At 37.3% G+C, this 143,869-nt stretch overlaps 10 protein-coding genes across 18 annotated transcripts in view; 6 read left to right on the forward strand and 4 right to left on the reverse strand.

The window, feature by feature from the left end:
• Positions 1-2,164: 2,164 nt before the first annotated feature.
• gtpbp3 (GTP binding protein 3, mitochondrial) lies at positions 2,165-26,561 on the forward strand. 2 transcript variants are annotated; one of them, XM_055183364.2, is made up of 9 exons: positions 2,182-2,427; positions 2,503-2,741; positions 2,814-2,900; positions 3,160-3,362; positions 9,626-9,698; positions 13,059-13,202; positions 22,174-22,339; positions 23,568-23,867; positions 26,259-26,561. In XM_055183364.2, the coding sequence occupies exons 1-9, from the start codon at positions 2,375-2,377 to the stop codon at positions 26,488-26,490; spliced, it is 1,497 nt and encodes a 498-aa protein (XP_055039339.2). In that variant the 5' UTR covers positions 2,182-2,374; the 3' UTR covers positions 26,491-26,561. The 2 variants fall into 2 exon arrangements, with proteins under 2 accessions (XP_073731959.1, XP_055039339.2); XM_073875858.1 differs by lacking the exon at positions 23,568-23,867 and having other exon boundaries at positions 2,165-2,427.
• Positions 26,562-27,931: 1,370 nt separating this feature from the next.
• On the reverse strand, positions 27,932-34,361 carry plvapb (plasmalemma vesicle associated protein b). The gene is made up of 5 exons (XM_055183383.2): positions 33,576-34,361; positions 31,532-31,613; positions 30,499-31,187; positions 30,328-30,400; positions 27,932-28,319 (listed from the first exon to the last, which is right to left on the reverse strand). The coding sequence occupies exons 1-4, from the start codon at positions 33,957-33,959 to the stop codon at positions 30,356-30,358; spliced, it is 1,200 nt and encodes a 399-aa protein (XP_055039358.1). The 5' UTR covers positions 33,960-34,361; the 3' UTR covers positions 27,932-28,319; positions 30,328-30,355.
• Positions 31,122-62,180, forward strand: ushbp1 (Usher syndrome 1C binding protein 1). Of its 4 annotated transcripts, none has more exons than XM_073875856.1 (15): positions 31,122-31,257; positions 48,815-48,959; positions 49,641-49,759; positions 49,835-49,983; positions 53,033-53,196; positions 53,272-53,481; positions 53,647-53,867; positions 53,982-54,121; positions 54,318-54,386; positions 54,466-54,577; positions 55,139-55,367; positions 56,599-56,757; positions 59,089-59,186; positions 59,282-59,404; positions 60,778-62,173. In XM_073875856.1, the coding sequence occupies exons 2-15, from the start codon at positions 48,951-48,953 to the stop codon at positions 60,941-60,943; spliced, it is 1,968 nt and encodes a 655-aa protein (XP_073731957.1). In that variant the 5' UTR covers positions 31,122-31,257; positions 48,815-48,950; the 3' UTR covers positions 60,944-62,173. The 4 variants fall into 4 exon arrangements, with proteins under 4 accessions (XP_073731957.1, XP_073731958.1, XP_073731955.1 ...); XM_073875857.1 differs by having other exon boundaries at positions 49,630-49,759; positions 60,778-62,172; XM_073875854.1 differs by lacking the exon at positions 31,122-31,257 and having other exon boundaries at positions 48,396-48,959; positions 60,778-62,180.
• On the reverse strand, positions 41,952-46,683 carry babam1 (BRISC and BRCA1 A complex member 1). The gene is made up of 9 exons (XM_055183384.2): positions 46,532-46,683; positions 45,510-45,917; positions 45,370-45,428; positions 45,173-45,293; positions 45,008-45,086; positions 44,892-44,916; positions 44,672-44,801; positions 42,591-42,677; positions 41,952-42,504 (listed from the first exon to the last, which is right to left on the reverse strand). Exons 2-9 carry the CDS (start codon positions 45,909-45,911, stop codon positions 42,304-42,306), a joined length of 1,104 nt encoding a protein of 367 aa, XP_055039359.2. The 5' UTR covers positions 45,912-45,917; positions 46,532-46,683; the 3' UTR covers positions 41,952-42,303.
• An 11,431-nt stretch (positions 62,181-73,611) lies between the features above and the next one.
• Positions 73,612-82,142, forward strand: nr2f6b (nuclear receptor subfamily 2, group F, member 6b). Its single transcript, XM_073875859.1, is given in 5 exon segments — positions 73,612-73,845; positions 75,103-75,429; positions 77,848-77,942; positions 79,904-80,488; positions 80,765-82,142. Coding segments are annotated over 4 exon segments (1,224 nt in total). The 5' UTR covers positions 73,612-73,845; positions 75,103-75,160; the 3' UTR covers positions 81,040-82,142.
• A 1,127-nt stretch (positions 82,143-83,269) lies between these two features.
• On the forward strand, positions 83,270-86,837 carry tax1bp3 (Tax1 (human T-cell leukemia virus type I) binding protein 3). The gene is made up of 4 exons (XM_055184151.2): positions 83,270-83,439; positions 84,159-84,278; positions 84,416-84,493; positions 85,975-86,837. The coding sequence occupies exons 1-4, from the start codon at positions 83,401-83,403 to the stop codon at positions 86,113-86,115; spliced, it is 378 nt and encodes a 125-aa protein (XP_055040126.1). The 5' UTR covers positions 83,270-83,400; the 3' UTR covers positions 86,116-86,837.
• A 2,927-nt stretch (positions 86,838-89,764) lies between these two features.
• On the forward strand, positions 89,765-103,203 carry slc1a6 (solute carrier family 1 member 6). Of its 2 annotated transcripts, none has more exons than XM_055184227.2 (10): positions 89,765-89,991; positions 93,140-93,397; positions 93,540-93,677; positions 95,488-95,695; positions 95,777-95,819; positions 95,894-96,204; positions 97,555-97,788; positions 98,332-98,526; positions 100,393-100,527; positions 101,365-103,203. In XM_055184227.2, the coding sequence occupies exons 2-10, from the start codon at positions 93,181-93,183 to the stop codon at positions 101,561-101,563; spliced, it is 1,680 nt and encodes a 559-aa protein (XP_055040202.2). In that variant the 5' UTR covers positions 89,765-89,991; positions 93,140-93,180; the 3' UTR covers positions 101,564-103,203. The 2 variants fall into 2 exon arrangements, with proteins under 2 accessions (XP_055040202.2, XP_055040201.2); XM_055184226.2 differs by lacking the exon at positions 89,765-89,991 and adding an exon at positions 90,467-90,619.
• A 1,773-nt stretch (positions 103,204-104,976) lies between these two features.
• On the reverse strand, positions 104,977-108,333 carry ccl44 (chemokine (C-C motif) ligand 44). Of its 2 annotated transcripts, none has more exons than XM_055184229.2 (5): positions 107,930-108,068; positions 107,678-107,807; positions 107,254-107,401; positions 106,978-107,010; positions 104,977-105,456 (listed from the first exon to the last, which is right to left on the reverse strand). In XM_055184229.2, the coding sequence occupies exons 2-5, from the start codon at positions 107,791-107,793 to the stop codon at positions 105,448-105,450; spliced, it is 306 nt and encodes a 101-aa protein (XP_055040204.2). In that variant the 5' UTR covers positions 107,794-107,807; positions 107,930-108,068; the 3' UTR covers positions 104,977-105,447. The 2 variants fall into 2 exon arrangements, with proteins under 2 accessions (XP_055040204.2, XP_055040203.2); XM_055184228.2 differs by having other exon boundaries at positions 104,986-105,456; positions 108,062-108,333.
• A 6,166-nt stretch (positions 108,334-114,499) lies between these two features.
• pole4 (polymerase (DNA-directed), epsilon 4, accessory subunit) lies at positions 114,500-120,066 on the reverse strand. 2 transcript variants are annotated; one of them, XM_055184225.2, is made up of 4 exons: positions 119,724-120,066; positions 119,137-119,221; positions 118,996-119,037; positions 114,500-114,735 (listed from the first exon to the last, which is right to left on the reverse strand). In XM_055184225.2, exons 1-4 carry the CDS (start codon positions 119,904-119,906, stop codon positions 114,722-114,724), a joined length of 324 nt encoding a protein of 107 aa, XP_055040200.1. In that variant the 5' UTR covers positions 119,907-120,066; the 3' UTR covers positions 114,500-114,721. The 2 variants fall into 2 exon arrangements, with proteins under 2 accessions (XP_055040200.1, XP_055040198.1); XM_055184223.2 differs by having other exon boundaries at positions 119,676-120,062.
• Positions 120,067-126,762: 6,696 nt separating this feature from the next.
• Positions 126,763-143,869, forward strand: part of LOC129427790 (uncharacterized) — a 58,811-nt gene continuing 41,704 nt past the window's right edge. The window contains exons 1-3 of one of the 2 annotated variants that reach the window (XM_073875853.1): positions 126,763-126,949; positions 127,030-127,088; positions 127,318-127,435. In XM_073875853.1, the coding sequence (XP_073731954.1) occupies positions 126,856-126,949; positions 127,030-127,088; positions 127,318-127,435 (271 nt within the window). In that variant the 5' untranslated portion in view covers positions 126,763-126,855. The remainder of the gene's footprint in view (positions 126,950-127,029; positions 127,089-127,317; positions 127,436-143,869) is intronic. The other variant, XM_073875852.1, reaches the window with a different exon arrangement.

Here is a 143,869-nt window from a genome sequence, read left to right on the forward strand (position 1 = left end):
GTCTAACAAAATGTTACATATTCCAAACTACGCAATATTTTATGACTTTATTGTGCATGTGCTTTATTTACGTATTTATTCTGGCAAATGATTCACGATCCTGTTGTAAATAAATGGGTTTTTCAAGCAGCTATATTTAAAAGCATAATATCCTCCTACCTTTAAAATAGCTTCAGATAGTAACACATCATATCGCAACATTTCACATATTTTATGTCTTAATTCAGTCCTCATTAAATAGTCTTAATACTAAGGCTGAATGAAATTGAGTTGTCTGATACAATAAAATACATTTATTTTCATATTAGGGAGAATATTTGCACATATATTATTCCCTTTCTAATTCTGTGGGAGTAAAATGAAACACAGTCTGTCCAGATGGATGAAGCAGGGAATTATTTATTAATTAGGGCCTAATAATATCTGCCCAGATGAATATTTTAGCATTGTTTAACTGGATAAAGGTGATCTATTTTACCTCTCTCTGCAAATAAAAAAGAAGCAGCACAGCAGCAGTCTGATCACTAAGTGTGCAGCAATAGGAGGCACAACAATGCACTTTAGTTGTAGTGATTTACTTTTTATTGAAAGCTATGGAAAGAAAGCGAAAAATGTCCCTTAACACCCACAGTAGCTTGAACTGATTATAAATATTGCTATATGTCAACACTTTATTATACCCAAAACAATATCCTACTCTTCAAAAAAATAAAGGTGCTTGAAGGGTTCTTCGCAGTAATGCCATCGAAGAAAATGTTGGTTTCTCCATATAGTCAAAAATTCTTTAAAGAACAATTTTCTTATAATCTAAAGGACCTTATAACCTTAAATAACCTTTAGTGAAAGAGAAAAGTTCTTAGGTGCTTTAAAGAACCATTAAGACAGAAAAGTGGACACAAAGAAGAGATAATAAATAAAATAAATAATAAATTAAATAAAATAAATAATAAATTAAAGTGGTGGGTTACAGTGTTCTGACCCGTATTTATGTTTTTTATGTTTATATTATATATTGTATATTGGTTTATATATTGTATATAATAATATAATATATTGTATATATTGTTCATATTTATATAAACTGTAAAAAGTAAAAGTTGGATCATCTTAAATTAAAGTTGAAAATCTTTAAATATTTTAGGTGTTACCAATTGAAGTAATAAAAAATGTCACCTTAATTGTATTAAATATAACAACTTTCACTTTTTACAATGTAGTATATTGTTTAAATTGTTTATTTTGCATTATTGTTTTATGTCTGCTGTTATTCTGAAGAGCTGATAAACAGTATTTCATTGTTTTCGAAACAATAAATTAAAGGTCTATTCTATTCTAGTTTATGTCTATTCTAGTTTATGTCTATTCTTTATGTCTATTCTATTCTATTCTATTCTATTCTATTCTATTCTATTCTATTCTATTCTATTCTATTCCAGACTTAAACATCTTTAAGAAACATGGAAACCATGAGATTTCTAGACATTAATCTGGCTATTGCTTTTGCAGGGAAACACCCCACCTTACTGTAAACTAAGCAATAACCAATGATGTTATAAAAACCAAGCATGATAACATATGTTTTGCTTCATTATTAACACCATTCAACAAAGAGACTCAATAAAGCAACACCAACCCTAAAAGCAGCCAGACAGCACACACTGTTTGGGTTAAGATATAATTGAATCCTATGTCATAAATTGTCTTGTGTGCTATGCCATATATTATTCATATATATTTTGCTTTTACCTTTATTTTTATTAAAAGAACCACATAGTATGAGGCAGTCCCTCTAAAAAATGGTGTTAGCACTAAAAGTTGTTCACTGGGTCTTAATCATCTAGCAATGTTATGTGAGCTAAGTTATGATTGAGTCTTCTTTGAATTTCACTATTGAAATCATTGTAAACTAGAATAGCTAAATCTCTAACGAGTTTAACTGAGCAGTGCGAAAATCACATTACATTTATGTGTATTAACCTGCCTGGTTAAACTTGCCTGAAGAATCACGTCATTTCAGTCGTGTGGAACAAATAACCACCGCTTTAAGTTCCTTCTGTGTCTGGTATCCGCACGGAGGGATTTTTAGGGTGCACAGAAGGAGGGACATCTAGATAAGTGACACCTGAGCCTGGCGAATAGCAATGCCTCTTTGCTCGAACGTATGTGGACGCGGACCAATTAAATTTAATAACAAACCAACTGGAAAATGACATCCAGAGTTCACGTGGAAACGCGTGTGGATGCGGTATGGAAGAATGTCAAAACTTCATAGATCCCCTTCAGCTAAAATAAAGGATAAATCTTAAAAATGCTAAAATAAAAATCAAGTGCATTCAGTAAGAAAACATTTTATCAACTGACATAGTTGATAAAAATGTACTTTATTAGATGTTGGAGGAGAAGCACCGCTGTCGTAACGTCGATAAGGTAACTGTAATGTAAAATCCTCGTGTGAGTTACACTCTTAAATGTAAAAATAATTTCAACGTGTTTGATTGACAGGTCAATTCCAGCGAAAAGGCTCTTATGTTCTGGGTCAGAGGATGACACTGTTTTCGCCCTGTCGTCGGGTCAGGGCAGGTGCGGGGTGGCTGTAGTTCGGGTCAGTGGTCCGTCATCAGCACTCGCTGTCCGCAGTCTGACCCGCGTGCTTCCCGCCGCTCGCATCGCCAGTCTCCGCAGCATCATACATCCACAGACTCAAGAGCTGCTGGACCGTGGCCTTGTCCTCTGGTTTCCAGGTAAGACGTAAAGTTTTAAATAGTTAATGTCATATTTTACCACAAAACTGACTGGATGTTTTGTCTTGTAAGGTCCTCGCAGTTTTACAGGAGAGGACTGCGCAGAGTTTCACATTCACGGAGGTCCTGCTGTTATAAATGGAGTGTTACAAGCGCTTGGTAAGTTAGATATTACTGTTTATTAATATGACTATTGGTAATCATTCGTTTTAACGTGTATAAAGATAACGGCTAATTGGTATTTCCACCTTTGGCCACTAGATGGCAGCATTTGCCTTGTGCGTAGTAATATCTTGCTTTAAATTTTATCATGGTGTTTAGCAATTATAAATGTTGTTGATCGAATAAATGTGCTGTTGAGTTATGATTTAGCAAATCAAACTGAGACTTTACACCTTTTTTAATCCTTGTGTTTCAGGGAGTTTGCCAGGGCTGCGACCTGCAGAGGCAGGTGAGTTTACCCGACGGGCGTTCAGTGCTGGAAAACTGGACCTTACCGAAGTGGAGGGTCTGGGTGACCTGATCCACGCAGAGACTGAGGCACAAAGGCGGCAGGCCCTCCGACAGATGGCAGGAGACCTGGGCCGCATCTATCAAGACTGGAGTGATCGTCTAAAGCGAGTAAGCAATGCATTAAAGGGTTAGTTCACACCAAAACTACAATTTCAGCATGAATCACTTACCCATGCATCTTTCTAAACCACCAAGTCCTAGATTTTCGTCAGAACACATTTTTAGATGGTTTTGATGAAAACCAGGAGGCTTCTGTCTGTCACATAGACTGAAGTGACCAGATTTTTTAAATGAAAACCGGGGACATTTCCTAGTTCAATGGTCAAATTATAATTAATATCACATTTGTTGTTATCTATAAATTAAAAAATGTATTGTTGTGGGTTCACTGCAAAAAATACTTTATTACTAAGTATTTTTTCTTGATCTCAGTACAAATATTTAAAAATTCTTGAATCAAGATGCATTTTCTTGATGAGCAAAATCACTTAAAATAAATCTATACACTGAAAAAAAATGATTTTCAAGAAAAAAACCCAAAAATGTCAAATTTAAGTGATTTTGTGCATAAAGCAAGCAAAAAAATCTGCCAATGGGGTTAGCAAAAAAATCTTGAACATTTCTTGAAAAATTCAAGAAAAAATTTCTTATCCCACTGGCAGATTTTTTTGCTTGTTTTATGCACAAAATCACTTAAATTTGACATTTTTGGTCTCAAAACTAGACTTATTTTCTTGGGTCGTTTTGCTCATCAAGAAAATACATCTTAATTTTAAAAATTTTAGATATTTTTTTCTGAAAACAAGACAAAAATACTAAGTAAAAATTTTCTTGAAAATATTTTTTGAGTGTAGCTTTAAAACAAAGTGAATTTGTGTTTAAAACAAGCAATGGGTTAAGATTTTTTTTCTTGAATTTGAGCTTGTTTAAAGCACAAATGTACTTTAAAAATTTTATATTTTTTGTCTTGTTTTCTTAGGTCATTTTGCTCATTAAGAAAATGCATTTTGATTTAAGATTTTTAGATATTTGTACTAAAAAACAAGACAAAAATACTTAGTAAGACAGTCATTTTTTGCAGTGTTTCTATTTCAATTAATTGAACAATTTCTGTAAATCGATTTTTTTCTTTTATACAATGCACCATTTTATGGAGGACCACAAGAGTCATGCAAAATGTAATAAAGAACTTCAATATTTAATAACTACCCGGACAATAAAAATAGCAATTAATACATTTGTTTAAAAATACATTAATTAATCTATAAATAAATTACAAAGTTACAAAAAAATCATTATGTAACATTTTATTAGGCAATAAAAAGTGAGATTATAAAAATAACGTAGAAATGAAATATTAATCCATTAATAAATAGTTCAAATGGATTAATATTTAATTTCTACGTTATTTTGATAATCTCACTTTTTATTGACTAATAAAATGTTACATAATGATTTTTTTGTAACTTTGTAATTTATTTATAGATTAATTAATACATTTTTAAACAAATCTATTAATTGCTATTTTTATTATCCAGGTAGTTATTAAATATTAAAGTTCTTTATTACATTTTGCATGACTCTTGTGGTCCTTCATAAGATATGACATACCTCTTCAAAGTTACTTCTAAGGTACTACTTCAGCTGATTTCATAACATTGTAAAAATAAAGAACAGAAGGAGTAATGCGAAATGTAAACACATTTACAGAAAACAAAATGCTCAGTATCGTGCTGTGATCAGTACACTTCATTGGTTGATTACTTTAATTTAACATAACATAACATACATAGTACCTTAAAACTCTGATAACTTTGACTGTTTTCATATCTTATGATAACTTGATTGATGATTACTTGATGACACTTTCTCATGTGTCTCAAAGTAAATTCTTCATCACTAAAGCAGTGGCGCCCAAACAAGTGTAGCTCACGGCTCCCTCTGCTGGTGAAAAATCATTACATGATTAATCTGGTCTGGTACTCCAAAGGCTAAATGTTGATCAGCCCTTTTAAGTGTATTTGCTGGTTGTTTTGAACTTGCTGTAAAACGGGTACATTTCCGGGGACAGAATACCAAAAAACTGGACTGTCCGCGGAAAACGGGGACGTCTGGTCACCTTAGGTTGCAGTTTGATTTTCACATTCAAGCCCAGAAAAGAATGAAAAGACATTGCAAAAAAGGTCCATTTGCCATCAATAGTTTAATAATAATATTATGAAGTGACAAGAACACACTTGTGTGCAAAGTAAATAAAACAAATGTCGTAGGTGCCAACGTTTTTGTGTTTTCCTTTTTTTATTTAAGCCATTATGCAAACATAGTAAACAATACTTAAACAGCCTGTATAAATTCATAAAATTACATCAGCAGGTGACGTCAGAGGCATGCACAAAAGGGTTCCTGTCGCTTCATAATATTATTATTGAACTATTGAAGGCATATGGACCTTTTTTGGTGATGTCTTATATTCTTTTCTGGGCTTGATTGTGAAAATAAAACTGCAGTCTATCTATGGGACAGACACAAGCCTCCTGGCTTTCATCAAAACTATCTAAAAATGTGTTCTGAAGACAATCGAAGGACTTGGTGGTTTAGAAAGACACACGGGTAAGTGATTTATGTTAAAATTGTAGTTTTGGGGTGAACGAAGCCTTTAATCAGGACTCGATATAACCGATCAGATGTTTTTTGGTCTCCGATCAAGACCAATATTAAAGAGAGTAAACAATATTTGTTTAAGAGAGAACTCAAACCCTCTTTCACAGCACAATGTATTGTGCTGCACACACACAGAGAGTTGCAAAAATTGTATAATGGCAGCTAAATTACATTAACAGGCCGTAAAAGACATTGTTTGTTTTAAGTGAACAGGAAATTCCAGGAAGTTGTTGACACTGCAGCAAATAAGTGCACATTGTTTAGAGGTTTGTATGCTTGATGTTTTTTTAATTGCTGGGAGGTTAAAGTGATGCAAGAATTCAAGTGTTATTGAGATTACGATCCTGGGTCACCATTGTGCCCAGATACAAAATTTTGATTTGAGAAATGAAAAAAAAAATTCAGGTTGTGTCATCAGTGATAAAAATGTCTCTTTTTCACCAGATTTAAATGACCTGAGTTATAGGGGTAATTGCTTTAACAGATACGTATCACTTTGGTAATAGGAAGAGTCTCTTTTCTTTTTGGCGTTAGGTGAATCGGCTCTCTTGACTTAACCGGTAGAGGAACACTTGTGCTAACGAGAAAGGTTATTCTTTTTATTAGAGGTCTTTTATATAAATCCAGAAATTACAGCTGGATTGGCCATCTGATCCAGCTTGTGAGGCATCGATTGTTTGTGTGTGAAGAGCAGAGAGCAGGAGACAGGAAATCCTGAACCGGGTGTGTGCCAAAGCTGATGTTGACTGATGCTTTGCATTAAGGATCATTTGCTTGAGAAAAGGAGCAAAGATGCTTATTTGGGTCTGTCGGGGAAAGGTGCATATGTTATTTTTGATTACGAATGCCATTATTTACTGTATTTAAACCAAAAAGTGAAAAAAAAGGAACTTTATTCTGTTGTGGCTTTTGAAACGGTTTTAACAAAGTAATTTCCAATTTTAGTCTTAAGGTTTAAAAAAAATCTTATTTAGTTATAACAAAACCTGGATCTCACCATGAGCACAGCCACATAGACTGATATGGCGTTAAAAAGGAAAGAATAATAAAAAGGAGAGTTATGATAAAGTAAGATGTCTTATCGTTTCTAAGTCACCAATCAGATGTAAGCAAAATTGAAACTTACAATTTAACATTGAATATTTAGAATATGCTCGAAGTTGACCTAGAATTGAGAAACATCACAAGCAATATCAGAACCAACAATAGGCTACCTATATTTACTACTATAATGCAGGAGTAAAGCAGCATATGAGTAAACAAAGAAGAGATCATCCCGCAAAACGGAAAAGTTAATCCTGCGTTCATTACTACATTACAGTTATTCGTGTAATATAAAGTAAAATTACAGTTTTTCCTCAGTCGCTTTGGAGCATTATTCAGATCAAAAATTATTTTTCAATTTTTCAAACTTTTTTCAACCTCCACATAAAGAAGTCAGTTGTGCACAACAAAAAAGCAAATTCTCATTGTTTTGCAATGAGAAAAAATTGCAAATGCGTGCTACAATCATGCAGATGATTATGTAAAATTTTCTGCTGATTTTCATCAAATACATTCAACTGCACTGCAAAAAAACGACTCTTACTTAGTATTTTTGTCTTGTTTTCAGTAGAAATATCAAAAAATTCTTAAACAAGACGCATTTTCTTGATCATCGAAATGACCTAAGAAAATAAGTCTAGTTTTTAGATAAAAAAAAATTACATTTAAGTACATTTGTGCTTGAAATAAGCAAAAATATCTGCCAATGGGGTGAGAAATTTTTTCTTTTAAGGCTTTTAAGAAAAAACTAAACTTATTTCAAGATTTTTTTCTTACCCCATTGGCAGATTTTTTTGCTTGTTTTAGCACAAATTCACTTAAATGTTATATTTTTGGTCTAAAAACTAGGTCATTTTTCTATTTTCTTTATATTTGTACAGAAAACAAGCAGGGCTCAACACAATTTTTCACTTGCCCTGCCAAAATTTTCACTGGCCCCAATAAATAAATGTCAGTGTTACATATTCAAAAATAATAATTCAAAAGGCAAATATAATTGTATACATGTACAATGACACAGACATGTTCCAACGAAAAAAGGCTCCCAACCTTTCTGCTTTACCTGTAAACTGACAGCAAATTGTACAAAATATTGCATCTTTCTTTCGTCGTGTTTTACCCAAGTAAATGTCTGCTTCCAAGATCTGAAATAATATACATTGATGAAAATATAATTTAGTGACTGAGAGTGAAGCACTGACCCAATCGGGCAAGTGCCAAAACTTTTTACTGGCCCGAACGTCTCTCACGCTTGCCCCGGGCCACCGGGCACTCCTTTATGTTGAGCCCTGACAAGACAACAATTCTAGGTAAGAAAGTCATATTTTGCAGTGTGGTTCTTGTTGAATAGTCTTACACTTCAAAACATTTAGGAATTAGTTCATTATAGGCATGTCATGCAAAATGGTTGACCTTCACTGTAAAAAAATTCAGTAGAAATTACAGTGTTATAGCAGCTGGGTTGCCGGTAACTTACAGTAGATTTAAATTTATGTTATTTACTGGCAACATTTTGTTGAAAGTTAAATGAACATTAAACATTTACAAGTCTTTGTCTTTACAGAGTAAAACTAAAAAAAACTGCATCAAGCAAAACATTCTGGGAGTTTTAGTCTGTAAAGATAAAGACTTGTTAATATTTAAAATGTATTTAACTTTGAACAAACTCTTGCCAGTAAATAACATAAATTTAAATCTACGGTAAGTTACCGGCAACCCAGCTGCAATAACACTGTAATTTCTATGGAATTTTTTTACAGTGTTTGTATCATAATCTGTAACAGTAAGCATATTTTCCATATGTTTTTTTAGTCTTTTGTAAATGTGAACTGATTTGATAAATTGCTATCAAGTGAATCTTTTTTTTGTTCTGTATAATATGATTTTCATAATGTGTGTAATTTGTTTAAAGAACAAAAGGTGAAAATGTGAATTTGTCCAAAATTTACATCAGAAAATACTGAGACATAAATTTGGTCCGGTACACACATGCATATTAATTTGGTTGTCAGTTCACCTTTTAATGCTTAATCCTGTTCTGTACACACACAGTTCAGTAATTTACGGGACTCACAACCGCATTTACAGAAACTCTGCATAATGTGTACATAACCGAACTGAACAACTAGTAGTTAATAAAGTGTTAAAACAAGCATCATGGACATGACTTGAAGGGGAAAAGTGCAGAAAATGACAGAGGCACAAGCGTTTCCTGACTAGTGTTGCCAGATCTTGCATGAAAAAAACGGTGAACAAGAAAAATCCAATAGTTAACGGAAATAAGTCCAAATGCCTTACCTTAAAGATCAAAATATCTTTAAAAGTACCTTCATACTTTAATAACAGCAAAATCTTGATCGCTTCATCAGCCAAAAGCCATAAACGGTTAAGTGCCAAAATGCAAGTACAAAAAAGACGAGGACCTGGCAACACCGCAAGACAGCGCGCTGTGGAGCATCCTCAAAAATGCGTACAATGCACAACGCCAAGATGGAGGTTTATTGCAAAACATAACGCTGTTAAATTATTTTGGTCAAATTTTTGTAAGAATTGATCCAAGAAACGCAGGCAAATTTTTGCTAATTTAATTCGAGAAATGATCCAAAGAAACTGAGAAAAACAGTAAAACCAATATAGTTTGATTATGTTGTGTCTTTGTCATACAGTGCTTGGCACATGTTGAAGCATTCATCGACTTCAGTGAGGATGAACTCGTAGAGGATGGAATCTTAAATGACGGTATGTCAATCACAGCACTGATTCATTCCCAGAATGCCTTGAGACTTTCCTGTTAACGATAACCTCAGGGCAAATTCCAATTGGACATGAACTTTCCTATACCCTACTCAACCTATATGGTAGAGACCTTTAAGTGTGAACTTTATCTCTAATTGTGCCTCAAAATGTGTCTGTTTGAAAGAAACTTTCTGTAAAGACCCATTTTTTTAATCAATCTGTACCACTCCCAATAAAGCACTGAGAATAAAATCCACTAAAATGAACTCTGCAGACATGAACCTTATTTAATTTTTAAAAGTTTGGTTTAAGATATTCTGTGTCATCAGTGCCGGGTTCCCACGGGTCCTTGAAATCCTTAAAAGTTTGTGAATCTGGGGGAAAAAAGTTTAAGGCCCTCGGAAGTGTGTGAAAATATACATAGATACAGGTCATTGAAAGTGCTTGAATCTATTTTATGCAAGACGTTTGTTTCCGGTGTAGTGTAGGATAATATCATAAAAATGTTAGACTTTTTAAGCACACGTGCTAAACTGTTCACTTTAAATGCTTATATCTTCTGTATGTGAATGTTGATTCATACCAAAATGCTTTTTTGCGTGTTTGACAAATGAAAACGTCTCGGGTTACGTATGTAACTGTTGTTTCCTGAGAAGGGAACGAGACGCTGCGTCTCCCTTGCCATACTTCCTGCGTCCTTGTAACGCCGTCTTTGGCAATATTTCAGATATCGATATACTTCCTGGCTCCCGCGTCACCATGTCTTTGTCGTTAAGCCTCACCATTGGTGGAATTTGATATACACATTCAGATGCACTTACCCCTGGAGGTGTCCCCAAAGTGTAACCCCATTGACGCAGCGCGAGTTCCCTCGAAAGGAAACTGTGACAATGTATTTTAACCTGATGTAACCTTGCTCTCACTTGAAATGTGTCCCCCACATTTAGTCCTTGAATTTGAGGATATTGGACCTGGAAAGTCCTTGAAAGGTCCTTTATGTTGAAGTTTACTAAGTTGTGGGAACCCTGTCAGTGCTATCTGAAGAGCCCTGGCTGTCTTTTTAATACCTCTGCAATTATGTGACCTATTTTGGCCAGATGTTTGGGTGTTGTATTAAATTCAAGTCTGTTGCTTCTGAGAATAAGGGATTTTATTGTGCGTCAAGAACATGTTTGTCACAGACATCCACTTCCTCTGAGAGTTGCAGTTGTAAAGGCACTAATAGACGGCATGCAAAATAATGCTTCCCGTAGGCAAAGTGCTTAGGCTTTAAGATAAATCTGTACATATACATAATAGGTCTTACCCTTTAAAGGTCATGCATCTCTGTTAAAGCCACAATATATAAGAGTTTTGTAATAAGATATCAACAAACCAATTGCACAGTGTCATGTTTTTCATGCAGATGTGTACTTGCATTAAGGGTGTCGCGCTTTCGATTTTAAATCGAAATCGATCGAAATGAAGTCACAACCTCGAACTTCGAATTAAAAAATGGGATCGTCGATGCTGCCACGCCCCATCTCACGTCCGGTCGGCTTGCCAAGCGGGGGAAAATAAACTCTCAGAAGTGCCTTTAAAAACATCCATCCAGCGGAACGCGATTTATATTTTAAACATGAGCGATGTATTGCTACAACTCCTTGAATGCATATCATAAACAGGATTACTACCTAGTGATCTGCCTTCGGACAGAGCGCAGCTCTCTGCAGGTGCACGAGAGAGCCGCCAAGATGCAGCGTGTTATATTTTAAACAAAAGGTATAGTTTGCCTCAGCTCGCATGAAACGCATAAAACTGAACAAATACGTAAGGATTATTACTTTCGTTTATGTTTAGACTTTGGACAGATGCGAGAGCGCGTGCATGTGAGACAGAAGCGCAGCTGCTTATGACGCACCGGTTTTATTTCAGATAATAGGAGTCAAGACGCGCGCATTAAGTCTATCTGCGTGCAAGAAGGAATTCTCTCTCTACAAGCTCTCCGTGTAAAGTAAAGCCCACAAACCCCCATACGAGGAAAAGCACGCAATGTGCATGTTAATGTGAAACTATAATAATTATAATAATAAAGGCATATAATTTTTTGTCTTAAAAAATTCATTTAAAAATCGAGAATCGAATTGAATCGTGACATCAGAATCGAAAATGTAATCAAATCGAGGATTTGGAGAATCGTGACACCCCTAACTTGCATTATCCCAAAAGTTCTCAAGGATTTGTAAATCCTATTTTAAATAATGGCGCATCCCTTGTCTCCCTTGTAATTGTCCCTTTTAGTGACTTAATATCAGTTTCCGGTTGTAGAAACTGTAGGCAACACGGGCGGCCAAATGTGGAAGTGGTTGTTATACAGCATTTATTACACGGCTCTCTGGAATACTTGATTCTGATTGCTCAGTTGAGACATTTGCAGGTTCGTTCTTTTCAAATAATAACCGCTCCAAAGTAATAACGCATAGTGGGTACTACTTTTACGAGTAAAATCGCTCCGCGCCAATAAAGATTACTGTTTGGCGCCATCTTGTGACAAACACTGGACAACCACAATTAAGAATGGAAAATTTTGACATTAATTTTAACATGTACGGAAAAAACTAAACATTTAAACAGTGGATAGAAGAACGAACAATGACAAGACACAGAGAGCTTACTGAGACTGAACTTGACAAAATAGAGCATGACAGCTACGAAGCCAACACACAAAAAAATACAGAATGGGCATTAAAACTTCTCAAAGACTGGCTAAAACAGAAAAAAATGGAGACAGACAAGTATGAAGCAGAGCATCTTAATAAGGTATTACGATCATTTTATGCATCTGTGCAAAGTTTCGCGGAAGGATAAAAATGTTAATTTAAAACAAATATGCCAATAAAATGTTTCAAATTCATATTCATGTCCAGTTTATTTCTTATGTGGCAAGTAGCCGTGTAATAAACGGGATGGTGTGGAGGCAGCCGGTGGTTGTCGGGTAAATGAGCCCCTTCAGTGTGATACAAGACCCTCCCCTTCGCGTCGGGTCCTGATCACACTGTCGGGGCTTTTTTCCCGATAACTACCGGCTGCCTCTACATTATCCCTTACCTAACATGCAGCTGTTTTGCCTTGCAGCACATTTATTATGATGGCATAAAATAATATGATCACACATACAGGTAAAAACATTAATTTATTACCTCATCCATGAACATGATTAGCGAAATCCATAACATTAACATTAAGCTTTCACTTTTTGTTATTGTGTAATAGCGGCCTCTAGTGATGAACATCTACATATTGTGGCTTTAACGTAAACATTGTGTTTTAGTAAAGTCATGCTCATAAATGATTTATAAATGTTTTTGTATTTGTCTGCTGTAGTGGATGTAGCTGTTCGACAGCTGCAGACACAGATTGGAGATCACCTGTCGGATCAGCGCAGAGGAGAGCGCCTGCGCACCGGCGTTCAGGTGGTCATTGCTGGAAGCACCAATGCGGGCAAGAGTAGCCTGCTCAACATGCTGAGTAAGATCAGATTTACACTTACTGAACATTAGATTTGGTCAAAGTAAGATTAGTTAAAGGGATAGTTCACCCTAAAATGTAAATTCTGTCTTCATTTACTTATTCTGAAGTTGTTACAAACCTGTATTCATTTCTTTGTTCTGCTGAACAAAAAGGACAATATTTAGTGTGATGTTTGTATCCAAACCGTTTTTGAGCACCATTGGCTTCCATAGTATTTTTCTTTCCTACCATTGAAGTCAGTGGTGCTCCTGTTTCTTATTACAAATACCTTCCTTTGTATTTAGCAAAACAAAGAAATCTATTGTCGCTGTACAATGAAAACCACGTATGTCCATTTAGCCGATTTTTAGATTTTTCGACGGATTGAATGTCCAGGTTCATTTCCATATACAGTATGCTTCACATACCTAAATGGCCAATGAAAAGTTGTGAAATCATGTCATCTGATTTTTTACGGATATCCATTTGGTGTCAAAGCTGTCAATCACGCCGCGAATCTCCCGCCCTGTGGAAGCATCTCGCCAGTCTCGTGAAGTTTCATTGAAGCTCAGCACTGGATAGATGAATAAACATAGCCTGGTGAGACAATGACTTTTCCTTCATCGCGGTAAACGTTTCCCCCCTGACGCCAGACGTAGTTACAGTAGGACTGTGCAAACAAAGTATCTGTCTAGCATTACTATGCCAGTGTATTGATTCATTGTCCCTTCATAGTTTGGAAGAGACATTTAATACATTTATAATTAATATTAAATAAACTAAGCGTATTTAATAAACTGAGCGTATCTGTCAATATGAAACGCGACTTAGCCATTCTAATTAATGTTTGGAAGAACGCGTATCGACCACCGTTACTGTAAAATATGCACGTATGTCCATTTAAACTAAATTTTGGTCAAATGTGAAATATATCATTACACTGGCAAGAATATGGTTACATGTAAAGATGCCGTACCAAGTGTGACAACGCTACATTCAACTGCTTTTGAAATACAGTGTTTTTTTCACTTACTGAAAAGTAACCGTTTTGGACATACGTGAGTTTCATCGGGCAGCGACGATATACATGTTTGTAACAACTTGAGGATGAGTAAATGATGAGAGATTTTCATTTTTGGGTGAATTATCTCTTTAAGCATTTTTTTCACGGTTCCCTGAAATACTGGATTGTGATTGGTCAGTCATGATGTTTTGCACTTTGATATTTGTGTATGATAAGCATATCCCAATGTATCCCAGTTTATTAGTTTCCAAAATACTGTTGTTGCTACTTTCACGTTTGTCATATTTTTCAACAGTCTTTCAAAAACAGTTAATTACAGATTATAGTAAAATGTCCTTAAAGGTACTATTATTTTTACTACAGTATATATGGTAAGCGTAAAACAAATATGAATAAGTCATAAGGGTTTGAAACAACATGACAGATGAGTAATATGATTACAGAATTTTTAGTTTGGGTGAACTCCCCCTTTAAGATAATCTACAAGTAAATAATTTTACACTCAAATATAATTTTTATCTATTTACTTTTTGATTTAGGTAGACAATTTACAAGCAGTATAGTGTAACGTACGTATAACGTACAGTCATGACTGTTGTGGAAATACTGTATTTTGACCTTAACATAAAGTTGATTAACAGATTTAGGATGTTGGGATGTATAAAATAGGATGTTGTCCCATGACAGGAGGTTAGCGTGTGTGGTAAATGACTCTATTAACACACAAACACACATGAACTGAGATAACAAGACCTTTAATGACGTTTACCTCTAACATTTGACCTCTCCAGTAGCTGAGGGGGATGTGTGGATATTGTCGAACTTCCTGCCCTGAATTACCCCACATTCATCAGGTCTGTTATTGTTTGTGATCTGGCTTGCACTGGTGTGAGCTCCGCTGGGATGCCTAAACTTCTCTTGTCCTACTTCCTACACTGTACAATTCATTTCAATTTTCTTGACTAGGAGTTCAAGAAAGTTGAAATAAATTGCTAATTCAAGTTGATTAAACTAAAAAACTCGAGTGCAACAAGGATTTTCTTGCAGTGTAGATTCAGGTACAAATGGAGATCAATTGAAAAAGTAGTTCACCCAAATGGAAAATTAAATAATCAAAATAATCAAATTGCTGTTGGGTCAACTTCTTTTATGGGACTTATCATGGTGAAACTCCATAAAGCAATCACATTTATCATTAATGTAATCCAAATAACTCCATTGGGTCTTCTGAATTGAACTGATACGTTTGTAAGCGAAAACTTAATATTTTTAGCTTATTTAGGGACCAATATGTCATGATTCACGTAGTAAATTCAAATAGCAGCATGTTAAAAACTCGAATTTGATCTGTGTGTTTAAACTAATGCACAATGTATCAATCACTAAATAAGCGCAAACTAGTAATAATGGGCCCTATTCTAACGATCTAAGCGCATTGTCTAAAGCGCACAGCGCAACGTCTAAATGGGCGTGTCCGAATCCACTTTTGCTAATTTAACGACGGAAAAAATGGTTTGTGTGCCGACAGTTGGTCGAAAAGGCTTGGTCCTATTGTAATGGGAGTATTTTGACCATACCGTGCAATAAACCAATGAGAGTCTCAGCTCTCATCCCCTTTTTTGCGCTGGCGCTATGTCTAATCCCTATTTAGATGATGGACTTTGTAAACTGAAAAACTAAGCGGAGGAAGAAGATCCCCAGTTTAAGAATAATGTTAAATAATTGTGTTTTTTTCACTTGTATTGAAATTGTTATTTTTTTATTAAAACCTTTAAAACCCGTTTTCTTTTAGTCATGGAAGTAAAAAAGCAGGCTTTTAATTGCTTTAAATGTATGGCTATCCAATATCATCAAAAAAGAATTTACAAGTATGTAAGAAAAGGTTTGTACTCTAAAAATATTTTATTTGTAACAAACAGGAGATAAAGAATTTACAAACGGCTCTCCGCACGTTTCAGCACTTGGACAGCGTCATGAGTTTGTTTTAAGCATTACTTAAAAATGTTTGTCATCTCACCATATCCACAGGTACAGAGTCATCATATACAGTGGGGCAAAAAAGTATTTAGTCAGCCACCAATTGTGCAAGTTCTCCCACTTAAAAAGATGAGAGAGTCCTGTAATTTTTATCAAAGATACACGTCAACTATGAGAGACAAAATTAGGAAAAAAATCCAGAAAATCACATTGTCTGATTTTTTAAGAACTTATTTGTAAATGATGGTGAAAAATAAGTATTTATTACGAGGTTTTTGTTGGTCAATGGCGTAGTCTATTTAGTTGCCTCAAAATAGCAACGCGCCAACAATGCACCTGAACACACCTCATTTTCAGACCAGAATGCCCATGGGCGCAAAAGGAGGCGCAAAGCATTTGCTATTTAAACAACGTGGTGCTAAACGTGAAAATTATAGTTGCGCAGGGTGGAAACTAGCAAAGGACACTTGCGTCGCGGATTGCGCCTGGTGTAAGATAGAGTCCAATGAATTAATAGTTAAGTAATCTAAGTGAAATAAACTACTATTATTCTAAATGTTAACATTGGAATTTAACTACACTCATAATGGGTAAATATTGGACAGAACACATGCTCGGTTACACCCAATAAATCTTTTCACAGCGCACGTTGATCAAATAGCCTGCGTGCGCATTTTGGCAACAGAAGTGGTGTTATTCCCCAGTGGTTGTAACGTGTTAGCAAAGTTTATTAAAACAGTTTCCCAACATCAAAATGTCTGGTTGTTGCGTTTGGTTGCACTAATATAATATACTACTAATATTCGTATATATGTATCTGGACACTTTATATTTGGTCATCTGCTAACAACTTCTATCCACTCCACTATAGTACATGGATCCTGTAGCTGTGTTGAAAAAGTTGATAGTCAACTTTTTAAAATAACTTTCTTTGTTTGTGTTGCTTCACTGCAGATAGTGTTTTCATTTCATTATCATTGTAACCCCGCTGTGTAAAAATGTTTTCAATCCCAGTTGTCCCAGAATCCACACATATCTGTGTTATTATTGAAACAACACATTTTGCGTTACTTTTAACACAACTTGTGTTTTATTTTAACACAATGTTTTTTGTCTAATTCCTGCATGTTTTTAAACCGAAAACAAAATGTCAGCACTTTTGTGGATGCATGCATCTTTGTATAGGTTTTTAGGACAGTCGCCTTTTAGAAAACATACAAATAAAGATAATTTTAGACGTTTAATGACTATTTAGAGCATTGGGGTCGCTAGATGAGGGCTTAATATACTTACGTTTATGAAAAACGAAATTTTGACCAAAATCGATATTTATATTTTTGCCTCTAGCTCAAATTAGACAGTGCACATTAAGACTCATTTTGCAAGCATGGGTCACATATATCAAAATCGAAAAAAATATATATGTAAAGGCTTCTTAAATGCATACATGCATGCGTGTGTATTTATGTATGCACTCTTAGAAAGGATTGTTGATGTATTTTTTGTGTTAAAATAAAACACAACTTGTGTTAAAAGTAACACACAATGTGTTGTTTCAATAATAATACAGAGATGGGTGGATTCTGGGACAGCGCATTTAGTGTGTTGTCCCAGAATCAACACTAATGTTCTAAGAGTGTACATAATGATTACACACACGTATTATGCAAAAACAAACTTTTATTTTGTATGCGATTAATCGCGATTAATCTTTTGACAGCCCTAAATGTATCATATTATTCTCTTGAGGATTGAACGTAACGACAAACAAACAACCTAAATCATTTAAAAATGTCAGTTTTATAAACTATTACAGGAAGTTGACACAAAGAGCACTTAAATGAAACTGGCCTCTTCCTTCCAATGCACATATGGAAACATAGTTTAATACCAATACATACAAGTGCAGCAAAAAATAGAAAGCGTGCACGGTAAAACAATTTGTCAAACTTTCATTTGTTCAACAAAACATGGAGCAGCGGTGTATTGGGCTGATATATGCACGACTATTTTAGTACAGCGCTTGGCAGCATTTCAAAAGAGTAAGACCAAAGTTACTCAAAGAATTTGGTTATATATCATAGCTCATATTCATGCATATCTTCAAATTCCTGCTTGTTACAAATTAGGTTAGATTTTTCTCGAGGTTGAACCATTTCAGATCCACACTGTTCCTGAAAAATGTTGGCAATAGGAGTAAAACAAATTTTACATTTTACAAAATCTTTTAACTGTTTCAAAATAAGTTACACACATCATATTTCTTATGAAAACTGTACCGGTATTCAGTTCCTAAGCAAAATATTTAATGACACAGTCAAAACGCTTCATACATTTTAACTTATAGTTAAAGTCTATTCAGAATCTTAAGGTGGGTTGCACCAACAAGGATTAAATTAAGCAGAGTTTAGAGCTAATCTAAGGTTTGTTGATCTCAGTTTAATTTTAATTCAAGTTGTGTTGCAAACTTAAATTTAAACACAGATTAACAAATCTTAGATTAAAACTTTAAACTGTATTAAACCCTTCATCTGCGATTTTATTTTGTCCGCAATGTTGAATTTTCTGGTGATATTAAACATCAACAATGGTTACGTCAAAGTGCAGGAAATTACAAATGTGGCAACTGCAATCATTGTGATAATATGTATATGGGTGATTCTCACGAAAACTTGGTTTTAAAAATGTCAAGCATGAAAATGTAAAAATTGCTTAAATTTACTTTTTTCCCACCAGACATTGAAAAACAAAGTCTGGAGTAAATGGGAACATTAATTTAAAAACTTTTACTCATCATTTAACACTTTTTGTATGTAACATAATTTAAAAAATTAGTCCTAAAAAATCTCATTACCGCAACAGTCAGAAAACATCAACACTGACATATTTTCAAAATGACATGACAAACCTGAAAGAACATAATTTGGAGATTCTGCACATGCATTTAAAATCAAAGTATTATGCTTCTATTAATTAAATTAACATTTAATAAGCATCTGTTGCGGTAATGATAATCAAAATGTCGTGTAAGCATTCTGACAAGACAATATTTCAAATTAACTGTAAAAAAATGATCTTACCTGGTAGCCATCTTGAAGTAACTGGTCCATGTGCTTGGTCACTCAAAATCAAACTTTATTAAAATTCTGTATGTGTGCTTAAACTGTTCTCAAAAAGTGTTGCGGAGGATGAGAACATCAGGCATGGACACATAATTTTCCTAATTTTTTTCATTATTATTATACATGAATATTCAGTAAATATTTTTTCTGTCATCTAAAGTAGTCTAGCAAAACATCCATTTATTTTTTTTCTTAATATTTTTGTGTTAATTTGATTAAATTACAACATAACGCATGTTCAAACACAGTCGGACACATTGCGGTAATGAGAATTTCAGCAGAAAATGAGATAAAATTTACAATTATAAATTCTTATGTTGAAATCACACATTGTGCAAGGTAGAACACAGTATTGTGTTAATTCTTAATGTTACTATATTACACATTTTAAAGCTACAATCATTAGTGCCGTGGTGTTTCAATGGTTTCGTGAGAATCACCCACATAATATGTTGAAGACGAATATGTTTAAAGATGTAACCTTAGGAGTTGAATTTAAAATAAGATCATTTATTAATTGCAATACTTCGTTTGTGGTGTATAGGTTGGAATGCATGTGTGGTTGCTTCTACGTAGGGATGACTACGAGGAAATTAAGGATCAGATTATCAGAACATAAAAATGCAATTTTTGTTTGTAATCCGCTTTACCCAATGGCTCAACATTATAAAAATGCAAATCATGGTAGTCCGAGTACATTAAAGATTATCGGCATAGAACATGTTTCTAGAATGACAAGAGGAGGAGATAGGGTTAAAAGGCTTTTACAAAGAGAGTCCTTTTGGATATATACATTGAAACCAACAACATTTCCAGGTTTAAATGGAGAATTGGACTTTGTACCTTTTTTGTGACATGTGTGGAATAATAATACTTTGTATTTTGAGTTGGACATTATTGAACTGTGGATTTTATATAATTTTGATTTTTTTTTCTCTGGATGGTGTTTTGATGAGTATTGTATTGTATTGAACAGTTTGTAATCGAGATAGTGAAGATTGCGGAAGACAACAATAAAGAGAGTTGCAATAGTCTAATCTTGATGTCACAAATGCATGAATTGCAACTTCTAAATCTTTTCTTGAGAGAAGATTCTTCAGCTTTGCAATAGATCTTAAATGGAAAAGGCTTCCTTGAATAACTGCACTAATTTGTCTGTCAAAGAATAATGAAGAGTCAAAAATTACTCCAAGGTTTTTGACTTGGGTGCATACATTTGTTGAGAGAGGACCTAACTGGGCTTTCAGAGCAGGAACAGAATCTGCCGGACAACCAAGAATTAAAACATCTGTTTTTTCCTCATTTAGCTGCAGAAATAATTTGTCATCCACCTTTTAATATCATCTACACATTCCAATAACACATCAAATGACGCAGTGGTGGCAAGTCTTACTGGAAGGTAAAGCTGAGAATCATCTGCATAACAGTGATATGAAATGTTGTACTTCTGGAAAATGTGGGCCAAAGGCAGCATATAAATGGAAAACAATAATGGTCCCAAAATAGATCCCTGGGGCACACCAAACAAAACAGGTGCAGATATTGTGATATAATGAACAAGATGTGTCGACGCATTTGTCATGAAGCCCCACCGTGTGTCCGTTCATTCACTGTCATTCGTCTGACTGGAGCACGCGTGACAGAGGAGAAGCACATACGAGCATCGGTAGCTGTCACCGGTGCTGTTAATAATCTTTTTGAGCCGCCAAACACAGTTTGTTGAGACGTTATAATAAACGCATCTTTGAATAGCGCCCCCACGCTCGCGGTATGTGTTTCTAATCATTTAGCCAGATATTTAATTGTAAAAAACATATTTTAACCTCCTCATATGCAAGTTTAAAGTGAATCCCTCACTGAGATTTAAAACAGAGTTTAAAGTAATGGAGCAACAGGATTAAAGATAATCTAGGTTTACTGTAAAACTTGGATCAAAATGACAGTTTAAACGAAAACCTGATTATTTTTAAACAGGTTTAAAGTTTGGTGCAACAGAACTATTAAATAAGCTTTGATTTAAACCAGATTTAGGCCTAATCCTTGTTGGTGCAACCCACCCTTAAGCTTCTGAGCCCAGCGCCAATCCCTGGTTTCACGTTTATCTATGTTTGTGCATTTGGAAAACCCTTTTATTTTACACTTTCATCAATTCAGGCTTTACATTTTATCAATATGTGCATTCCCTCAAACCTACCCTGATGTCTCTAGCGCCATGCTGCTTTAGAAAGATGCTTATCATCTGCACACACAAAAAACAGTGTGCATACAGTACGTGCCTGCCCTCGTATGCATTTAATTACTGTAACGATTTGTCTTATGCCACAGATTTGACAGGATGTGAACTTTGTGTTGTTTTTGTGTTCTTGCAATAACAACACCTTAAATATAGTAAAGGATGAACGTAGGGCCCTATAGAGAAAGACCTGGCAGTGACGGTCATTATATACCGGACACGTTCCAGTGTTAGACATACAAAGCCTTTAAGCTGATGTTTCCTTAAAACTGTCACGTTTTGATTTTGGTAATTCTCTGTGCCCTTCGTTCTGAAAACGAAAATACAAGAACAAAATGTCTCATGGGCCCTCAATATCTCGACTCTTAATGGGGATAAAATGAAGTAAAGGGCCGGAATAGTTATTTATATAGCCTTGTCTTTTAAATACAGACTTAAGTGGATAGTTTCATTTTCTCGTCCTCATGTTGTTCTAAACCTGTATGAATTTCTTTTTTCTGATGAACACAAAAGAAGATATTTTGATAAATGGTTAGCTAATTATAATCTAATCGTGATCAAAAGTGTGATTTTAATCTTTGACATGATTACGTGTTTAGTGTTTTAATCAAAGTATCTTCTTTCACGCTTTAGCTCAGCGTCCTGCTGCCATCGTGTCTCCCACAGCGGGAACCACCAGAGATGTGGTGGAGGTCCCTTTAGACATGGGCGGCTATCCTGTACTGCTGAGTGACACCGCAGGTCTGCGAGACACCACAGACAGCGTGGAGCAGGAGGGCGTCCGGCGCGCCAGGCAGAGGTGGGTATTTACGGAGATGTGTGGGAAAACCGAGGCAAAATAAACACTGAAGCATTTTTTGTGAACATTCCGACGTTGCCATCCTAAAAATGACCTGTGGAGGGGAAATATCTCTCTAGACTTTGCCGTATAGGGGAAACGTTTTGTTTACTCAGAGATTTAGATCTAGGTATGTGTCAGGTTTTTCGAGAATGAAAAATGAACAACGGTTATACATTACGCACGTGTTTTGTTATGTTATCTTTGCCGAGTATAAAAGTCACATATACATGTTATTGTTTTATCCACAGTGACTTACAATTGAAGACGCTTTCAATGCAGCATTTTGCCAAACGACTGGCGTACCCAAAACTAGTAGGACTGTATGGATACTGTATACAGTAAAATGTACCGTAAAGGTGCCGTAGAATGTAAAGCTGTATTTACCTAGGCATAGATGAAAAATAGGAGTTGGTGACACTTTATTTGATGAGGTGTTCATAAGACTGACATGACATCTTTATAATCACGACAGGACACGTGTCATGAACATAAAGGAGATTTTATGCACGTTTATGACAATTAAGTGTCATTTGCTCAATTATGTCATTTTTAATGCAAAGGTGACATTATTTGAGATGTCTTGTTATGACTACTTGATATAAACCACTACATCATAACTTGTCATGACAACTTGACATTACCAAGACAACATAACTTGTCATAAATCTATCAGGTTAATTATAAAACTTGAGAAACTACCTAGCTTTGTGGGTTAACATTACATTAAACTGTCATGTGGTTGGTTTTGACATTGGGTGTCATGAGGCCATTATAATTCTAACTACTTTTTGCCAGTGATACAAATTGAATTTGTCATTACTCTGTCAAATAGTTTCTGTCATTTGCACACACGTAAAAAAACAAACTATACTCCAGCTTTAACTTAAACAAAATTTAGACATCCACTAAAATCACATTGTGACCGAAATGGGAGAGAAAAGTAAAGCGAGAGAAAACTCTGCCATCATTTGTTTGTTGGTGGTGCCACTTTGATTTATTTTATTAATCAATAAATATCTTGTGCAATAAAATTTGTGTGACTCAAGCGTTTAAAGAGACATGGTTTATGTTCAGGACGCGTCCACTTTTCTTTTGTTAGGGTTGTTTCTGTGAGGTCGGAGGTTATAAGATGTTGATCGGGTTCAGGAAACAGGTTTAAGAAGTGATCATCCGCTGTCGTCCTCAGGGTGGAGCAGGCAGATGTTACTCTAGCGGTTGTCGACTTGACGCAGCTTCCTTCTGAGCCTCGATTGATGCCCGCCTTCCTTAGTGGACACTTGAGGAGCATCCTGGAGCAAACATCTGACAGGCGACAGTGTATCCTGATCCTTAACAAAAGTGACCTCATCTCCACCGAGCAAAAGCGCAGCGTCCGAGCTTCGCTCATGCAGGCTGGAAATGTTCCCCATTTCTGTTTTTTGTCATGCCACACTAGAGATGGTCTGCAGGATCTCATGACCGTATTACAGGAACGATTGAAGACATTGTAAGTGTTACTGATCAATCAAAACATTTATTTTACGCACATGCATTACATCTACACATTTTGCATGGTCACGTTTAGCTTGAGGAATCCAACTCTTAGGGCACACTTACGCTATCCAAACCACACCCGGTTTGGTTTATCGCGCCCTGGCCGGCTTGTAGAGGTGGGCTGGAGCATGGTTCACTTGGGTTCAGGCGCAGAACGTGCAATGTGATTGCAAATCGTGCCAGAGAGCGATCCAAAAGGAGAGACATCTATTGCGCGACCACCCATCTTCATCTGCGCCCTTAAACAGCTTTAGACCCCCCCTTTAAAGGTACAGTTAAAAAAAATTAACGGGTAAAAAATGAATCATTAGGGTATAATATTGTAACTCAAAAGGTACAACGTTTCAATGTGTTGTATAGCCATAAAAGCACAAAAATTTACCTTTGATGGTACCACCCCAGTGACAGAAAAGGTACAATTTTCTTTTTTCTGAAAGTGTGTTAGTGCCACTCTGCAAATTTTGGGTGAATGGAGTTAATTGGATTATATAGATCATAGTGTGTGATGTGTCTAGACTCATTGGGCCCTATTTTAATGATCTAAGAGCATGATCTAAAGCGCACGCGCGTAATGGGCGTGTCTGATTCCACTTTTGCTTATTTAATGACGGGAAAAATGGTTTGTGTGCCATTACCCATTTGTTTCCTAATGAGTAATGGGTGTGTTTTGGGCGTAACGGCAATAAACCAATAAGACTATCAGCTCTCATCCGCTTTAAAAGCCTGTTGCGCTGGCGCTATGTCTAATCCCTATTTAGATGATGGACTTTGTAAACTGAAAAACTAAGCGGAGGAAGAAGACCACCAGTTTAAGATTAATGTTAAAAAATATATTTTTTAAAATTTTTATTAAAACCTTTAAAAGCCATTTTCTTTTAGTCATAGAAGTAAAAATAGCAGGCTTTTAATTGCTGTAAATGTATAGACGGTTTCATCGGACGCACGTGATACACCTCTGGATTCGAACTTTACTTCCGGTTTCGTTTTTTCAATGGTCTGACTAGCTGCTAAACTGATCTCTTGAACAAATGCCTCGTCGAAAATAACAAATTTTTTGGTTTCCTAGGTAATCTATGTGTTGTTTTTTTGCTTGTTATATAAATAAACTACGTTTAAAGTACTTTGTGGTTATTTATTATTAGCGGAGTTTGCCGGAAGTTACGTGCGGAACGCGACAGCCGCTTGTTTATGTTGTTACTGCTGAAACCGTCTATTGATATCCTACATAATCATTGTAATCTCATAAAATAATTTGCAAATATACAAGAAAAGGTTTGTACTCTAAAAATACTTTATTTGTAACAAACAGGAGATAAAGAATTTACAAACGTGCGGAGACGCTTCAGCACTCGGACAGCGCCATGTGTTTTTTTTAAAAGCATTACTTAAAAATGTTTCTCATCTCACCATATCCACATATCCATAAATCCGTAGGGTAGCATTTACATTTTTTTTTTTTTAAACAGATGCATTCGTTTAAACCAGGCTACAGGTGAAGCAGCTCTTTGCGCCTTCTAACGTCTCATAATCAGTCCTCATTTATGTCCAAGAGACTCAATAATAATCTTTTAAATTTTAATACTTTGATTTTTCATATTTTAAAACTTTTATGAGCTGCTGCGCATCCATGTGTTAAGCAAATTAACCCGCGTTGGCGTCCTGTTTATAGGTGCATATTAATAACGCGCTCATTAAATAACAAAAACAATATTGCGTCATTGACTTTAGACTTAAACCAGGTTTTTGTTGGTGAATGGCGTAGTCTATTTTAGTTGCCTCAAAATAGCACCGCGCCAAACTAGTGCGCCAGCACACACCTCGTTTTTTTAGACCAGAACGCCCATGGGCGCAAAATTGGGTGCAAATGCATTTGCTATTTAAATAACATGGCGCTAAACCTAAAAATGATAATTGCGCCGGGTTGAAACTAGCAAAAGACACTTGCGTTGCGCATTGCGCTGCATTGTGCCGGGTGTATGGTAGAGCCCAAAATGTTCTTAGACTATAATTCTGTCTAAATTGAAGATATGAAACATGTTTAATATTTTGAGCCCCCTTTAAAGGAAGTCTTGAAATGTTTGATACCCTACAACTTAAATCATACACTGACCAGCCAGTAAAAACCAAACACATTGGGCATCGTTCATAAAGTTGGTAAGTGTATAAAGGTATTCGATTTTCAAAGTTGTGTAGTATAATCCAAAACATTTTTATTAGCTAAAATGTTTCCTCAAAGCGGTGAACAGGAACTGTGTTTGCAAAACTTCTTTTAAGACATTATACAATGTTAAGAGTTGGATTAGATCATTCTTAACATAAGTCTCATGTCTTTGTCTGTCAAAAGGTGTGGTGATCCACTGTTAGGCAACCCAAGTTTGACTCAGACCCGTCATAGGACTCACCTGCAGAAGAGCACAGAGGCTTTACATCAGTATCATCACTACAGAGATGTGGATCTGGTGCTGGCGGCAGAGGGGCTTCGTCTGGCTCTCTCCAGTCTGGGAAGGATCACCGGTAAAGTTGGTGCTGAGGAAATACTGGATGTGATTTTTAAAGACTTTTGCATTGGGAAATAGACTCGTACTGTGTCCCATCTGAACAGCTCTTTGTGAGGAGTAAATGTCTTTACTTAAAATACATGACACAAGTTGAGTTATTCAATGGATGCTTTTGAAGGGTTTACTAGGGGAGTGGATGCTCACATAGAAAAGACAAAACCAATACTGCGTTTGGGTTCTGAAAAAAAATTAAGGGTTCGAACAACATGAGGGGAGGTAAATGATGACAAACTTTTGATTTTTGGGTGAACTATCGCTTTATGTCCATTTATCATCAACTTTAAAAACTTGACCAATCCAAACAGTTAAAACAAGAGATCAGGAAAAGCATTATTTTTATTGCATATGGGAGGCAAAGTTTCAAATCTCAGCTTTTCTCTAAAAACAATCAAATTTCCTCCCAAATGTCCCTATTGAAGGGAATGACTTCACACCAACCTTGGCAGGAGGAGACCTTATTTGTTCCTCGTGCGTTCTCATCTAACAGCGTTCTCCCCTGCTGTAGGAAGGAGATGTTCAGAAATGCTCCCAAATGCCCTTTGTTCTGCTGTCAATCCCACATTCATTTAAATATTTATGCGAGTTCACTGAACTCTTTACCCGTTTGACGACACCGGGTGTTGAGGTGCTGCGTGCGGGGTGTTTTCCTCTTATTCATGATGCTGTTGTTTTTGGTGATAGTAAGGTTAAAGGCGTTTCATAAATCTTTATGGTCTTTGCTGTACTGTAGGGGTTGGCGATGAGGCCAGCGGTAATGGAAAACTAGCCTGGATCATACAAAATCCATTAGAATATGAATATATGTGACCCTGAACCACATAAGGGTAAATTGTTTGAAATTGAGATTTATACATCATCTGAAAGTTGAATAAACAAGATTTTTGTTGATGAATATGACAATTTTTGGATACCACTATATGAAAATCGTTGTCCAAATAAAGTCCTTAGCAAAACATATTACTAATGATAAATACATTTTTGATATATAATTACGGTAGGATATTTACAAAATATCTGAATGGAGCATGATGTTATCCTAATGATTTCCTAAACGATAATTTTGACCCATGCAATGTATTTTTTTTTTCTATTGCTACACCTATACCTGTGCTACTGGTTTTAGTCCAGGGTCACATAGTTAATATTTGATGTGTTAAGATGTTTAAAGATGTCCAGCAAAATTTATTTGCTACCTTAATGTTGAACTGCCTTTAGTGCATACTAAGTGTATCTTACTTCATATATTGTACTATATAGTAAAACAAAAATTACTATAAATATTTTTTTTATTTGTTTATTTATTTATTTAAAGACTCAGGTCAACATTTTAATGCATAAACAGATTTAGGAATGTCATAAAAACTTACAAATGGTTTAAAAAATAAAAATAATCACTGAAACACAAATTTAAAGTGAAAAATTGTAAGGATATTGTATACAAAGAATTGTGCTTTGTCGCACAAACATACCGTACAAAAAACAATAATGATGTCCGTATTGAGACAAAACAATGGGAACAATGGGAAACCGCCCCTTAATGTTCAACATTAACTAATACTGTACAAAATACTGATTTTATCTCATGCTTTATACCATCTTATTATAAAGCTCACATTTTTAGCTCTGCACCAGTCAAACAGCTTACTATAAAGTACTTCACGGCTCATAACACTTAAATATAACTATACAAAACATTTCAGTACATAAACATTTACAGTCATCCACAGCGACAACATTATTTACAGTAGAAATCACAAACAGTCTCAAAAAACAGGAAAGTCCCACGCACGAGACTCAAAGACGTTCTGAACACAGAGTTTCGGATCATTCGCTTCTCCACACCCAACCTGTGGAAGAGAAAAGGCACGCACACATATAACTATTTTAGATGTGTCATCTAACAAGCTTGTTTTTTCTGTAGTATAATATTTGATATCAGTATGTTATATTCAGTCTTGCAGATGCATGAACTGGATAATTTCCAAATGACATGTTTGCCTCTTTAAAGGGCAGCTCTGCCTTTGTTACTTATATAGAGTCGTACAAAATCCCTTTACGACAGGCCTTTCCATAAATCTGCTTCCGGAGTGTTTACAATATCTGCTATAAGGAAGTCATTGTTATTTATGATGTCATCATGCTGGACCTTCTAAAAATATATATTCTTTTATTAAGATGCTGCCGATCAACCAGGAGCTACATTGATAACATATTTACATAAGTTTTGATTTGTTTGATTTTAATAAAGATCATGTGGACAGATGATACCGAAGTTTTAAAATGAATAAAAACACTTCTAAAAATAAATGTGCTACAAAAAGTTCTTCATTGCAATGCTGGTTCCCCTCATTCTATAGTCTAAAGAACCTTCAAGGTTCTTTAGTTACATTTTAATTTGATAATTCACTTTAGACAGTCTACTAACTTTATAAGTAACTCTGCAACTACTTCCCATCTAACATTTATTAGTGGACAGTGGCAGCTGGTGACTGCTCTTCCGAGGGGTACAAAGTCAAAATAAGTGTTCGGAGTGTCATGTGTGTCGCTCGTGATTCAAAATATGTGTTTGTTGCGTCATGTGAACCATGTGCATCACGCGTTTTGTCAAAATAATTGCCTGCTGCACACGCGTCAAAACCGTTTAACCCTGATTATGCATGAGATTATGCGAGTATCAGGCAAACGCGAGCGTCTCTTTTATCATAAACCCTTTAGACGTGTTGTTAGTAGATTGTAAGTAAACAATCTATGTTGCACTTAAAATTGTAAGTTTAATCAACTTGAATTAAAATTCATTACAACTTTTTAGACTACTAAGGAGTTGTTATAAATGATAAAAACTTTAAAATTTAAGTGCAACAAGAGGGGTTAGGGTTAGTAGAATAAGCCAACATATGTTGCAAAGATAAGTATCAGCCTGATGTCACAGGAATTCATATGTAATTTACGAGTTGTAAGTTGTAAGAATTTGTACAAAGTAAATCGTACAAAAGCGAACGATTATCTGTAAAAACAATAATGAATCCCCTAATCTTGCTCCTAACCCCAATGACACATGGGGCAAAAGCATCTTTGTACAATAACATACGAACGTGGTCGTGTGAATTAATACGAATTAGCCACCTCATAAAACTGTTTCCTAACCAGGGGGGGTGTTAAGTTGACTTAAAATTATTAAATATTTGGACAAAAGAAGCATTAAAATAAACAAAATCGAGCTGGTTTTTTTTGTTTTGGCCATTTTAGTAGCGCATATCTGTTTAGTCATTCCAAGCTCTAGTTAATTTTATTTGGAAAAAATTTTGTGAGTGGGGGTCTTCAAATATTGTTGTGGGCAACTAGGGGGCCTTGACGTGATAAAGGTTGGGAGACATAAAATATCTACGAATTGCCGTGAGATAGTGTTGTACTTATAATCAATTGAATGTCTCTGATCATCACAATAAAACCTTCGCAAATATTAAGCAGACAAAAACTATGACTGGTAGTGGACAGGAAGTTGCAAAGTTACTTAGAGTTAGTAAAATCTCTAAAGTGGACTATTAAAATAAAGTGTTACCAATTTTTTCTGAAACCATACAGCCAAAAATGGTTCCTCTGTGGCATCATTTAGCACCTTTATTTATAATGCCCTGCACCCTTTAGAGTGCACACTTTAAGCATTACACTTTTAAAAATGAACCTGTGGCATCTGTTGCAGGTTGTGCTTTTGTTGCACATAATGTTATCTGTTGTGGATAAAGGTCCTACAGGCTAGTAGAAAGTAAGAAGGAAATGTTTTTTTTAAGAACCTTCGACTAAACGGTATCAAAAATGATTATTTCTATTTTCTGTCATACAATGCCGTTCCCTTACCTTTAACATTTAGTGTCCTCTAGAAGATTCAGTGGGTTTGCTGTCCTGATGCCTGAAGGCCACCAGGTCTGGACTGCATGAGCAAAGAACAAAGTTTGCATCAGAGATTGCATACAGCACGACCTACAACATTGAAACAATTCTAAGTATAAGTGCCTAAAATCCTTTTACCGATTGCACGCAGCTTTTTTGCATAGTTATAATAGTGGCGTCTTTCACAGTCACTTGGGCGTCTAGTAAATCTTTGGCTTCCCTCAATCTAGTTTGTTCTCTGAGCAGCTGCTCCAGCTGTCTATCATACGTCTGCTGGGCGTCTTGTAAACGTTTGCTACTCGCCTCCGAATCTTCCTTCCTACCCGCCGTGCACGTGCTCAGTTCGGCAGTCAGACGCTTGTTCTGTACCTCCAGCCGACTGCTTTGGCCCTGAATGGCCGATATCTGTTGACCCACCCTTTCGAGGTAACTCTGAAACTTGTCCTCTACCTGACGGGACAGGTTGGTGCAGTTGGATCGAATCTTCTCTAATTGTTCGTGCTGTTTCTGGCAGGTGAGGTGAAACGTGAGTGAATGCGGGAAGAAGTTGTCGATCTTGGTGAGGAAGGAGCTCGTGACCGTCTGGATGCCTTGTAGGGATTCGGCGAAGTCCTCTTTGCATTTCTTGGTGAAAATGTCGTACTGGGATTTTAAATCGATGTTTTCCTGTCTGAGCTGTATGGTGGTGCTGTGGTATTCGTTTTTATCCTTCACAGTGTTGTCCAGTTCTGCTTTTAGGTACTGAACCGTTTGGCTGAAGTTGCTCTGAAGGATTACATAAAGAGCTTTCTGCTGATCCAGAAGATTCTGCATGTTCCTCAAATCACCTGAGAAGATCAAACTACAGGTCACTTGCAGAAAGATTACCAGTTGTTCATTAAAAACAGCTTAAACCAGGTAAGCATGATGGTGAATCAGCATTATCAGAGTACACTGGGTTATTTTCAAACCAGCGTTGGGTCAAAATGGGACAGATGCTGGCTTGTTTCAACCCATTGTTGGGTCAAATATAAACATTATCTGGGATAAATAAACTAAACGTCTGGGCTTGTCTCTTTTTGACACAAGGCTGAGTTAAAAATAACCCAGAATTTTTACTAAACCAGCAAAGCACCTTGTGCTGTTTTAAGATGGTTTATGCTGTTTTATTTTAAGTATGAAGTGCACTCACCACTTTGAGGGTTGCTCGGTGGACACGGGGCTGGATTAATTCGAGTGGTCGCCTGTTTCAGTTTATTCATCTCACATTGACTCTGTAAAACGTCCAGTCAAATATACTTTAAATCACTTCAGTCACTAAGGATTGATTTACAACAGAATGAAACAATTCTTATCCAGATAAAAATGAATAATTCAATGTTAGTATTATTAATAGTGCACATGAATAAAGTATGCTACACTGGTCAACATTTGAAGTGGATCAAAACCTTTCATAAAAGTTGTCTTAAAACCAATACCCGTTCTTGTCTTGGGACAACTTTGATGAACTTTTGATCCACTTCAAATGTTGACTAGTATAAATAACCTTGAACTGATTATTGGTGTATTGAAATATACTATATGGTGTCTCAAAATAGCATGTTTGAGTACACTTAGATGTTTTTAAAGTACTAAAGACTAGTTTTGAGTACAAAATAAGTGCATGAACATTAGTGCATGTACTTAAAGTGTATTTTAGTGCACTTTTTTCACCTGGGTTTCATCTTTTTACGCTCTTAAAAAAAGTCCCACAGGTATATTTGTAGCAAAACCAACAATACAGTACAGGTCAAAAGTTGGGGTCAAAATTATCAATTTTTCTTTTATGGCAAAAATCATTAGGATTTTATGTAAAATCATGCTCCACACTGCAAAAAATTATTTTCAAGAAAAAAAATCTATTTTTGTCTTGTTTTCAGTAAAAATATCTAAAAATTCTTTAAGATGTCTTTTCTTGATGAGCAAAATGACCCAAGAAAATAAGTCTAGTTTTTAGACCAAAAATATCAAATTTAAGTGATTTTGTGCATAAAAGCAAAAAAATCTGCCAGTGGGGAAAGCAATTTTTTTCTTAAACACTAAATTCAAGAAAAATTTTGCTTACCCCATTGGCAGAATTTTTTGCTTGTTTTATGGACAAAAATCACTTAAATATGATATTTTTGGTCTAACAACTAGACTTATTTTCTTGGGTCACTTTGCTCATCAAGAAAAGGCATCTTAATTTAAGAATGTTTAGACATTTTAACTGAAAACAAGACAAAAATACTGAGAATTGTTTTCTGGAAAATCATTTTTGCAGTGCAAGATGATATTTTGTACATTTCCTTCCTTAAATATATAAAACATGTATGTATCATTAGTAATATGTGTGGACTTTATTTGGACAACTTTAAAGGCGATTTTCTCAATATTAGATTTTTTTCGCACCCATAGATTCAAGATTTTCAAATAGTTGTATCTTGACCAGATATTGTCATATCCTAACAAATCATACATCAATATAAAGCTCAACTTTTCAGTGATATATAAATCTAAATTTTTGTAACTGGTCCAGCTTCACATGTAATACTATTATATGGGTCACATCTGATGAAGTTTTCCTGTTTAATACAATAACTGATCAAAAATCGAAATGACTAACAATATTTAACCCTTTAACTGGCGCAGCCCTTTTTGAGTGGGGGGTTGGTGAAAAGGTGATATACACCTTTAAATTAATATAACTCTGGCATTTTTTTTTTTTTTTGGTCTAGAAGCCTAATTTTGGTTTTAATTTTGGTAATTTTTGGTTTTAAAGAAGACACTTCAACGGTTTTTAGGGAAGTGTCTAGAGGTGAAAATATTATTTTTTTTTAAAGCAGTTTACATGTATTTGTAATAAATAAAAATGCAATATAGTATAATTTTTAATACATACAATTGTCAAAAAACAAGGTTTGCTGCATACTTGTGTCACAAATGAATAAATTACAGTTACTGCATTATTTTTACTGCTAAAAGGTTTTGAAATATGAAAACTACATTCTTAGACCTTTCCAACAATATATAGTTTGTCGTGATAGATTAACATTTACATAGAAAATATTGAAATAAACCTAGGTGTCCCGCTCACGGGACAGCGCCAATTAACGGGTTAAAAAGTAATGGACACAATGAAGTATTTCTCTTTTGATTGTGGGGTGAAATATGACCCAGACATGTTGAGATTCATCCACAAGGAACTAAAGACTTACAAGGCTCTGCTGCCAGGTTTTTCCCCTGGAGATCGACACGTTCAAGTCGTTTTTGAGTTTTGCTATTTCTTTATCCGCCGCGTCCTTCTCTCCTGTCTTGGTTTTGAGGGCGCCGGTGAGGTCAGCTTTCTCTTTTCTGAGTTTGGTGTTGTCTGTGAAGAGTTTGTTGAAGCCAGTTTCCAGCTCTTCTACTCTCTTCTCTTCTGCCGTCTTCTCCGGCTGACCGTAAACCAAGAAGAGCACCAGACTGACGATGATGAGAGACTGGATCAGAGATGAGAAGAAAAACACAATCCTCATGTAGTAGCCACAACTCTTTCCTTTCGCCCTCTGAATCCGTTTGGCCTCCAGACCAAGCGTAGCTCTGGAGTAGTTGCTATACATTTCTGCAGTTCAGTGGTCAATGTTTATTTGTGAAAAAGTGACCTCAAGAACCACCGTCTGGAGACTCTTGATGGTTTTCTTTATGCAAAGAAACCAAGCTTTTGAAAATATTCAGTGGTGGGTGGCTGTCACACTTGTGTGGCTGATGTCATGTCAACAATAGCAGAACGTGGGGCGGTAGCTGTATTTATAAATGTAAAGCAGCTTGGCTCTTTCCGGGTCCTCCCCAGGAAATCTCAAGAGGTTACACTTCATTCTGGAAGCATTGTGGGGAACTCAGATGAGAGCTCCTCCTTTGATTGCCCTCTTAAGTCACATAAGGGATACAAACATCATCAACACATCTTCTTGCTATCTAGCTATTGAGATTTAATTCAACAAACATCATGAAGATTATGAACGATCTCCAGAAGGTTCAGATGTCCTCATCTTTCAATGCAGTTGAACTTTGTGTCTGGCATCATTTGGAAATCGTTTAATTCATAAAGCACCGAAGCCAAAATAAACAATGTTCCTGCAAGCTGCAACTCCAGCAGAAGCTTCCTGGATCGCATCAGATTCATAAACACACATGATGAAAACAACCTATCTGACATTGTTTCCTGCAGAGCCGCAGAGACTATCGCTAAAATCGGAGAAACAACAATGGTGACCCGTCACCCTCCTCGCAGGAATGAAATAACAAACACTCCCAGAAGTCCACGGGACGGCAGCACGTTTGATCCCGGGCTGGCGATGACGCTCGCGGCTGACAGCCGTGTCTGAGAGAGTGTGAAGAGAGACCATAAAGAAAGTCAAGGGTTTTCCTGCAGGCATTGTCTCCTTGCCAAGCCGCCCTCAGCGGAAAGTTAAATTTATGGGGGGTATTCGAGAATGACTAAATGTTCTCACAAAATCCGCTTACAGATTGCAGATGAGTTTTAAGACAAAAACAGGAAGCTGAATTCGCAAAAGACGGACAAGCATTGAAGAGCCATGAAATTTCAAATGCATGACACATTTTTGTATGATACACAATATATAAGTATAGTTCACCCAAAAATGAAAATTTGCTATTATAAAGAGACGGTTTATTGACTACTGTAGTTTGATGGTCATTCAGGGAGTTAGACAGCCCCAGTCCCTGTTCATTTTTATTGCATTGAAAAACGCCCAAAACATTTTGAGTTCAAGTTCAGTTTATTTATAGAGGACATTTAAAATGCAGCCAAAAGCCATCAAAAACCCATACGGCAAATAATTTTTTAAATATAATTTTAAATCTATTTAAAATGGCCAAAAAATTTGCAAAATTTTTCACCAGTATATTTTTTGGCAATTTTTTTGTATATATTAATTTTTGTATATATATATTTTGTATATATTATATTTTAAGTATGTTTATTCATGTCGCATTGAAATTTCTAAGAAAAACTTTGGATATTTCAAACCTGTAAACATAACTGGTTTGAAAAGGTTAAAATATAAGTATATTTTCAACTGCAAAAATGTACTTTATAAAATGCTAGATTTCATACATACTTAACTAACATTTATATTTTGGCCATGAAAAATATATTTTTTACCGTGTGTGTTGCAAAATTAGGAATAGTTGTTGCCCTGAAATACATTTGAAATATTACTTAAAGGTACAATTTGTAAGATATTTGCAGTAAAATATCCAAAAACCACTAGTCCGGTATTATATATTTTGTCTAGCTTATTACTAACAATATCTCTAATGTTTTTAACTACTTGTAAATCATGAGAAAATCATTTTCATTTCAAATCCTTATATCACTGACAACAGTGGTCTGGCCAGGATATTGTCATTTAAAAAGGGTTGCAGCCCTCAAAGGATGTTTATGTTGTCATTTTGTGTATTGGCCACCAGTTGTGTGATTGCAGTACCAGTTTTAGCGTCAAGTTTTGTGATTGCAATACCAGTTTTGGCCACAATCCTACATACTGTTCCTTTAATTCTGTGCTGTGTTAAAGCTGCCGTCGGCAACTCTGGAGTATTGAGCAGTTTCCAAATGTTTACAATTTCATGTCCCTCCCCCATTACCTCCGAGCAACCTCCCTCAGAGCACGTTCTCGTCAGCGCGTGTGCAAAAGTATTATTGTGAACGCATACTTAGCAAGAATACTTAGATTACTAACATAACACTCCGAAATACAATCAATGGTTGATAAAGCACAATTACCTGTTGAGAAGAAATGTGGCAAGCTCTGCATCCAGCTTGAAATCTCGTAGATTCCTTTCAAATGCCGGTCCGATATTGATCCTAGTTTTAATACGGTCACAGTCGCTTTCTCTCTAGTTGTTAACCGAGAAATCGGAAGTTTGTTACTGAAAGTTCTCTCCGCCATCACGCTGTTCAGACCAAAACAACTATGAATTCAGGCGGATGCACGTGATATTGTAACGCGCGCGAGGGGGATGGGGATCTGTGGCGCGTGCAGGTACTGTGATTGACAGGCAGATTTTACACAGCCCTGCGCTGATTGGACCAAATGAACCAGCCTGTGCTGATTGGACCAAATGAACCGGGAGCGGTGGATTTTTGCAAAACAAATAACAGGCTCCAGGTGGAGCTAGAAGCGCGGGGTTTTTTCTTAAACAGTCTAATTGATGTTGTTTTATCGGAGCATAGTGTTGGTTTCAGTGAATATGATCAAAAAATATGATAAAATAAGTTGCCGACCGCAGCTTTAACACACCATCGTATTGGACTAATACTGTAAAATACAACATTTACAAAACTTGATTACTTCATCTCATCCGGTAACATGATTTCTCATTCCCGTCTGATTGATGGCCATCAGCGGCTGAGTAAAAGACAACAACTCCCAGAATTCCACGCTGCTTCAGAGCATCATTAATCTACGTCATTGTTATTGTTTTGAACTGGCGCCCTCTAGTGGTGCGGATTATACAAATTGCATCTTTAATATATGAAGGTTAAAACTAAATATATTTTTAAATAAAAATATATTTAAATAAGCTTTATTTTCTACAAAATGTATTTAGCATATAGACCCTTTTACAGCTCACGTGATCAAATAGCATGCACACGCATTTAGGCAAAATAAGTGGTGTTATTCCCCAGTGGTTAACGTGTTAGCAACTGAGAAAGTTTATTAAAATGGTTTCCCAGCATCAAAATGTCTGGTTGTTGTGTTTGGTTGCACTAATATAATATACTAATATACATATATGCATCTGGCAACTTTATATTTGGCCATCTGCTAACATCTTCTATCCACTGCACTATAGACCATTTCAAAAGATGTAAACAACACTGGTCCAGAAGCACTTCCTGTTTCAGTTTTTTAACACTAGATAAACGTTGGGATAAAATAAACCAATAAAACATATAGAACTGAATTAACTGAAGTTAAACAACATTAAAGATAATGATATATGTGAAATAATAAAAAAACAGTCACAAACTGAAACAGGAAGTGTTTCTGGACCAGTGTTGTTTACATCATTTGAAATGGTCTATAGTGCACGGATCTGGTAGCTGTGTTGAAAAAGTTGATAAATTCAACTTTTTAATATAACTTTCTCTGTGTTGCTTCACTGTTGATTCTTTCGATACTTCCGTTGCCAAAATGCGCGCACATACACTGCCATGTCATCATTGTATACAAACAGTAAAAGTTTTATATTTAAAACAATATTTGTGCCCAGAGAAGTGTATATTTTTGCCATATGGTAAGTGCTGTCCAAGTGCTGGTAAAAGCTCAAATAAAAAACAACAACAAATAAGACATAAAATGAAACAGACAAAACCAAAATCCAAAATAAAGAATAAAATTCAAAGCAGACATATAAACTAAAAGCAATAGAGAACAGATGAGTACTTGAACTCGGACAGAGAAGAGGCCGATCTAATGCGGGTCCAGCTACTTCAAAAGCGCGGTTTTGCAAGTTCTGTGTATGGAGAGGAGGAGCTTGGATTTAGATCTAAGACTTCTAGCGGGAGAATATAAATGTAAGAGATTGGACAGATAAGCAAGAGCTCGGCCATTGAGTGATTTATAAACTCATAGTAGAATTATATTAAGTTCTAAAACATATTGAAAGCCAGTGAAGAGATGTTAGTATGGGGGTGCCGTGATGAATGTTTTTTCATTGTCGTCAGGAATCTTGCTGTTGCGTTTAGTACGGCCTTTAACCGTGTAATTTTGTTTTTTGATACATCACAATAAGGGGAATTACAATAATCCAAGTGATAGTGAATCTTTGACATGACTTTACTCAATATTAAAGATATCAAGGTTATTTTTTCACAGAATCTTTTTTATATAATGTAGGATGAGTTTATATAGAAAACAGTAAATCATGACATGAGGCCAGAAATATTTAGGTGAACTATGACCTTAAAGTAATTAAGAAATTCAGTTTGATCATAGTGTTGTATTGTTGTTTACATTTTTGGGTTGGGTTTTCTTGCCTTATTAAGCATCCGTTCTGAGAATTTGTAAATGGTTTTGATAGCTTTTCTCCAACTTTGTTCTCAGTCTGGAACAAAATACTTCCCAGAATTAAGGAGGTCGCAGGCACGTTAATGATCATTAACACAATAAAGGAGGACTAAAAGCACAACAAACGTGACCTGCGTGTACTCTTCCGACTATTATCTGTGAACTTTGGTGCTGCTAAACAGCAGGATACAGTATCACAGGTTATAAGAGTTGAAACAAGAATTAAAACAAAGAGAACTATGACGAAATTACAAAGAGTTCCAGTTAATAATCCCAAAGGCACATTCATCAAAGTAATTGAGAACAGTCATGACTATTTTCTTTAACTGTCCTCTTATGACCTCTTGTGGATGTCGCTGACACTTCAGCACCTGTAATGTTTATACACTCTTAAAAATAATGGTGCTTCATGATGCCATTTTTGGCTAAATTAGTTTCACAAAGGGTTCTCTGTAGTGAAAAAGGTGCTTTAGATAATTTTTTGTATGCATGTTTTGGCCCTGTGTGAATCTATCAGTCTTTCTTTATCTGAAAATGAGAGGCCTACCATGCTAATAAAAGCTGCTATGCAGGTATCTATAATTTAAAAACTTGGTTGTCGATTCCTAACGTTATTATGTCTATACACTCACCTAAAGGAGTATTAGGAACACCTGTTCAATTTCTCTTTAATGCAATTATCTAATCAATCAATCAATCACATGGCAGTTGCTTCAATGCATTTAGGGGTGTGGTCCTGGTCAAGACAATCTCCTAAACTCCAAACTGGGAATGGGAAAGAAAGGCAATTTAAGCAATTTTGAGCGTGGTATGGTTGTTGGTGCCAGACGGGCCAGTCTGAGTATTTCACAATCTGCTCAGTTACTGGGACTTTCACGCACAAATATTTCTAGGGTTTACAAAGAATGGTGTGAAAAAGGAAAAACATCCAGTATGTGGCAGTCCTGTGGGCGAAAATGCCTTGTTGATGCTAGTGGTCAGAGGAGAATGGGCCGCACGCTAGAGCTTGCTCATTGCCTGCCACGCCAGAGCCTGCCAAGCAAGAGCCAGAGCCCGCTCATTGCATGCCAAGCCAGAGCCTTGTCAGTGCCTGCCAAGCCAGAGCCCCCTCAGTGCTTGCCAAGCCATAGGCAGAGCCCACTTAGTGCTTGCCAGAGCCAGAGCCCGCTCAGTGCCTGCCAAGCCAGAGCCCGTTCTTTGCATGCCAAGCCAGAGGTTGCTCAGTTCCAGCCAAGCCATAGCCTGCTCAGTGCCTGCCATGCCAGAGCCTGCTCGGTGCCTGCCATACCAGAGCCAGTGCTTGTTCATTACATCCCACGCCAGAGCCTGCTCAGTGCATGCCGAGCCAGAGCCTGTTCATTCGATGCCAAGCCAGAGCCTGCTCAGTGCCTGCCATGCTAGAGCCTGCTCAGTGCCTGCCAAGTCAGAGCCAGAGCCCGCTCATTGCATGCCAAGTCAGAGCTTCCTCAGTGCCTGCCAAGCAAGAACTTGTCAGTGCCTGCCATGCCAGAGCCTGCTCAGTGCATGCCAAGCCAGAGCCTGCTCAGTGCCTGCCATGCCAGAGCTTGCTCAGTGCCTGCCAAGCAAGAGCCAGAGCCCGCTCATTGCCTGCCACGCCAGAGCCCGCTCATTGCCTGCCACGCCAGAGCCCGCTCAGTGCCTGCCACGCCAGAGCCCGCTCAGTGCCTGCCAAGCAAGAGCCAGAGCCCGCTCAGTGCCTGCCAAGCAAGAGCCAGAGCCCGCTCATTGCCTGCCACGCCAGAGCCCGCTCAGTGCCTGCCACGCCAGAGCCCGCTCAGTGCCTGCCAAGCAAGAGCCAGAGCCCGCTCATTGCATGGCAAGCCAGAGCCCGCTCATTGCATGGCAAGCCAGAGCCCGCTCAGTGCCTGCCGACCAAGAGCCCGCTCAGTGCCTGCCGACCATTAGCCCGCTTAGAATATGATTTATGTATTTTCTGCAACCTCTGAGTGGTGTCTTTGTAGCCTGTCATGTTTCTACCTGTATTTCATGGCGAGTGAAAAATATAATGCGTGTTACTGATCAAACCAAACCATTAATCACTGGTGTGAAGCCCAAAGTCTCAAAAGTCAACTTGACAACAAACTTGTGCAGTTGTGAGAGCATATAGAGAGAGTCGAGCCAGCGCCAGCACTTCCGTATAAAGTTTGACATGTTGCCATGGGAACAGTGTTCGAGATATCAAAAATCCCTTATCATTTTGGCATCTCTTTTGGTACCAATTGCATGAATCCCCTAGGAGGAGGATTTAAAAGTTCACTGCATGCAACTGTCAAAAAATCCACCTTTGTCACTGACACTTCACTGGCACATCGATGCGATTGGAATCCTTGGCCAAACATATACCCCGCGTGTCATCACAATAAGAAATTTTTCCCTTATATATAAGACACTTCCTGTTTCTCTGATTTCACCATAAATTTGTCTCTGCCGTGGCAGAGAAGAACCATTTTTAGTTCCATATAGCACCGGTGAAGCACCTGTATAGAACCATATAGTGATATGTAGAACCATATGTGGTGCTATATGGCCCCTATATGAGGGTGATATACAGGTGCTTCACCGGTGCTATATGGCACTAAAAATGGTTCTTCTATGATTACGAGCAAAGAACCACTTTTGGTGCTATATAGCACCGTTTGTTTTTAGAGTGTGATTACACATGAGATTGAGCATCTAACGTAATTATAAACTTTTGCGAGGCGTATGTAGCAGGCACGTATTTTGACCTGATAATCCACACACATCACGATGTCTTGAAGAGTTTTGCACTCGTGCCTCTTCGGAAAAGAAGTTGTGAGCCGACACTTGCACCTATTATGCAAAATCCACTTTTACAAGGTGTTTGGACATAAATGTGTGTTGGCACACAAATGTGTGTAAACACAACAACCCTCCAAAAAAAACGAATTTCTTTTTATCGCCTTTAAACCCAGAGTCCTTTAGAAAGAGAGTTACGACAACAAAAGTCCAAAAAGCTCAGTCATCAGTCATCACTGAGGAAGCTCATAGTGAGCCATTGAAATACATTGAGTTAAGGCAAAAAGCTGTGATTTTTCTTAATTGTCAATAAATGCATTGATTTACAATATTTATATATAACATCAATATGTGTAGGTAGTATTATTATGTCGTTCTATAAACAATGTTTTTTTTTACAAATAAAATCCACTAATATGAGTAGATTAGTATGGTCAGCTGTTGTGCCTTTTTAACATGTTTAACACTGCCTCAAACAACTTTAAAGGAGCAGTGTGTAAATTTTAGTGGCATCTAGTGGTGAGGTTGCGAACTGAAACCAACGGCTAAGTCTACTGCTCACCTATCGCTTTTAAAACAGATAGAAAAGCTACGGTAGCCGCCACCAGACAAACATGTCATCGTTGAAGACAACTTAGTAAAAAAAGTTTGTCCATTAAGGGCACGCCTTTATTCCTATTCATGGTTGTTAGATTGCAACCATCAAAACTGAAAATGATTTGCTTAGCACAAAATGAGTCCTACAGTATTTACATCAAATTTATTAAACATAACACAAGCAGTATTTACGACATGCTGTAAACCTTCAGCGTAAGCACATCTGGGTCAAAATCCAGTCAATAGATCACAACTAACACCAGCTCGTATGTAAACTGCAACAGACACGAGTATGTGAGAGTTGCAGAAAGAATAAAGTCGACATCGGCTGGTGCTAAGAGTTTTGCTTTACTAAAACAATTAAGATTTCAAAAGCAATAACAGTGCCAGTACAGAAATAGTGCACATATATGCAGTTGTTCGCCCCTTCATAGTCTCTGGTGGTCATTACTCCAGAAATTCGAGTAATATCCGAGCAATAAGCTATGTTAAATCACACTGTGGCCTCCGTCTCCTGCGTGTCATCGTCCTCCAGTAGGCTGTAGGAGGCGTGGCTCTGGAAAGGTCTCTGCAGCGGATGGCACAGAAGTTTTGCCATGCAGTTGTGCAGTTCGATGGCAGGACCACACAGTGACACCTCAAACCGATAACACACCCCCTTAGTGTCCAGCTCGCTGAAGGACGCATACACATCCTGAAAATACAGCCATGGGTCTTTATTACCCCACATAAAAACTAAAATGCCTTCATGACTTTTCCAGTTTATGGGAAATGTATTACCTTCCAGCTTGCGTCCTCCGTCTGCTCTTCAGTCCCGTTATGAAGATAAACAACATCGAAGAAAAAATAGGGAGACTGGAGCATTTTCTACAAAGAAAAAGGCAACAGAAAGGACATAACGTTGAACTATTTATCTGTTTGTCCATCCATAAAAGCAGATGCAATTAAATAAGGCTTGATATTATTAAGTTTAGTCAGTAAACTTATTTAATCATCTTTAAAAGCAGTGTTATGCTGCGTTTACACTAGGGATGTCAAAATATGCAATTTACCATATTCGATGATCATTTAAATTAACGATCAATCAATCGAATAATCGTTAACAGTAATAGTGCAATAAGCCTTTACAGCAGTGACATATAGCCAATGACATAAAAGTGTGCGTAAAAATGCCAGCTTCCTCACGCAAATTAAACGTTTTTATTTTGTCTAAATAACATGCTAGTGGGATTGTAAAATGAGTCCATGTAGTTGGTGTTTTGATAAAAATCATCAATTGAATCTCGTAATGAAATATAATGACTAATAGACACAGTAAACTCCACCTCATAACGGGCACTCCGCACAGTCGGATGAAAGTCCGTGCGTCCATGACAAAATAAGTTTTCATTATCATCAAGTGTTATTTTTCTAGTTGTTCACCTTGCTTTCTGAGTCGTTGATACATGTAATTATATCCAAGAAGCACACAAAGGGCACTTTTCCCGTCGTCACCTCAGCTTTAGACCTGCGGCGTACTTTCAGCAAAGATGCTTATTATGAAGACTTCAACCTTCCATTCGAAAATCCGTTTAGCGTGTAGCGCCTCAGCCAGTAATGATGATGATCAATGATATATGTTGTGGGCGTTCAGAGTGTAACGACAGTCAGTTACAGTTTACATTTAACAGTTTCTTGCCAGAATGTAAGTTTTACATTTTAATCTGTTTATTAAAAACGGCTTCTGGTCTCCTTCCCTGTGTAAAGCAGCGTTAGCAGCGCTGCTATGCTAATCTTGCAGGCTTCCCTGAAGAGGGTCTTTGCTTTCAGTATCCTAACTGTGTTTAGATTTTCGGCATCGGAACGTCTCAGATCCACTGCGGATGCCATTTCGTTGCGTTAGCAGCCAGCCTCGTCTCGAATGAGGTTATAAAGCCCAAGTTAGCGTTTGGCATCAAGCATCGTTGTGATCATGGCTAGTTTAACTTCTTCGCGCTTGTTTAATTTGTTCACCAGCTGTGTATGTGCTTTGCGCAGGCGCCGGACACAGGTGCTTGCTTTGTCGACAATCGTTAATTTTTATCGATTTAATTCTTAACGACAATTAATCGAAGATCGATTAATTGTTAACATCCCTAGTTTACACCAGCCGCGGTAGAGGCGTGAAGCACGAGTGATTTCAATGTTAAGTCAATGTGAAGACTCGTTGACGTGAGTCTGGGGGTCTCACAGCGCGAATGAGGCGTTTAGCGCGGAAGACGCGATTCCGCCTCATTCGCACGTCTAATTCGCGCCTGCCGCGGTACGCGCAAATGGTGCTTTTTGTGCATTTTGCGTGTGACGCGAATTTGCGGTTGACGCCCGAGTTGAAAAATTTGAACTTTAGCGGAATTTCACGCCGCGTTAAACAATCAGGAGCCTGCTTGCTGCTGTGGCGGCAGCCCCGTCCGGAGTGACTCATTCAACCTGAAGCAGTCACCCGGAGCTATACGACAAAAGTTCTTATTTCTATAAAGACAGGAATTAAAAGGACCTTGCTTGGAAGAGTGTCAGTGAGGACATTGGGCAACCTGGTAAGTTGTAAATACAAATCTCACTATTGAGTCACGTGACGTTTAACGATGTGCGCCATTTATTTTCCCCCTATAGTAAGGTGACCAAATACAAACTTGTAACTCTCTCGATAAATGCACAATCAACATCAGTCATCTTGCAAATAGACAACCGCATAGCACTTGCCCCTCCCACAAGAAGCGGATTTTGTCTCTGTCGCACGTCAAATGCTTGATTTTGACGCCTGGAATGCGGTTGGTGTAAACGCAGCATTAAACTTTTGCATTTGCTTAAAGCTGCATACATGTACTGTAAACTAACATACTTACTTTAATGGCATCAGAGGGGTTAAACTGAAGCATTCCCGCATGCCTGCTAAAGATGAGGAGCGTTCGGACTACAAAGGGAGGTGGAATGGTCTGAACGTTCTCCGTCTGAGGAAGTTCAATTTTTTGCAGTCTACAGGCGGAAAATGACATTGATGATCAGAGGACCATAATGTAGCCTTGAATTATACACAGTACATATGCAAATGAAGTTGTTACTCACATTACACTGAGGAAATCTTCCAGATCTACAGAAAAACCGTTAAGAAAGTGAACAGGCACTTGGCATGGACCAGCTGGTTTGGGTAAAGTCTACAATGTCATTAATAATAAGGATACTGAAGGACTCGCAGACGTTGGTTTCCAGATCATACAGACAGCTACACAGCTCCCGTGGGTCAGAGGTGAATCCTGATAACTGTGCGAGATTTAAAGGAAATAATGATCAACTAAAGCACAAAACTGTGACCTCAAATAACCACAGCTTGCTGTTTGACTACTCACCCACATGGCATCATCGTTCACCACCACCAGTGCAAATTCGTGCCTTTTGTCTATCTTGTGCTTGGTTCTCACAAACATCTCAATCATTTTCTGGGAAATATTTAAGGCGTTCGTCTTTGATCTGGAAATGCAAATATTGATGTATTAAGAAAATATTTGTCTACCAGAACCTGGCGAGATCAAAACGTGAACATTACCCATTAAAAGACTCCAAATTTTGTAGAGACATCTCCTCTGAAAGGTCCAAGCATATGATCTGTTTAAGAGACATTGCAAGACTTGAATGGCTTCAATCAACCAAAATTATATGTGTGTGTGTGTTTATTGATACACATACCACTTTCTCTGGGCAGTTGACCCGTGGAGCACGAAGGTGTAACTCTGCAGATGGAGGAATCTGGGTCGGCAGGGAGGACTGTGGGGGTTTAGGTCTTTCTTTGGACGCAGATGCCATCACAGGTATGCTGGTGGCGTTGCCTGTTGCAGCAGCGGCAGGAGTAGCAGGTGCAGCTGCTGTGATGGCTGTGGCAGAAGTGGGTGGGCTATCCGAGCTCGCTGCTTCCCCTTCTCCCTCCACACGACTGCCTACCGCCGGCTGCGGAGGGGACGGCAGGCTGTTATTCAGGCTGCCGTTACTGCTGCGTCGGTCCTCCGCACCCTCAGGATTGGACCGCGTCCTGGGTCTCAAATCCATCATCCGCTCCTCACCATCAGCCTGACCGGGCTCAGGGGTCTCCATGACAACCTGACAACATCACACATCAGACTCATTAGAGAATCAGACTATTATAGCTATTTTATATATATAATAGCTTGTAATAAAACAGTAGCTCATATATAGATATAAGTGTTTTAACATACATTGTTATAGATGTATATGGGTTAAATACAAAACTGGTGGTCCAAAATCATGTGATATATATATTCAAATTTACACCACGGGTCTGTTGAATGCTGCATTCTGATTGGCTGAGAAATGTTCTATGGGTGTTGATTATTTTTCTGTAAACCGCACACCTAACTTGTCAAATGTCTTAAAAATAGGCACCAGAGCAATGTTTGTGGTAACCGTGATATAAGCGGAATAATTGACTCCGGTCCCTCCAGTACAGTTATTTATGTTAGTTCATGTTGCATTAACTAATGTTAAACGTTTGATTTTAATAATATAATGTAATATTAGTAAATGCTGTAGAAGTGTTGTTCATTGATAGCTGATGCATTAAATGATAACAAGTACAACCTTATTGTACAGTGTTACCAAAACATTCAACAATCGTGATTTCTCGGGACTAAGTGCGTTAATAAATATTAGACTTATACAGACAGTACATGCAACATAGAAAAATAATAACTTACCAAACATTAAACAAAAAATATATATATTCCAAAAATTTTGGATTTACTGATCCAACAATCCTCTCCAGTACTTCCTGATTCTCTTGTTTCACTGACAGTCGAAGGTGAGTGTTGAGATCTGCGCTGTGTGTGATCACTCGCGCCTCTAGTGGACTGGAGTGTAAATGCGCTCCATTACTCATACTACTAGCAAACCTATGGATATTTTAAGTCTAACTTATCACTAAAAAAAATCATCTTTGAGCATCATAATTGCATATGTAAAAGTTTTCTTTGAATGTAATTTCCTCATTCGCAAATCTATGAAAAGGTATGAATATATAATAATGAATAAAGATACAATTAATTTTGTCATATAGAATAAAAATTTGCTAAAGATTTGTTGGTGGAAAAATGTATATGGACATACCATCCAAAATCATACATCACCTACAAGTGAAAATTTACCCAGTTTTTTTTACATGAATTAGACTTTAATTTGTAGATATCTTTATTTTTGTTATTTTATTTTTGATTCAACAATACAGCCAAAGTATTTAAGCTTTAACAACTTTCCATTTATAGCAAATTCCAATGATTTTTGACACACAAAATTTTGCTTTGTGTGTTTTATGTATTTTTATATGGAAACATTCAAATGTTAAATCTGATAAAACTTAATGTGACTTTCTATCTCTCTCTCATCTCTATCTCTTCCTCTCTCTGTCATCTACCCTTACGAAAATTACTATCAACAAAACTATGGTTTTACTACGCTAATCGTGGTTGAACTATGGTTTCTGTAAACCATGGTTGTCAAAACCATGGTTATTTTGTGGTTACTATGGTTTTACTACAGTAACCATGTTTTTTTGGTTTTAACTGTAGTAAACCCATGGTTAATTTTCGGCAAACCTGTGACTGGATACACAAATATTCAATATGAGTATGAATGTACAACCCCACATTAAAAATAGTGTAGTATACTTTAGTATTTACTATTGTAAACTATATACCATAGAGTATTATAGTAATTGCTAGACTTTGTTAACGTATACAGTATAGTATTGTGTATTATTAACTATAGTGAATTAATAAAATGTAGTATACTGTACTGTGGTTCAAAACTACTTAAAAATGCAGCATAAAGGTAGTTATGCAAGTCAATTCAACCTACTATTTTAATATATATATATATATATGTATGTATATATATATATATATATATATATATATATATATATATATATATATATATATATATTGTTACTTTTACTTTATTTTTATATGGAAACATTCAAATATATATATATATATTGTTACTTTAACTTGACAAATTTACAAGTTTACTATAGTAAATACTAGTGTTGTAGTCAAGGCCACCTAAACCGAGACCAAGTCATGACCAAGACCAAGACAGTCCGAGACCGAGGAAAGACTTTAAAGGGTCGAGACCAAGTCAAGACCAAGACTAGTGCAAGTCACTGCATTAAAACACTTATGATAAAATGTGGAATATGCATATGATTAGACACTTCTTGTCTCTGTGTGTGTGTGCGCGTGCGTGCGTGTGTGTGTAATCTGTGTATGCCATCAGAAAAGTTGATAAAATAATCAAAGGCATTGCAGATATGTGGGAATTTATCTTTGTCTATAAGCAAATAAAAGTGAACACTAAAGAGCTGAAATCAACTTAACCATTTAATCTGAACTGTCTTTTCGTGGCTTGCCATCCACTTAACACAATGCAGCTGTTTTTAGTAATAAAAATTAGAAAAATTGTCATTGTGAGAAACTTAAACAATGCTTAAACAATGCCAACATCATATGCCAAACCTGAATAAACTGCATAAAATTTATGATAAAAAATGAATTTTTGATCTGCCATCAGTTGTGGGCTTGACCGGTCTTGAAATAAAATTCCGAGTCATCTTTGTCTGAGACCGAGATGAGACCGAGTAAAAATGCGGTCGATTCCAAGACAAGACCAAGACCTTTAAAAAGTGGTCTTGAGACCGGTCTCGAGAACTACAACACTAGTAAATACTAAAGTATACAGGACTTTTAATGTAAGATCAGTTTAATGTTTTTTTGTTCCTATTTATAAAGAGGATTTGGCTATCTATACATATGCACATTTGTGGTTAATATTAATATCCTAAAAAAAACCACATAAGCATAAACAAAGGGAATGGGCGTGTATGACAATCAAGGTAGTAATTTATTAGAAAGCAGGTTTGCCACAATAGCAGCTGTGTGTTTCATCTGTCTGTGCTGTGCTTTATCTCACATGCTTACTGAGAGGTGGGACCAGAGAAACGCTCAGATCCAACATACAGTTGAACAGCTAACAGTCTTCAAAAAACCTGGAGCTTTCCTTCATCCTCAGCCTCATCTTTCAGAGAGGAAACTTTACAGGACCCTCATCAATATAAGAAACATGACAGAGGTGAGTTTCTTTCTTTTTGCTTTTGAAAAAGTACGATCCAAAAGCAATAACTATTGACATTTAGTTTTTATCTATACCACATTTTAAATGTAGGTAACTCTGAGAAGTGACAACTAGTACACTAAGTATACTTTTCAGCAAAACTGTACCTTCTATGTATTTGCGTGTTTGCTTATATAAAAATCGGTTTCTTTTTGAAAGGTTGGTTTTATTTATGTGATATCATTTGTATTTGTGTCAGTTTGAAACTGAACCCAATGTCAGGCATTTCTAATAGAAAATATAAACTTAAATGATAAATATATTCAAAAACGAAGCACAGAAGTAGAAAAGTATCTCACTTTGAGTTTCATAATGCAGCGCTACAGGAAGTACAGTTACAGGATGTGTCTGTTTCCTCCTTTTCCTCTTATAAGAACAAAAGACTGATGTGAAAATAACAACACACAGTGTGTTCATATAGTACATGCATATGTTTTAAGTATTTGAACACCTAAAAATATATATGTCACTGCATTAGTTTATGTAATGTCAACCTAAATGTTACTTGAATAAAAACATTTTAAGCATGTGATCAAAATAAAAACAATATAAGGTATACCAGGACACTTTCTGGTTGTCACCTGACCTCAAAGTAATAAGACTATTTTTACACCAATTTTTACTCAAGCATGTGCTCAGCAGGGATCAGACGGTCTGATATCGGCAGACTGTGAACTGGCACAGTGTGAGACAGAGGTCAGCACTTTACTGCAGATTATCTCTGACCTCAACAGGAAGATGGACTCACTAATACCACGGTAAAACATGGGCTACCTTCCCCAAACAATCTTGGTTAAAGTATTTTCTTGTGATCTGATGGGTGTGTTTTATAGAGAAACCCAAGCATGTGAAGCTCCGGTACAGGTCAGTGGGTGCGTTATCCAGCCGAGTCTGACGTCTCCAGCATGCAGCCTCGCAGCGGTGGACACTGGCACAACATCTGTGGAGCCTGAGACCAGGAAAAAGTCCAAGAGCTCAGAAGGCATGTTCAGTCTGTATAATATCTCATCATCAATCATAGTAAACACAGCATCAGGGTGGACAGGCTGCTATTTACTGTGCTATTGATCATATACCACTTTTGTTTCCCCATGCAAAGCTTCTTATTATATTTTAAAATTAGTACCCGTTTCACAGGGCACTGTATTATGTTTCTATAATGCACAAGTACTAAAGTTTCTCTAAATCAGGATTTGATACATTTTCATTCCCAGTGCTAAAACCCATAAGTTTTGTTTTAGCAACATATAATACTTTTTTAGACAAAATTTTAATAAAAATTTCTAATAATCTCAATTCATACATGCATCCTGTCTGTCCGTCCGTTCGTTGTATCTGTCTGTCTATCTTTCTTCCTGTCTGTCTGTTATTAAAAATTCTAAACTCTAAAAATCCACCTCTGTAGTTACCCAACTACTTTGTCTGTCTGTCTGTACATTGTATCTGTCTGTCTGTCTGTCTATCCATCCAGTCTGTCTGTCTGTCCATCTGTTGTGTCTGTCTGTCTATCTGTCCGCCCATCCATCCTTTGTGTCAGTCTGACTGTCCCTCGATCCATTGTGTCTGTCAGTCTCTGTCCATGCATTTGTTGTGTTTGTCTCTCTGTCTGTTTACCTGTCTGTCTCTTTGTCCGTCCTTCCGTTGTGTTTGTCTGTCTGTCTGTCCATCAGTTGTGTCTGTCTGTCTACCTGTCTGTTTCTCTGTCCTTCCGTCCGTTCTTTCTGTCTGTCTGTCCATTGAGTCTATCTGTCTATCCATTGTATATGTCTGTCTGTCTACCTGTCTGTCTCTCCGCCCATTCATCCTTGTGTCAGACTGTCTGTCCCTCGCTCCATTGTATCTGCTTGTCCCTTTGTCTCTCTGTTCGTCCATCTGTTGTGTTTGTCTGTTTCTCTGTCCATCCATCCGTTTTGTCTGTCTGTCCATCTGTCTGTCCATTGTTTCTGTCTATCTCTGTCCGTCCATTTGTTGTGTCCGTCTTTCTGTCTGTCTGTCTGTCTCTCTGTCCATCCTTCCATTGTATGTCTGTCTGTCTGTCTGTCCATCAGTTGTGAATGTCTGTCTGTCTACCTGTCTGTTTCTCTGTCCTTCCGTCCGTTCTTTCTGTCTGTCTGTCCATTGTGTCTATCTGTCTATCCATTGTATATGTCTGTCTGTCTACCTGTCTGTCTCTCCGCCCGTTCATCCTTGTGTCAGACTGTCTGTCCCTTGCTCCATTGTATCTGCCTGTCCGTCTGTCTCTCTGTTCGTCCATCTGTTGTGTCTGTCTGTCTTTCTGTCCATCCATCCATTGTGTCTGTCTGTTTACTTGTCTGTTTCTCTGTCCATCCATCCGTTTTGTCTGTCTGTCCATCTGTCTGTCCATTGTTTCTGTCTATCTCTGTCCGTCCATTTGTTGTGTCCGTCTTTCTGTTTGTCTGTCTGTCTCTCTGTCCATCCTTCCATTGTATGTCTGTCTGTCTGTCTTCCCATCCGTTCTGTCGGTCTGTCTGTCTGTCTGTCTGTTTCTCTGTCCTTCCGTCCGTTCTTTCTGTCTGTCTGTCCATTGTGTCTATCTGTCTATCCATTGTATATGTCTGTCTGTCTACCTGTCTGTCTCTCCACCCATTCATCCTTGTGTCAGACTGTCAGTCCCTCGCTCCATTGTATCTGTCTGTCTGTCTGTCTCTCTGTCCGTCCATCTGTTGTGTCTGTCTGTCTTTCTGTCCATCCATCCATTGTGTCTGTCTGTCTTGTCTGTTTCTCTGTCCTTCCATCCGTTCTGTCTGTCTGTCTGTCCATTGTGTATGTCTGTCTTTCTGTTTGTCTGTCCATCCATTGTGTCTATCTGTCTATCCATTGTATATGTCTGTATGTCTACCTGTCTGCCTGTTCATCCTTGTGTCAGACTGTCTGTCCCTTGCTCCATTGTATTTGTCTGTCCGTCTGTCTCTCTGTCTGTCCGTCCATCTGTTGTGAATGTCTGTCTGTCTACTTGTCTGTTTCTCTGTCCTTCCATCCGTTCTGTTTGTCTGTCTGTCCATTGTGTCTGTCTGTCTGTCTGTCTGTCTCTGTCCGCCCATTTGTTGTGTCCATCTTTCTGTCTGTCTGTCTGTCTGTCTGTCTGTCTCTCTGTCCCTCCTTCCATTGTGTGTCTGTCTGTCTGTCCATCAGTTGTGAATGTCTGTGCATTGTATCTGTTTAATTGTCCATCCATTGAGTCTATCTGTCTATCCATTGTATATGTCTGTCTGTCTACCTGTCTGTCTCTCCGCCCATTCATCCTTGTGTCAGACTGTCTGTCCCTCACTCCATTGTATCTGTCTCTCTGTCTCTCTGTCCGTCCATCCGTTGTGTCTGTCTGTCTGTTCACCTGTCTGTTTCTCTGTCCATCCATCCGTTCTGTCTGTCCATCTGTCTGTCTGTCTCTGTCTGTCCATTAGTTGTGTCCGTCTTTCTGTCTGTCTGTCCCTCTGTCTGTCCTTCCGTTGTGTGTCTGTCTGTCTGTCCATCAGTTGTGTCTGTCTGTCTAGCTGTCTGTTTCTCTGTCCTTCCATCCTTTCTGTCTGTATGTCTGTCCATTGTATCTGTTTGTCTGTCCATCCATTGTGTCTATCTGTCCATCCATTGTATATGTCTGTTTGTCTACCTGTCTGTCTCTCCACCCGTTCATCCTTGTGTCAGACTGTCTGACCCTCGCTCCATTGTATCTGTCTCTCTGTCCGTCCATCTGTTGTGTCTGTCTGTTTGTCCGTCCATCCCTTGTGTGTGTCTATCTGTCTGTCTATCTATCCGTTGTGTCTGTCTGTTTGTCTACCTTTCTGTGGAAACTGTGGACAATTATATTTTCTCTTTGCACACATGTGCCAAAACACTTGAAATTTGAGAATTGAGCCATTGAGAAAAACTGTAATACATTTATAGATGCGAAGTGTGCTCTACTTCACATACACATAACAAATGATATGTTTTATGCTGCACAGTATTTAGTATTTATATGTCCAAATACCAGTGAATGTGAATGTGTGGTTATGCTGTCAATATTTCCACAGGGGGCAGCAGTGATCCTTGGACAGAACTGCAGCAGATTCTTGTTGCTCTGGAGACCTCTAGTGGCCAGGGGAGGAAGATGCACAATCTTCAGACTCAGGATGCCGAGAGAGTCCAGGCCAATCATCTGTCTGCAGCCCAAGAGACCTGGGTTCATGCCACACAGGTGCCGATGTTACCCCTGCCGCATGATACTGTATGCACTTTACCACATCTAAACTATCTCTGTAATCTGTCTCAGGTGCTGGAGGAGATGGAGAGTGATCTGGGGATCACGTACCCCTCTGCTTTGCCCCCTGATGAGAGACGTCAGTATCAGCGGGACACCCTCTCACTGTACAAACAGAACCAAGACCTCAGCGCCTCCTTGAAGAGCCGTCAGGAAGAACTTAAGGGTGCTGAAAGGACTCTGGTGGACCTTGAAGATGAAAAGAATTGGCTACAACAAAAGGTTTATGGGACTTTTTAATAGATGTTGGCTACGTATACATTTTTTAAATATTTTCATACAACAGGGTGAAACAATAACACTACTTTTTTGCTAAATAAACAAACGTAGTATTACGACCCAGGTCTCCACTGACAGATGTGTTTATTTTCTCGACTCTTTTGTCAGTTAGCGGATCTTAAGAAGAAATGGATGTACAGAGTGAGTCAGTCTCCTCCTCTTAGTCCATCACTATCCTCCAGTCGAACCTCGAGCCCTTGCTTCTCCTCACCCCCGTATCCTGGATCTCCTCTGCTGCCCCGGAAGCTGTCCAGCTCCTCCCCGGACTCTCCTCCGTCCCCCCGCACTGTTGATTCTGTGCTGCAGTCTGAGATTGACAAACTGCAGAGGTGAAAGATATACGGTCCACATGACCTAGAGTTTTTTTGTAACAAGAAACCCGTAAACAAAGTATAATAAAGTAAAGCTACAATATTGCAGTCTGGTTTGTTTTGCACGAGCAGGTGTTTGGAGCGTCTGAAAGCTCGAAATGAGCGCCTGAACGCGGCTCTGTTCAGAAGGAAAGGAGAATCAGAACAGCTGAGTATGAGTCTCAGTCGTCACGAGGCCGACAGCTCCGCTCTACACATGGCTTTAACTTACTGTGAGTTACATTTACCGGTAATCTGTACTGATCCAGAATCAGTTGTTTGCCTTCTAGAATCACATGCATGCAACCCTGACCTTATAAACCTATTAAAATATCTCTTACATGTACTGGCACACCTGTGGCTGGGTTCATGACACACACACACAGTGTGTGTGTGCGTGTAATGCTGATAATGGCTCTTTGATTGTCAGTGAGGAGTGTGAAGAGGCTTACAGTGACCTGTATTCCTTGTACGAGGCCAAACTACAACAGAACGCAGGTGCCGCAACTCATATGACAAACATTCACGTATGAACAAGTGCACACAGGTTTACAAAGTCAGTTCTTGTCTTCTACAGATGCATTTAGACCTCAGTCCGACGCCTCAATGTCACCGGTGGAAAAAATAGACTTGAGAATAAAGTCATCCTCCAGTACACCAGAGGGCACCACTGAGCCAAGACCAGGCAGGTATGTGTATCAATTTAATAATAAAAAAACTATGTCTTGGTACAAAATAGCTCTCTATACCCTTATATAGTGCACTATTTGAGGAAACATTCATTTTTAGTTGTGTACGAAATCATAGTGTACATTATTAAGTGGACTCATTCAATATTAGTAAACAATATTAGTGTTATTTATGTAGGGAACAGTGAATAAGGGTATAGGGGGCTATTTCGGACATGGCCATTGATGATTCGTCCAACATACAAACCTTCTAGGGGCGGTAGAAAGTATTAGGTTGCATGTACACTATAGGCATCCACTAGAAATAGTGCGCAATGTGGACGCCGGAAATTCGATCGGAAATTGGGATGCCATGTAAATCTGAGTACAGGTATTGCAACAAGTCTAATACAATCTAATTTTAAAGGCCTAATTAGATTTATTACAAAGGCTTAACATGCAATGACCTTCCCAAACCAATCCAACCAATCCACTTATTCAGTTCTGATAATAAAACAGACGTCATGTTAGAGCTGAAAAGCCTCTCTCTCTCTTTCTTTCTCTCTCTCTCTCTCTCTCTAGTTTGTCAGAGGAGGAGTTTGAAGATAAGACAGGTGTTATTCTGCAGAGGATCTCCAGGCTGAAACAGGACAGGGCGGCTGTGTGTATCCCACAGCAGGGTGAGGCGGGTGAGGGCAAGATCAGCCCTGACACTGGCACGCTTGCAGGGGTCAGAGGTCGCACCAATTCGCTTTCCAAAAACACCAAACAGGAGAAAGCTGCTCTGATGTATGAACTGGTTACAGTCAGGGTGGGTCATCATGATTTTGCTTTACAATCAGAATCAGTTTAACAAGTTTTATCATTCACAAATGATTTACATAACCAACCTGATCTCACAAATTTCCGTGGCATAGTCACGGAATTTTTTGCTCATTTTTCCGTGGCATTCTCACGGATCTCCGCATATTTCCGTGGTCCTGCCACGGACTTTCTTTTCCGTGGCATTCTCACGGATTGGTTGCTCAACTGTTTTGTCCTATTTTCTTACCATTGTCGCTTCGGTTTAGGGTTAGATTTACATAAAATGACATCCTTACCCAAACCCAACTCTAACCCCAACGCCAGGTGACAATTGTTTAAAGTTTATAAAAGAATAAAGCAGAAAAAATACAAAAAACCAATACATAAAGTGACATTCAAACACAAACCCCAAATCTGGCCCTAAACCCAAGCGACAGTGGTTTTAAGAGTGGGAAAAAGCAGTTGAGTAACCAATCCGTGAGAATGCCACGGAAAAATTAGCAAAAAATTCTGTGACTATCCCACGGAACTTTGTGAGAAAATCTCAGTATGGTTGTCAATTAAATGTTAATTTAAAGGTCCAGTGTGTAGATTTTTGCGCCATCTAGCAGTGATATTGTGAATTGCAAACAATGGCTCAGTTCAACGTATAGAGAGGCTACGGTACAAACACGTCATTGTCTGAAGCTGCATTCACACTAGCAGCGACTCGCAGTAGCGACGCGATCTCATTCATTTCAACGGAGGCTCTGCGACATCCGGCAACACGAGCGTCAGTGACCGTTGGCAACTGGATGGGGCTTGTCCAGTCGCGCAAACAAAGTTGAGAAAAGTTCAACTTTATGCAAATGATGAGCGACTTTCTGGAGCGTCACACAGCGACAAAATACTATTAGATACATACCAGCTCATTGTAAGGTAATAAAAACTATACAGTTCATTTTGTTAGGGGGTTTATACACCACTGATAATATAGTTATGTACTATATTGCATTTCTTTCAAGAGATCCTTCTAAAAGGTACACAATGAACCTAATGTGATTAATTATAAAACTTAAATTACGTGTAATTAGGCATTTAATGATATCTCACTTGCCATAAATTCCATAAGTCTTTGTATTTACCATTAATGTTTGAATTGACCTCAAGCAGACCTCAGGCCACCTTTAATGCTTTCATTCTGACATAATTAAAGTTTTAAATCGATTAACAGCCCTACTCATCATGTGATCTATCAGGAAGAGATGTCAGAGCTGCGTGGGAACCTCAGGCTCCTGGATAAGGACAGGAGGTGTTTGGAGTTGGCGCTGATGGTTCAGAGTGACCAGGACTCAGCTGAAGCTCTGATTCTGGACAGTCTGAGAGAAGAGCTGTCAGATAGGAGAGCCACCCAACAGGTGCTTATATCTGTCCTGTACTCTACCCAGCAAACAATTTTGCGTTTGAAAGACGTCTAATAGCCGTCCAAACGCAGGCCAGACGTCTAGGCTAAAACAAGGCAACATTTGGGGTGTCAGGGAAAATGTAATAGTTGTCTAAGCATTTGGCTAGAAGTTGGTTACTCATAGCCGGTCAACTCCTGTATCTATTGCTAACCTAGAAATGGTGAAATGACTGCTTTTATCAGTTAGTGTAACAGGAAGTGATGTTTGCCAAATGCAAATCTTTCTGCATGACCTACAGTAATGTGCCATTGAATAGTCAGCACATTCAGATTTCTAAACCCGCCTGACCATTTTGCGTTATGTCCTGTCATTTTTAGACGTCCCAAATATAACATGTTAAAATGAGCAAAACACATATCCATGTTATAGGGATTTAGTGGGAAATGTTAAAATTAAAAATGGCCTGTTCAATCACACACCAGGACTTAGTAAAAATAAAAGTGATAACACTTTACAATAAGGTTGTATTTGTTCAAATTACTACATGCATTAGCCAACATGAACAACAATGAGAAATATAGTTTTCAGCATTTATTAATCTTTGTTCATTTTAGTTAATATCAATGCAGTTTTTCTTGTTAGTTCATTGTGCATTAACTAGTGTCAACAGTAACAATTTAATAAAAAAAATGCTGTTTTGTTCATTGTTAGTTCATATTAGGTAATGCATTGACGAATGTTATCAAATACAACCTTATAAGTGTTACCGAAAAAGTTAATGAGTTAAAGTTCACCTATGAAAGGAAAGATTTGTCTGTTTGGGTGTTTTAAAAGTAGTGGTGGGCGGTGACTTCTCTTCAGAGGGGCGTGAATTCAAGATACACTGCAAAAAATGACTTTGTTACTTAGTATTTTTGATTCGTTTTCAGTAAAAATATCTAACAATTCTTAAATTAAGATGTATTTTTTTGATAAGCTAAATGACCTAGGAAAATAAATAAGTCTATAGTTTTTAATTTTTTTTATTCCATTGGCAGATTTTTTTGCTTGTTTTAAGTAGAAAATCTTTGAAATTTTATATTTTTTGTCTCAAAACTAGACTTATTTTCCTAGGTCATTTTGCTCATCAAGAAAATACATCTTAATTTAATAATTTAAGATATTTTTTACTGAAAACAAGACAAAAATACTAAGTAAGAAAGGCATTTTTATGTCTTTTATGTTATGTGCATCATATGTCTTGTCAAAATAAGTACCTGCTGCACACATCAAAAGGGTTTATGATAAAAGAGATGCTTACGTTCACAAAATACTTGCAAGACACTTAATTAACACTAAACTCTGATTACACATGAGATTAAGCAAGTATCTGGCAAATTCGAGCGGCACTTTTATTATATACCCCGTCAAAGCGCCTGCAGCAGGCATGTATTTTGACAAGACGCGTGATGCACATAAGTTTACAGGACGTGGCAAACACATATTTTGACATGAGCCACACACATGATGGGTTAAATACACGTTTTGAAGAGCTTTGCATCGTGCGCCCTTGAAAAAAAGAAGTCACCGGCTGCCAATTAATTTATTTTCATCTGTGGAACACAAAAGGAGATGAGAACAGTTTCTATATTTTTCCTATTTAACACTTGACTCTTCTGTAGTTACATCGTAAGACCGACAGAAAATTAAAAGTTGGGATTTTCTAGGCCGATATAGCTAGTAACTATACTCTCAAATTGGCAGAATAATCAAGGACTTTGCTGCCGTAACATGGCTGCAGAAGGCGCAAAGATATTACGCCGCAGCCAAAAATAGTCCCCTTAGTATCTTTCAATAGCAGTCTTAGTACACGATGTAACTACAGAAGAGTCAAGTTTTAAATAGGAAAAGTATTGAAACTCTTTGGTTATTTTTTTAGCGCGATGCTGGTGGTCTGATCGGGTTCAATGGATTGTGCTAAGCTATGCTAAAAGTGCTAGCGCCAGACCCAGAGATCAGTAAAAATTATATATTTAACAGGAGAGCTGGAAAATGGGCATATATTTTCAAAGAAAGTGGAGTGTCCCTTTAAGAGCACCAGTCCACTTTGACTGTATGAAAGAAAGATCATCAACATACTTCAAAATTAATCCTCTTTTGTTCTATAAAATACATTTTTGAAACTACATAATATTAAGTAAATGATGCCAAACTTTTCATTTTGGTTATTTGTTAAATCTTGTTATTTCATTTCTAGTGGGCTGAGATCTAGCAGATACACAACTTCTCTAAAATGCAGTAATTCAATATAATCTTCCACTAGCAGTGACATGAGGAAACTTACATAACTTGTTTCGGTTGTAGAGAATTGCTGAAAATCGAGTAAAACTGGACAGTGGAGGTGGGATACCAGGCCCACGCAATCACTCTCTACTGAGAGAGCTACAAGCAGCCCTGCAGAGGTAGGAAAGAGAAATACATGAGTCTTTCTTAGTACATTCACCTTCATTTATCTGTAGGGAAATAAACCACTGAATGTTGTAACTCCTGTTCTCAGAGAGCAGGCGATGAGGAAGAGGGTGACGGCTTTACGTGAATCTCTGGACTCGACGCTTACAGACAGCACTAACCAGAGGAGAATCAACCGAGATGAGATCGCACGCCTGACACTGCGATTCAAGTACAGAATTACATGAGCGATGAGTTGCATTGACATTACAATTATAACCATCAACAAACAAACATCTAATATAATGTGACTGCTTAATCTGTTAACAGATAATATCATCAGTCATTAACAATTAAGTCACATGATCATCACATTAACAATTAATACCAGAAAATCAATGAATCGGGCAGCTCCCTAATGGAGCTTTTCCATTGCATAGTACCCCATGGTTTGGGTCCGGTCAGCTTACTTTTAGGGGCTTTTCCACTGGGTGCAGTACGTAGTACCTGACACTTTTTTTAGTACCACCTCGCTTGGGGTTTAAAGCGACCCGAGCTGATACCAAAACGTGATGCGAAAACACTGCAGATCACTGATTGGTCTGAGAGAATTGTCACTACCACCGTCATCGCTATAACGTAAAAGATTAGTTTTACCTTCATGCTAGCTTGCGCTGTCTCGAGTAAACCTGTTGTCCTCTGTTCTTTGCTGTTCCCAAACTCCCTTTTAGCGATGAAAAACATCCACAGGTTGAGAATCAGGAACACCATAACAGTTTTTTCCAAATTTGCAGTTTGTGGCGGCACATTCGCGATGCGCACGTCCGCATATATGCAACTTAAATGAGGCTCAGTGGAGTGCGTCGACCGATGTCACGGGTGTTTGTACCCGTTTGTACCAATTTTCGAACGGTTTGGTTTGTTATAAACATCAAAGATGTACCTATGACACTGCATACTTATACGAAAAAAGAAACCAAATGGGTAGAAAATTGAGCAAGTTATGGTAATTTAAAAGTACCTGGACCATTAAACTCAATGCTACGAGTGAGCGAGCGCCCTGTGGTAAGATGGCCGCCAAATGCGGACGTTCCACTCAATTGGCCAGCAGTGCGGGCGAGACATCTAGCCTTTATACATATCTATGGATGAAACGCCCTTTGTAGTACAGTTTGTGCATTTAGGGCTACTGTAGAAACATGACAGCAACTACCGTAGCTTCTCTATGCGTTTCGAAAGGGACGTGTCAGCGAGCGCCCCGTGGTAAAATGGCCGCCAGGTGATGATGTTAGAGACTCCGCCGTAATACATCTAGCTTTCATAAAATATATATTGTTTCATCCCTACGTTGTCTCAAACGACGACATGTTCGTCCTGTGGCAGCTACTGTAGTTTCTCGATGTGCAATTCTCAATCTCACCACTAGATGTCGCTGAAAACTCACAGTACATCTTTAAATATCGCAAACGTAATTATAGTTGCGGTTGTTCAAATTGCATCAGAGGTCAAAGGACATACGGGTCACACCCTATCTGTGTACAGCTTACACATATGTGACAAATATATGTGAATGGTGAGAATGCTCACAGATATTTCTCTCCACAGTAAGATCTTAAGCACCTACAGGAATTCCCGTAAGAAACACCAGGAGCAGCTGTGGCGGCTGGAGAAACAAATCTTGTCCATGAGCGAACGCTATGCCACCCGAGAGGCCGGGCTGAACGCCACACTGGAGGCTATGGAGTGCAGGAAAGAAGAAACAGTGCTGTAGAAAACACTGTTCATATACACTAAACTGAAAACATTGGATGAATTAACCCACAGACTTATACTGAAGGAGAAACCTATACTATGTATATTTATGTGCTGTATCTTATTTCAAAGGCCGCATCCTCTGAACGTCGCATTTGTCAGATGCATAATACATCATCAAGGTAGTCCTATTTCAGAAAATTAACCATTACATTTCAAGGTAAGAAAAAAATGGCAGTGATTTTGCCTCACTCGAAAAAAATGCTTTTTTATAAACCAGTTTTTATAGACCTTTTGCGATTCGACGTCACAGTTACGTCACATGCGCATGTTGTGGCAGAAAAACAGTGGAAATGAATGAGACACGAGTGAAACGAACAATATAACTCACTTGAAAATGTTTTGTTGTGCTGTTGAGTGTCAGAATAGGAATGCCAAAATAGATGACCTTCATTGTTATAGTATACCGTCATCGAAGACACCATTTGAGACAACTAGCCTTAGTGATTTTCCAGCAATCATATCGTTACACAAATTTGACGCTGGGAGAATGAAAGGGACATGTTTTTATATTGACCAAATTAAATGTGTTAATGTATCTTTTGCGCTCTATGGCAGGCAGGGTGGACAGATAATTACTCAACATGTTTAATCTGAGTGATTTCATAAGTTATTTACGCCTGCCGGCTGTGTAAAAATGTTGCTTTGTTCCGCTATTTTGAATGGAAGTAAATGGAAGGTCTAGTTTATTTCCCCCAAAAAGGGGCGGTGACGAAATTTACAGTCAAGTTCCCGGATGTGCCGGTAGTCCGTATTGAGAAGCATTCACTTTCTGCCACCAGTTGGGCTCCGCCCACAAAAAAAGTCATCTCTGTTTGCAAACACCAAAAGGTCTATTAGCATTCGACGAATGCTAACTTCGGAGGATGCAGCCTTCGAGACACAGCTGTGGACTAGAATATCATGGAGACTTGGGGGTGGGGCTAGAACCTAAGAACACCCCAACAACCAAACAAAACGTTTTTTTGTGAGAAAATGTAAAAAATTTAATTTGTTTATGTTTTGGTGTTATCGATGTAGCAGTTTTTTTTACTTTGTAGGCAAATGCGTTTTTTAAAGGTGTCATATTCAAAGTAAAGGCTCATCTACGCCTTCCTAAAACGCCTCATTAAAACACGCCCCAACATATCTACGTCACTATGTGGAAAGATTTGCATAACACCGCCCAAATGTATACACAAAGAAAGAAGGCGTTACTTGTATTGTCTCTATGGTTGCCGTCGTCGCCATGTTGTGTAGATACTGTGCTTTGGGAGCTGATATTCCAAATATGGTAAGGGGCGTAACATTTCCGTCACACGCTTTAGGTATTCGGCCATTCACAATGCACTGTATAACTGGCCAATCAGAGCACACCATGCTTTTCAGAACAATGAGCTTTTCAGAAAGGCGGGGCATAGAAGAGCAACAATAATGTACGATATATGGAAAATAATGTGTACATACGTAAACACATTGCAGTAGACCAAATATACAAAATAACTTTATATTAGCAACATCATATGACCCCTTTAACAATGCTATTGTAAGAACACTTTCACACATACATATTTATGGCGTGTGCTTTTAATAAGGAAAAAAATTAATTTATTTGTTTATTTGTTCATTTACGTATTTTTGAAATAACTGCAAACATGTCGTTTGTTGTATAAATAAGCATGCTACAATACCAATAATAGATCTATGCACAGCTTTCCAGATCTCAATTCACTCTCACGTTCAATGAGACGGCTATAAAATTATTGTCCGTCCCCCTGACCTTCTCTTTCTATTGCCCTTTCACGATCAAAGCAGCTGCATAATCCCTTTCATTTAAAAGCGTTTTCCTTGAGAGTCCCAGAGAAAGGCAGATCACAGAAATTGGGTCAGTGTGTGTGCCAGTGGCTGTGTTCTCTCCCAGCGAGCATCACTCTTCCTGTGAAGATCTGCCCCTACGTCTCTCTCACAGTGAAAACGGGGGGAAGGGAGAGAGGCACAATAGAGATTGGGGTCAGAGGAGTCCGACTCGCCCGTTTGTCTTCTCTTTTCACTTATCTGCATCTATCGAAGCAGCTGACTGCAGCTGCGGTAAAGGTTGAGTGTCACACCCCCGAGGTTAAAGGATTTGCTCTCTGCCGCAGGAGCGGGTGAATGAAGGGGTTCAGAGGGTCACGCTAAACAGACCCTGTTCTCAAAACGCCTGCTGGGGAAGATCAGAGTTTTAGTAAACAGTGTGGCTAAAGATAATAATTATGTCTCGGATCATCAAAAGCTGTGGATAAACCTATCACTTAGTGCTTGTTTGTCTTGACAATCCTTCCAAAATGTGTCTTCAATGGCAAAACTTTAATGTGTATTGTGGTGTTTGTTAAGGAAAGGGTTGGGGATTTCAACAAGCCCCATAAACTCTGGCATGTAACTTGTCCTGCATGTTATAGTACACATATGAATGATACTTTTTCATACTAATTGTGTGGTTTGTTCAGAAGAGGTGTCCTATCACTTTTTAGGGCATCACATTTACATTTTCACAAAACAATGGGTGAAAAAATGCCACAGACTTCAAAAAGATGGCAGAGGAAGATTGAAGATTTAGGGACCAGAATATTGGCCTTAGACTTAGGGGTCGACACTCCTTGACAGCTGCATAGTAACACCCTGACAACCAGGGTTTAAATTGGGCCGGGGCCGTCCGGGGCTAAGCTCCGGCACATAGGCTGAAGGTCTCGCTCTGCTCGTGCCAGTGTACCCGCTGCGCTTGTGCGTGTGTACTCGCTGCGCTGGTGCGTGTGCACTGACGCGAAGGGAATAATGTGTTTCCATTCATTATGGGGCATACTCATCAACGCAAGTTCAACGATTTGCGCGAGTAGATTACATACAAAGGCAATGCAAAGACGCAATCAGACGCGTCCTCGCACGGGCGATGCAAATGACGCGAATTGGGCGGCGCAATTGCCGCGGAAACACGCGCTTTTCCTTTTAAACGCGTCTTCGCGCAAGTTATGCAACTCAGGAACTTCAAGAACGCGATTTCACACAGAATCATTTGACATTGTAGAGACAAGAGAGAGAGAGAGAGCGTGAGAGAGAGAGCGAGAGAGCGAGAGAGAGAGAGAGAGAGAGAGAGAGAGAGAGAGAGAGAGAGAGAGAGAGAGAGAGAGAGAGAGAGAGAGAGGTAATAATGATGCCCATGTCGAGAAAACTTAATAGAAGACTAGAAACGTGTTAAGGACTAAAGTATGTATGTCACTCATCTAATTACAGTATGTTAACTGGATAACACTTCATATAACTCATTGTATAGTTTAATACATTTATGTATTTTGATTACACAAATCAAACCTTACGATTGTTTTAGCTGCTGACCAGCATAGGGAATCTCTATTGCTAATTTATTAGACATGTTGATGATACAGTACTGTGTGTTGTACCTTTTCTTGTTAATTTAATCTTTTTGGGTAGCCTATCTTATAGAATTATTCAAGGAGGTTGATTCCTTTTACTTAATTTAAAGTTTGATCAATTGTGCATAATGACATGTGCAACAAATGGATATAGGGTGTCAAACTCATAGATTTGAATAATTTAAAATTCAGACACTCAGACACATTTTATAAAATATTTGTGGTCAATCTCTGGCACAGATTTAAAGTTGAAACTTATCAAATCCTATCAGAGGTCCAGAATGTCATTAAAACACACCAGTGGCTTTGCTGTCATCAGTATTAAACATGTTACCCCTTAAAGTACCCTCCCCGCAGAGCCCCCCCACATAACAAATCCCAATTTAACCCCTGCTGACAACCACAAAGCAACGCACTGAAAACCACTCAAAGCACCCTAGAAAATGCATAGCAACACCCTGACAACCACAAAGCAATACACTGAAAACTGCTGAGAACATCTTAACTGCATAGCAAAACACCATAGCCACAAAGCAACGCACTGAAAACCACTAAGACACCTTAACATAGCAATGCCCTGACAACCACAAAGCAATGTGCTTAAATACTCAGAACATATTAGCAACTCTATAGCAACACCTTGACAACCACAAAGCAATACAGTGGAATTCGCTGAGAACATTTTTACAACTGCATAGCAACACCCTAACAACCACAAAGCAATACACTGGAATTCGCTGAGAACATCTTTACAACTCCATAGCAACACCATGGCAACCACAAAGCAATGCACTGAAAACCACACCTTAACCCTTTAGGCGCCAGAGGTTTTTTCCTAAAACATTTAATTTTGACATGTTACTTTCAAAAGGCTATATCTTAAACGTGATAAGAGATAGAGACTTTCTGTAAATTAGAGAAATATTAAGGATGAAACACTTTATGGAGGGAAATAAAATTTAATTAAATTTAATCATTAAATTTGCATATTATGACGTCATATGTGGCAGCCATCTTGAATTTTCATGAAAAGTCACATGTTTGAATGATAAAATGCAGCACTTCTTTCCCCCCAAAATGTCCCTCACCTTCTGTATGCTATATTGCACAATACTGAATGCTCATGTAAATAGTAGGTAGTAAACAAACTGATCTGCGCGCCGATAGACTAACGTTATGCATAATGGCTCCTCTGCCCCGTGTAATGTAACTCCGCCTCTGCTCTTGCTACGAGCCGCATGGCCAGATCTGCCTCACATGCGCCCCGAGTGGAGAGAATTTGCACAGCTTGGACTATTGCCTTTACTGTCGCCATGATTGTGTGCACGGGACGGAGCACTGGAAGTCGTCCGCTCGCCCGACAGACTCCCAGGGCCCGCTCGGGAAGACGCAGCTCGCTCTACATTGCTTGCACGGTAAAAAGACTGGACGCGCATATTACCTCCAGCCTCATTCCCCACATCTGTAACACGCCCGCTAACCCGATGAATTCTCCGACCCCGTGTAACATTCCCACCACTGACATTGGGCAAAGGATTTATCATGTGCTTGGTGTATAACTTAGCTACACTTTCACTTTGTCCAGCCGCACGATTGCAAAGCAGGGGCGCGTCTGAATCGTGGTCACTAAATGAATCACCAGCATCTTCTGAAGGCAGATATTCCCCTTCATAATCATTGTCAGCGAATATAAGACCCAATACTTCATTGCAGGTAAGCTTTTTTGATGCCATTATATGATCATGTATTGAAAAAACTCGCTGAGGTTATCGCTCTGATAAAATGACTCACTTGCACACTAGCTTTGCTGTTGCGCACTTCAATGCGCTCTTGCTCTAAGAGTTTGTATAGAAGCATTATGTTTTTCTGAGTCGGGTATAAAGTATGACATGTCTGCCATCTAGTGGAGGGGGGGGATGAACGAAATTTGACACCCTATGTGACAAAATCGGCAGTTACATTCAGTGACGCATCTTGTCGACAAAAGTCGACTGTGGCGCCTAGAGGGTTAATATAGCAACACCCTGACAACCACAAAACAATGTGCTTAAATACTCAGAACACCTTAGCAAATGCATATCAACACCCTGACCACTACAAAGCAACGCACTGAAAACCACTCAAAGCACCCTAGAAAATGCATAGCAACACCCTGACAACCACATAGCAATGCACTGAAAACAACTAAGAACACCTTAACATAGCAACACCCTGACAACCACAATGCAATGTGCTAAAATACAACAGCAGTTGGGTTAAAACAACCCATTATTTGGGTCATTTTAACCCAGAAATGTGTTCTGTCCTATAGTTACCCAGCCCTGTGTTAAAAACAACCCAATATTTTTTTGCGTGTAGCAACACCCTGACAACAACAAAGCAATTTGCTTAAATACTCAGAACACCTTAGCAACTGCATAGCAACACCCTGACCACTACAAAGCCACGCACTGAAAACCACTCAAAGCACCCTAGAAAATGCATAGCAACACCCTGACAACCACAAAGCAATACACTGAAAACTGCTGAGAAAATCTTAACTGCATAGTAACACCCTAACAACCACAAAGCAATACACTGGAATTTGCTGAGAACATCTTTACAACTGCATAGCAACACCATGGCAACCACAAAGCAATGCACTGAAAACCACACCTTAACATAGCAACACCCTGACAACCACAATGCAATGTGCTAAAATACTCAGAACATCTTAGCAACTGCATAGCAACAACCACAAAGCAATCCCTTATGAAAATAAACCATGGTTTTATTGTTAATGGTTTTTTTTTGGTGTATTAGCAAAACTATGGTTTAACTGCAGTAACCATGTTTTTTTGGAAACTGTAGTAAAACTATGATTAATTTTCGTAAGGGGTGTACTAAAACTTCTCAGAACATCTTAGCAAATGCATAGCAACACCTGAAAAGTAATTAATTTGCTATATGACATTATGCCATGTTACAAAACAATCTTACAAACATGTTTTTCTGTCTTTAACATTGAGTGAAGACATACATTTACATTTTAATGCAAAATTTGAGACGTATTTGTGAATAACAACTCAACCGGCGGCATATAGATATGATACTAGTCAGCCTAAAGAAGAAATTAGAATTTCAAATTTGACAGCATACGAGGAAATGTAAAAGACAATGGTGTCACAAGCCCTGCAGCGCCTGTCATGTATAAATTATTTCGAGAACCAGGGGATGCTCAAATGCCTGGGAAAAAACCTCAGAAAACAAGAGCTGTCAATCACAGCATGGGGGAAGGGTCATTAGAGACCCGCCTCCGCTTCAAAAGCACACGCACACCCAGCAGGCTCTGACCCATAGGGTGAAGGTCACCTCATTTACCCCAAACATCATGTCACATTAAAATACACTTCCAGCCGGCCAGCATGAGCGGATCGTGACTGGGCGATGCTCTTTTTTTTCACAGACATCAATTCTGTTCTCGACTCTCCATTTCTGTTTTCCTTTCCTGTTACCTCAGTCCCTCCCTCTTTCACTCTTCACCTCTCACACTTAGTACTTAGCAGAAAAACACAGCGCTATTCAGATAAACAAGAGCTTTGACCCCAACCAAATGACCCAGCATGCTTTGTTTTCTTTCTTCCCAGAGGAAACGTTATTGGTCAAGCGTTGCTCTTTTACAGCTTTGGAGTTCACACGTATGTTTCATTTAAAGGTGATGTTTGATTTTTTCTCCTGGCTTGAAGTGGCAAAATGCAAAGTTTTTTTCTTAAGTTTAGGAGAACAAACTGAAAAGCAGGAGACACACAAGCACTTGTTCGCATTGCTTTCTCTGAAACAATTAAGAAGTAAAAGAGATCTCATATGTGATATCCTTTATCCTCTTTTCATGTATCACAAACACAATAAAGACTATTACATATCCATCAACGCATGAGACCAGGAGAATATATTACTAACCCCAGCCACACAAACACTGACCTTGTGTAAAACCCTAACTTGCTTTTCCAATAAGAGATGGATTAGATGAGATCTTAAAGGTGAAAGCAGAGCGCATGGGGTCTCGGTGAAAGCAACAGGTTTGTAATCTCTTTAACAAATAAGATGTCTTCATTCAGCGTATTAGGATCCTATAGCATAACCCCAGCTGACCTCTTGTGCCACATCTCCGGTTTGTGTTGCGCCTGCACTAATGACTGGATTGTAGTTTTGTATTTTTAATAACCACATTTATTTATTTCTTGTTATTCAAACGTATTTACACATTTTTAACAATTAAGGAGCCAATAATATGAGTAATACCAACTATAGAGTAGTACAAATATCCACAAACAGTTTTCTTTCATTGAATTCAAATAACTTGTTTTATGTTTTTACTTAGATTATGAAGTTCTTGCATACATTTCTGATTAAGATAAATGCATTTTTCTATGGCGTCACGGTGAACATGTTTTATGCGTATGTTTCTCAACTAAACCTCATTTCATAAACCTTTAACTCAGACACTCCCCCCAGTATGACAATATTCAGTATGTATCTCTGATCAGACCCATTGGTTTGCTTCGTCTTAATTTAAGTCCTAATGTATTCTGCTTGAGTTTGTTGTTGTTGAGGTTGTATTCTGCACTGTTGGTATTGCCCATATTATTGGCTCCTTAATTATGAAAAATGTGTAAATACGTTTGAATAACAAGAAATAAATAAATGTGTTTATTAAAAATACAAAACTACAAACTAATTGAATTCTAATTGTATTCTGCTTGAGTTATTTGTGTACTGTATGTCTACTGTAAACATTGTATATTTCTGCACTGAGGAGCTCAGAGTTGCTATGTTAATCTGATTTAAAGCTTTGTAAGATCACTGTCTGTGGAGGAAGCTGCCGGAAATCTGTTGTGTACTCATCTGATTGTTTTGTCTTTTATACAGTATTATATTAGTATTTACTCCATGTAAAGTATTATGCCTGAATGTCTGATAAAATAATATATTATCATGAAAGTTTATTTTGTGAAAAGGATACACTGAGTGTTTATTGCTTCCTTTATTACAGCAAATAAAATAAAATAATAAAAGAAACATACAATTTTTAAATACAATTTAAATTATTGAATGCAGCATTCAACCAAATAGGAATGGGTATTTTAGAAAGTTGTGTAGCCTAATAGTAGATACAAGTGCTTTCAAACTAATTGAATGGCATATAACTACTGTGCTATGATTCTTGTAATGGATGGCTTTTACCACATGCATTTAAAGTATTATATTATATTTAAATGAGCCTATTTTAAATGCCATGTTCTTCTCTGCATTGGTTAATAACCCAGAGGGTCTGAGCTCAGGTGTTGAGGAATGTGGTTAGTGGGTTTAATCTTTAACCATTTCATAGGTGTAAACCATTTGCTAGAGAAATTCATCGTGGTGCTGTCCGAGGCATACGAGAGGTCCGTCTCCTGACATTGCGAGACCTTTGACCTTCACAGAGAGATTTAGCGTCAGACACTGACCAGTGCTGCACAGCGGGCCGTACGAACATCTGCTGGGGCCACAATGGATCACGACAGCACCGAAAATTAACATCCTGCACCCTGAGAAAAGCAGAGAAACTGCCCTCATTTGGTGGGAAAGTCACACTCGGGCGATTGTTATTCAAATGAGCTGACCTCCGTATTGATTATGAGTTTTTTAAAGATGTCGCACACAAACTAAATATTTAGTCAGGTGCACCTTTGAACAAAAGTGGAAACATTCAAGGTTTTTGAAGGTTTCTCAAAATTCAGCATTTCAGATGAAAACATACATTGCACTTAAATTTTGTAAGTTTAATCAACTTGAATTTACAATTCATTTTAATTTTCTTGACTACACTGCAAAAAATGATTTTCAAGAAAAAAAAATCTTGTCAGTAAAAATATCCAAAAATTCTTAAATTAATATGCTTTTTCTTGATGAACAAAACGACCCAAGAAAATAAGTTTAGTTTTTAGACCAAAAATATCAAATTTAAGTGAGTTTGTGCATAAAACAAGCAAAAAAAATCTGCCAATGGGGTAAGCAAAATTTTCTTGAATTTTTCTTGAATTTAGTGTTTAACAAAAATTTCAAGATTTTTTGCTTACCCCATTGGCATATTTTTTGCTTGTTTTATGCACAAACTCACTTAAATTTGATATTTTTGGTCTAAAAACTAGACTTATTTTCTTGGGTCGTTTTGTTCATCAAGAAAAAGCATCTTAATTTAAACCTGCAAAAACAACCCAAAAATATAAGTCTAGTTTTTAGACCAAAAATTTCAAATTTAAGTGATTTTGTGCATAAAACAAGAAAAACATCTGCCAATGGGGTAAGCTAAAAAATCTTGAACATTTTTGTTAAACACTAAATTCAAGAAAAATTCAAGAAAAATTTGCTTACCCCATTGGCAGATTTTTTTGCACAAAATCACTTAATTTTGATATTTTTGATCTAAAAACTAGACTTATTTTCTTGGGTCATTTTGCTCATCAAGAAAAAGCACCTTAATTTAAGAATATTTAGATATTTTTACTAAAAACAAGACACAAATACTAAGAAAACTTTTTCTTGAAAATCATTTTTTGCAGTGTAAGAATTATAAAAATATCGTTAAAATAACTTAAGCTAATTATGCTCGATTATTATCATTTATAACTCCTCCCTACTGATATAAGTTGAAATTAAATGTAAAATAAAGTTGATTAAACTTAAACATTTAAGTGCAACAAGGATTTTTTTTCTAGTGTATAGTTTTCATGTACTGTAAAATGTAGAAATCCTTAAATTTTTTCTTCATGTTTATTTTTTATAAATGACATATCTGTGCATGTTATTATTATTTTTTTATGCATGTGACGCAAAAATCTTTAATTAAAAACCTTAACCTCCTGTTCTCCTCGAAACGGCCTTGCTTCACTTCCTGCCGCAAGGAACGGTGCGAGGGCGGGGCTATTGTAAAATTGTTTCTGCTCCGGAAAAAATTGCAGTGATTAGCAATTGCAAACATTGCCCAACTTCCAACGATTTAGTAAGTTCTCGATGGATGAAATCAAGTCCCTTACTTTTTTCATTTAAAAGTTTCACTCAGATGTACGTCACGATACGGAAAAGAGGACAATCGTTATTTCCGTTTCTTGGTGACTTTAAGGGAGAGTTCCCCCAAAATAAAAATACTGTCATAATTTACTCATCCTTAGTTCTGCTGAACACAATGAAAGATATTTTGAACAATGTTTAAAACCAGACTTTCATAGTATTTTTCTACTATGGAAGTCACTGATGCTCCTGCTTCCGTATAATATCCTCCTTTATAATTTTTACAGGTTTGGAATTACTTGGGGTGAGATAATTGTGAGAGAATTTTTAATTTTTGGGTGAACTATCACTTTGAAACATGAACATTTTACTTTATCTTAATAGTTATCCTAAACTTGATATTTGTAAATATTTTTTTCTTGTTTAAAGGGGACATTTAACAAGACTTTTTTAAGATGTCAAAAAAATCTTTGGGGTCCCCAGAGTGTGTATGTGAAGTTTTAGTTCAAAATACCCCACTGACAATTTATTATAGCATATTAAAATTGCCACGTTGTAGGTGTGAGCAAATGTGCTGTTTTTGGGTGTGTCCTTTTAAATGCAAATGAGCTGATCTCTGCACTAAATGGCAGTGCCGTGGTTGGATAGTGCAGTCTGACATCATAAGGAAAGCCAAATTTCAACATGCTTGAAGAGAATGGTTTACCAAAACTAAGTTACTGGGTTGATCTTTTTCACATTTGCCAGGTTGACAGAAGCACTGGGAACCCAATTATAGCACTTAAACATGAAAAAAGTCCAATTTTGATGATATGTTCCCTTTAAATCATAAATCAAAACAAAATTACGTGAGATTTATGCTTAAAACAACTACAAAATTGCACATAAATACACTGTGTAAAGTTAAATAATTAATTTAAATAAACTTATATATTCTAAGTGTTACCAATAAAAGTAATTTTTAGGTTAATCCAACTCTTCACTTTTTACAGTGTACTTGCCTAATAGCGTTATCAATATAACACTTCTACTGACAATACTTTATAGTTAGTATTTATAATGTACATCTTTTAATGTTTTCTTTGATTGCATTTTTCCTTATTTCTATAGACGGTTTCAGCAGTAACAACATAAACAAGCGGCGTTCGTGGTCTACACGTAACTTCCGGTAAACTCCGCTAAGAATATATAACAACAAAGTACCTTAACTGTAGTTTATTTATATAACAAGCAAATAAAACAACATGTAAATTACCTAGGAAACCAAAAGATTTGTTATTTTCGACGATGTATTTGATCAAGAGTTCAGTCGGACCATTTAAAAAACTGAAACCGGAAGTAATGTTCGGACCAGACGCGTATCGCGTCACCGCACGTGCGTGCGATGAAACCGTCTATAAAAATAAAGGTGAACAGAATTCAAGATGTCCTCCCTTATTTCATCTTTATATGCCCCTTATTACACAAATATTAACACTAGTACAAGAGATGCACCAATATGATTATTCACACTGATATCTGCCAATACCAATAATTTGGTGGATATATTAACTTGCATTAACTAAATTCTGAAGATTAAATTTTCTGAACATTATTCATTCATATAATGACCATTAATATTAAACATTAAAGTAGTGATGTTTCTTTACACTTTCTATCAATCACAGCTCAAATCCATTGCATTTTCCTGTTCTCTTTTGATTGACAGGATATATCGGCTATATTACTATCGGTTGTTTTTAAACTATCTTTATGGACCGATACCGATTATTGGCTGATAACCAATATATCATCTCTACTTGCTACCACTATATTTAATTGCAAGAAATAGGTCTTGTTTAAAGACACCTTTACTGGAAACCAGACAAAACTATTGATTGGGAAAGTTTGCCACGTGATATGACTGTAGTAGTGACACTGACGCACATTATCGTTATCTTCACAATGTTGAGATCTTCATCTCAGAATTACGCTCAAATCTTACCAACTATAGATGTGTGCTTAGTGTACCTATGGTCAACCATTGAGGGGTTAACCGTGTGTGTGGTAACACATTCCTAGTTGTTTGTGTAGAGCGCCTGCAGCCCACTCACTGCTCTTTGACTCTATTACCCTTATAAGGCAGCCGGCGCCATGGCAACCAGAGGGCTTGAATAGCAGTGTCAAATCCCTGAACACACAGACACACGCTTGCTCACTCTTCAGCACTCACAGAGAGAGAGAGAGAGAGAGAGAGAGAGAGAGAGAGAGAGAGAACAGAACGAGGCTTGTTGGTCAGTCACCACAGACACTCATAGGTCAGCTGTCTCTCTTGGCTGTTTGCTCTTATGGTTTACTGATGAATGGAGAAAGGCAGATGATGGGAAGCCGTAGACAGCTGAAAAATCTTCACGTCGGTTCTTGGGAATGTCTGTACGGCTGGACAAACCGGCACTGACGAAACAAGGTATGGAGTGAGTCTGTCTTTATGGCATACAAATATGCTTACGGGTTACTGAGATGTTCCTCGTGAGGTTTTTCATTGTTTCCCGAGAACTGTGTGCATGCAATTGGTGTCGATCTTGCGGTTTTACATGAGACAGAGAGAGAAACTGAGGAACTTGCTTGAACTTTGATCCTTGAGGATCAGGGTGGGGGCTGAGCGCTCTGTTTATCATTACCCAGTGTGCTCTCTCTGTGTGCTTTTGGCTTTGCAATTGTTCTGCTTTTTGCAAATCAGCCCAAGTGAAGAAGTTTAAATGCAAATTTTTACGGACTTTAACACGTCTGCTTTAACTGTTCAGCTGCTCAGTTATGTTCATTTAGGTAACTTTACCTCAGAAAATTACATAATATAGACAAAGTATAGCAGTAAAACTTTAATGCGGATAGCAAAGTTAAAATTATTAGGTTTGAGTACGATTTGATAATATTCGGTTCAAATTGGGATTTTGGTGCAGTGTAAAAAAAATGATGTAAGATCAATGTATATTTTTATGTTACTTTAACTTAACAAATGAAATGATTTCAACTTGTTTATAAGTTATGTCAACTTAAAATGGTTGAATTTACATTTTTTTACACCGCGTCCTTTAAATCTAAGCACATGTTTAGACAATTTGATCTCTTATGAAACTTGTAAAATGCCTAAGGTCTTTTTCTAGCAGGACACATAAGCCAGTACCACAGCTCCATTTAATCGTAATCTCATTTGTAATCATTCACTTTCCTTAACAAAACAAAAGCAATATAAAATACAGCGGCAGGTTGAGTCAAATTTGACCTTTATTACCCTCAACGTCTCTAAACACAACCTTGTGTTTCCCCACGCAGAAAAGAACTGGTTTGACTTGTTGGTGGTTACTAGGGGCATGAAGTATAGGCTTTCCTCGTGTAGTGTCAGAGTTTCCAAGTGAAACTTTGAGAAGGAGTTTTGTTTAATCCGGGTCTCCGAGTCGAGTGGCACGTGGAGGGAAACATCTTTCCAAACGTCTGGATGCGTTTACGTGTAATTTATTGTTTCCTGTGAGCCGCGGCACCTTTTGTCTGAACTTTTCATCGCACCAATGAGAGCTTGAGATCTTTAATGGGGTTTGTGGTTAGAGGTCATGAAGACGACCAACGGTGAAGAAAAAGCACCAGGTGTGATTTTCATGTGACATGTGAATGTGGTAAGCAGGTGTGCTTTTAAACTTGTTTGATTTGTTGGGTTTACTTTCTGCAGCTTAAAGGGATTCACGGATTCAAGGTTTCTCAAGGATCGCCTGACGGTGTACACAGAGATGGCCATGGTGAGCGGGGGATGGGCCAACCCCAACGGCAACGCTAATGGACTTAGTGAGAAGGGTTACCTGCGGGGGGAGGAGGAGGGCAGCTCGCCCCGGGCGGGGAACAGCGATGCGGAGGGCGTCGAGGAGGACAAGGCCTGCGTGGTGGACTGCGTGGTGTGTGGGGACAAATCAAGTGGAAAGCACTACGGCGTTTTTACCTGCGAAGGGTGTAAGAGTTTCTTTAAGAGGAGCATCAGACGTAACCTCAACTACACCTGCAGGTGAGACCACCACGCATGACTTAAGGGGCGGTCACGCTACACTTTTCACTTCATTGACTTTCATTCATAGGCATGCGAATGCGTTAGACTGGAAACGCATATTTGGCATTTCGCTGCGTGCCAAAGTTAAATATGTCCTGCAAATTCGTATCACCTGAAGACTGGTAGATAATCGGTACGTCAAGGCGTGACATTTCTCTACAGAAAAGATGGACGAAGCATGACCCGTCCATATCCGCTGCAATGTCCAAAAAATATTAGCATGCTAAAAGTCTAGTGTGACCACCTTATTACGAGTGACATCACACAGGATTGCAACAACATATTTTTTTTTGTATTGTTTTTTTTTGTAATAATAATACTTAAGATTTAAAGATTTAAAATAAGACATTTAACCAAAGATAAAATTATATTAAACCTGAAAAATAAGATAATAAAAATAAAAAATAAATAAAAAAATTTAATAAAAAAAACTAAAAAGAAAAGTAGTTTTGTATTGTATAACAGGTGAAACTAATTTATTTAAGATAAATGTTAAAGGGAATCGTATATTATTGTGTTTTATAAATGTTTCGATATTTTTTACTAGAAAGCAAGAAAAAATTAACCTACAGAGCTAACCTATAAACGACTCATTTAACCAGAATACTATTTTTACGTCCAAAAATACCCACATCCTTTTTAATATGACATTTTCACCCTTTACTCAACAATGACGTGTATTTTACACATGTATGAAATTCCTTGTAAGCGTTCTGTCATTGGTCAGCCAGCCCAGCCAATCACACGCTCTCAATTCACATAAAGCTCAGTAAAGGAATTTGGCTGAACTCTCTGTGAACTCTGTTAACCTCTTACTGATAGTCACATTACACTGTATTCATGCAAACAAATGATTTACATACTTATGAGATAGAGACTGGAATACAGGACAATGAACTGCGTTTTTACCGGATCTATATGGGATGTGTGTAAACACACAGATATTCCAGAAAAATCAGTCTTTATTAATGTATTTTCCACAAGGGTTAGGCTTATGTCTTCTGGGTAGCCCCGCCCACTGTAAAATCTCATTGGTACAAAATTCCTCTTCACAGGTGTATAGTAATATTTATTATGTTCTAATTTGTGTTCTTTTCTGACTAGACAGTGATAATCATCTGCAAGATTTAAACCTATTGTGTGAATGCAATGACTGCATAGCTAGAAGCCTTTGCATTATAAAGGTTCTGGTTGGACTTCCTGTTTAACATACTGTGTCAAAAGCATTTGATAGTGAAGCATTTTTATTTATAAAACACATTACTTGGAAATGCATAAAAAGCTGCTAGAAAAAAAAAACATCCATTTCCACTCATTTAAATCCGCCAGCTATTATAGCTGAATGTTGCACAAAGACACATGGCCATGGAGAGAGAATTGTGCATATTGTGTGTTTTACTGGCCTCTGGCAGCAGATCTAACATTAGACTTGCTGCCATGGGAACTTTAGGAATGAATGAACAGAATCGTGTCCTTCATGCCAAGGTTATAGGACTGATAATTTACCTGAACACCATTGGCGAGCTCTTCATACACAACAGATCATGAACGACAGCATTAGGGGCTGTTCACATTTTGTGCCTAAACCGCACGAAGAATTCGACCACTTCGCTTCCCCTCCTTTTTTCCAACGCGCTTGAAGCTAAAGCAAAAAAAGCAACGCGAACTAAAGGTTGAAGTATTTTCAACTGGTATTTAAAAAAAAAGAGCGCGACGCACCGCATGCGCTTGCTGTGCAGCTACATTCAAAATAACATAGCTATTTCCCGGCGCAAAAGACGCAAAATGTGAATCTCCCCTTGTCGGATTATAAACTAAAACAGAAATATAAAGAATATCGCCATAAGGAATGTTTCTGTTTGGCTCTTAGAATAACTGTTGTCTTTTCAAACATTTTTATGTTTACATTTCATTTTTGTCAGCAAATGCACAATGATTGTCACTCCCAGTAAACAAAATGTAACAAACATTGTTTTTTTGTGATTTTGTGTCATATTGTCTTTTCATTTCACTTATCAGTTTCATTTAGTTTAAGGAATTTTAGTTTAGATGGTGATTCATTAACTTAAGTAGCTAAAACACAAGGTCAAGGGAGATACATTTCATGATAATATTATTCATTCATTATTAATTGGTGATTGGGTCTTTATTTACTTTGATTTTGGTTTGTAAATACTGTGAATTGTGTGCAGTTCTTTCTTTGTTTGTAAGAAGATATGAGTAATCTTGCTTTTATATAATGTGATATTTTAATAATTTACTGGATTGATATAATGGTGAATTCCCATCTTATTTCACTTCACTGTTTTGTTTGCTCATAATTATATTGATGTATTAATATTGTACTCATTTCTAACTAAACTCTCTTCTCCACAGGTCAAACAGAGATTGTCAGATTGACCAGCATCATCGTAACCAGTGTCAGTACTGTCGACTGAAGAAATGCGTCCGGGTCGGTATGAGAAAAGAAGGTCAGCATCAACCTGAATAACTTACTGTACTTTAACTTTAAACATATCCTTACTATACTTGAATGAAGTTAAATTTGTGCATATACACCAGCCTTCAAGGGCACCTATTATGGCCTTTTACAAGATGTAATATAAGTCTCAGGGGTGCCCAGAATGTCTCTGTGAAGTTTCAGCTTAAAATACCCCACAGATCATTTATTATAGCATGTTCAAAATGCCCCTATTTGGGTGGGAGCAAAAATATGCAAATGAGCTTCAGGTCCTCACTCCTTTACAAACAGACAGTGAGTGCTTTCAGTTAAAATAGATCAGAATAATACGGTCTGAGACAATAGTATCTAGTGAACAGAGTAAAACTTGTTGAGAGTGGTAATGCAGGACTGTAAGTGGGTGGGGCTTTATCAACGTGACCTCACATTGAAAAGAGAATTAAAACGGCATGTCTAATGAAACTGCTTTGGTTTAATGGGGATTAAAAAACAAGAAACGGGTGGATTTTTTAATCGTAGGGTGGTTGTGTTCACACACTGCCAATACACATTATACCCAAACACCTTGTAAAAGTGGATTTTGCATAATAGGTGCCTTTTAAAATGTTTTAAGTCCAATCTTGTAAATTACTATTTTTATCAGGCTCTTATGTTTAGGTTTAGTAATTTCACTTTAATGGCAATGAAAAAGTTATAAGCAGTGTTGGGGAAAGTTACTTTTAAAAGTAATGCAAAAAAAGTAACTAATTGCTCTACTTAGTTACTTTTCATATAAAGTAATGCTTACGTTACTTTTAAGTTACTTTTGCGTTACTTTTTCTTACTTGGATGAGGCTTGATCTCTTTCAGGCCTTGCATGTGTTTTTATGATCGCAAAAATGTTAAGCTCTGGCCTGCCATCTCCGTTTCTGACTCAAACTGTTCCCACTCAGGCGCACAGAGTAATTCTATGTTAATATGTTCAATTTAATTCAGTACATTATTTTATTTTTAAATCGAATTATTTAAACTGAAAAGTAACTCACTTTACTTTTTTAAAAAGTAACTCAAATATTAATGTGTACATTTATAGAGTAATGCGTTACTTTAATCGTTACTTCAGAAAAGACATATTATTACGTAATGCGCGTTACTTATAATGCGTTACCACAACACTGGTTATCAGTCAGTAATTTAAATGCCTTATTGTCACTTTAGTCATTTCATTGCTATTTAACAAATGTGCATGTGAAATCCTCAAAGTGCATGCAAGTTTTTTTGGCAAAAATTTCCACTTCTAAAAAATCTTCAGTCACTTAATTAAGTTTAAAGGCAAACAAATTTGGTCAATATCCCAATATATTCGGTAAACCTCCTGTAACCTGGTAAAGATGTAGCCTACTTGTGCCGTTATTTATCCAATTCTATTTCCATGCACTTAGAGGACTTTGCTGAAAAAGCCATTTAACGGATTCTGCCAACATACGGGTATTTCTGAATGGCTGGAATTAAGCGGATTTAAAGCGAAAGTATATGATTAACGTACAATATCTGTATGTGTCGAAAGCATTACCCCATTTTTGACAAAGGTGGCTTTTAATGGCTTTTGCATCTGAGCTCTTCAAGTATAACATCATTTTCCCAATTATTTGTAGTTTACACAAATTCACAGGTGGCTTAGAGAAGTAACCACAGGTGTATTTCATCACATTATTTATATACTTCTTATAATATTTCATTAATAATATAGACTGTTTTTTGTCTTGAACAAGATTGTTAACATTATTGTGTTCCCATTTGAGTTTTTTGGCTGTATTTAAAAATTAAATCACACCTTTAAATATTTTATTATATAATACAAAGACTTCACACAGTTCAGACATTTGAGTGTGGCTTCAGTGTACAAATACATTTTGTGCCATTACAACATAAAACAGTGCAAGGCGACATAATCTTTTATCTTTCTCTTTTGCATTTTCCTTCATTTTCCAGCTGTCCAGCGTGGCCGCATTCCTCCCTCGCACGCAGGCATCAGTCCAGCCTCAATGGTCGGAGTTGGTGTTGATGGTGGAGGAGCTCCAGGCATGGGTGGAGATTTTTTCAATGGTCAGCCGGTATCTGAACTGATCTCTCAGTTGTTGAGAGCAGAGCCGTACCCCAGCGGCCGTTACGGAGCCCAGTGCGGCCAGCAGCTCCCGGGAGCCAACACCTCCGTCATGGGCATCGACAATATCTGCGAGCTGGCGGCCAGGCTGCTCTTCAGCACAATCGAGTGGGCCAGGAACATTCCCTACTTTCCCGAACTGCCCGTGTCGGAGCAGGTGGCCCTACTTAGGCTTAGCTGGAGCGAACTGTTTATCCTAAATGCTGCTCAATCCGCCCTGCCCCTCCACACTGCCCCCCTGTTAGCAGCTGCTGGTTTCCACTCCTCCCCAATGCCGGCCGACCGCGTCGTGTCCTTCATGGACCAGGTGCGGGTCTTTCAGGACCAGGTGGACAAGCTGGCGCGACTGCAGGTGGATTCAGCCGAATACAGCTGTCTGAAAGCCATCGCTCTCTTTACACCAGATGCGTGATGTTTCTGGTATATATACGTACCTAAAATTTATCCATACCATGAGTAGAAATCAATAACCATACATGAGTATTACAATGTAGCAGGCAAAAAAGTGAGAAAAAAGGCCCAGAACATGATGGCCACCTTTGGATTGAGCCAGACAAAAAAGCCCAACATATTTAGTGTCTCTTTCGATGCTTGCCTTCTCTAAAAGAGCAAACATCATCTTTAAATGTTCATTGCACTGATTTGTGTTAATTCCCTTCTTAAGCTAAGCTGTGTCATGTTTCCCACAGATGCGTGTGGGCTGTCAGACCCGGCACACATCGAGAGCTTACAGGAGAAAGCTCAGGTAGCCCTGACCGAGTACGAGCGCATGCAGTATCCGGGTCAGCCCCAGCGTTTTGGCAGACTTCTTCTCCGCCTCCCCGCCCTGAGGGCCGTGCCCGCCAACCTCATCTCCCAGCTCTTCTTTATGCGGCTGGTGGGCAAGACGCCCATCGAAACGCTCATCCGGGACATGCAGCTCTCCGGAAGCTCCATCGGGTGGCCGTATGTGCCCGGACAGTAAATGAACAATCGGAGGGCTTGTTCCCATATTTTACCATCTCAGGCTTTTTCTCCACGAATTCACAGTAACTGCATGGAGAGATGTTGGTTTTGTGTATCGGGTCTTATTGATTATGTACATACTGAATGACTTAAATGTTCCTATGCAGTTGATAACTCACTCTTTCAGCATCAACAGTTCAGTGTGCTAATATGTGACCCAAAGCTTTAAAGAAGTGTTATAATGCCTACTTATGGAGAGCATAGTAAACTAATTTAAAGGTAGTAAACTACTACATTTAGCATCTTTATAAAGGACTGCAAAGTGCTCGAAAGGTTGGGATGTATACAATATACTTGAAGATTCAACAGTGTTTGGATTCGAATACTTGCATACTGCACAGCACTGTATATTGCAAACTATTTTTAAAAATAGTATGGGACACTGTATGTGATATGCAAGGTACATGGTTCAAAATGTAGTAAAGTATGCTACATTAATGTCACAGGACCTTATTGTGTTGCATGATAAATGTGGTGTTCAAATATCATTTAAGACATGGCTATTTTACATTTGGAAGTTTGTGTGAACAGGTATAAAAATACAGTATTGGTGAATGTACACCCTTTTAAAAAAGTACACAAAGGGTGCATATTAGTACCTCAAATGTACATATTGGTACTTCAAAGATACATTATGGAACCTCAAAGGTCCAATATGTACCGAAATGGTACATACTAGGACCTCTTTAAAGGGTACCACCCCAGTGACAGCGTTTGTACCTTTATTTCTGACAGTGTGGAAGGTCATCAGAAAATCTCATAAATTTTTTTAATACTATGCATAGTATACACACTATATACTGCAAAAAAAGGAGGGATATTGTTGTGTGCTATTCTGAATGTCACCTATATGTTTTGGATTGTCTTGTTCTATTCACTTTTTTATCTGGGCGAATAATTGGGGTAAAGTTTTACATTGCTGACTGTGGACAGCATCAAATATTTTTGCATACTAAAAATAAAAAAATGAATGACACAAGCTCTTATGTAAAACCATTTGTAAACAAACTTGCATTTTCATGACTGTATTGAAAAAATAAATAAATTGTAAACAAGAGAAAAGAGTATTTGTTTAAGATTTTCAATAAACATCCCAGAAAGAGCTATACTGTATCATAAGTTTACCCTTACGATAATTACCCATGGTTTTACTACAGTAAAAAACATAAAATAATGGTTATCACAAATAATTGTAAACCATGGGTTTCAAAAACCATAAACCAATAGACACCATTATAGAAATTCTATTGGTTTTATTGGGAATTTTATTGGTCCTAATTGAATATGGCCCAAAACACACTACAGTGTATTGGTCTTTGTTGGTCTCTAATGGTATGTATTGGTTCTATTGGTGCTATTGGTTCTAATGGAATATGGCCCAAAACACACTACGGTGTAGTGGTTTTAATGGTAAAGGCTAATGGTTCCTATTGGTATTTCAACGGAAACCATTAGAATTTTCTGTAATGGTTTTATTGTTTTTTCAGCAGGGTTAAACCACGGTTAATGTAGTAAAACCACGGTTTTCACACGCACGAACGCACACACACGGTTACACTTTTACCACAAAAACATGGTTAATTTTCGTAAGGGTGATCTACATTAGACCATGTTTTTTTCTGGTCACATAAATAAAATAAAATTAACTGTTTTTTTTACGATATTTATATATTTAAGTTATTTCCTGTATAAACTGTCTTGAGACGACATTAATTCACGTGGTATACTTTTTTCGTTTACGCTGCCAGTTTTTCCTCCTCCATCTAAAATTAGCTGTAAGCAACATCTTAGATGATATGAAATGAAATAAACTGAATTTAAACTTACCTCAAAAACTTTTGTGTGGATGCATTTAAGACGCAATAGAAAAAAACTCGTCCAGTCTCGCTCAGTTTTGAATGAATCATAAGCATACAGTGTCCTCTGCTGGTGACTGGGCGCTGGTGCCTCTCCTATTCCTATATTACAATAAAATCTCTGTCAGCCTCTATAGATGAACAAATGTCCTTAAATGTCTTATGTTCAGCTGATACATATGTGTGTAAATGAATGAATGAACATGATGAATAAGTCAAATGTTAATTTCAGACAGGGTGTGTGCAGAGTGCAGCCCAGCCCCTGCCTACATTACACACACACACACACACACACACACACACACACACACACACACACACACACACACACACACACATAACGTTCACACATACAGGGGAGGAACCTATTACAATCGCATACGGACTCTATTATCAGTACATATTACACAGATCAGTAACAGTCAGTTAAATAGGAAATAAAACACTATTTTCGTTTGTAAAAAATGTCGTACATACCCGGTCAGCCTGTCACGGCAGTTGTGGTGAGTTTGTATCAGTCTCAGAAAGTTTTAGCATGGTAGGCTGCACTAGCATCAGTTATGCACTTCGCTTTGTCTTACATACGGTAAATGCCGCTATCGGTTTATTTTATCATCAGGACCGAGACAGCCGTTAAAATACACACGACGGTTCATGGCAAAACTAATGTAGAAAATAGGATAACTGACTTTTAAGATACGTTTATAGTGTGAGACATGTTAGCATGTTATGCTAACGTTAGCAAGAGTGGAAAAAACTGTTCATTAATAGTATTATTTATGTAACTTGTATATATAACTTACGTCGATTATTTATTTGATTAAAACATGTAAACTATGGGACGCAACAGAGATATAGCTAAAGTTCAACATGCAGAGCAAAAGGTAAGGGAAAGTAAATGAGCTCATGAAAAGCAGACTGATAACAGTATTTTTGGGAGAGAAATAATACCGAATCTTAATTATAAGTGAGGTTTAATTATAAAAAAAAGTGTTTATTTTAAATGATGATCTTCTGCCAGTTAGGTGTTACAGGTGTGGCTCGTGTGCGTTCTGCAGGTAGTGCTGCCATATATGGTCATAAACAGCTACAGTGTAGGTTGTGTCATCATAGAAAGATTACTAGATTTTGAAGCACTTCTTAACGCACGGATATATTTTCATTTGTATTCTTGCATTTCTTCACATCACATATCATTCTTATAATATTTCTGTATTTTTAGCAACGAATTGAAATTCACAAGTTACGGGATGGTGATAATTTAATATTGGGATTCAGCATTGGAGGTGGAATTGACCAAGATCCTAATCAGAACCCATTCTCTGAAGACAAAACAGATAAGGTAAAACTAAAAGACCATGTTTTAAAAAAATCTCATTTGAATTGTATTATACAGCCAGACACTTTGCAGTATGATGTTGTTGTAAGCTGCTGTTGATGTCAGTGATGTCATAGTTTAACTCTTATAATTTGTCACAGGGAATTTATGTAACGCGTGTGTCTAAAGGTGGACCTGCAGAGGTGGCTGGGCTCAGGATGGGAGACAAAATTATGCAGGTTTGAGATTAACACATTGTCAAACACAATATTAGATGTTGTCACAGGGTTTCCCGTCAGAACATTTCTTAGTTAAGGTGGAAGGGTTGGGTGGTGGGCGGGGCCGAGGGCGTGGCAATCAAAGGGGCGGGATGTATGCGTCATGATGAAAATAAAAATATTTTTATTTAAAACACTAAAATAAAATTTTAATTTGAAGAAACTATGACACATACTAGATGAACACATACTAGATTATTAATGAATTAAATGTTTTTACCTCTTAACGAGAATAGCTGCGTGGTGAAGTGAAACTAAAGGTTAATAAACACAAACTAAAGCAGATGTAGAACGTCTCGTCTGTTGAACGATGAACAAAAATTTTAAAAAACGGATTATTTCCCACTATTAATTACATTATCTTAAAGGAGTGTAACTACTGTAGCATGTTAATAATGCACATAAATAACGTGAGCAAGAGCGCTCAACAATTATATTGAATCAACAGGCACGTGAAACCTAGCTAAGCAGGTTGCTCAAACAACAAAATCACCAGCTACTTTACTTTAAAATTGCAAGAACTATAGACTAATACAATAACAGGCTTAAATGAACCCAAAACATAAGTCCACTTACAGTTCTCACGGACACGCATTTTATCAACTGGCTATCTTCCAGACATGACGGACCATGTCTTATCTCATTTCGGCCGTGTAGTGCGCATGCACACTCGCGGTGTGAAGCGCGTCAGTGCTATTCTCCGAGACCTAGTTAAGGCGGTAGGGTTTCCAAGCTTAGGCGGGCTGCCTTTACTGAAGTGTGCTGCGGGAAACCCTGTTATCATCTGTGATTACATACAATGACGAAGATAATAGTAATATCCTCCACTACAGACACTGTGGTGTAATTATCATTGTATCATCTAATCCAGGGGTTTTCAAACTGTGGGTTGAGACCTATAGTTTAAATCTAAGGGAGGCGGAAAATGAGACTATTTTCAAAAAAGTGAAGTGTCCCTTTAATGTATAAAAACAATGAAAGTCTAATAATAGCCTGTTGGGATTAGTTGTGCTTAAAGGGATAGTTCACCCTCAAATGAAAATTCATGTCGTCTGCTAAAAACAAAGAAATATATTTGTAATGAAGCAGGAAACGGAAGCACCATTGATTTCCATAGTAGAAAAAAATTCTAATATGGATGTCAATAGTGCCCCAAAATGGTTTAGTTACAAACATTACTCAAAATGCAAAAAAAAATAATAATAATAATGAGGGGTAGTAAATGATGACAAAATTTTTTATTTTTGCGTGAACTATCCCTATAATTTTTTGATAAAACTAATGAAAATCAATTAGTGGTTTTAAATAGTTTCTTGCTCAGTGATGCATTTTAGTTTTGAGTCTTGCTTTACCATAATAATTGTGATTAACTCACACTGTTGTCTGTCTTCATTAGTCATTATTTATAGTCACCTGTATATTGGTGTGAATCTTCATGACAGGTGAATGGGTGGGACATGACAATGGTCACGCACGATCAGGCACGAAAACGGCTCACTAAGAAGAATGAAGACGTGGTCAGGCTTCTCGTCACTAGAAAATCCCTGGAGGAAACGGTTAGACAGTCCATGATGCAACACTAATGTAGATCTGAGACACACTAATTCAAGCAAATGAATGTTGTTATTGGTTAATCACATGTTCAGATGCTGTTTGAACTAAACAGCTTTCCTTAGCCAAAGAGTGATGCCATTTCAGACTTTCAGTGTAGACTAACTTCTCAGTTATTATCATTTTGTTTTATGTATTAAACTCAATACTGCAACAGTATACTAATGTGGGACGACTCTATACTGACCGAAATAATGTCAATGCATTGTATGCATTCCATAATTGCATTTCTAATAATATATGCTATTAAAGCATTCCTTCATAAAGTACAAGTTTATTTAGTGGTAATTTAAGCCAACTAATACGTAAAATCGTAAAATGTGCAAAATCATGTAACGCAGAAAACTTTATGACTGTTAGAATAAACAACTATACCTTTTATGACCACTAATTTTGCAGTTATTTTGTGTTTATAACACTTCATTTTATAATCTTTGTATTTACTAAACAATGTTAGTCTCTGCTTATGGTTGAATTATCGCCTTCTGATCATTATCATTTGAAAGATGGGCAGCCATGTTTATATTTGGCACCTGTAAGCAAGGCACAATAACACTGCAATTTTGTATTTAGCAATGTTTTCTTTTTTCTGTACTGTTTGGATTTGAAAATGTTTTTGATACAGACTTTTTGGCATTTGATTGTATGGAGATATTTTTTCACTTCAGTGAATTAAAGACCCTTCTAGCACAAAGTTTGTGAGTTTTAATACACTGTAAAAAATGCTTTAAATATATATAGAATCAAATTGGTTATTCAAGTAATTTCAGCTTACTATTTTAAATCTTGACACTTGAGTGATGTGTTGCTGTAACTTACAAAACAGCCGAAATTGCTTAAAGGCACATTATGTAAGATTTTTGCATTAAAATATATATTAAAAAACAATACTAGCACAGTGTATTTTTGTTTACATGTGTACTTACATTATCCCAAATGTTTTCAACAATGTATAAATCCAGATCATCACAGCATCATTAGGCTGTGGCTGTTGTTGTTGTTGTTTGGTGACCTCTAGTGGTGAATATTACATATTGTACCTTTAACCCCAAGTATAAAATGTGATGTTGATCACATAATTCAGTCACAGTGTACTGAGAAGCAGAAGAATTCAAAATATGTTAAATACATTTTTAATCCTTAATTGGCCCTTTTATCAACACCTGTCTCTTTACATTGAGCTTAAAGTAGTGCAGTGACATTTCAAGCAGCAAATCTATTTCCTGACCTTTTGCTGTTTGTTCAAGCAGTTTTGTACTTCAACATACTTTCATCTCTTTAATGTTCGCAGGCAAAGGTGACCATATTTGCAGGTAGGCTATACTATAAATTGCAATGTACTCTTAAAGTCCCGATGAAATCAAAATGGGCAATTTTTATTTTTAGTGAAATATTGCAGTGTTTAATATAAACAAACAATAGAGTACATATGTGAAGTTTTGGCTCAAAGTACACAGATAATTTATTACAGCATGTTAAAATTGCCACTTTTTGTGTGTGAGCAAAAAGTGTCATTTTGGGTGTGTCCTTTAAAATGCAAAGGATCTGATCTTACCAGTGCCGTGGTTGGATAGTGCAGATAAAGGGGCAGAGAATGGTTTACTGAAACAAAGTTACTGGGTTGATCTTTATCACATTTCCTAGATTGATAGAAGCACTAGTGACCCAATTATAGCACTTAAACAGGGAAAAAGTCTGTTCTGGATGATAGTTTAGGAAATACACATTTAGTGGATATTCAGTAGAATCTTTTAATAGAAACAAAACCCTGTGCTAAACATCTGCATGCAATCTTTATAAGTGTGACATGCTTGTCAAGTATGCAACGCATACTCAAAATATGACCTTTGAGTAACACATGCACACCCGGAGCAGTGGGCAGCTATCCCTACAGTGCCCCTTTGCATCTCAAATAAAGTGGCAATTCAATCTGTTCTGGGATGTTAAGGTATGTAGTCTAGAGGACACTGTATGATTCATAATAATTACTTTGTGCAGGTTTTTATCTTGTAACCTTGATGGGCAGTTTCAGTCAGCGTGTTTTGAATAAATGAAACCCTGTCAATATGTAATGAGATCACAGTTTAATTGATTAGAATTTAATTATAACATATTTGTATTGGTTTTCTTTTAAGTGGTGTTGTATATTGTTTTTGTCTTGTGCTGCCTATCACCAGGAGGACTCTCTGGTAGAAGAGATATTGTATCTCAATGGGACCTTCCTTTTTAAATGAAATGAAATTAAAAAGCTTACACCTATTTAAAAGGCTTAGACTTTTTATATCTGTATCAGTTGCATTTATTTTACGTAGAAATCGATTGTATATCATGCCTGTTTCCGAGCAGCTGAATGTGTAATTACAGTAGCTAAATGTAGCGCATGTATGCAACATACAGTACCACCCACTCTCTGGCAGGACCATTGTGTTACCATAGTGATACAATCTGCTACCGTCACCTTTCAGAAATGCAAAAAATGTGCTCTTTTATGTTAAAGCCATGTTTTCAGTTATCACATGTATATTTCACAAAGCATATAGCATCATTTATAAAGACAAATCCGTTTTTTTAAGGTTACATTTTGAGGCAAATGTTGTCATTTCGTTTTAACATTTTGTTGTAAGTTTTGCTAATTTTTTGTCCCTGGAACATTTCTATCAGTCAGGTTTCTGTAAAATTGAACACTTTACACAGATACACTTTAGCCTTATTCTTAAATCGGACAAAATGATATGACCACCCATTGTTATAGTGGTTAATAGGCTACTGTGAAAAACAAAAATTGTGATTAAGTTTGTATATCACTGCATGCCAAACCGAGGTTTTGAACAAGCTATGCGAGAACAAGACGTGTTCAGCAAAAAAATTGGTGATATTTGTAACTTGTCAGATTTCCAAAGAGGACAAATCACGAAAGCTGTAACCTTAACAGCCTGCTTGGTGTTTTAAACCAACAGTCTCAACAATAATGTAAAGAGAAACCAGTTCCCAAATTCAGCCTCTCCGAAACAACTGGAAGATGATCTGATAGAGGATTTGCCCTCGTATATTTTAACAGTTGGGCCTTTTTCATATCATACTATAAAATGACATGCATATTCAAAAATGCAAACACAATTCATACCCACCTTTAACCCTTATCACTGCATATTTGAATGCTTATTGAATTACAGGTTCCTTAAAAGACTCATTGGAGAAAGTTGCAGCCAAAAAGAGTGAGAGTTTACACAGTCAAACAGACCTAAGACACTGTGTAGGTGGGTGAGTGGGTAGACCGGAGCAGAGGGCATCAACACACACGCGCACACGCGCGCACACTATACAGTGATGAAAGCTGGACCTTAACAAGTACTCAAGCTGCCATGTTGTCATGGTGATGACAAATGCGTGATGTTTGGCTCGTGTCCATATCTATAGTAGTACAGTGCAACAAAACACTTTAAATGCACGTTTATTTATTGCGTAATGAATATCAAATTCCACATAATAACTTTAAACAGTTAAATGACATTGTGTCACTATTATCAAACAGTCTGGAATGAATATATTATTATAAGCAGCAGGTGTTGTGGATGCATCTACTCAGTATTAAACGCGCCTCCCCCATTGAGACTTTATTAACGTGTTGATTCTTTGCGCTATCGGGCATTGGGTCGTTTCATCATCTCACAGAAAGAATCGTAACCTCCTCTTCCCACGCTTAAATCACTTTCAAGGCGTTTTTCAGTTTTTTGTAGGCATACAGGCTAAATAACGCGCAGTCTCCGGTCATTACGCGCTGTGAGTATCTCCTTTGCAGCGCGCGCGGTTACCATTACGCACGGGAGGACAAGAGCTGTTACAGAAGGGTAAGTGGCTTAAGTGTTATTCTGTTTAAAAATTGTCTATAGTATATGTATACTGTACTTTTTGAAGTTTTCCAACATATTTCAATGATAAAGAAAGTGAAAGGTCATATTGGCAAAAGTGGGCTTTCTTTATCAAAGAACATTTAATTAAGTTGGCTATCTGGACAAATGTACATTCAAAGCCATGCCTAGAAAACAACTTGTTCTCTGGCTATCTGTTGAGTGTCTGATGTTACGGTCCAGTATGACTATTGGAAAAAAGTGAAAGAGATGGGGGTTAGATTGTGACCAGGTGAGCTTTGTAGTTCTCACCTGGGGTGCTTGTAGATGTTACATTATTTAAACTGATCTGAGATCGGTGGTGGGTTCATCGTGTGGGGATCAATGGAAAGAAAACTGGCTCTAGATCAGTCTAAAAGAAAGACACTGACCCATAGTGTTGCCCATGAAAAGATCTAAAGGTCAGGCCAGATGACAAACCGTTTCATGTATATTTGGCACACGAGTTGAGTTTTACCTTCGACCAGTTCAGCCAACACTGCTGCCGGAGACATCACAGGTTAATTTTTCTCCTACAAGAACGCTACAGTACGGTACACAGTACCTCAACACTGAATAACCATGAGTGGTGAGTGAACTGAGAAATATTTGATGGTTTTTGTACATTTGAATGAAGAAAATGGTCATGTTATTTGCATATAGGTATAACATTATTTTAACATATTTGCATAATGCTGCATTGTAATTTTGGTATGGTTTCGACATCTAAAGTGGCCATTTTTTAGTGTTGAGCATTATACGTGATTTTTCTTTGTTTTCAGGAAAAAGATAATAAATAAAAGCATTTTATACTATTACAGAAAAACAAAAATGCAATATTACGTGTGCGACACAATGCTGCAAGGGTGTTGCTTAGGTATTTAGGTATTTGGGTACTAAAGTGTGCTTTGCTATGTAATTAATGGGGTGTTTGGGTGGCACTAGGTTTTGATTTGTGGGTGGTTGCACATAAATGTAAATTAATTATATTTTCTTTTGTCCATTTCCCCAAAACAGTTATAATTAGTTGGCTGGGTTGGTTGAACTATCATTAATTAATCAAAAATCCATGCCAAGCATACATCCATTCTGTAGCCGGTTGCATAAACATAGCCTTGACATTAAGACTGTGTCTTAAGAATAAGTCTGACTAACTAGCAATTAGTTAGGGCTACGTGGTCTTATTATTTGGATTTAAATTAAACCAATCTATGTAACATACTTTAAACAGTTCTGATCAGTCTTGAAGACTTGACTTTAAAGACTATTAGAGGTTTATGAAACCAGGTGCATCTAAGACAGAATTTATAAAGACCGTCTCTGTGGCGACACTGTGTCCTGTTTATCTGGAAGTCACATGGTGCTTGTTTGTTGCCTCAGTGTGACATTTATTTTGTATTTAGTGTTTTGTAATAAGAGCATTAGAGTACTTCTTGTCTTTAAAGGATTGAGTCTGGTGTTTAATTGCGAAGTAGGTAGTGAATTTTAATACACTTGCTGACCGTTACGGCTTTTTACTTAATTGACTGTTTTTCAATAATTAAACATTTAATATATACCCTTCCAAAGTGTGCTAGAAAGGTCATACATGGCCCCTACAGGACTTGTACCACTTTTACAAATGGTGCTAAATAGCACTGAAATTGGTTCACTAGCTTGTAATAATAGGGGAACCACATTTATATAGCATATCACTATTAAAAAATGAAGCATTTTTGTCAAATCAACATATATATTTTGCTACTTCTTTTAAAAAACAGCTTTAACTAGTTTTTATAAGTTATCTCAACTGTTCACTTAAAATAGCAGACTTAAAAGTTGCTTTAACCTGCTGCATTTTTTTTTTTACAATTGTAGAACCAGCATTACAATAGCGCGACTTATAAGTACTATTTAGGTGCTCTAAGCACTTAAAGTGGTTCCCCTATATGATCACGAGACACTGAACCACTTGTAGTGATATTTTGCACATTTGTTTTAAAAGGTGTATTAAATATAGTTTTTTTAACGGTACAATTAAAATAAAGGTACAAAAGCTGTCACTGGGGCAGTTCTTATCCAAAAAGTACACATTTGTACCCAAAAAGTGCCTAAATGGTACAGTAGGGTATCCTTGGTCCCAGTGAAAGCTTTTGTGCAATCTAAAAAATGCTTGGATAATTTCAACCCAGGGTTGGGTCAAAATAGGACTAACCTAAGCCATTGGGTTAAATTACCCCGAAAAGTGTTTATATTTGACCCAAACAATGATACAACCCAGCATATTATGTTTAAAGAACCCAGCATAGGATACGTTACAATCCATCTGGTTAGATTCATCCCTTTTTGACCCAATGCTGGGTTAAAAAAACTCAGTGTGTTTTTGAGTGTGTAGACTATAAGTGGTTCTCAAACTGGGGGACGTGGCCCCTTGGGATGCTGCAAGGTTGGGGCACCACTTTTATGAAATTTTATAAAAGCATGAATTTATCATAATTAAACCTTTTAATTAAAAATAAGACTACTAACCAAAATAACTTTATTGTATCATTTATAATGTTTTGTTTAATTCAAATTTTAAGTTTCATGTGATACATTTTCTTTGGGGGGCCACAAAGTGGGCACCGTCCTCATAGCGGGGAAACATGCAGAAAAAGTTTGAGAACCACTAGACTAGAGTATTACAAAACAAATAATTTGATTAAATAAAAAACATATATTTTAATTTCAGGTTGTAATATGTACATAATTTGCATACTGTGCACAGTATAGTAGTAAGAGTGGAAATAGTAACAGTAGTATGATGGTACGCTATTCTGAACAATTGATTTTTTTAATCCACCCACACACTTACAGTTTACAGCAGAGACTAGTGTAGTAAATAATAGTACAGTATAGTACATAAGAGCTATAGGTTTAAACAAACAGTGTAGTAATAATAATGAATTATTAGTATTAATATAATAATTTATAGTCTTTAAAAAAATCTATCCAGGAGGTAAAGCACCATGCAGATTGAATTGCAAATGTTAGTGTGAAAAAAATCTGCATGATGAGAAACTGACTAAATAAATAATGAAGAAAATACTTCTTCTAATGCCTCTATTCTCCCTTCTCTGTCCTCCATCAGTTTCTCATGAAACCCTGTTGGATCATGTGTTAGACTTGATTATGAACGAGAAGCCCCCGAACAGCACCAGTCTGTTTTTGAGTGAAGATTCAGAGAAGTCCCAGCGTACCGACGAAGGCCTGCAGCGTCTTCGCAGGGTTATACAGAAACAGATGTCTGGAGGCAGGAGAAAGATGAGCGGCTTCACACGAGAGAACATCAAGACGTCTCTGCGACGGAACGCCTTCGTGCTCTTTACTGTCGCCGCTGTGGCTTTAGGTAAAGCATGACATTTGGAAGAAAGATTGTCTTTTCTATAATAGTGAAATAATTTAAAGGTGCATTGTTTAACTTTGTTTGTGTGTGGTTAATTATGTTAAATGGCTATGACGTGTGGGGTTTGTTTGACTGTATTGCTCAGGTGTACTGCTGGGATTTGCCCTGAGACCTCACAACCTGAGCATCAGAGAGGTGAAGTATTTCTCTTTCCCTGGAGAACTGCTGATGAGGATGCTTCAGATGCTCGTTCTGCCCCTCATCGTCTCCAGTCTCGTCACAGGTACTGTAGACCGGCATTTACTTCACGTGATCCTAAAAATGTAAAGGTTTATGCTTAAAAGCAGTGGCGACCGGTGACTGCTTTTTTCGAGGGCGCTCGATACGAAGTGTCACAACATGTATGTAGCACGTCATGTGTGTGGTTTGTAATTTCCAAATATGTGTTCAGCGCGTCAAGTTAACCTAGTGTTTTGTCAAAATAAGTGCCTGCTGCAGATGCGTCTGAAGGGTTTATGATAAAAGAGATGCTCGTGTTTGCCAGATACTCGCATAATTAATATTGCTCTAATTAAATTCACGTGTTTTAGGCCATAAAACATTTTTTGTTTCATACAATCATCTCCTCACTATCTGCTAGCTGCCTGTCCTCTGAACACACTGTAAAAAAACGCGGTTTCGCAAACTGCAACAAAAACAGAGCGGTCAAACCTACCATCACGAAACATAACAAAGTGTCCCAGCTAATAAACGACAAGAAGGGTTAGGGAGTGGGGGTTGGGCGCGTTCATGACTCGTTCAGAAAGCAAGGGGAGGAGTTAGCTACGCTCCGTTTAGTTTGACAACACTTCGAACATCAACAGGAAGGGACGTCACACAGATTCGCTTATAGCGCCTTTAAGGGAGTGTCTTGCGTGTATTTTGTGAACGTGAGTCTTCCCTGCTGAGGGGTCCGGCTAGGACTAGCGTGGGCTGGTGGCTGGTTTTGGCTGGTTTAAGATGGTTTACGCTGGTCCTCCCAGCCTGACAAAGCTGGTCATGCTGGTGGGCCAGCTGGTCTTCCAGCCTGACCAGCTAAGTCCAGCTAGACCAGCTTAAAAAGTGACCAAAACACAGCTAGACCAGCTTCCTACACAGCTGGAGACCAGCTGGGGCCGGCTCGCCAGCTTGTGCTGGTCTTGGCTGGATTTGTCAGTAGCGTTTTATCATAAACGGTTTTGACGCGTATGCAGTAGGCTCTTATTTTGACAAAACACGTAATGCACACGGTTCACATGACGCAACAAACACATATTTTGAGAACATGAGCAACACACTTGACATATTTGAATTTGCGCCCCTCGGATGAGCAGTCACGAGCCGCCACTGCTTAAAAGTTTAAAATTATTTTGTAAACAAAGTACTTACTTCTTTCATTAGAAACTGCAGTTTTATTTTAAAAATATTTTTGACATGGATGACCAATTGTAATAAAGTCCACTGTGAGGCGAGCGATTTAGAACCCAAGTGTAGTTTAGGAATCCTAAAGTGGGAACAAACATAGACATATCCAAAAACTAGACTTGACATGATCAAAACAATGGCATGGCATGGCATGAACTCAACACCTAGATAGACATACAGATTAACAAAGCTTGACAAAAACAATGGGAACATGAGGGCAATATATACAGACAAGGAACCAATGAGAACATGACACATCAGGGAATAGGGCAAGACAAGATTTCAAAATAAAGGACCTGAATATGAAACAAGATCTTTAAAATAAAAGACATGAACATGACATGACAAAACCCATCGACCAATGGTACTAAGAAGAAATAGTGAAGAAAAAGCAACCAAAGGGTTCAGAAAAGATGTGAACTCCATCAATACTTTTTAAAATACATGTCGGGTTGAAGAAGCTTGTTGATAAAATGCCACAAGTATGAGTTTTAAATTATTTCAGATTTTTAGAATTCCTATAGTTACATTTGTGTTATTCCATAGTTTTGATTATTTTATGGAATGTGGAAAAACATATTAATTCAGAATGAGAAAGTGTTTCCATTGATCTCTTGTTTATTCACAACATATTTTTCTTTATAACGCAGGAATCTCTTCTTTGGACAGCAAGGCTTCTGGGAAAATGGGAATCCGTGCCATCATTTACTATATGGTGACCACGTTCATAGCCGTTTTCATCGGTATTATCTTGGTCATTATAATCAAGCCTGGTAAAGGGAGCAGGGACAGGCCAATGACCTCTAGTGGCAGCATCGAGCCTGTGCAGGCAGCTGACGCATTTCTGGACCTGATAAGGTGCGAAGAATGATAATCTGTTGCCATGTGTGTTTATTTTTGAAATATCATGGGAACTGATTCTTCTCGCCTTTGTTACAGAAACATGTTTCCACCAAATCTAGTTGAGGCCTGCTTCAAACAGGTTTGGAAATCCATCATACAGTATGTACGAAATAACATAAACAGACATTACTAACCGCTCATCTTTTCTTCCAGTACAAAACAGTATACAAGAAGACCATGCTCACCAGAAACATCACCATCACGGTCAATGCGACAGAAAGCATCAACTCTACAGATCTCCAGGCATCTAACTTCAGCACAGTCCTGCAGAACATCCAGGAAACGGTGGAGGAGGTGATACCTCTCTCAGGTTCCTCTAATGGTGTGAACGCCCTGGGACTGGTGGTCTTCTCCATGTGCTTTGGATTAGTGATCGGAAACATGAAGCAGCAGGGTCAGGCACTGCGGGACTTCTTCGACTGCCTAAATGAGGCTATAATGCGCTTGGTGGCCATCATCATTTGGTTAGTGTCTGATTATCATCCTAAAAATTCTGCTGCAAACGTTTGGTTGTGAAATGAAAAGTACTTCTGAAAAATATGCTTGAAATGATGTACACTCACCCCAAATCAAGATTTTAATATCAATGAGCCTTTGAATCGGCTGTTTAATGGAGCGGTTTGTCTCATGGAAGCATACTAACACATTAAGATCACATGACCAGCTGAATACTACACGACTAGTGCCCAGATGGACACTGTTATTTTTATTCTGAAATAAAATAATCACGGGTGACAAATAAATCCATGAAAGTATTTCTGCAATGCCATCGGTAACCTAAAATATTAGCTTTCTTGCAATGCTGCATCCACAGCAATGGACTCAATCTGCTAGACCACTGTCGACCATTGAAGCGTTGCTGAGTGGTCTTGATTGAAAATGTCAAAATGTTACTTTATAAAGATCTCTTTATAAAGAAATGCAATATAATATACATAACTACATTATCAATAGTGTATAAAGACCTTACATAATAAACTGTATTGTTTTTATTACCTTAGTATGAGCCGTTTTTATCTACATACAACATGGGTCCCCTTAAATGGTAGTCGCCGTCATCTATCTACAGTAGCCCTAATCGGACAAACTGCTCGATCGTGTTTTGTCACTACGCTGTCTCAGACGATAATGTGTTTGTGCTGTGGCAGCTAGCGTAGCTTCAGCCTGGCTCCGCCCTCCTACGTGCTTCTGCTTAATTTTCATTTCGCTTCAGTACTATGTCTGGGACTGCTGTGTAAAGTTTCGTTTTCTCTTGCAAAAATCTGCAGGTCCAATCAGTGAACAGAGGGGGGTGGCTAAGAACGATGACGTCGAGGTCGGGCGTCAGTTTGAGAGTTGTAGTTCCATAATGGCAGCGGAGAAAGACGTGAGAAAAGCTATTCGGTCCGTTGTTGCAAAACTGCCGAATATACAGAAGTTACAGCCGGAGCAAGAACAATGTTTGCTAAGTCTTGTTGGTCTGATCATTCAATTGTTGTTTCTGGCCGGTTTCGGCGCATGATATACGTCATGACCACACGTTAGCGATCGCCCATGGTGACTCTGGGCAGATCCAATAGTTTTAAACTTTAACTGAGGATCCTCCTTAACGGAAGTAACGCTTTGCAATGGAGCATGGCCAGACTCTCTGTACAAATGAAATGAATGTACGAGAGTCTGGTTGGACCAGGCTAACGTAGCTTCACTATGCGTTTCGAAATGGACCTTTGGGCTGAGCCGTTTGGCTCAGTGCTAGATGCCGCTAAAAGTCCCATATCGCACCTTTAATATACCGCAGTAATGACTGTCATCCAACATCAAATTGTGTCTGGCAGGTACGCTCCAGTGGGCATCCTCTTCTTGATCGCCGGGAAGATAGTAGAGATGAAGGACCTTGCACTGGTTGGAGGACAGTTGGGGATGTACACGATGTCCGTCATTGTCGGGCTGCTGATACACGGTCTGTTCGTTCTGCCCTTGCTCTTCTTCGTGGTGACCAGGAAGAACCCTTACACCTTCATCGGAGGTCTTCTGCAGGCTCTGATCACGGCTCTGGGCACATCCTCCAGGTAACCACTGTGGGTGGAGTATAAACTGAGAAGCTAAAGATTTTATCTGAAGTAAAGAATTTCTGTTCTGGATTATTCCCTTTTGGGTTCCTGTCGCTCAGTTGGTGGAGTAATGCATAAGGTTGTGGGTTCGAGGGAACAGAAGATAGGCCGATACACTGGTGCATCCCTTAACACACCTACTGATAAAATGTATACATTAAATGCACCATAAGTTACTATGGATAAAAAGCAAGTGCCACGTGCATAAACATGATGCATAGTTTTTTGGTTGTACTGCATGTCATTTCATTTTTGAGAAATGTAATGTCGAACATAAAGCAACCCTGTTATGCTAAAGAGTGAAAATCAAGGCTCAGTCCTGTAGCTCAATTGCTAAAGCATTGTGTTAGCAGTACAGTGTCATGGGTTTGACCCATACAAAGAGACTGATAAACAACAACAAAAAAGTGCACGGATAAAAGTGTCTGTTAACATGTAAATGTAAATAGTGCTAGCATCTATGCAACTTTTCATCTACAATCACATATCTCTGTTCCTCAGCTCTGCCACCCTGCCCATCACTTTCCGTTGTCTTGAGGAAAACAACCATGTGGACAAACGAGTGACACGATTTGTGTTGCCGGTCGGAGCCACAATTAACATGGATGGCACTGCTCTATACGAGGCGGTGGCGGCCATTTTCATTGCCCAAGTCAATGATATGGACCTGAATTTTGGACAAATCCTCACTATCAGGTCAGTTGTGCTATTCACATGTACAAGTGCTAAGTACAAGTATAAAAAAGTTTAACTTTATAACTCAAATGAGGAAATAAATTTTGGGGTGTCGTGTATTGCTCTTCATGTCAAAATATGTGTTCGGTGCGTCATGGAAACCTATGTGCATGGCGTGTCATGTCAAAATATGTGCCTGCTGCATACACATCGAAAGTCACGATCAAAGATTACACATGAGATTAAGCTAGTATCTAGCAAACGAGAGCGTTTCTTTTTTGTTGGGCTCGTTTTTAGAGCAGATGAACAGTAAACATTGAGAGGCAATCAAAATTCATTTAAGTGCCGCATTTTTAAGGCACTTAACTTCAGCGCGTGAGCTTAGAATAAACGTTATTGTCCATTGGTGTGAATGCTAATACAGTAGGGGTGCTCTGATCAATGCCGATCTCCACAAAAAATACGTGGCCGATCACTATTCTGAATCGGACAGCCGATCTTATTCACAGCTATTTCATGTACTACGGCTTTTGATCAGTAAGTCCTTATCGATCTAAAATCACTGTTAGTTTGAGTCGTTTATAACATGCATTTGAAAAAGCAACACCCGTCAAACATAATAATTAAACATGTTCTTTATTATTATGAAAATACCTGAAAAGGTTTGAAGAACAGCAATATAAATATATCCTTCAGCCATTTCCTGGAGCTGCGTGTCATCATAGCTGCGTGTGTATTGTTCTTCGTCTACAGCGCATTTTGGATTTCTGCACAAGAGCGCCCCCTGGCTTTTGGATGTGGCGGCATTTCGACGTAATTCATTGAGAAGCACAGCAAGCATTATCGGCCGATCGATTGGAGCATCCCTATAATATAGTTATTATTATTATTATTAGCCCTAATCTTCAGTTATCGCTCTTACTGTGAGTTCAAACCAGATGCGAGTTCAACGATTTGCGCGAGTAGATTACATACAAAGTCAATGCAAAGACGCAATCAGACGCGTCGTTGCGTGGGGCGATGCGAATGACGCAATATGGGCGGCGTGTTTGCAAACAATTATTCGTCTCAAATGCGTCTTCGCCCAAATTGAAAACATTCAACTCGAGCGAAAAATTTGCATGACACGAAGTTAAATCCCGCAAGTAATCTAGATCGGGTAACGCGATGCCCCGCGTTTGGTGTGTACGTAGCATTAGTGTAAATGGATCTTTAAAGGGGGGTGCATGATCTCTGAAAGCCAATGCTGATATTTGAAATCACCTAAACAAACACGCCCGTACCCCAATAGAACCTGGACCTTCTTTTGATAGCCCCATACGTACGCAACCCAGGCAATGATGTCGGTTAGTAGACACGCCCCTTACTGCTGATTGGCTACAAGTGTGTTTTAATACTCAGTCCGACTCCCTTTTCCAAAGTGTTTTTCAAAAATCATGCATCCCACCTTTAATTGTTATTTGCATTTTACTACAATGCAAATGTTATGTGACCCTGGGCCACAGAACCAGTCAAAACAAGTCGCACGGGTATATTAGTAGCAATAGCCAATGATACATTGCGATTTTCTCAATAATTAGATTTTTTGCCCCCTCAGATTCCAGATCTTCAAATAGTTGTATCTTGACCAAATATTGTCCTATCCTAAAAAAAAATCAGCTTTCAGATAATCTCAAGTTTTGTGGACCAGGGTCACATATAGTAAATAACATTAACATTTGCTTTCTGGACAGTGCTACATTTCTAAAATAAACCAACTAGATGGCTACATGCATAGTGTATAATGGTTCTGATTATTTCACCAATTTTATTCTCATTACAACTGTGTCCCCTTCTGAAAAAAATGTCAGGTAACAGTGTATTTAAAAGTCCCCATCTTTCCTCCAGCATCACGGCGACCGCCGCCAGCATCGGAGCAGCAGGCATCCCTCAGGCTGGGTTGGTTACCATGGTGATAGTATTGACATCGGTTGGACTGCCCACAGAGGACATTACACTCATCATCGCAGTGGACTGGTTCCTGTGAGTACCTCTCAAATGTCACGGTGAAGCGTACGGCTCCAGTAGAGAGCACTCTTCCAAAGGTTATTAATACATAATGCAGACCGCTAATCTGAAGGCACTGTTGACACATTACACTTTTACATTGTGCTTCTGTTATAGCAAACATGAAACTAAAAACACTGCTGGTCTAAAGGCTGTATTATTACTGGGGTTTGGACCAATGAAAGCATTAATATCAATATATTACTATTGGTTGCATCAATACCCCTATTATAAAATATTAAACTGTGACGCATCTCCTACAGTATTGGTTCCTGTGTTAAAGATACCTGAAATGTGTAGCTTGGTGAGGAAAGGTGAGATGTTACTTTACTAAGATTAAACAAAACTGTAATAATGACCTAAAACTTTCTCCTGGTGGATGATTAAAATGTGCAAAAAGTACGCTAACCCTAAAGGACACGAGTCAATGCATAGACATCAGAATACTTGGGTGGGCTATTTTTTGATCGCCGAAAATAATTTTTGAAATGTTTATATTAGGGCTGTCAAGCAATTAATCACAAACAAAATAAAAGTTTGTGTTTGCATAAAGTATGTGTGTGTGTGTACTATGTATAGATATATAAATACACACACACATACATTCAATTAAAGAAACTTTTAAATATTTCTTAAACATATACATGAATGTTTGTGTACTTGTGTACACACAGTACACACATACATTATGCAAACACAAACTTTTATTTTGTATGTGATTTTATCATGATTAATTGTTTGACAGCCCTAGTTTAAATAATATTCTTTGTAAAAGTTATTTTTATCTGTGATTTTGTTTTTGTGTTTCTGCAGGGACAGACTCAGGACCACCACTAATGTATTGGGAGATTCGTTCGGCGCTGGTATTGTTGAGCATCTGTCACAACAGGAACTTCAGAACCAAGATGTAGAAATAATCAACTCTGTGATCGAGGAGAATGAAAAACCTTACCAGCTGATCTGTCAGGACAACGACTCTCTGAAACATCGTAACAGTGAAACCACCATGTAAAAACCTGAAACACTTCAAACCTTAAGCAGTATTATACACAAATAAAAATCACAGTGTGCTAAATAAATATTGTAAATAACACAGACATATCAATATCATTAGTGTTACTAAACGAAACACCAATCCGACTGTTTGAATTATGATTTTATGTATCAGTGTTTTGAATTAACTTTGAAGTTAATTACGTCCGAAGCAAAGTAGCACCCAATAAGGAAAAGTTCACCGAAATATGAAATTTCTAGTGTATTTTTGTAAACAACACTATAAAATTACATATCAGCTATCTTGACAAGTGATGAGTAACTTATAATAAAGCTGACTTAATAAAGCAAATTTAACTTAATTTAATAAGTTACAGCAAGTTATCACTAGTCAGTACAGTTAAAATGACTAAAATGACTAGTTGATTAAATGTAATATTCGCACAAAGAACTGTACAAATTAACACAGCAAGTTCAAATATGACTGCAAATTGATACGTTTGTGACGCTGATTAAAACATAACAATAAGATTAAAATATTAATTGTTTTCTCTTATACACTGTAAAAAGTTAAACCAACTTAAAAAATGACTTTAATTGGTAACCTAAAAAAATTAAATTTATTCAATTTAAAATTTCACTTAAAGGCGGAGTGCACAATTTTTGAAAAACACTTTGGAAAAGGGAGTCGGGCCGACTACCAAAACACACTTGTAGCCAATCAGCAGTAAGGGGCGTGTCTACTAGCCTGAGTTGCGTATGTATGGGGCGGGTCTATCAAAAAAAGGTCCAGATTCTATCCGGTGATGTGTTTGTTTGAAATTTCAGAGATCATTTAAATGAAAATTTCAAGTTGAATAAACTTACTTTTTTTAGGTTTTATCAATTGAAGTAACTTTTTAAGTTGAACCAATTTTTCACTTTTTACAGTGTAAACATATTGTAGACATATATTAACCCATTTGAGCCATTTGAATTACTTTAATGATGGATGTTTGTGCTCTTAGATCTTTGCCATGTTGGCTTTTTCATATAAAATGATTAATTTGTGTCATATAGTACCATATCATAAGGAATTTTAATATTTAGGTAAACAGTTCCTTCAAATTAACATTATGCTTTTATTATACTGTAGTTTTTATACAGGGATGACGATTCAAGACTGTTGTAAACATTTATAAAAAGCGTTTTTGAATTAAACTGTATTGTTATTAAACCAGCATACTTACAATGTGTTTTAGATGTTACCTCATACAGTATGCATGATGCTAAACACACCCATGACATCACATGTAGAGGCAAAGGAGTTACTCTAATGTTCATATGATGTAAAATAATATTGTTTATATAATATTTGTTTCTTTGATCCATTTAACTTTATTATATTATACAATGCTGGACTTTTAATATAGGCCTAATGTCATGTAAAAGACAGTTATGTACAGTATTGTGTAAAAGTCTTAGGCCACCATTCTTATTAAAATACTAACAGAAAATACAGGAAATATGTTAGCAAAATGTAACCCCCCACACAATTTTCTGAACAAAATGGCTTCTTCTGAAATGTGTTCTGTCCTATAGTTACCCAGCCCTGGGTTAAAAACAACCCAATATTTTTTAGAGCCTGCTATTGCTCAAGTTTAGGAGGAGATTACACTATACTTCACACTTCTTATCTTATAATTTTCTTCTTTTTAAAATACTGCATACATACTAATTAATACTGATACTACATAATTAGTATACTACATATATAATACTACACTCCTGTATTTCTAGTTGTATTCTAATAATATATATTGTCACTATACCATTCCAAAAACAACAAATCTAATGATGGCATGATTCTTCCCATAAGATTGCTTGTATGTTACTTTATTATGATATTGGTTGTGATAGCCAGATGTTTATCTGAATTTTGCCATTAGAGATAGTATTATCAGGTAGAAGTGATACATTGTTATGAATAATTTTGCTTTCTGCTTAAATATGTAAATGATTTGCCTAGTTTGCCTAGTTCTCATATCATCCCAATGTTGCTTTTATTAGATAATAAACAAACATACAGGGAGAATCTTTCTAATGCAATCTGTTACACTGTAAAACCTAAAGGTTGACTCAACTCGGACCATTTAGGTAAACCGGTTGCATTAATTTTAAAACACATACATTTGAGTAGTGTGAACTTAAATATAAATGCATAACTGCATATGATTCAATTTGTTTAAGTTCACACTATATATAAGTGCATAATTGCACATGACTCAAGTTCACAGTACTTAAATGTATGTGTTTTAAAACTTAAATGGTCTAATGCAACCGGTTTACTTAAATGGTTTGAGTTAAGTTAACTGTTAGTTTATATGTGAAAATGTAACTGTGTTGTTTTCATAGTATTGTAACAATAATTCATTATGAACAAGTTGTGGTTATTTATATATCACTGATAGCTTATATGGCAGAATTGTGCTATTGTAAACTGTTGTTCCAAATTGACATTTTCTAAGTTGATGTGGCTTGAATTACTTGATTTGTCAGTCTCGAAGGTGTCAAGAAAATTAAATGTCTCAGGAATAACTCAGTTTATTTTTCAGTGTTTCTCTTGTCAAATCAAACCACAACAGACAGTGTGGCCTTGCTTTACATCAGAAGCAGCGTCCTCTAGTGCTGTGTAGTGGTCAGACAAGTAAATGCATGGATATAAAAATCAAAACAGTCCACTCATTGGCCATGGAGATATTTATCATGCTGATAGAAATCTTTTTATTAGCGTGTTAAATTATACTTGCACTTGTATTGGACTTTAAATCAAAATCATTTTAATAAAATGTATATATTGCTTGCCCAAGGCAGTTACAAGCCATTTTTACAAAAAAAAAACATGATTTAAATGATTGTCATTTATTACAATTTTTATTATTTAATTAATATTATTATTTATACATTTATTACTAAACCTGATACCATAATAAAGGATTAAGTTGTGCTTTAGGATTACAATAGTTATGATTAAAAGCTATTGGTAATTTGCAATAACCCAATATTTAGGATTGGACCTAAAGTGGTTTATGAGTACAGTAAAATAAAATAATTGCATTTTCTAACTAATTTAAATAGCCACATAAAACAAATTAAATAAAACACAAAAGTATTCTTAACAAATAAAATGCAACATTTTAGAGCAATCTGATTTAAGATTTGGCTTAGATATTTCTTTAAGTACCATACAAACACATGTATGTGACCGTTTCTGTGAAATCCAGGTTAAAGTCTTAATCTCATGATGAGATCAGGGGCATCAAATTTCGATTCAGTCACTGATTTCAATCTTTGACGTGACCTCAGTCAACATAACAATGTTATATTTTCACAGAATGCTCTTTACATTTTGTAAGATGCTTTTATGTAGAAAACAAGCTTGTTTTTCACATACAGGGTCACATATTTCTTCAGTATGATCAAGTTAGAAGAGACCCAAGCTGTTGCTGCTGTCTGTTACAATAAAAAACAATAACATGTTCTGTGTTTTCAATGTATTTATTATATATAAAAATCAGTTGTGTTTTAACATACACAAGATAATCTGTAATTGCACTATAAATTGTTGAAGAACAGTCATACCAGCTTTACTGGACTCTATAGAAGAGAGTATAAGTTATAGAGACTATACATAGCTGCAAAGATTATGAACAACCTTATTGTAACAAGTCTCAAAAAAAGAATACTTTGGCATATAGATTAACAGTCATTTGAGAGGACATCTAAATATCACAATATATCTAGATAACATACTGTTTGGTAATGATAAGTTATGAGTCTACATATATTGTCTTATCCATATAAGAAAACAGTGATACACAAGAGAAGGCTGGAGTTTCGCGGATCACCATTTACTTCCTTGCTTCACTTGGTCTAGAAAAAATGAAACGATAAGAAATAGTTGTGTTTGTGTCAATGTTTGCAGAAATACACAGAATAATGTTTTCTGTTTATGCAGATGTATCCATTCATTTTATTTATTGGAATTTTGGAAAATCCTACAATGTCAGAAAAAATTGTCAAAAAATAGTACCTCAAAGGTACATACTTGTAGCAAATGTACATGTCTGTACCTAAATGGTACATATTACGACCTTTTGCAAGGGTACTACACCCCAGACATTTTTTCCAACAGTGTTCAATAAAGAGTGCTTGAATAATACCAACCAGCTTTTTTGGTTCCAAACTAATTTAAACAATTGGAAAAAGACAAAGAAAGACTGTAATTAAATGGGACGTATCATGAAAATCTGACTTTTTTCATGTTTAAGTGTTATAATAGGGTCCCCAGTGCTTCTATCAACCTAGAAAATGTGAACAAGATCAACCCAGTAACTTATAAAAAATAGCTCATTCAGATTTCGCTTCCTATGTGATGTAGAAAGGGGAAAATTATAATAATACCACCCATTAATCTGCACTATCCAACCACGGGACTACCATTTAGTGCAGAAAAGGAGTGAGAAAGAAAATATTTGACATTATGGCGATCAGTGTTTGCATTTCATCAGCTCATATGCATTTAAAAGGACACACCCAAAAATGACACATTTTAATAATACCACCCCTTAATCTGCACTATCCAACCATGGGATTATCATTTAGTGTAGAAAGGGAAAGAGAAAAAAATAATTAACAGCACAATTGAGTTTCAATTTCAACAAACCACCATTATGGCGATCAGTGTTTGCATTTCATCGGCTCATTTGCATTTAAAAGGACACACCCAAAAATGACACATTTTAATAATACCACCCCTTAATCTGCACTATCCAACCATGAGATTATCATTTAGTGCAGAAAGGGAAAGAGAAAGAAAAGAATTGACAGCACAATTGAGTTTCAATTTTAACAAATCACCATTATGGAGATCAGTGTTTGCATTTCATCCGCTCATTTGCATTTAAAAGGACACAACCAAAAATGGCACATTTTTGGGCACACCTATAAAGTGGCTATTTTAACATGCTATAATACATTATCGATGGGGTATATATTGGGTTTAAAACTTTACATACAAACTCTGGGGACACCGACGACTTATTAAACTCATAAAATGTCCCCTTTAAGTTCTTTAATGAAAATGAAATACTCTATCCCATCCTAATGTTGTATAAGGACAATAAAACTATTTACAATCACTTAAAAGTGCTGGGTTGTTCCAAACCCCAGATTAAAACCATTGGATTACTATAAATTAACCTAGAAAGTGTCCATATTTAACCCAAACGTGCAACAACCCAGTATAGATTAACAACCCAACCATGGACCGAAACCACCTGGAATTTTTTAGATTGCATCCTCTGAGGGTTTTGATTTTCTTAAGTTTTTCTATAGGAACATAGAACAGGTTTTACTTCTGCAGTACTGTTGAAATGGCATCAAATAGTTTACCTTGTTCATCTTTTGGGAATCAACAACATCGATCTGTTAAACAGAAAATGACATTTCAAAACATTACATTACATTAACACATTTGGTAGATGCTATTAGAGACCATTACAATGCATGCATTTTTTCATCAGTTTCATGCATTCCCTGGGATTTTAACCTGTGACCTTTTATGCAGCTAAAGTGATGCTCTACCAATTGAGCTACACGAAAACGTGTTTACTTTTGTTGTCGACACATATAACTGGTATCAGCTCCTTAAATCCGTCGAAATCTTACCTCCGACATCACAGGGAGAGTCATATGCGGATGTAGCCACATGGTCCTGCGGGCTTTGGCTCCCTGCCTCTGGAACAGTTTCCGTAGTAACCTCTTCACCTTCCTGTCCTTTGGATCGGCACACTTTACCGCCTTTTTGGTGTACAATCTGCCGTGATTAAAAAGGCGGGCACATCATCTCCAAGTGCTCTTAAACTCTTTCTTTACATACAGAAAATCCTTAATCTTTTCATCTGGTACGGTTGGGCCAAATCGGCCCCGTTAAAGAAACAGTTTGGGCATTGTCCACCCAGCCCGATTGCATTCTTTTGGTCTACTTGCTAGACAATTACAGCTCTGACCTGCTTAGACTGCAATGCCTTTGAGCTTCAATAGGGCATATTTTACATGTCTGTGATTGTTTCGGGATGCCTGAAATACTTGCATGATGGCTTTTATGCTGCAGTCTGGCCCCTCGGTCTGCACCTCAAACCTCAGGACATCTTTGGTCCGGACCTTGTCATGTGAGTACCGCATACAGCACTGAACATCTCTCTGCATTTGGACACCCTTTCCTGGCATGAAGAGAAATTCAACACAGATTCAGACCTAGCAAGCATCCAAACCGATAGCTAACCCAATATAAAGATAATCAGGTGTACGGAGCTTTCTGTGGCAGCAGTTACTTCGTACATACATCTTGCACCACCACAAACACCAAACTCCAGCATCCGTCTGGCTATCAGAGCATTACATCTCTATCCCGACCACCGAGATCTGGTTCCTACCGCCCCGTACCAACATCACAGATGCGTGAGTTTCACCTTACCTTCCAGGTCGCTGAAAAGCATGGCAGTGAGGATGAGGATGGAGACGGTGTGCAGGAACATGGTGAAACCTCAGAAGGATTTAATCCTCCGTTCTGCCTGCTGTCCTTCTTGTGCTGTTTTTATTTCTCTCCTCTCTCCCTCCCCTACGCTTTCTCGCTCTTTTCCTCTCACGCACCAACACACCCACAATCTCCCTCGCTCCCCCTTGCTCACTGTTTTTACAGTCGTAGTCTCTCTCGTCAGTCGAGAAATGCACAACTCCTTTCAATTAACACATTAAGATATAACATTGTAACACACGGGGTTCAAGAGCATTGCCCCATTTTGCTTGGCTCTCGATAATAAATTGATGCTTTCAAAAATGCTAAATGTAGATTAGAAACAGCAGGCTGAAATGTAATGGAATGCTGAATGAAAGGCTGCACCTTACAATGGCAAACTTTCTTGGACACCCCTGATATATTCAATGGCAAAAATGTCGGACGGAATAAAATCCAGAGGTCGGTTTTGTAAAGAGTGGAGTGTGAGAAAACATTCAATGATGAATCAGGATTCAATATGCATATCTGTGTGCAGACGTCCTCACGTAAAGGTCTTGAGTCGTGCGAAGAAACTGAGCTGGGACTTTATAGTTCTGGCATAGCTGAGATCATGAGATGGAAAATATGCCATGTGCGTGTCTAGGGTGAGTGTGGAGGCACTGCACAGTTTGGTGAACGAAACATGACCAAGGAACATAAATTTTACATTAAAACAAGTGTTTTTTAAAACACTGAACAAACACTCAAGCAAAGGAGAAGAGTTGATTGCATTGAGGGTAGCTGAAGACCAGAGATGGTAAATAAAAGGTAGAAACCTTGCAGGGGTGATTCGTAAGACCACTATAGACGGTTTCATCGAACACACGTGCGCTGACGCGATACACGTCTGGATCCGAACTTTACTTACGGTTTGGGTTTTTTTAATGGTCTGACTAGTTGCTAAACTGATCTCTTGAACAAATTGAAAATAACAAATGTTTTGGTTTCCTAGGTAATCTATGTGTTGTTTTTTGCTTGTTATATAAATAAACTGTTTAAAGAACTTTGTTGTTATTTATTCTTAGCGGAGTTTACCTGAAGTTTCTTGCGGACCACGACAGCCGCTTGTTTATGTTGTTACTGCCGAAACTGTCTATAGCAGTGTTCTTCACTCCCAATTCCGGAGAGCCGGTGCACTGCATAGTTTAGCTCCAACCTCAATCAAACACACCTACCTGTGATTTTCTAGGCTGCGTCCGAAACCACATACTGTACAGTAGGTACTGAAAAAGATGAAGTACCTACTTACTTGCCGTTAAAACATAGGTACTGTATAGTATGAATCTTGGTAGTATGAATGACATTCGGATAGGGTGGCCATTCGTGCCAGTTCCGCCGGACACGTCCCGAACAGGTTTTCGGGTTCGTTCTCCGGAAGTTGCAACCGTTACATTTCAAGGTAAGAATGAATCTACAATGATTGTATGTCTTAAAAGAAATAAATCTTAATTTTCTAATGTATTTTAACTGAAATGTGAGAACCTCGATGACGTATGCGCTCTGTTCGGGACATGTTCGGGACGTGTCCGGCAGAACTGGCACGAATGGCCACCCTAGATTCGGACGTACTACATCCGCCGTGTTGCTACATCACGTGACATACGTCGTCATCACGTCATTTCAATCCAGCACGAAAACAGCCGTATGCATCTTCTACTTTGTTGGATAACTCCTCTCCCGGGGCATCAGGGGATAGTGAAGTGTCCATCGTATGCACAATCTTACCGGAAGTAGTAGGTCTGGGTACTTTTCGCATACTGTTTTTCGAATACTATGTATTCGGACATACTACTCGCCTCGCCTACTGCTTTTAGCGTATTATATAGTATGAAGTAGGTGGTTTCGGACGCAGTACTAGTGATCATGAAGACATTGATTAGCTTGTTGGTTGAACTAAACTCTGCAGGGCACCGGCTCTCCAGGGTTGGGAGTGAAGAACACTAGGAAACCTCCTTTAGCACTTAACATAGTGGTTTCACAATACACAGGTACTGATTATTAAAAAACACAATTATTGATAGTGTGTTAGCATTGTAAATAATTCAACAGGCTTTTAAAATTTTGCCTTAAGAGCCACATTGGTCAAAAACTCTCTTTCCACCTCCATATCTTGTATTTTGAGTATCCGCTTGTTAAGTGATGACATAAGGAATACTGTTTTCGGGTCCAAGCCTCCACTTGTTTCAACAGAGGATAATATTTAAACAGCCGTTTATAAGCAAAATTTGAAGAGTTTTGTTGCAAAACGAGATAAATCCATTTTTTAACATTTTTGTCAAAACATGTTTATTATTATGTTATCATGTTATTATTTTGTTTTATGGTGCTACTTAGCTGTTTTTTTTAAGTTATGAAGGTTTAAATCAAAACAAACCAACTGCAGTTGAATTGAACTTAATTGGAATGCACAACCTAAAAACAAGATTTCTGAACAATTAAAAAAACGGTGGTTATCTCGTTTTGCAACGAAACTCTTCATTTATTCATATTGCACATTTAAGTGAAATTTTATAAACTCAGTGAACACTGCATTCTCCACGCTCACAGAAAGCAATACATTAATACTTCGTAAAAAAAAATCCATGTCCGTGAGTCCATGTCTGGTCATCCTAGAATGTGTTATGGAGAAAAATTAGGTTCAGTTGTTTTTGGTCGTTTTGCATTATTATACAAGTGTATATTAGCATGATTTTTGTTATCTCCCTATGGCATTTGAGATTGTTGGACCCGGAAGTGCTGCACGATGTAATACTTAACCAGCAGATAATCATTGGCCAAAAAACTACTAAAACAAAAAACTAAAGATATATTTTACTATTAGTATTGCTTATAAAACAAAAAAACAGATATTACAATATTTTCGTTGCAAGTTCTTTTGTCCACGATAAATGTCGTGACATTACAATGTTCAATATGTTCAAGTGAAACAAGTTAATACATTTAGACTGTTTAAAACAGTGAGCAAAATAATTTACAAGAAAACCTTGGATTTGTACATAATCTGAAGAAAAAAAACAGCAAAACTTGCTATTACAAATCTACATTGTAGAGCACTTTAGGGTGGTTGCCATTGTTGTTCTGGTCAAATGACCTGCTGAGACCACTCCACAAACCAAGATTTTTGGGCATGGCGACTCCTTTGGTTGAAGTCAGCTTTTGAAATGTAGCTTATTTCATCACTCAACAGATATAAAATCCCATTTTTTCCACTTAAGGAATAGTACACATCTCCCTAAACCAGTGTTCTAAAGTGTGGGGCAGGCCCCACTAGTGGGGAATAGGAACATTACAAGTGGGGCATGACAAACTGGAAGAAATTTGGTCATTTTTGTGATCTATTTTAATTCCTTTATTTATTGACCATACACTTAAAACAACACATTTAAATATGAAGAGTTTGGTTACAAAACGCAATAAATCCATTTTGACAAATTTCGGTAAAAACATGTTTTCTATACCATGAAAGTGACAAGATGAAAACCACTATTTTCTGTTACAAACTTTCACATAGCATCTTTAGGTTATAAAAACATAAAACATTCAAATCCATAACTTGATTTTCAAAGATTTATTATAAAAAAGAATTCTTTTTTCCACAAATTGCAATAAATCCATGACAGTTTTTTTTTCAAAATGCTAGAAATCTATTCAATCAAATGTGCATTCGTCTTTGCCATGATATATTTATTTATTTGAACAGTTGTACACACTGATAAAAAAAATAATCATTAATGGCATTAATAAAAACACTTACTTTGTCATATTAAGAACACTGTCATTGCTGTTATACTTGATGTCGTCGCTTAGCATTTTTCACAGCGATCAGCTGTAAAATGTTTTGGTTCTGCTTGATTTTCGTTGACTTTGAGTAAAATAATGGAAAGTTTTCCATAAGAACCATTGGGATCAATGTGTTAGCATGATGCTGTCGGGAGAACAAGCAACCGTCTCCCGAGTGCCTCTCGCATAAATTATTAGATGTTGATGGATTACGTTTCTTTCCCGTCACAGAAAAACATCACAGGTTTATCAATGCAATTAAAGTATTATTTTGTTTTGTTTGTTGATCACGAAGTACAAAGTAGATGAGGAAAACTAGGGCTCTGTGTACTCAGCACGCCGCCATTGTTTGTTTACATTGCGTGAATGGTGCGCTGTAATTTCTGGAGCGGATTTATTGCGCTCTGTAGAAAAAGGGGAGTGGCGTTTATCGCATTTTGGGAAAAATGGGAGAAAAGATAACAGAATAACGCGGCGGATATTGGATTTTGCGTAAAATGGAGAATTTACTTTTTAATACTGACCTGATATAATACTGATTTTGGCAGTAACTCATTTTTTTCAAAAATGGCATTTATTCTTCACATAAGCCTAACTTTAAGAGGACATATCATGAAAATCTGACTTTTTTGTTTAAGTACTATAATTGGGTCCACAGTGCTTCTATTAACCTAGAAAATGTGAAAAAGATCAACTCAGTAACTTAGTTTTAGTAAACCATTCTCAGCAAGCATGTGAAAAAATAGGTTATTGAAATTTGGCTCTCCTTTGATGTCAGAAGGGGATAATACGCCCCTCAATCTGCACTATCCAACCACAGCACTGCCATTTAATTTGCATTTTAAAGGACACACCCAAAAACTACACATTTTTGCACACACCTACAAAGTGGCAATTTTAACATACAATACAATAAATTGTATTTTGAGCTAGAACTTCACATACGTACTCTGGGGAAACCAAATATTTATTTGACATCGTAAAAAAGTATTGTGAAATGTCTCCTTTAAACCAACATTAGATTGTGAAAAAAAACCATAGACTACATAGCCTACAAGAATGACTTAATGTAGGGATGTTAATTGAAGCAGAACAAAAACTTTACTGTGGAGAGGCGGTATAGGCGGTAGCAGGTATAAAAGTTAACAATGAATAAGTTTGTGATACGGAAAGAAAAGAAAACTGAAGATTTGGCACCAGCAGAGAAAATCAAGACAGACAGTGGACCTAATCAACCAAAAAGTCAGCCCAAAAGAAAGTATGATGACTTCTGTCAGAGATTATTTACTTTTGAAGTCTTATTTCATGCAAACTGATAATACATTTGCATGTTTATTTTCTCTATTGCAAGTGTTTCATGCTGTTGTGTTTTCAAATATAATATGATTAAATACATTTCAACAGTTAAACTTAAAGCCTAGTTGATTACTATTTTGTTGGAGCGATTGGGGGACAGGTGGGGCTCAGAACCCCAGAAAAAGTTTGAGAACACTGCCCTAAATTGACTTAAGGTATTATTTCAGTCCTTCTAAATGTGCAGTACATTGCAGATTTTTGGCATTTCGTATTATCTGTTCATTGAAGCACGTTACAAAAGCCTGTCCATCCATGCAAAGGCAGCTATGCAAAGAATTTATAGCATGACATACTGGAGCTATGAAAGGAACGTAATTCAGTTCATCTAGAATTAATTTTATCCCTTGGATCAAGACGTAAAACCAATAAAACCAAAGGAAAATATTGGTTTTCACTTTTTTTTGGCAAAGTTTGTATTTCTGCTGGATTGACTGCATCTCTCACGCTATTAGACCACCAGTACTAACCATTCATAGCCGACTGTTGGTGTTCCCTGAAGACACACTTTAGTTACACACCTCAAGACTTATGCTGCTGTTTGTGAATATTTTTGTTTGGATTCCAGTGACCTGCTTATTCATAAATATCTATGGATACAATGGCTTGTTAAATTTGCTGAATGAATGAGTCTGTGGGGAAAATACCATTTATCCTGTGAACTGGAGGTTGACAGTGTTTATTGAATCTAGTCTAAGCCTCAGATCATGAACCACACGTTATGTTATTGATATGATGTCTCATGCATTTCACACCAGACAAATTGTACAATGTACTGATACTAATAATGTTTCTTCAATCTTGATTTTCTGAAAAGGTCACATGACATGTACAATTATTCATATAGCAGTTGAGTCTAAATGGCTTTAGAGTAGAGTACATTTATTGTCAGTTCACTGACAACATATTGAATTGGTATAAAATCACAGACGTCATGGGGGACATGTTGAAACTCAAACGTTGTTTGGAAAACTAATCCCGTCCGAATAGTGCTATTGTGTGATATATAATCACAGGTCACTGTTCAACAAACTTTGGGACGCACCAAAACGCAAAACTTTTTCACATAAGCTTGGGTTTCTGGTTCCCGGCATTCACATGCATATGATCAGAAGTCAATGGGACAGTAAGTTTAAGTGTGTAGTTTTGACCAACACCATCAATGAATAATTAGGAATTCACTCAGATTATTTGACTTACATTCAATAGTCTGAAAAACAAAGATTTAGGAAAGAACCTACATTTATTTAAACATTATAAGAATCTTATAGTGAAAAAATACAATTGGCACTTTACAAAAGTAACACCCCACAACTTTTCACAGTCTTCGCAGACCAACATCACAACTAAATACATGTTTCTCCATGTTTGTCCCATTTCAAATCAACATACTGACAAGTAAACAGTGGACCTTTAGAAATTGAGTCTTTATCTCAGCAGGTCCAGTCAGTCCAGGGTACCTACAAAACAGTAATACAGAGTATTTAAATAACAATCTGACAAGACACTATTACTGTAAGCTACTCTGCTGACAAGTTTATGTTATACTTTTCATACCAGTGAATATTTTAAAACCCAGTGAGAAGAAAGTCTACTGACTACAGTAACAGCACCACGCTCCTTTTTGTCCCAAGAAGACTGTTGGCAAATTCCTTACAATTAAAACGAAGTACCGTATTTTTTGGTCTGCGCCTTGTAAGTCAGTATGAATTCATTTTGTCATTTATGAGGCAAGAGACAACATTACAGTCTACAGCCGCGAGAGTCCGACACATGCTGCTTCTGTATTTATGTAATTCAATGGATTCAGTGATGCGAAATGACGAGTATGCAAATTTCATGCTAGTTGGCTTGTTCGGTTAATTTTGACTTTTCAACCTTCCAGGTAACTTCTGTATGCTATGGTTTATCATTTAAATAATTGATAATATTACTTTAACGTACAGACATCTATTCAGCCTGCTATTCTGTCTGCTAATGTTTAGTTGAATAACTTGCCTTTCCAGATTAAATGTCTGTTCTTCGGCTTGGATTTTGTGAAATAATTTTCTAAATAAACGCGACGTATAGTCCACTGCGACTTATAGTCCACTGTGATTTATATATGTTTTTTGTCTTAATTAGGGCTGAAACAACTCATCAAGTTACTCTATTAATTCGATTCAAAAAATTCCTCGAAGCAAAAATTCTGCCTCGAAGCCTCATTAAATTCCTATGACGCGCACTACACGCGCCGAGATGTTGATGTTGTGATTTTTCGAACGGATTCTTAACCTACAATGCACCGCAATGCAAGTGATGCAAATCAAATGCAGCATTCTATTGAAAATGAATGTATGTATTTCTGCCGTACCAAAATGCAATTAAGCAACTGAACGTCTGACTGGGGAGTCACTCTTCTTCACGCACAGCACGTGTGCACAGACACACCGACACAGGTGCACGTGCACGCACACACACAGGTTGTTACCATAGCACATAGGCTCACCCCAGAAATGATATATTGTATGTTAGTAGGCTAATGGTAAATGCTGCAATGTACATAAACCAGATATTTACTTTGATGTCAGGGCTAGATTACAGCATGAAACCTGTTGTGCATATTAATAAATTACAGTGCTTAATTGTTGGCACTGGCACTTATAAACACTAAATGGGTAAAAATTGAAATAAATAGGCTTATTTTTTGGAGCCAAATGTCAATACCTCTGTTTTTTAAGAAATAAAAGCCAAATGCTTGAACATTTCACAGCCACGTCATTTTCGTTATGCATTATTTGTTTTGGTTGTTTACAAACACACACAAAAATTTTATCAGATTACTTGCTAGATTAATTGCTAGATTAATCGATTACAAAAAGAATCGATAGCTGCAGCCCTAGTCTTAATGACTCATTTTTTTATGACGCGGCTTATACTCCGGAAAGGACGGTAGACATTTTTTATTTATGTAGTTAATGCAGAATCAAGTAGTCAAAACATGACCTAAAGATTTAAAAGAAATATAAAATTATAATTTTCCATGTGTTACAAACGTAGAAAACTTACTGCATGTCATATGCCAACATGGATTAAGCATTGTAACTCTAAAATATCAAGGGGCAGTTTCCCGCACAGGGTTAAGATTAATCCAGGACTAGTAGGCCTTTGATATATTAGGACATGTAATTAGTTTTTTTAGAAATAAACTTTACAACAAAACAATACTGGTGTGCATCTTGAGACAAAACAATAGCACTGAAAGTGCTAAACGCAAATATTTTTTATACTAGCCCAATTGGGCCAATGGTTCAGGTTTTCACTTGCCCTGCCAAAATTTTCACGAGCCCCACCAAAATAAAAAATATATTCCAGTGTCACATTTTTAAAATAATAATTCAAAAGTGAAATATAATTGTATAGACGGTTTTAGCAGTAACAACATAAACAAAAAGCTTTCGTGGAACACATGTAACTTCTGATAAACTCTAAAAGGACATTGTTGCTATTGACTTTTAGGAATCTTTTGTTTCGAATCATTGGTTTGGAGCGTGTTTCAAAACTGGCCAGAAGGGGGAATGTAAAAAAAAGTGTAAAATGTTTGGACAGAACTGCTTTTACACCATTTTGACTAGTGCTGCCTCACGATTAGTCACGACTAATCGTTTGCAGAATAAAAGTTTTTGTTTACATAATATATGTGTGTTTACTGTGTATAATAATTATGTATATATAAATACAAACACATACATGTATAATTTTAATAAAAATATACATTTATATAATAAATCTTTTTATTTATATATAATTTAAATTATATATAAATGTAAACATGTATATACACATGCAAATGTTTCTTATTTACATACATGCGTATGTCTGTGTGCATTTATACATAATTATTATACACAGTACACCAACATATATTATGTAACCAAACATTTTTATTCTGCAAGCGATTAGTCACGATTAATCGTAAAGCAGCACTAATTTTGACTAGGCATGGGCCGGTATAAGATTCTGGCAGTATGATAACCTTTATCAAAAATACCATGGTTTCACAGTGTTGCGGTACTGCCATTGCAACACTAAAATGTGTTATTTTCAAATGTCAGGTATAATATGCTTTCAAAAAATATATTTTTTTTGTAATGTATATTAAATGTAAACATCAAATCAATCACATGACTTAATGATTTAATGAATTTTGTATAAACACAGCTCATACCTTGAAGACGGTATCACAGAACATTTTAGTGGTTTTGAAACCTTGACCGTTTAAAACCTCGGTATACGTTGAAACCGGTAACCGGCCCATGCCTAATTTTGACCAGCAGGTGTCGCCAGCGTGTGTGGTGTTTCGAACGCTTCGAAAAACTGAATAAAATTTTTAAGCAATTGCTTCAATTGATTCGAAGCTTCAAAAAGCTTTGTTCCTCCCATCTCTAGGTAAACCATCCCTTTAAGTTCCGCTATTATTATTATTATTAAGACAATTGGAAATTTTAAATGTAAACTCTATTTCTAAAATTTCACAATACTCTTATCAGGATCACCATGCACGCTATCTGCTGTCGGCTTTTCTCATGAGCTTCAAGGTTTTGTTCACGGTGGTTGTTGGTCCAACAAAAAAGGCTCCTGATTTGTCTGTTTACCTGGAAACTGATGGTGAACTGTGCAAAGCATCCCATTGTTTATTTTGTCGGATTTTACCCAAGTAAATGTCTGCTTCCAAGATGTTAAATAAATAAAATTAAAATGAAAGGTCACGTTCTTTCTGATCTCATTTTTAAAATCCTAGTTACTGTGTAATGTTGCTATAATAGCATTAATAATACCTGTGAAATCATAAAGCTCAAAGTTCACTGCCAGGTGAGGCCATATATTTTCTTTAACAGTATTCCCCTTTCAAAGCCTACAGCGAACGGACGGTTTGTACTACAGCCCTCTACTTCCTGCTTTAATGACGTCAGTAGAAAAGTTTTTTGACTAAACTCCGCCCACAGGAATATATCAGTCGCCAGCTAAGATAATGGCAAGCTAAGCTGCTATTGAACCAAAACACACTAAACAAACTACACAATCAGAACTCGATATGTATTTCTGAAGGAGGGACTTCATAGAACAAGGAAGCCATCAGACCGTTTTTAGGACAGTGAAAACAGCGCTATACAGATAAGTAAATTGTGTGAATACCGCGTTTTTTTTACACATGAAACCTGAACACATGTTATATTGCACACTGAAAACACAATCAAAGCTTTGATTGTTGAACCCTGACTGATATATGTTAAGATATGTCAATACAAGATGTTTTGACATTAAGGCTCAAACAGGTATTTTAGTCTGGGACTAGGATAAGACCTGTCCGGGAAAACGCCCCCTAGAATTTTCGGTTTTGGCCCAGAATTTTCATTTTAGTGCACCTACTTAAAAACTTTGACGTTATGTAACTTCATGAAGTATTATTTAGAAATGATCAGAATACCGCAAATGTGCATTCTGCATATGGTTTTGTTTTGTGTATCTTCCCTGTTTTTAAATGAACTGTAGAGGTGGTTACATTTTATGAGGTGCTAAAATACCTAGAAAGTCTGTTTTTTTTACTTATAAATCTGAATCTAATTCCTCATTTTATGTAAAAGAAAGAAATGGCACCAATCCAAAAGATCCATAAAATTATCTGCCTCTCCTTCACACTACTGCCAGCAGAAAATAACATTAAATCATGATTCACTTACCTTCCAAAAACGCAAATTCATCTATTGCTTCAATAGCGTTGTCTGCCAAAGAAAAAACAACAACATTACAGCATTAAGACCGATGTTGTTACTAGCAAAAGCTGTATTAAAATGGTTTTAAAATCCAGTATTTCATCTCACCCAAGTCTTTTCGTTGAAGGGTTTTTCTTTTTCCTTGTTGTGCATATACAAGTGCATCTTTTGCGATCATTTCCACGAAAAGCTCCTGAGGCAGAAAATGAATGTATACGGTCAAATAAGAGATTAAAGAAACTCCAGACACACATAAAGTGCATTTATGAATCGTACCATGTTAGTATTTAGGTTAAAATAAGAGAGATCATACATTTGCATTTTGTAAAAGTGAGAGGTACTGAATCTGGAGGTGGATGAGTCTATTTATTACATTATAAAAAGCTGATCCATTGCGAAGTCCAGTCCAAGTGGTTATATTTCATGCTTTAATGTATTACATTTTCTTTTTATCATGATTATATAAGTTTTATTACGTGTATACTGCACTTATTTATTTTTGTCTATTGTACACTTTTTTAATACTTAAAACACAGCACGCACTCAATGTATCAAATAAGACCGAAAATTGAAAGACATGTAACGTTAGATGGACAGTTAGATTGACAAAGGACAAGAGGGATGTATTGATGTGTGTGTGTGCTGACCGTGGCTTTGGCTATGATGAACACGGACTCTTGACTCGCGAGACTCACGTCTGGATCGGCTTTCATCAGTGTTTTGATGCGTGACAGCGGTAACTTGGCGAGCCGGTGCTGCTGCTGTGGACCCGCGGCGGGCCCGACATGCGCGTTCCCTGCGTCCTCATCGGGCTCGGTGGCTCGAGGCTCATCTTCAGTTCCGCTTCGCTCCGGGTCAGACTCCGCGCGAGCCGCCATTGACGCACGCGGCGCTGGACAGAGCTGCAGTGTGTTTAAACTCGCGGAGTCGCGGCTGTCTGAATAGCACGCGCCTCAAAGCCGAAAGCGGCGTGTCTGTCGCTCTCCCGCCAAATCGCACGGTAAACACAACACAACCTCCAGGGGGAGGAGACGGCGGAACAGACGTCAGAACGTGACGTCATATTGTGTCACGAATATAATCAAAACCATTTCACGACAATTCTTAAAATCGACTTAGCAATCTTACACGTTTTATTAATACACACTTTAGGTTTCAATAAAACTCGAGAAAATAAATAAAATGGGAAGTTTCTATTAGAATAATAACTAAAAACACAAATGTCCTGTAACGTTAGGTGGCAGTAGAGTTGTAGCTTTCTTTCAATTTGCTAACTCATTTTTTGTGCGTTCTGCTTCAAGTTTTATTTCAGCTTTTTAGGAATACACTGAGCCTAAAACGTGTTGGGTAACTATAATGAATTAATGTGATCCATCAGAACTGTTGACTGTAAACTGTACTGAGAATGAGATCTGTGGTGGAATTAAGTTTTTGGCTGCACAACCTTTTCACTCATCGACACGGGTCATTGTACAGAGAAACGTCCACTTTTGGTATGGCAAGATGTCTTAAAATTAATTTATTTTCTAACATGTAAACTTAGACCACATTATTAGATTACTCTTTGACTTTATGAGTACACATAAATGACAGCTTAATGATTTTTTTTTAAATTCAGCTTTAAAGCTTAATTCTTAAGTGTAGCAGTATTTAATTAATTTAAATTTATCATCATGTCACATGTGAAAGATTTTATTTTATGTGAAAAAACACAGTAACACCAGTGACACAACAAATCACCACTCACTGGTGTTACTGATCCTCACTGGTGTTACAATTTTCATGAAAACTGCATTTTACAAAATTGCTGCTGCAAAGTATCAAACCACATGTTGTCAAGCATTGTATACTCACTAAATTAAGTAGTTTAATACATTTGTATTCTAGTTTTTACAATTCCCAAACAATAAAGGAGGTCATACCAGTGACTTAAACTAAAAGCTTCATATGAAATCATGAGATAAATGAGAAGATTTCTGATAACTGAAAAGAGACCGTGGACTTACCATGGGCTTTTCTTCATTGATCTCCAAGAAATTGAAAGAAGGAAGTCAAGTGATGTCATCAATGTGATTTTTATTTATTTTTTTGTTAAACGGTAACACCAATGACACAACTCCAGGGGACCACTACTTTCATTATATATTTTATAATATTTATTTAGCATTTTATTTTTTAATGTAGTCTACATCATATATTTGATAGTTATGGACACATTATTGTATTTTAAATGGAAGAAAACACTGTTTTTGATCTCAAAATAAAGCATTTCCCCTCTGTACATGACGGTGGGGACGAGCACTTCTGTGGTGCTTGAAATTCTAATTAATTAATAAAAATCAAATATTGCTACATTGATGGCTCAAAAAGGTGTAATTGTTCAAATAACATATTGTGCCATTTTAAAAATATAAAAAATTGTAACCCTATAGGTGTCACACTGTGAACCAGGAAGCAGACTGGATGTAAGTAGAAATGATATTTATTGTAAACACACACGGGTATTAGAAGCAGACAGGTGAGTATTATAGATATATGGTAGATGACAGCACTTAGCTTATGGTAACAAAGTCTTTGTTTGCAGGAGCGGATGATGATCAGAGTAGTCGGTTCAGAGATGAAGATACAAAGGAGGTCCAGGTGAGTGTAGCTGGTAAGTCTAGCGTTCTAGTGATGAGACCAGACTGGGACTGAGTGAGAAGGTGAGTTATTTAAAGGGGTATGGTGATGAGGCACAGGTGATGGTGATTAGTATTAGGAATATGAACGAGTGGGACGAGTGAATAATGAGGTTGATGGTTCTGGAGATGGGATCCTGACAGTACCCCCTCCCCCGAGGCGGCTCTTGACGCCAGTTGAGAAGGGTAAGTACGGAGGCAAGGGCTCCCTCAAGGTCTGGGGGCAGGACAGTCGGGGTGGTCGGAGTGGAATTGGGTAAGTAGAGCTGGATCTAAGATGTCCTCCCGGAGAACCCACAACTGTTCCTCGTGGCCGTAGTCCTCCCAGTCCACAAAGTATTCCAAATGGGAGCCTCGTGTATATACCCTGTAGATAGGGTCTTCTTCAATGGAAACAGGAGGAGGAGGTACGTCATCGTGCTGGGGTCTGTGGAAGGAGGAGATACAGGATCAGTGAATGGTTTTAACAATGAGATGTGAAATGAAGGTGAGATCCTGTATTCTGGAGGTAGGTTGAGTCTGTAGGTGACCTCATTCAGCTGCCTCTGCACGGTGAAGGGACCGATGTATTGAGGACTCAGCTTACAACAAGGGAGACAAAGTCGGATGTCTCGAGTGGATAGCTATACCTTTTGGCCTGGTTGGTACTCTGGTGGGTCTGAGCGATGATGGTTGGCTTGATCTTGATCACGTCTGACGGCTTGTTGTAGGTGAACATAAGCTGAGTCCTAGACCCTCTCGCTTTGATGGAACCAGTGATCGACAGCTGGAACTGCTGAAGGTTCTCCTGACCAAGGGAATAGAGGTGGTTGGTAGCCCAGAGTACATAGGAATGGGGAGAGACCAGTGGTGGGAGAGATAGTGGCTCCAGCTGTCCTGGTACTGATGGCAGTAGGTACGGAGGTGACGACTGATTTCTTGAATTTTATGCTCAGTCGGACTGTTGGTTTGGGGATGATAACTGAAAGATAGACTGATGGTAACACCTAGGAGGTTGAAAAAGGCTCTCCATACCTTTGAGATGAATTGTGGCCCACGGTCTAAAACGATGTCTTCCGGGATACCAAAGTTTCGGAATACATGGTGGAATAGAGCCTCAGCAGTCTCTAAGGCAGTGGGCAGTTTGGGAAGTGGTATTAACTTGCATTCCTTTGAGTACCTATCCACGACGACTAGTACACAGGTGTTGTTCTGGGACTTGAGCATTTCGTCAAGAAATCAACTCCTAGATGTGACAAGGGGTGTTGTGGAATTGGTAGGGGTACTAGTTATCTTCGGGAAGTTTTCTTTGAGTGTTGATGATGGCACAGACTGAGCAACCTCTCACGTACCTAGTTACGTCGTGGGAGATGTTAGGCCACCAGTACCGTTGACTGAGAAGCGAGAGGGTCTGCCTGCTATCTGAGTGTCCGGTGTGACGTAAATGCTCTGGTACAAAGGTGAGATTTACTGGGGTTTCCGGTGGAGCGGGGTTGGTGAGATTCTCCTGGTTGATGAGTTCATTGATATTCCAGACGATAGGACTGACAAACATGGCTGGAGGGGGTATAGGCTCGGAAGGACGATCCTGAGCAGAGGAACCATGGAGTCAAGGGAGGATGTCCGCCGTCAGGTTCTTACTTCCTGGTCTGTAGGTTACCTTGAAGTTGAAGTGGGTAAAAAACAAGGACCAACGAGCTTGACGTGGGTTCAACCTCTTAGCGTCTCAAAAATATTCCAGGTTACGGTGAACGGTAAACTTCAAAAGGGTGATTAGCCCCCTCCAGCCAATGTTGCCATTCTTCCAAAGCTAACTTGATGGGCTAGCAACTCACGGTTACCAATGTCGTAATTCTGCTATGCCTGAGAGAGTTTCTTGGAGAAGACACATGGATGGAGTTTGGGAGGATTCCCCTGCCACTGAGAAAGAATGGCCCCCACGCCGGAGGATGAAGCATCTTTTGTTAATAAAAGCAATGTCTGGATCTGGATGCACAAGGATAGGGGCAGACAGGAAGGCTTCTTTGAGAAGAGAAAATTTCAAGAATATGCAGGCTCCTCGTAGCTGTTCCAAGGCAGCAGGAACCAGAGGAAAGGGGTAGCCATGAAGAAAAAGCTGAAAGCGGCAGGGGATGTAGATGGTCAAATGAACTTGTAAGGACAATTTCCTGAATAAAGATAGCCCCTCCCCAAATTACACAACATGAGGTCACCATGCAGGCCCGGGAAAACAGCTCTCTACGATTCACAGTGGACTTCCCACCAAGACCATTTGGTTTTCAAAGATCACACCTTAGGGTGTCATGCATTTGTATTATCATTCTCTCAATGCAAACTGAAATGCCACATTCTACATGCACAAAGAATCTGCAACTGATCTTATTTGTTTTTCATTTAAATATCTCAATGCAAGTGGTTACAGTGGTCTCACTCTTATAACAACAGGAATGCAATGTTAAAGTGTTAGCAAACTTCACTCAATGTTGATAGATACCTCCCATCTTAGACATAAACCAATCACCCCCTGTATGCAAATTAAGGACAGCCCTGAGTTTTACAATAACCAATCAGTACCAAATTCCTATATGCTTTGTTCTCTGGTTATTTAAGGAGATGTGTAAAAGATTCAGGTGGGACTTTCTATATCTAGAAATGCACCCCCATGATGCTGTATCTTTGATATAGCATCATGCATTTCATTTTACTTTGAGGAATCTGTAAACAGATCTTCATCATTTACCAGGTATGCAATATTCTCATTTGATTTTTCATGTTTTAATTGGATTGTGAATTGACATTGAATTATGACCGTCTTACCTGGCTAATAAATTGTGTTTGGATTTATTCTGTGTTGCTACGAAAGTTATTGACATGACTAGTAAATTATGATGTATCCTTGTTACCGCAATGACTGAAATCAGGCTAGTTCCAGACTAAAATCCCAGTCTAGATGGCATAGTAGTACATCAGCGGAGGATTTTGGAGCACTTGGCGTTAGTTTAAGTTAAATTAGATGCGTGGAGGCTAATAGTGTATTTCCTGTTTAGAGTAACATATAAATGTTGTCTGACCACTCTAAATCAGATGAGCCTCAACCTCTGATTATTTCAATATTAATCTATAAGTTGCATATTAAATTATGGCACGATTATACAAAGCTATCATTTAGAAGACGGTCAGTTTTGTTTTATAATAGTGGTCGTGAACCTCTGGTTAGAAATAAATATTGTAATAATTCAGTTTCACCTCTATGGGGACTAAATAAAGTATTTTCAGAGATGAGCACGCGTGAAAGGCGGCCTTCTGAACATAGGGTCTAACCTCTAGCAGCGACCAAGCCTGGTTCGATTGTGATCATGGGCCCTCATGATTATTGAAAATTAATAAACGGCCGGTGTGTGAGTCCAAAGCGACATGTGTAGCCGAATGAACGGATGAAATAGCAAGTAGGGCTAAACCAGAATAACCAAACATAAATAAACCCAAATTCTGCAACTGTTAAAGTGATTATCAATCCGATTTGTATCAACTTTATCTTTGGAGTCAGATAATAATACCAAAATTGCATAATGCCAAAACGTCATCTGCAAGCACCGGAAAAGGCTGAACACGCTTCAATCCTTCGGCATGCCGTTGCCGCCACTGGACCAACGGATGGATGGGGATTATGTAATTTTCCCCTTACAGCTTTATATGCACTTCCAAGTGTATGGACATAGGGAACCCTGCTAAAAACAAACAGCATCAAACCAGCATGGGAATTATGCTGGTCTATGCTGGTTTGATGCTGGTGGTCACCAGCATACCAGCACCAAAACACAACATATGCTGGTCTTGCTGTAATGCTGGTTTTTCCAGCAGGGAAGATCTCAGGTTTCTCAGATTTATATGCATAAGTAGTTAAAATAAAACTCTCACCATTTTATCTCTCCCCCTATAGGACTTCAAAATATTTACGAGAGACTCGGCGGAGTTCTGCATTACTTTGTTTTTATTAGCTTTAGCAAGCTAGTCCAATAGTAGGTTTGCTGAATCAAAAAAATTCAGAGCGTTTGCCATTCGTTGCAATAGACTTGTTCAACTTCAGAGCGGCACTGCGAGAACCGACAGCCGTATGACGTCGAAGTGCCACGAGAACGATTCTACGTGTGATAACTCGAGTCGCTCTCGCGATATGTTGACGTCATCCGCCTGTCGGTTCTCGCAGCGCCACATGAAGTCGAACAAGACTGCCGCTGCTGGCTTTTAAAAAGTTGCATGATTTTAAAAAGTTTACTGGCCTACATACATGACAAAATACAGTTCTGATTTAGTTTTTTTTTATTAAATAAATAATAATATGACTTCCAGTATCGTGGAATAGTACGACTAAATTATTATTTTTTTTGTATTAGTTTGTGCTATATATTTAACTTAATATTAACATAAAGTGACAAACAAACAAACGTAGTTTTTTATGTAGTTGTTTATGTAGTTTAAAAAAAAAAATAATATGACTTCCAGTGGAATAGTACGACTTAACTATTATTTTTTTTTAATTAATTTGCGCTATTTCACTTAATATTAACATGTAAAAGTGGCTTTCTTCTCTTGCTAACTTTAGGGAGCAGCGCCCCCTATTGACCACTGGTGAAATTTGATCCAGACATTTCTATGTAAAACATGCTTGAATAGCCTACATGCTTCATATTTGTTATATTTTCACCTATTTCTGAAGGTGTAACATTTAATTGCTATTTTCGGTCCATTGTCAAAAAGATGTAACTTCGCCACCTTTTGTTTTACAAAGGCTTGACCAATTCACTTTAAAGTAGATGAAAGAATGATCGGAAATTACCATTAAAATTAAATTATCAGAACTACTTTTTTAGCTTCTTTAGATTTCTTTATTTTAATTAATTACATTAATAACTATTTATTTTATTGAATATGTTTACTTTTAATAATAATACTTATTATAGTATTACTTATTTTTAATAATTTATTCAGGTTAATATTTTTTATGTATTTGAGGAAAAAAATAGGGCAGCTGTAACCATGGTTACGGCATTTGTTAGAATTTAGCCTAATTGCATCATTCAAACTTATCAGCACAGTGTCGCGACTCGCGAGTAGTTTGTGGTTTTGATTAATAATTTCTGACTTTTTTTGGCTAATTTTTGGCTCAAAAATGAATTATTTTCGGAAGTCTGCTAGACCATTTTCGGATGGTCCGCCGCTCATTTGTCAGGGGGTGAGGATTTTCCCCATTCCCAGACATCCAGGTAAAAGTTTATTAATTTTGTGTGTGCATGAGTTGCTTTGTAATCAAACATTACATTTAAAAATTATTTTTGTGTTTTAGCTGAGAAAGATGGCAAACTGATGGGTACTCGTGTCCTAAATGTGAAGCCTGACCAAAAGGTAGGTGTGGGTATTTTAATTTGACTAATAGTAGCTGCTTCTCTTTGAGGTAATTAATGTAGTTTAATTTAAATATGGATGTTTAAGTTGCCTATTCACAGTGACTGTAAAAGTTGTTTAAATACGGTTAAAACTTTTTCACGGTAAAGTAACACACTCTACTGTTACATTAGGAAGTTGACATTGTTAATAAAATTATTTTTAAGTGAAATTTATTGTGTTTTTGCAGTTGCCATCTCTTACTACGGCCAACAGAGGGCGCAGTGTCCCAAAGGCTCAAATTGACCGTATGCGCATGCGTGCGCCTCCTACCGGGCCTTCAGTAACCGGTCTGGATGCCTCCAAAGGTGAGTGAGCTCCTCACGAGACATGACAGTATTTCATCTCTAACATCTCTTAGCTGTAGCCACACTTTGTGAGATATCATAGTAACTCAATGTATCTTGTAAGTTTTCATGGCCTCTTTAGATTTTGGTGCACATGCTGCTAATGCACAATTCATTACATTGTTTTAAATCTGATTGATTTTCAGTGTCTCTTCCACTCTTGGATTGCATTCCACCGTCCAACAATATAAGAAAGCCTGAGCAAAAGGTATAACATGTTTCATTAATGTTGTTTAACTTTCTGTCTGATTCAATTCTTTGAGTTGTGCATGTGGATCAATCTTTGTATGTAAACTGTTATCGTGTTTTTGCAGTTTATATCACACGTGAGGGTCATCAGAGGGGAAAAGATTCAATATGAATCATTTAGTTCCCATGTACCTCCGACTGGATCTTCACCTATAGGTGCTTCTAAAAGTGAGTTTTATAAACAGTTTATAGATATCACATAGCCTGCATTGTGTGGAAGTTTTCATGTCCTTATGTCTTAAATCTGGTTTTCAGTGTCTCTTCCACTCTTTGATTGCTTCTCACCGTCCAACATTATAAGAATGCCTGAGCAAAAGGTATAAAAGGTTTTATTAATGTTATTCAACTTTCTGTCTGATTCAATCCATTGAGTTGTGCATGTGGATCAATTTTTGTATGTTTCACAGGCACTGTTAAAGTTAATTAAGTCAATTTAGTTTTTCTCCATCCACTGTGAAATTAAGACATTGACCTAGTTATTTAAATTTTCCTTTACAGTCTGATTTTTGTTAATTTTCTAACCAACATTACTTTGCAGCTTTAAGGGAAATTGTAAACTTGTTAACTGTTATGTTTTTGCAGTTGACATCAAACACGAGGATCATCAGAGGGGAAAAGATTCAACATGAACCTTTTCTTACCCGTGTGCCTCCTGCTGGATCTTCACTTAAAGAAGCCCCTAAAAGTGAGTTTTATAAACTTCAATTTGTTAGATATTATATAACCTCAGTGCATTGTGTGCAAGTTTTTATGTCTTGAATCTGATTGGTTTGCAGTGTCTCTTCCACTTCTGGGAAGGTTCCCGCCCTCCAGACCTTTGCAACCTCGTCCACCCATGTCAATGAAGAGGACTTTCAGTACTGAAGTATGTGCCTCTAGTTCTTTAAACACTTGCACATCTCACTATCAACATTTTATTTTAGTTTGTCATGAAAGTTTCAGATGTAAAAATGATGTTGAACAGTGACAGTAACAGTGTTTAATGTGTTTTTACAGCATTCAGGCAAACACCTCGATCTCCTGGAAAAGAACAGCACTGAATTCTCCAGACTGAACCCAAAATGGAGGATCTGAATTTACATTTAAAATTATTTTTGCACCTAACAATATTTTTTCTAATGCACAAAGAAAATATGAGGGCAAAAATTGTGTGTTATGTACAAAACTGTATTTTGTAAATAGTTCTTTTTGTGTATAATAAATAGTGTTAAGACCAATAGATTAGTACTGTATTTTTTTTCACAAATGCCTTCTTACAACACAATCTTTTGTAAACATAAGAGAAGCACCACTCGTCTTCTGCTGTGGTCATGGGTGTGATGATGAACATCTTTAGGAAAGTGACAGTCTCAGAAAAGATTTCTTCAGGATTGTTCCCCATAAACAGCTGAAGAAGATGAGAATAAGCTCTGTCTTCAGCTTACTAACATTACATAACATTCAAAATGACACTTTTAAGCTATAGAGAGAGAGTTTCAGTGTTTGAATCCTTCATTTTTCAGAACTTCATGAACATGGACAAGACAATCTGAGTAAACTTCATGAACTATCAGCTATTTTTATCAATCAGGTTCAGAGTAATACTGGATGTTGTAATACTTATTATTACATGGATTAAAGTGAAAAAAATAACACTATGTAGGCGAGACCAATAACATTTTAAGGTGAGATTTTTTTTGCCATTTAATTCCATATTAAAGTCTCCTGTGGCATATATAGGTAGCTGTAGTTTGCAGGGCATTTCAGATTAAGGCGAAACAGCTAAATAACTCACTATATAAAAGAAAACATGAATATCACCACCTTTAATGAATCTTTTATTAATTATTTATTAATTGTAAATGTATTAATTTTATCATTTACTAATAATTTTTTTAATCAAAGTTGAAACTGTTAACATTAGTGAATGCACCATGAACTACTGTCAATTACTGTAATGACATAAACAAGAATTAATTAATGATTATATACTCTATATTTTTCATTGTTTGTTTATGTTATATAATGCATTTACTAATGTGAACAAATACAACTTTTTCATATCATATTATTCAATCAGTACACATAAACGAACAATCCAGTGTCTGTTCTGTTCACACAACAGCTTACAGTCACAGCTCTAATACAGTAACGTTATGTATGAATATAAACCCTGAACGAGTAACTCGAGTCAAACTCGTGTACAATTCACACAGGATGCCTGTAACCATAGTGACAGTTGTTAATTGAATGACTGTACATTTATCAACAATATATTATGTTACAATAGAGGCAGCGCTGATGTGCTAGTTTATGCGCAATGTTTCTGCTGTTTACTTTCTCCTAAGACCTAAATGGTCGTGTTTATATGAGGATACTTGCAAAGACGGGATTTTTGACGCATATTTGTATTTAAGGCCAATAAAAGTGGCAAAAATACTCAAGCTTTTAGCACTGTGGTTTGTGTTTGAATGGCTTAAAATCACTTGTTTATAAACTGCGGTGCTTAAATAAATGTACAAATGCTAAGTTTTTGTGACCACACCCTGCTGAAAAAAACAGCAACAAACCAGCAAGGACCAGCATAGGAATTATGCTGGTCTATGCTGGTTTAGCTGGTGGTCACCATCATACCAGCACCAAAACAAAACATATGCTGGTATGACCAGCATGGGATGCTGGTGCTAATGCTGGTTTAGCTGGTGCTAATGCTGGTTTGGTGCTGGTTTAGCTGGTGCTAATGCTGGTTTGATGCTGGTTTAGCTGGTGTTCACTAGCAAACCAGCACCAAAACACAACATATGCTGGCCTTGCTGGTATGCTGTTTTTTTCGGCAGGGCACGCATGCAACTGTAAGAACCGACAGGTGGATGACATCAAAGTGCCGCGAGAGCATTTCGGAAGCAGTCTCCTCTTTTACACTTCGAATCGCTCTCACAGGATTTGGATGTCATCTGCCTCTTGGTTCTTGTGACGCCACATGAAGTTTACCTACGAGTTTAACAAACCCGTTGTATCAGCCACTGGTTAGATCAGCATAGCAGTCAAAAACGGGACGCGGGTGAGTATGTACGGGAGAAATCATTTACCCCCAAAATACAGGTCCACTAGTCATACTGTGCAAAGACACGCAAGTTACCTGGCTGTTTGGTTTTCTTAGGCCACGAACTGAAAGGCTTGCCAATCTTAATCTTTCGCTAAGCCAAGTCAATCTCAATTGGTCTTTTACACCTTTATCGATCTTCAAAACATCAGTGCCTTCCTTATCAGTTTGTCCATGCTAGCTGAAATAAAGTTTTACCTCAGCTTAACGTGATACAATCAGAAATCCCGGAGTGGATCCGGTGCGTAGTGATTACAGAACGCTTACAGTGGAGAGAGGAACGTGATTTGGCTGCACTTCAGGCTTTGATCACATCCCAATTAATACATGTTGTCTTTATGAAAAGTGAAATTAATAATTTGGCAGTTGACGGAAATCCGTCTAGCGACGGAAAACTTTAATCCATGCACTACAGCAGTGGTTTTCAAACTGGGGGCAGGGGCCCCCAGGGGGGCTGCGAGATGGTGCCAGGGGCCCCCAGTTTTATGACATTTTATGAAATACATTTATTTATCATGGTTTCTTTGTAGTTAAACCTAAAAAAATAAGGTTACTAACCAAAATCACTACTTTTTTGTATAATTTTATATTTTTTTATTAAAATGTTGAGTTTTAGAACAGTTTTTGTCACAAATTTTCTTTAGGGGGCTGCGAAGGAATGCGCCGTACACAAGGGGGGCCGCACCAGCTGAAAAAGCTTGGGAACCACTGCACTACAATATTACTGTTTTGGAATTCATTTAGCCAATCTCTGGCGGTACCACTTTTAGCATAGCTTGGCAAAATCTATTGAATCTGATTAGACCATTAGCATCGCACAAAAAATAACCAAAGAGTTTAAAGGAATAGTCTACTCATTTTCTATATTACAATATGTTATTACCTTAACTAAGAATTGTTGATACATCCCTCTATCATCTGTGTGCGTGCACGTAAGCGCTGGAGCGCGCTGCGACGCTTCGATATCATTAAGCTAAGCCCCATTCATTCAATGGTACCATTTAGAGATAAAGTTAGAAGTGACCAAACACATCAACGTTTTTCCTATTTAAGACGAGTAGTTATACGAGCAAGTTAAGTGGTACAAAATAAAACGTAGCGCTTTTCTATGCGGATTTAAAAGAGGAACTATATTTTATGGCGTAATAGCACTTTTGGGAGTACTCTTGGTTGGCAGGCATGACGTGAGCAGGCTCAGGGTTGGCAGGCATGAGGTTAGCCTGCTCTTGGTCTTGGTTGGCAGGCATGACGTGTGCAGGCTCTTGGTTGGCAGGCATGATGTGGGCAGGCTCTTGGTTGGCAGGCATGATGTGGGCAGGCTCTTGGTTGGCAGGCATGACGTGGGCAGGCATGACGTGGGCAGGCATGACGTGAGCAGGCTCTCGGTTGGCAAGCATGACGTGAGGAGGCTCTTGCTTGGCAGGCATGAGGTTAGCACGCTCTTGGTCTTGGTTGGCAGGCATGACGTGTGCAGGCTCTTGGTTGGCAGGCATGACGTGTGCAGGCTCTTGGTTGGCAGGCATGACGTGGGCAGGCTCTTGGTTGGCAAGCATGAGGTGGGCAGGCTCTTGGTTGGCAGGCATAACGTTGGCAGGCTCTTGGTTGGCAGGGATGACGTGAGCAGGCTCTTGTTTGGAATCCATGACGTGAGCAGGCTCATGGTTGGCAGGCATTACGTGAGCAGGCCTTGGCTTGGCAGGCATGACATGAGCAGGATCTTGGTTGGCAGGCATGAGGTGAGCACGCTCTTGGTCAGGGCCAGAGTGGGGCCACTTTTCAGCCCGGGAGTTTCAGGCCCAAGACTGCCCACTTTTTCCATAGTGTTATTCCAAATTAGCACTTTTTTCAAATTGGATAAATAAAGCAACAGTCCAGCTCTTACTATAGTTTCTATTAATATCATGGTTAAACAAATAAGGTAAAAGTTAAATAATATTTCACTTAAAGTGACACCATGTAATTTTTCAACCTTCATAATAAATTTTCAAGACCCTTGTGATAGTACATCGACTTTAAATAGGTTGAATGACATGTCTACCATAGCCTGACGGGGTCTGTATCACTTTTACTCGTATTTTAAAACTTAGGGTTTCTGGTAGTAACCAGAGCACAAAAAAAAATTACAAAATTCGACTGCTTTACGGCATACGTCACTTCCTCCACACAATTTGTTTTTAACGTGAATTTTGCTGGAGGCTTACTTAAGGAATGTAGAGAGCAGCTTCTATTATGTGACTCTGTGGCACAGTCTTTAGAGCCACAGACCTATGACACGGGCGACCCGGGTTCGATTCCCCTTTAAGGCAATTTTTTAATAAACTCTTGATTCATACATAAATGCGATGTTCTTTATAAATGACGGCGATTATCTTGCATATAGTTCCCTGTATTCACATGCGGTGTTCGCGTATTTACCTTTCTTTTACTGTGTCTATGATATTTACATTACAATCCAGGATGCAATAGCAGTCAAACTTGCTCAAACTCACACAGTGTAAAACCAAACCCTATTCATTCACCAAACCCTATTCATTCACCAATCAGATCCGAGCGTTTCTCTCTTCTCTCTTCCTCATTTGCTGCGTTCCGCTGTCACTCGCGTGACGTATTACAAAGCGGCAGCCTTTAGGTCTGCTTGGACCACATCGGTTTACTTGGATTTGGAGCGACAATTTTCACACAAAAGAGAGGAAAAACGAGCGCCATTGCGGAAAATCCTGATGGCGAGGGGGAGAGAGAGACGATGCAACAATATTTGTTTGGGAAAAGGCAAGGAAATACTTCTGGTCGTTTCTGAATTGGAAGGCTGCAGCCTCCGGAGGTCAAATATGCAGGCTGCATACGTCATCAAGCCTGGTTTATTAAGGTAAACTGAGCAATACATTCGCAAGTCATAAGCATACTGCAACAATTTACGATTAACTAAGTATAATGGTCAACTTTGTAATGGTTAATATTGTGAAATAAGACAGTCTTGATGACGTATACAGCTTAGAAATACGACATCTGGAGGCTGCAACCTTCAGATTGAGACATGGCTTCTGCCACGATGAGTTCCTCATCAGAAAGTTGTAACATGACTGCGTTTCTCACTGTTGTCTCAAAATGTTGATCGTTTAGCGTTTTAAATGTTTAGTTTAGTTTTAAGGTTGGCCAGTTCCTTTCCTTTGCGACAGTGCTGCGGCGCTTGTGGGCTCTAGGGGCGCTAGAAGTGAAAAATACATGTCTAGCACCCCCTAGTGGCCAAAAAGTTTCATGGTGTGCCTTTAAGATGAGAAGTTAACAAAAATATTCCTCTACATTCTAAAAAAGGCTGTGTTATTTTTTACCCATAATGGGTAAATATTGGACAGAATACATGCTGGGTTAAAAATAACCCAATGTTGGATTGCTGTTATGCAACCATGGATTATAATAACCTAACAGTTGGGTTAAAACAACCCAGCATTGGGTCAATTTTAACCCATTATGGGTCAAAAATAATCCAGCCCTTTTTGGAGTCTATTCCACAAGAAAAGGTTGATAAATTATTAGCATTGCTAATGCTATGAGGCCTATGATTAATCAGATGCAAATAGAAATATAAAACCCAGTCCTAATTAAAAAAAGAAAACAATTTGACAAAAATATTGAATCCAATATTGGGTAAATATATAGCATAAAAAGTGATTTATAAGCTTTTTTTTCGGCTGGTCATTTTTGACTGGGAACACAAAAGGTGTTATATGATTCTGAACACAACCTGAGGGTTAAATAACTTTAATTCATATTGTTTTCTCATGGCCTCCTCATTTTCAGCGGCGAACTGGCTTATCTGCTGCTCAGAAGCTGCTTGCATAATATTTGCAAAGTCTATGAATCGCCATGTATACACAAAAGGCTAATATTGTAACAAAAAAAAAGTTGGCTTGTAAATAGTTTGACAACGGTATTAGCCGAATAATTACGTTGCTAATGCTAATCATTACTAGGCTTATTTCTCTTTAAGTTACCTGTTGTTGTCCTCTTGAAAATAAATCTGTAAGTTTGGCACATTTGGCAGCATCATCCTCCAATGGATTTTTTCTTCAACCTGTTTTTTACGCCCTCCTCCTCTCAGACGCGTATTGTTACCGTAGCACCGGCCCAGCCTACCGGAGAAAAGTTTTCTTGGACGTGATATGGACCGAACCAACTCTATGGGAGGGGGAAACTCCCTCACATGGTACAACCCATGCAGAGGCTGCGCGCTGCAGTGGCAATGCGAAACGTGTGAAGTGTCATTTAAGAGAAGATAAACTCACTAACGTGACAAATGTAAAAAAAAAAAACTCGACCGGCCCAAAAGTGAAGCGGCCCACCGGGAATTCTCTCGGTTCTCCCGATTACCCACCCCGGGCCTGCTCTTGGTCTTGGTTGACAGGCATGACGTGTGCAGCTCTTGAGCCTTTTTTCATTTACCCTTTTTCACTTACCCTTTTTCCATTTACCTTTTTTACTTAAATTTTTTATCAACCAAGAGCCTTTTTTCACTTACCTTTTACCTTTTTTACCTACACTTACCATCATGCCTGCCAACCAAGAGCCTTTTTTCACTTACCTTTTACCACTTACCTTTTTTCACTTACCTTCTTCCACTTACCTCACACTTTTTTACCTTCACTTCCCTCGCACCTTTTTGTTTGTTTTTTTTACTTTCACTTACCTCGCACCTTTTTTACCTTCACTTACCTCGCACCTTTTTGTTGTTTTGTTACATTTACTTACCTTCCACCTTTTTGTTTGTTTTTTTACCTTCACTTACCTTGCACCTTTTTTTACCTTCCCACACCTCGCACCTTTTTGTTTGTTTTGTTTTTGTTTGTTTTGTTAACTTCACTTACCTCGCACCTTTTTTGTTTGTTTTGTTTTTGTTTGTTTTGTTACCTTCACTTTCCTCGCACTTTTTTGTTTGTTTTGTTACCTTCACTTACCTCGCACCTTTTTGTTTGTTTTGTTTTTGTTTGTTTTGTTAACTTCACTTACCTCGCACCTTTTTTGTTTGTTTTGTTTTTGTTTGTTCTGTTAACTTCACTTACCTCGCACCTTTTTTGTTTGTTTTGTTTTTGTTTGTTTTGTTAACTTCATTTACCTCGCACCTTTTTTGTTTGTTTTGTTATCTTCATTTACCTCGCACCTCGCACCTTTTTGTTTGTTTTGTTTTTGTTTGTTTTGTTAACTTCACTTACCTCGCACCTTTTTTGTTTGTTTTGTTTTTATTTGTTTTGTTAACTTCACTTACCTCGCACCTTTTTTGTTTGTTTTGTTTTTGTTTGTTTTGTTACCTTCACTTACCTCGCAGCTTTTTTGTTTGTTTTGTTTTTGATTGTTTTTTTACCTTCACTTACCTCACACTTTTTTGTTTGTTTTGTTACCTTCACTTACCTCGCACTTTTTTGTTTGTTTTGTTTTTGTTTGTTTTTTTACCTTCACTTACCTCGCACCTTTTTGTTTGTTTTTTACATTCACTTACCTCACACCTTTTTGTTTGTTTTGTTACCTTCACTTACCTCACACCTTTTTGTTTGTTTTGTTTTTGTTTGTTTTGTTACATTCACTTACCTCACACCTTTTTTTGTTTGTTTTGTTACCTTCACTTACCTCGCACTTTTTTGTTTGTTTTGTTACCTTCACTTACCTCGCACCTCACACTTTTTTGTTTGTTTTGTTTTTGTTTGTTTTGTTATTCTTTTTCACACATTTAAACAGTTTTTATTAAAATCACATTTATTTTCTTTTAATTGATATTTCAATTTCATGTATCTTTGATTTTTGTTTTCTCATTTCTATGTAAAGCACTTTGAATGACCTTTGTGTATGAAATGTGCTATACAAATAAACTTTGCCTTGCCTTGCCTTGCCTTGCCTTACCTTTACTTACCTCACGCCTTTTTTGTTCGTTTTGTTTTTGTTTGTTTTGTTACCTTCACTTACCACGCACCTTTTTTGTTTGTTTTGTTAACTTAACTTACCTCACACCTTTTTTTGTTTGTTTTGTTTTTGTTTGTTTTTTACCTTCACTTACCTTGCACCTTTTTTTGTTTGTTTTGTTACCTTCACTTACCTCGCACCTTTTTTTACCTTCACTTACCTCGCACCTTTTTTGTTTTTTAACTTCACTTACCTCGCACTTTTTTGTTTGTTTTGTTTTTGATTGTTTTTTTACCGTCACTTACCTCGCACCTTTTTTTATGTTTTTTACCTTCACTTACCTTATACTATTTTGTTTGTTTTGTTACCTTCACTTCCCTCGCACCTTTTTGTTTGTTTTGTTACCTTCACTTACCTCACACCTTTTTTACCTTCACTTACCTCGCACCTTTTTGTTTTTTTGTTACATTTACTTACCTTGCACCTTTTTGTTTGTTTTGTTACCTTCACTTACCTCGCACCTCACACTTTTTTGTTTGTTTTGTTTTTGTTTGTTTTGTTACCTTTACTTACCTCACGCCTTTTTTGTTCGTTTTGTTTTTGTTTGTTTTGTTACCTTCACTTACCACGCACCTTTTTTGTTTGTTTTGTTAACTTAACTTACCTCACACCTTTTTTTTGTTTGTTTTGTTTTTGTTTGTTTTTTTACCTTCACTTACCTTGCACCTTTTTTTGTTTGTTTTGTTACCTTCACTTACCTCGCACCTTTTTTTACCTTCACTTACCTCGCACCTTTTTTGTTTTTTAACTTCACTTACCTCGCACTTTTTTGTTTGTTTTGTTACCTTCACTTACCTCGCACCTCACACTGTTTTGTTTGTTTTGTTTTTGTTTGTTTTGTTACCTTTACTTACCTCACGCCTTTTTTGTTCGTTTTGTTTTTGTTTGTTTTGTTACCTTCACTTACCACGCACCTTTTTTGTTTGTTTTGTTAACTTAACTTACCTCACACCTTTTTTTGTTTGTTTTGTTTTTGTTTGTTTTTTACCTTCACTTACCTTGCACCTTTTTTTGTTTGTTTTGTTACCTTCACTTACCTCGCACCTTTTTTTACCTTCACTTACCTCGCACCTTTTTTGTTTTTTAACTTCACTTACCTCGCACTTTTTTGTTTGTTTTGTTTTTGATTGTTTTTTTACCGTCACTTACCTCGCACCTTTTTTTATGTTTTTTACCTTCACTTACCTTATACTATTTTGTTTGTTTTGTTACCTTCACTTCCCTCGCACCTTTTTGTTTGTTTTGTTACCTTCACTTACCTCACACCTTTTTTACCTTCACTTACCTCGCACCTTTTTGTTTTTTTGTTACATTTACTTACCTTGCACCTTTTTGTTTGTTTTGTTACCTTCACTTACCTCGCACCTCACACTTTTTTGTTTGTTTTGTTTTTGTTTGTTTTGTTACCTTTACTTACCTCACGCCTTTTTTGTTCGTTTTGTTTTTGTTTGTTTTGTTACCTTCACTTACCACGCACCTTTTTTGTTTGTTTTGTTAACTTAACTTACCTCACACCTTTTTTTTGTTTGTTTTGTTTTTGTTTGTTTTTTTACCTTCACTTACCTTGCACCTTTTTTTGTTTGTTTTGTTACCTTCACTTACCTCGCACCTTTTTTTACCTTCACTTACCTCGCACCTTTTTTGTTTTTTAACTTCACTTACCTCGCACTTTTTTGTTTGTTTTGTTTTTGATTGTTTTTTTACCGTCACTTACCTCGCACCTTTTTTTATGTTTTTTACCTTCACTTACCTTATACTATTTTGTTTGTTTTGTTACCTTCACTTACCTCGCACCTTTTTGTTTGTTTTTTTACTTTCACTTACCTTGCACCTTTTTTACCTTCACTTACCTCGCACCTTTTTGTTTTTTTGTTACATTTACTTACCTTGCACCTTTTTGTTTGTTTTTTTACCTTCACTTACCTCGCACCTTTTTTTACCTTCCCACACCTCGCACCTTTTTGTTTGTTTTGTTTTTGTTTGTTTTGTTAACTTCACTTACCTCGCACCTTTTTTGTTTGTTTTGTTTTTGTTTGTTTTGTTATCTTCACTTACCTCGCACTTTTTTGTTTGTTTTGTTACCTTCACTTACCTCGCACCTTTTTGTTTGTTTTGTTTTTGTTTGTTTTGTTAACTTCACTTACCTCGCACCTTTTTTGTTTGTTTTGTTTTTGTTTGTTTTGTTAACTTCACTTACCTCGCACCTTTTTTGTTTGTTTTGTTTTTGTTTGTTTTGTTAACTTCATTTACCTCGCACCTTTTTTGTTTGTTTTGTTATCTTCACTTACCTCGCACCTCGCACCTTTTTGTTTGTTTTGTTTTTGTTTGTTTTGTTAACTTCACTTACCTCGCACCTTTTTTGTTTGTTTTGTTTTTATTTGTTTTGTTAACTTCACTTACCTCGCACCTTTTTTGTTTGTTTTGTTTTTATTTGTTTTGTTACCTTCACTTACCTCACACCTTTTTGTTTGTTTTGTTTTTGTTTGTTTTGTTACATTCACTTACCTCACACCTTTTTTTGTTTGTTTTGTTACCTTCACTTACCTCGCACTTTTTTGTTTGTTTTGTTACCTTCACTTACCTCGCACCTCACACTGTTTTGTTTGTTTTGTTTTTGTTTGTTTTGTTACCTTTACTTACCTCACGCCTTTTTTGTTCGTTTTGTTTTTGTTTGTTTTGTTACCTTCACTTACCACGCACCTTTTTTGTTTGTTTTGTTAACTTAACTTACCTCACACCTTTTTTTGTTTGTTTTGTTTTTGTTTGTTTTTTACCTTCACTTACCTTGCACCTTTTTTTGTTTGTTTTGTTACCTTCACTTACCTCGCACCTTTTTTTACCTTCACTTACCTCGCACCTTTTTTGTTTTTTAACTTCACTTACCTCGCACTTTTTTGTTTGTTTTGTTTTTGATTGTTTTTTTACCGTCACTTACCTCGCACCTTTTTTTATGTTTTTTACCTTCACTTACCTTATACTATTTTGTTTGTTTTGTTACCTTCACTTACCTCGCACCTTTTTGTTTGTTTTGTTACCTTCACTTACCTCACACCTTTTTTACCTTCACTTACCTCGCACCTTTTTGTTTTTTTGTTACATTTACTTACCTTGCACTTTTTTGTTTGTTTTGTTACCTTCACTTACCTCGCACCTCACACTTTTTTGTTTGTTTTGTTTTTGTTTGTTTTGTTACCTTTACTTACCTCACGCCTTTTTTGTTTGTTTTGTTTTTGTTTGTTTTTTTACCTTCACTTACCTTGCACCTTTTTTTGTTTGTTTTGTTACCTTCACTTACCTCGCACCTTTTTTTACCTTCACTTACCTCGCACCTTTTTTGTTTTTTAACTTCACTTACCTCGCACTTTTTTGTTTGTTTTGTTTTTGATTGTTTTTTTACCGTCACTTACCTCGCACCTTTTTTTATGTTTTTTACCTTCACTTACCTTATACTATTTTGTTTGTTTTGTTACCTTCACTTACCTCGCACCTTTTTGTTTGTTTTTTTACTTTCACTTACCTTGCACCTTTTTTACCTTCACTTACCTCGCACCTTTTTGTTTTTTTGTTACATTTACTTACCTTGCACCTTTTTGTTTGTTTTTTTACCTTCACTTACCTCGCACCTTTTTTACCTTCCCACACCTCGCACCTTTTTGTTTGTTTTGTTTTTGTTTGTTTTGTTTTTGTTTGTTTTGTTTTTGTTTGTTTTGTTAACTTCACTTACCTCGCACCTTTTTTGTTTGTTTTGTTTTTGTTTGTTTTGTTACCTTCACTTACCTCGCACTTTTTTGTTTGTTTTGTTACCTTCACTTACCTCGCACCTTTTTGTTTGTTTTGTTTTTGTTTGTTTTGTTAACTTCACTTACCTCGCACCTTTTTTGTTTGTTTTGTTTTTGTTTGTTTTGTTAACTTCACTTACCTCGCACCTTTTTTGTTTGTTTTGTTTTTGTTTGTTTTGTTAACTTCATTTACCTCGCACCTTTTTTGTTTGTTTTGTTATCTTCACTTACCTCGCACCTTTTTGTTTGTTTTGTTTTTGTTTGTTTTGTTAACTTCACTTACCTCGCATCTTTTTTGTTTGTTTTGTTTTTATTTGTTTTGTTAACTTCACTTACCTCGCACCTTTTTTGTTTGTTTTGTTTTTGTTTGTTTTGTTACCTTCACTTACCTCACAGCTTTTTTGTTTGTTTTGTTTTTGATTGTTTTTTTACCTTCACTTACCTCACACTTTTTTGTTTGTTTTGTTACCTTCACTTACCTCGCACTTTTTTGTTTGTTTTGTTTTTGTTTGTTTTTTTACCTTCACTTACCTCGCACCTTTTTGTTTGTTTTTTACATTCACTTACCTCACACCTTTTTGTTTGTTTTGTTACCTTCACTTACCTCACACCTTTTTGTTTGTTTTGTTTTTGTTTGTTTTGTTACATTCACTTACCTCACACCTTTTTTTGTTTGTTTTGTTACCTTCACTTACCTCACACTTTTTTGTTTGTTTTGTTACCTTCACTTACTTCGCACCTCACACTTTTTTGTTTGTTTTGTTTTTGTTTGTTTTGTTACCTTTACTTACCTCACGCCTTTTTTGTTCGTTTTGTTTTTGTTTGTTTTGTTACCTTCACTTACCTTGCACCTTTTTTTGTTTGTTTTGTTAACTTCACTTACCTCGCACCTTTTTTGTTTTTTAACTTCACTTACCTCGCACTTTTTTGTTTGTTTTGTTTTTGATTGTTTTTTACCGTCACTTACCTCGCACCTTTTTTATGTTTTTTACCTTCACTTACCTTATACTATTTTGTTTGTTTTGTTACCTTCACTTTACCTCGCACCTTTTTGTTTGTTTTGTTACCTTCACTTACCTCACACCTTTTTGTTTGTTTTGTTTTTGTTTGTTTTGTTACCTTCACTTACCTCACACCTTTTTTGTTTGTTTTGTTACCTTCACTTCCCTCGCACCTTTTTGTTTGTTTTTTTACTTTCACTTACCTCGCACCTTTTTTACCTTCACTTACCTCGCACCTTTTTGTTTTTTTGTTACATTTACTTACCTTGCACCTTTTTGTTTGTTTTTTACCTTCACTTACCTCGCACCTTTTTTTAACTTCACTAACCTCGCACCTTTTGGTTTGTTTCGTTTTTGTTTGTTTTGTTACCTTCACTTACCTCGCACCTTTTGGTTTGTTTCGTTTTTGTTTGTTTTGTTACCTTCACTTACCTCGCACCTTTTTGTTTGTTTTGTTACCTTCACTTACCTCACACCTTTTTGTTTGTTTTGTTTTTGTTTGTTTTGTTAACTTCACTTACCTCGCACCTTTTTTGTTTGTTTTGTTTTTGTTTGTTTTGTTAACTTCATTTACCTCGCACCTTTTTTGTTTGTTTTGTTACCTTCACTTACCTCGCACCTCGCACCTTTTTGTTTGTTTTGTTTTTGTTTGTTTTGTTAACTTCACTTACCTCGCACCTTTTTTGTTTGTTTTGTTTTTATTTGTTTTGTTAACTTCACTTACCTCACACCTTTTTTGTTTGTTTTGTTTTTGTTTGTTTTGTTACCTTTACTTACCTCGCAGCTTTTTTGTTTGTTTTGTTTTTGTTTGTTTTGTTACATTCACTTACCTCACACCTTTTTTGTTTGTTTTGTTACCTTCACTTACCTCGCACTTTTTTGTTTGTTTTGTTACCTTCACTTACCTCGCACCTTTTTGTTTGTTTTGTTACCTTCACTTACCTCGCACCTCACACTTTTTTGTTTGTTTTGTTTTTGTTTGTTTTGTTACCTTTACTTACCTCACGCCTTTTTTGTTCGTTTTGTTTTTGTTTGTTTTGTTACCTTCACTTACCACGCACCTTTTTTGTTTGTTTTGTTAACTTAACTTACCTCACACCTTTTTTTTGTTTGTTTTGTTTTTGTTTGTTTTGTTACCTTCACTTACCTCGCACCTTTTTTGTTTGTTTTGTTTTTGATTGTTTTTTACCTTCACTTCCCTCGCACCTTTTTGTTAGTTTTTTTACCTTCACTTACCTCGCACCGTTTTTTGTTTTTTAGGTGCGAGGTCACTTACCTCGCACCGTTTTTTGTTTTGTTACCTTCACTTACCTGGCACCTTTTTGTTTGTTTTTTACATCCACTTACCTCACACCTTTTTGTTTGTTTTGTTTTTGTTTGTTTTGTTACCTTCACTTACCTCACACCTTTTTTGTTTGTTTTGTTACCTTCACTTACCTCACACCTTTTTTGTTTGTTTTTTTACCTTCACTTACCTCGCACCTTTTTGTTTGTTTTGTTACCTTCACTTACCTCACACCTTTTTGTTTGTTTTGTTTTTGTTTGTTTTGTTACCTTCACTTACCTCACACCTTTTTTGTTTGTTTTGTTACCTTCACTTACCTCACACTTTTTTGTTTGTTTTTTTACCTTCACTTACCTTGCACCTTTTTTTTTGTTTTGTTACCTTCACTTACCTCGCACCTTTTTTTACCCTTACTTACCTCGCACCTTTTTTGTTTTTTAACTTCACTTACCTCGCACTTTTTTGTTTGTTTTGTTTTTGATTGTTTTTTTACCGTCACTTACCTCGCACCTTTTTTATGTTTTTTACCTTCACTTACCTTATACTATTTTGTTTGTTTTGTTACCTTCACTTACCTCGCACCTTTTTGTTTGTTTTGTTACCTTCACTTACCTCACACCTTTTTGTTTGTTTTGTTTTTGTTTGTTTTGTTACCTTCACTTACCTCACACCTTTTTTGTTTGTTTTGTTACCTTCACTTCCCTCGCACCTTTTTGTTTGTTTTTTTACTTTCACTTACCTCGCACCTTTTTTACCTTCACTTACCTCGCACCTTTTTGTTTTTTTGTTACATTTACTTACCTTGCACCTTTTTGTTTGTTTTTTTACCTTCACTTACCTCGCACCTTTTTTTACCTTCCCACACCTCGCACCTTTTTGTTTGTTTTGTTTTTGTTTGTTTTGTTAACTTCACTTACCTCGCACCTTTTTTGTTTGTTTTGTTTTTGTTTGTTTTGTTACCTTCACTTACCCCGCACTTTTTTGTTTGTTTTGTTTTTGTTTGTTTTGTTACCTTCACTTACCTCGCACCTTTTTGTTTTTTTGTTACCT

The sequence above is a fragment of the Misgurnus anguillicaudatus genome, chromosome 14 (genome assembly GCF_027580225.2).
Source record: "Misgurnus anguillicaudatus chromosome 14, ASM2758022v2, whole genome shotgun sequence".
Classification (NCBI taxonomy): Eukaryota; Metazoa; Chordata; class Actinopteri; order Cypriniformes; family Cobitidae; genus Misgurnus; species Misgurnus anguillicaudatus.

Excerpts from the sequence above, each read along its gene's own strand:
- gtpbp3 (XM_055183364.2), top strand. The coding sequence starts at position 2,375 with ATGTACTTTATTAGATGTTGGAGGAGAAGCACCGCTGTCGTAACGTCG. Across the intron at positions 3,363-9,625 it reads GGAGTGATCGTCTAAAGCGA|TGCTTGGCACATGTTGAAGC; the intron begins GTAAGCAATGCA and ends TTTGTCATACAG. Across the intron at positions 22,340-23,567 it reads GTCCGGCGCGCCAGGCAGAG|GGTGGAGCAGGCAGATGTTA; the intron begins GTGGGTATTTAC and ends TGTCGTCCTCAG.
- plvapb (XM_055183383.2), bottom strand. The coding sequence starts at position 33,959 with ATGTATAGCAACTACTCCAGAGCTACGCTTGGTCTGGAGGCCAAACGG. Across the intron at positions 31,614-33,575 it reads AAACCTGGCAGCAGAGCCTT|AGTCAATGTGAGATGAATAA; the intron begins GTAAGTCTTTAG and ends GACGTTTTACAG. Across the intron at positions 31,188-31,531 it reads ACCGAGCAACCCTCAAAGTG|GTGATTTGAGGAACATGCAG; the intron begins GTGAGTGCACTT and ends TGATCTTCTCAG.
- babam1 (XM_055183384.2), bottom strand. The coding sequence starts at position 45,911 with ATGGAGACCCCTGAGCCCGGTCAGGCTGATGGTGAGGAGCGGATGATG. Across the intron at positions 44,802-44,891 it reads GAAGATTTCCTCAGTGTAAT|ACTGCAAAAAATTGAACTTC; the intron begins GTGAGTAACAAC and ends TTCCGCCTGTAG. Across the intron at positions 42,678-44,671 it reads ACCCCTCTGATGCCATTAAA|AAAATGCTCCAGTCTCCCTA; the intron begins GTAAGTATGTTA and ends TTTTCTTTGTAG.
- ushbp1 (XM_073875854.1), top strand. The coding sequence starts at position 48,702 with ATGGGCGTGTATGACAATCAAGGTAGTAATTTATTAGAAAGCAGGTTT. Across the intron at positions 49,984-53,032 it reads AAAGTCCAAGAGCTCAGAAG|GGGGCAGCAGTGATCCTTGG; the intron begins GCATGTTCAGTC and ends ATATTTCCACAG. Across the intron at positions 55,368-56,598 it reads ATGAACTGGTTACAGTCAGG|GAAGAGATGTCAGAGCTGCG; the intron begins GTGGGTCATCAT and ends GTGATCTATCAG.
- tax1bp3 (XM_055184151.2), top strand. The coding sequence starts at position 83,401 with ATGTCGTACATACCCGGTCAGCCTGTCACGGCAGTTGTG. Across the intron at positions 84,279-84,415 it reads CTGAAGACAAAACAGATAAG|GGAATTTATGTAACGCGTGT; the intron begins GTAAAACTAAAA and ends AATTTGTCACAG. Across the intron at positions 84,494-85,974 it reads TGGGAGACAAAATTATGCAG|GTGAATGGGTGGGACATGAC; the intron begins GTTTGAGATTAA and ends TCTTCATGACAG.
- slc1a6 (XM_055184226.2), top strand. Across the intron at positions 95,820-95,893 it reads TTGAGGCCTGCTTCAAACAG|TACAAAACAGTATACAAGAA; the intron begins GTTTGGAAATCC and ends CTTTTCTTCCAG. Across the intron at positions 100,528-101,364 it reads ATCGCAGTGGACTGGTTCCT|GGACAGACTCAGGACCACCA; the intron begins GTGAGTACCTCT and ends GTGTTTCTGCAG.
- ccl44 (XM_055184228.2), bottom strand. The coding sequence starts at position 108,122 with ATGTTCCTGCACACCGTCTCCATCCTCATCCTCACTGCCATGCTTTTC. Across the intron at positions 107,402-107,677 it reads TGCAGCATAAAAGCCATCAT|ATTGTACACCAAAAAGGCGG; the intron begins GCAAGTATTTCA and ends TAATCACGGCAG. Across the intron at positions 107,011-107,253 it reads CTCTCCCTGTGATGTCGGAG|ATCGATGTTGTTGATTCCCA; the intron begins GTAAGATTTCGA and ends TCTGTTTAACAG.
- pole4 (XM_055184223.2), bottom strand. The coding sequence starts at position 119,906 with ATGGCGGCTCGCGCGGAGTCTGACCCGGAGCGAAGCGGAACTGAAGAT. Across the intron at positions 119,222-119,675 it reads TCATCATAGCCAAAGCCACG|GAGCTTTTCGTGGAAATGAT; the intron begins GTCAGCACACAC and ends TTTCTGCCTCAG. Across the intron at positions 119,038-119,136 it reads CCTTCAACGAAAAGACTTGG|ACAACGCTATTGAAGCAATA; the intron begins GTGAGATGAAAT and ends TTTCTTTGGCAG.